The 144,179-nt window shown below is 43.7% G+C and overlaps 1 protein-coding gene and 1 long non-coding RNA gene across 3 annotated transcripts; one reads left to right on the forward strand and one right to left on the reverse strand.

Moving 5' to 3' along the window:
- Positions 1 to 16,491: 16,491 nt before the first annotated feature.
- LOC147116689 (uncharacterized) lies at positions 16,492 to 89,078 on the forward strand. 2 transcript variants are annotated; one of them, XR_015078863.1, is made up of 3 exons: positions 16,492 to 16,637; positions 59,055 to 59,185; positions 88,786 to 89,078. It is a non-coding gene; the product is annotated as an uncharacterized LOC147116689 (long non-coding RNA). The 2 variants fall into 2 exon arrangements; XR_015078862.1 differs by lacking the exon at positions 16,492 to 16,637 and adding an exon at positions 16,983 to 17,088.
- Positions 52,529 to 58,189, reverse strand: foxf1 (forkhead box F1). Its single transcript, XM_085991800.1, has 2 exons — positions 56,862 to 58,189; positions 52,529 to 54,337 (listed from the first exon to the last, which is right to left on the reverse strand). Exons 1-2 carry the CDS (start codon positions 57,841 to 57,843, stop codon positions 54,177 to 54,179), a joined length of 1,143 nt encoding a protein of 380 aa, XP_085847926.1. The 5' UTR covers positions 57,844 to 58,189; the 3' UTR covers positions 52,529 to 54,176.
- Positions 89,079 to 144,179: the final 55,101 nt, after the last annotated feature.

The raw sequence follows: 144,179 nt of genomic DNA on the forward strand, positions 1-144,179 counted from the left end.
GAGTTTTTGCATAGGTTTGAACAGAAAGGTAGCGACTCAATATTAGAGAAAACAAGTATTACAGTGACAAAGGTATGGATGAGGGTTGCAGTGGCAGAGGAGTAAGGGTAGTGGCCTAAGTAACCAGCGTTCCAGAAATGGAAGTTAGCAGTCTTGGTGATAATGGGGTTTGAATGTCTGAATAATACCAAGGTCGTGCACCTGCAGACTCAGCTTGAACTGGAAGCCCGAGAGAAATCTGGAATAGCTGCCTGAGGTGCATAGTTTCTAGTGTAGCCTAATGGGATGGCTTCAGTTTTGCTGATACTGAGTTAGAGAAAGTTATGGCTCATCCAGGACTTGATTTCAGACAGGCAGCCAGACAGTACAGCTGTAGCATCAAGGGTGCAGATGGAGAAGTAGAATTGGATGTTATTGATGTGCATGTAGAAGTTAGCCCCATATTGGAAGATGATCTTTCTGAGAGGGGGTATATAGATAAGGATGGAGCCATGGGCCACACCAGAGGTGACCCATGCAAGCCCAGAAGGAGAAGCAACTGGAGAAGATGAACTGCCAACAATGGGGCAGTTAGGAATGGAACCCGGAGAGGATGATGCCTGGAGGTGGACCACACAGGAGAGGCCAGGGAGGCAGATGCACTGGTCAACCGTGTCAGCGCAAGTTTAAAGGTCCATAAAAGAGAGGACACCATAATCACAATTGCACAAGATATCAGGAATTTTGATAAAGGCATAACCCAGGGAATACTGAGGCCACAGGAACACCAGAATTCCTCCTCAATGCCGCTTTTTAGTAGCACAGATAGTAGAACTCCCTACCCAAACTTGGGGATGTACCACAGAGTGGACCCGGTGAAATTTGCAGTTCATTGCCAGAGCTCAGCCCTGCCTTAGTGCACCACAGCAGGAAGAGTTGTGTATTGGTTACGGTACTGGACCGGTAATCCAGAGATCGTGAGTTCAAATTCCACTAGGGCAAGTTGTGAAATTGAATTCAATAAATCTTATAATTTACAAGCTGGCACTGGATCAAATGACCATAAAAAGTGCCAGATTGTCGTAAAAATCCACCTGGTTTATTAATGCCCTATGTGTCCTCTGAGGTGGCCTAGCAATTACTAGGAGCCCCACCCATACCTTCTCAATGAGCAATAAATGTGGCTTTGCCACATCTTGAGAATTTTTTTTAAAATGCAGCTATGTGACATCTTGGGAAGGAAGAGTTTTACCAGGTTAAAAATAAACAATATTAAATGTTAGGTAGAAAATGTTATGCAACACGTGCCTTTGTAAAATGCTAGGTATGCTGCTGGTTAGTAATCATGTTGGTGATCGTTTATCGCAAGTATCACCTGAACATTCCATTGACTATGCATTTATGCTGTGACGTTATCTCAGGTTGTGGGACTATTACTGGCCCATCCGCACTGCTCTTGCATAGGGGCAGCTGGCAGAACATCAGAGCATTTTACAGCCACTGTCCTACGGTACATCCTTGGGGTATACACGAGGAAACCACCAGAGGGGTCTAGGCAGCTGAAGTGTTATTTGAACACATCCAAGGTTTACTCAATTAGCTTCATGTTCTCAGGGTCACTGTAAGTGGGCGTCATGCCCCCTCCAAGCCGGAGAATGCCATTACCTGCCCAACATCTAGGTAAGTGTAGCAGACCCAGTAGTCAAATAGATACCCCCTGTCACTGTGCTCCAGCAGAAGAGAGCGGCGCATTAGGATTACTTTCTGATTGTTCTCACAAAGAGCTGGCACAAACACAGTGGGCTGACTGGCGTACTGCTATACTGTAAATTTCTGTGATTCTATGGCTCAATGGAATATATAAAGTGCCACCCCATGATCTCTGTTTTCAGTAGGTACGATAAGATAGTGGTTATGGTATCTCGCCATAGCAAGTTATCAAATGGAATTCAATAAATCTGGTATTCTAGCACCAAAGAAAGAAAGCTGCCTATTCACTGCTGTCCTTCGGGGAAGAGAATCTGCCACTTCTACCTGGTCTGGCCTTCTATACATATAAAGATATATATAATATATGACTCCAGTCCACACTATGTGGTTTGACTCTTAATGCCCTAGGACAACCAGGGAGGGGCAACAAATGCAGCCTTATCAAAAATCTAGGCTGACACTCCAGTGCAGTACTGAGGGAGTGCTGCACTGTTGAAGGTGCATCTTTTGGATGAGACGTTAAACCAAGGCTGCCCTCTCAGGTGGATGTAAAAGATCTTATGGCACTATTTCGAAGAAGAACAGGGGCATTCTCCCTGGTGTCCTAGCCAATATATATCCCTCAACCAACATCACTAAAACATTATCTAGTCATTATCACATTGCTGTTTGTGGGAGCTTGCTGTGCGTAAATTGGCTGCCGTTTTTCCTACATTATAACAGTGATTACACTTCAAAAAGTACTTCATTGGCTGTAAAGCGCTTTGGGATGTCCGGTGGTCGTGAAAAACACTTTCTTTCTTTGCCCACACCCTGCAAAATTACAAAAAAGGTGGACGTTTAACCTCTGTCAGACTGTGGCTCAGGTAATCAACCAATAGACAAATGTAATGAATATTAAACAGCTAAATGACAGTATTCAATAAAACCAGCACATTTACAAACTTTATTAATCTCATTGTCAAAAACAGGAAAACACATCTCCCATTTTAAGCCTCAACATTAACTTGAATCACGATTCCTTTACTTGTGTAGCTAAATGCCACCATGGTGTCACTGACTCAATCCTTGTATCTACTGCCATCATGCTGACTGCTGCATAGGTGCCATACAGCCGGGAGTTGCTTGAAATTCTTTCCAAGATATACTAGAACAAATGAAATTGAAAACTATTTCTCATAACTACATTTAGATTGTCAGCCGTTCATTTGAATTAAATAGTTCCACCCCTTCCTGAGAAACCACTGTTCTGTTCCAGCCACTTTGAACAACTTGTGGATACAAGAAACTAAAGCTTAGAATTTATGGAGCAAAAGGAGGCCATTTGGCCCATCCTGCCTATGCTAGCACTAGCTCTTCGGTTGGAGCTATCTCTTCTAATCTCATTCGCCTGCCCTTTCCCTCTTCTTCCTTTTCAAATACTTATCCAGTCTCTATTAAATGATGTTAGCCTCAATAGTCACTTGTGGCAAACCATTCCATTTTTTAATAACCCTCTGTATGTAAAAAATGTTTTCTAATTCCTTGTTTGTTCTTGGGATAATCCTGAATCTATGCCACTTTTTACTGACTTGCCAGCCAGAGGAAATAATCTTCCTCTTTTTTACCATCTCAAAACCTTTCATAATTTTGAAAACATCAATCAGATTCCTTAACCTTCTCTATTCTTGTGGAAAAAGGTCCACTTTTCTGAGTTTTTTTTTAAAGCTATCTTCTCCTTTTCCTGGTATCATTGTAGTGAAACTTTGCTATACTCTCCATAGCTCAAATATTCTTTCTATGACGCGGTGTACCGAACTGCAAACAGATCTCCTGGAAGGTCTCCCAGCTTGCACCCTCTGTAAAGTTGAGCTCATCTAACACTCTGCTGCCCGTTTCCTAACTCGCACCAAGTCCCATTCATCCATTACCCCCCCCCGGGCCTGTATCCATCTCCCACCAAGTCCCGTTCACCCATCACTACTCCACCGGGCCCGTATCCTAACTCCCACCAAGTCCCGTTCACCCATCACCACCCCCCGGGCCTGTATCCTAACTCCCACCAAGTCCCGTTCACCCATCACCACCCCCTGGGCCTGTATCCATCTCCCACCAAGTCCCGTTCACCCATCACCCTGGTGCTCACTGACCTACATTGACACCTGGTCCGGTAACACCTTGATTGTAAAATCTCCATCCTTGTTTTCAAATCCCTCCATAGCCTCACCGCTCACAAGCTCTATAGCCTCGTCCAGCCCTACAACACTCTGAGATCTCTGCGCTCCTCCAATTCTGGCCTCCCCATCCCCGATTTTAATCGCTCCATCATTGGCGGCCGTGCCTTCAGCTGCCTAGGCCCTCAGCCCTGGAATTCCCTCCTTAAACCTCGCCGCCTCTCTACCTTTCTGTCCTCCTTTAAGATGCTTTCTTTGACCGCATTTTTGGTCACCTATCGTAATCTCCTTATGTGGCTAAGTGTCAAATTTTGCTTAACACTCTTGGGACATTTTACTACGTTAAACATGCTATAGAAATGCAAGTTGTTGTTGTAGTAGGCCTAATCAATGCCTTGTGCAAATTTAACATCACTTCCTTGCTTTTTATGTTCAGTGCTCCTTTGTATAAAACCCAGAAGCCCATTTACCTTCTTTGCAGCCTTTTCTATCTGCACTCCCACCTGTAACATCTATATATATATATCTGTCCCTGTAGGTCCTGCTGTTTCTTTTCATGATTAACAATCTTACCGCGTAAGATATACTTCCTTTCACTCTTCCGTTTTCCAAAATGCACTACCTCTCCTCCGTTATATTGAACTGCATCTGCCACCCTCCTGCAGTATTTTGCATTCTCCCTCACTGTTTGTCATATCCCCTAATTTAGTATCATAAGCAACCTTTACTGTCATTGCTCATGTCTGTGCCCAAATCATTCATATAAATGAAAAACAAAAAAGATCCCAACACAGCGTGCTATTTTTTTTTACTATATCGAGGGGGTTATTTTTGTGAAAGTGTGAAAACAGACGCTAAATGGGTGCTGTGCTAATAAGACACGCCTGTTTGAAAGTCTGGTTTCAGCCTGCAATTTTGGTCCTAATTGCTAATTACCATAATTTGAACTTGCCTGGAGGCACTAAAACAGACACCTGCAGTTTTCATGGAGCAGTATATGTGGGCTCCACTCACCCACTTCTACTGAAGGTGTGGAGTGTGCTGGCTGACACACAGCGGCAGGTTTCAGGATGGCTGAGGGGACCGAGTGAGAGGGCGCACAGGTTCTCGGACGCAGCACTGGAGGTCCTGGTGGAGGAGGTCCAGAGGAGGAGGGATGTCCTGTACCTGCAGGGGGGGAAGGAGTCTATCTCATCCTGTCCCTCTCTCCTGCAGCAGCTGGTGTTGCTCTGCCTGGCCTCATGTCCTCCTCCCATTCCTCCTGCAGACCAAGGGGGACCCTGAGCAAGATGCCAATGACCAAGCACTCCCTTTCTCCTGGTGACTCCTATAAGATGTCCAATAAGATAGAGTCGCACAGTACTTACACTTTTTAGGTGAAGTCCTCTGAGAATTTCTGGAATAAACGTTGATAGTGTTGGTGAAGTCTTGACAAACTGTCCCAGAAAGTCTCCCGATTGCATTTCGAAAGTCGTCTTCTAACCTCCAGCAGCAAGTGAACAGTAAAAGGTGAGTATGCCTTTAAGTGGCACTCAAAATCCTCAGCAACTCTTATTGAGCTAGTTGCTGTTACAAGAGGGCGTTAGTTCAAGCGCTAGCCACCAAAATGCCATGCAGCCTCTTTAATTTATGTGCAGTCAGCCCCTTAACGATCCTCCAGGCAGCCATTCCTAGCATGCGCTTCCACTCCTTTACCAAGATGGCATCTTGCGCTAAACTAGCGTTGCAGCTTAAGACTTCATCTTGACCACCTCGGAGGCTCTTTACCGCTTAAAGTATCTGGGGAAAATCACACCCCTACTCTTTTAGGTCCCTAGCCATCCCTCTATCTATGTGGCTAAATTCAGTATAGATTAAGACTGTGTTAAAAGGAGATTTCTACTATTTTATTGTAAAGGAAAGAGAGGTTAGAGGTGGACAGGGGAGAGAAGAGAACGGCAAAAAGTGTAAGTGAGTAAAATGGTAGAGTATCAATTCGTTATTCTGTCTGGTTATCAGAACAGGTACTGAAAATGAATAATTTACTTTCAATTAAATGAGAAAAATACTAACAATAAGTAAATGGTAATAATGAAATACATTATTGTGCAAAAATCTGTTTTCTGTAACTCACATTTAGAGAGAATAGAAAAACAGTATTCCTCATTCATTAAATACAGTTAGTGAGGTAAGTGCGACAATCTGGAAAATCTGTCCCTTTAAGAGACTTTTCTTCCTTTACAACATCAAACTTATTAATTTTTCTCCACAGTCAGTATTGTCCATATATCACCACTAGAGGGAAGTAAGCTACAGGGAAGAGAATGAAACATTTACTGTTCTGTCAAGATTACTCAATATCTCTTAAGTTTTCGAGGGATTCTGTTGCTTTTAAAAATATATATATTTATTGCTTTTTGAAATCTACATTAGCAAAACAAATTGAGTGTCTCCAGGAAACATATCAGTCTGTTAGTTCTGATGGTGTTTTCAGGCAATGTAGCTCCACAGACTGTGTTAATATTATTACAGCTACATTGGATGGTAAAGGCGCTGGACATAAGATGCATCACACAGAAGAGAAGAGGACCAATCAATCATCTTTGAGAGAACACTCATTGTCACATGGAATCAAATCCAATAGGATTGATAAAAGGTTAATCCAAGGAGGGCTTAATATAAGCTGCAGGGTCCAAAGCTTCCTCAAAACCTCTGGACAAAGAGTACTGATATGGGTAACAAATTCCCTTCTTGACCTTGTTAATTCTATTGGAGAGCATATTATCACCCTGCCATTAAAGCCTTTCCTACCCAAGTGCAATGAGCTGCATCTAAGCCTGGAATTTCTGCAGGGGTTTTCCAGATCTACTGCTGTAACTTTGGCAGATGCCCCAGAGAAACAGCTTAAAAAATGCTAGAACTTAACTTTAATGCTAACAACGGCCCTTGACACTGTTTCACCAGGGTCTCTGCTGAGTAGTAGATCGGGAGAACCCCATGGAAATTTCCCTCACTTCTGTCTAATGGGCAAAAGAACTTTAATACTGACAAATGAAAAGTGTTGCATATGAGAAGAAATAATGTCCTAAAAGGTAAAGGTAGTCCCAGTTAACAAAGCTGCAGGTAGCTTCCCATATCTTGTGCTGGTAAGCTCCGCGGTTTTAACTGGTGTGTCCTCTCAAGCAAACAGAAACTCTGTGGATTGCTCAGTGGTTTTTGTTGGGAGACTTATAACCATGGCGGTGGGTTTTCACACACATCATATTCCTGGCTGGCCAGAAAATAAAAATGAGCAACCTAGGGATACAATGAAAGGAATAGATTTAGCACAGGGAGCCTTTGAAAGTGACACTGGAGTGACAGTCAACTCGTCACTTTTAATGTCAAAACAATGTGGAGAAAGAAAGAACAGAAAGACCCGCATTTATATAGCGCTTTTCACGACTACTGAACCTCCCAATGAAGTACTTTTGAAGTGTAGTCACTGTTGTAATGCAGGAAATGCAGCAGCCAATTTGCGCACAGCAAGCTCCCCCAAACAACAATGTGATCATGACCAGTTAATCTGTTTTAGTGATGTTGATTGAGGGATAAATATTGGCCAGGACCCAAGGGATAACGCCCCTGTTCTTCTTCAAAATAGTGCAATGGGATCTTTTACATCCATCTGAGACGGGGCCTCGGTTTAACGTCTCATCTGAAAGACGGCACCTTCGACAGCGCAGCACTCCATCGGTACTACACTGGAGTGTCAGCCTAAATTTTCGTGCTCAAGTCTCTGGAGTGGGAAGCATTTAAAATAAGCAGAATTTTGGGATGTGTTACAGCATTGGAGTATAAATCTTTAGAAGTTATGCTAAGGCTTTATAATACACTGGTCAGACCATTCTCGGAGTATTGTATGCGCTTCTGGTCACATGCTTCAAAAGGGACATGCACGCATGGGAGCGGTGTAGAGAATGATACAAAGGGGTCGATTTTCAGTATGCCGTGAGGCAGGCTTTTAGGCGTGTGGGGGGGCTAAAATCCCAAATTCGGGGGTCCCGACACCATCCCGCCCAAAACCCGCCTCCACGTAAGTTTCAGAGGAGGCGGGTACCCGCCCCGCACTGGGACCCGCTGACCCGAGGCGGGAAGGGATTAGTGCCAATTAACAGCCTGTTAACAGGTAGTTAACAGGCAGTTTTTAGCCTAATCCCTACTTTGAGGGGTGTCGTGTGGGATTCCCGATGGCTCCAAACCACGCCAGGTAAGAGCAGGCGGGCCGTCGGGTTGAAGGCCTTGGAGGGGTTGCGATGTCAGTGTTCAGGTGAGTGATGTGTGCATAAGTGCAAAGGTAAGTGTGGTGTGTCTAAAGTGTGTAAAGAAGTTTAAATTACCTGTACTTACCTTAACAGCCTTTCTTCCTCTAGGTTTCGGGAGTCCATCACTTAGCCGGCACTGAAAGCAAAATGGCTGCAAGCTGTCAAAAGCGACAGCCTTCAGCTTTCATTGCCGGTGACAGTTCTAACTGAGTCTGCGTAGAAGGACTCAGGTTAGAAGTCAGACTGTCAGTGTTTGACAGCTTCAAACAGCTGTGAAACACTGATATTTCATCTGTCAAAAGCTCTTGACAGATGAAATTTCAGTCTGTGACGTCACCTGTTGCCGGGTGGCCCTTAATTGGCCTGCTGAGCCTGCTGGGCGGGCTCCACAAGGTCAATCAAGGGAAAATCGCGTGGATTGGCCGGACGTCGATGTAGGCGGGACTAAAACCCAAAAGTTGTAGTCCCGCCTCCTTCCCGACAGCGTAATGAAAATTGACCCCAAAGTGTAAAGGGGATATGCTTCAAGGTAAGATTACAGAAGCTTAAGTTTTACCTGTTCAGAAAGAAGGTTAAGGTCATTGAGGCATATAAAATATTAAATGACATAGATAAGGTGAACCCAGAATAGTGTATTAGTTTGTCATGCCATTAGAACAAGAGGACATGAACTTAAGTAAGAGAAAAATAAACAAAAAGAAAAAAGAATCTTTACTCAAAGTGTGAGAAATGTTTGGAATGATCGATCAGATATGATAGTGGGTACAGTTATGTTACTGGACTAGTAATCCAGTGGCCTGGACTAATGATCCAGAGACATGAGTTCAAATCCCACCACGGCAGCTGTGAAATTTAATTTTAGTTAATTAAATAAATCTGGAATAAAAAGCTAGAATCAGTAATGGTGACGATGAAACCTACTGGGTTGTTGCAGAAACCTATCTGGTTCACTAATGTCATTACCGGGTCTGGCCTATATGTGACTCCAGACCCACAGCAATGTGATTGACTCTTAACTGTTTTCAGTGATTCAGAGATTCAATGAATTGTTCATTCATCGAGTGTTTCAGTGAATCCAGGAGGAGGCCATTCAGCCCCTCGAGCCTGTTCCGCCATTCAATGAGATCATGGCTGATCTGCGACCTAACTCCATATACCCGCCTTTGGCCCATATCCCTTAATATCTTTGGTTAACAGAAAGCTATCAATCTCAGATTTAAAATTAATAATTGATCTAGTGTCAATTGCCGTTTGCAGAAGAGAGTTCCAAACTTCTACCACCCTTTGTGTGTAGAAGTGTTTCCTAATTTCACTCCTGAAAGGTCTGGCTCTAATTTTTAGACTATACCTCCTAGTCCTAGAATCCCGAACCAGCGGAAATCGTTTCTCTGTATCTACCCAACATGTTCCCCTTAATACCTTGAAAACTTCGATCAGATCACCCCTTAACCTTCTAAATTCTAGGGAATACAACCCTAATTTGTGTAATCTCTCCTCGTAACTTAACTCTTGAAGTCCGGGTATCATTCTGGTACACCTCTGGTGCACTCCCTCCGAGGTCAATATATCCTTCCTAAGGTGTGGTGCCCAGAACTGCTCACCGTACTTCAGGTGTGGGCTAACCAGGGTTGTATATAACTGCAGCATGACTTCTACCGCCTTGTATTCCAGACCTCTAGATATAAAGGCCAGCATTCCATTAGCCTTTTTGATTTATTTTCTGTACCTGTTCATGACATTTTAATGATCTATGTACCTGGACCCCCAAGTCTCTTTGGACCTCCACTGTTTTTAGCTTTTTACCATTTAGAAAATACCCTGTTCTATCCTTTTTAGATCCGAAGTGGATGACCTCACATTTGCCTACATTGAAATCCATTTGCCACAGTTTTGCCCATTCACTTAATCTCTCAATATCGCTTTGTAATTTTATGCTTTCATCTACACTGCCACCTAACTTTGTGTCATCGGCAAATTTGGATATATGACTTTCTATGCCATCATCTAAATCGTTAATAAATACGGTGAATAGTTGAGGCCCCAACACAGATCCCTGCGGGACACCACTAGCCACATCCTGCCAATTTGAGTAACTAACCATTATCCCTACTCTCTGTCTCCTGCCTATCAGCCAATTTCCTAAGCAGGTCAATAATTTGCCCTCAATTCCATGAGCATCTACCTTAGTTAACAGTCTCTTATGTGGGACTTTATCAAATGCCTTTTGGAAGTCCATATAAATAACATCCATAGATATTCCCCTGTCCACTCCTTTAGTCACCTCTTCAAAAAATTCAATCAGGTTTGTCAGGTATGACCTACCTTTCACAAATCTATGCTGGCTCTCTGATCAACAGAAAATTTTTGAGTTGTTAGTCACCCTATCCTTAATTATAGACTCTAGCAATTTCCCGACAACAGATGTTAGGCTAACTGGTCTATAATTCCCTGGTTTCCCTCTCTCGCCATTCTTAAATAGCGGAGTGACATGCGCAATTTTCCAACCTAAAGGACCAGTTTCTGAATCAAGAGAACTTTGGAAGATTATAATTATGGCATCTGCAATGTGCTCACCTACTTCCTTTAAACCCTGGAATGGAAAACATCTGGTCCTGGGGATTTGTCACTCTTTAGTGCCATTATTTTCTTTATTACTTTTATTACATTAATTTTATTGAGTTCCTGTCCCTGATTCAATATTAGTTTCCTTGGGATTTCCGGCAGGCTATCCTCTTTTACTGCAAATACTGACGCAAAATAATTATTCAACATGTCCGCCATTTCCCCATTGTCATTGACAATATCACCACTTTCAGTTTTTAAGGGGCAACATTGCTCCTGACCAGCCTCTTTTTCCTAACGTAATTGAAAAAATTCTTTGCATTGATTTTGATATCCCTTGCAAGTTTCTTTTCATACACCCTTTTTGTAGCTCTTACTACCTGCTTTGTGGCCCTTTGCTGTTGTTTGTATCTTTCCCATTTGTCAGGATCTGTGCTATTTTTTGCATTTTTGTATGCTTTTCCTTTAGTTTTATGCAGTCCCTCACCTCTTTAGTCGTCCATGGCTTTTTTTTTTGGCAATTAGAGCTCTTGCCTCTCAGGGGTATAAACTGGTTTTGTATCACATTACATTCTTTTTTGAACATCTCCCACTGATCTTCTGTCATTTTACCCATTAACAGATTTGCCCAGTTTACTCTGGACAGTCTCTGCCTCATCCCGTTGAAGTCGACCTTGCCTAAATCTAGAATCTTAGTAGCTGTTTTGTGTTTCTCCCTTTCAAATGCTACTTTGAACTCAAATCATTTTATGATCGCTGTTGGATAAAAGTTCATGCACAGTTAGCTTTTCCGGACTCTGCTCTAATTCCAGACTCACTGACATTTAACTGTCAGAATACAGTACTCCCAGTTACTAATATGCTGTCCAGTCTGAAAGGAGGAGGTCTGCAGAATATTGTTAGTAATGCTCAATGTTTCAGTCAATATCATAGATTTTTTTATAGTGAGAGTGAATGGGTTACTATTTTAAACCAATGCATTTGGAAACACCTTGGACATTTTACATTGCTTGGATACAAGCAACTTATTATGTTGGTCTAGCAATTCATTGCTGGATTTAGGACTGTATGTCTAAAAGAAGCATTAAGTATTGAAATCTGAAAATTTGAAAGGAAATAAGAAGTGTGACTGCTGTTTTGTTGCTTTGCACATTGCATGGTCAGAGAGCAATCGGTGTAGCCCCAGCAGTTCTCTCGATTAGAATAAGTAAAATTATAAGAGTTAACAAGGAAAACTGAACACTGAAAATCTGGGATAAAAACAGAAAATGTTAGGAACGGGCAGCAGGTCTGTCAGCATCTGAAAGAGAAAAGGCAAGTTAAACTCCTGGGTGAGACTGCAGTTTGGAAGAAGAATTCTATCCAAAACACTGAAGCCTATCTTAACTGTTTCTGGCTGGGGCAGAGATCACCTTGTACAAAAGGTAGGTACTGTACGACATTAATCAGATTTGTTTTCCGCTAATGTGTATTTTTTCTTATTATTCATTCCTGGGATGTGGGCGTCGCTGGCAAGGCCAGCATTTATTGCCCATCCCTAATTTCCCTTGAAAAGGTGGTGGTGAGCTGCCTTCTTGAACTGCTGCAGTCCGTGTGGTATATATTGTGATGCACAAGGCATTGCAGTTGTGTGGGACAGGCTTGATGGACCTGTTTGACATTGTTCGTAGGTTCTTCTTCAGATGCAGACTAACTCACTGTGCATTTCCAATAAACTTTTAATTTAAGCAAAATAGGAGGTAGTGTAAACTGTGAAGAATGGTCAGGCAATCCATTCACAAAACTCTAAAGCCAATGTTCCTCCAATCACATCGTTCCCCATCCCATCCCAAACATAAAGGGTTTACTGGAGCTATTGCTCCAGTTTTGGCAGCTCCAGTTGTCCTTGTTGCTCTTTGGTATCTAGTATAAGGGGTGGCCCTTAACTAGAATCATAGAATAAAATTATAGAATGGTTACAGCACAGAAGGAGGCCATTTGGCCCGTCAAGCCTGTGCCGGCTCTCTGCAAGAGCACTTCAGCTAGTCCCACTCCCCTGCCCTGTCCCCATAGCCCTGCAATTTTTTTTCCTTCAGTTACTTATCCTTTTGAAAGCCACGATTGAGTCTGCATCCACCAACCTGTCAGGCAGTGCATTCCAGATCCTAACCACTCGCTGCGTAAAAATGTTTTTCCTCATGTCGCCTTTGGTTCTTTTGCCAATCAACTTAAATCTGTGTCCTCTGTTTCTCGACCTTTCCGCCAATGGGAACAGTTTCTCTCTATCTACTCTGTCTAGATCCATCATGATTTTGAACACCTCTATCAAATCTCCTCTCAATCTTCTCTGCTCCAAGGAAAACAACCCCAGCTTCTCTAGTCTATCCACGTAACTGAAGTCCCTTTTCCCTGGAACCATTCTCGTAAATTTTTTCTTCAGCCTCTCTAAGGCCTTCGCATCCTTCCTAAAGTGCGGTGCCCAGAATTGGACACAATACTCCAGTTGAGGCCAAACCAGTGTTTTATAAAAGTTCATCATAATTTCCTTGCTTTTGTACTCTATGCCTCTATTTATGAAGCCCAGGATCCTGTATGCTTTTTTAACCGCTTTCTCAACCTGCCCTGCCACCTTCAATGATTTGTGCACATATACCCCCGGTCTCTCTGTTCATGCACCCACTTTAGAATTGTACCTTTTAGTTTATATTGCCTCTCCTCATTCTTCCTACCAAAACTAGAGCCTTCATGGAAAGCATTGGGCCAGTAATTCCGGTCCCAACGCGTGAGTACGGACGGTGTACTCACGCGTGGGCCCGTTGGAAGTGCCGGATTTCAGCATGCACAGCGCATGCGCGGGAAACCGGCATTTCCTCCAAGGGGTTCAGAGGTCCAACACGTGCGCGCAGGACTCTGCGCGTACGCGTTGAACTTCCTTCTTTTTGACAGGTTTGCCCGTGTGTAAGGGCCTGAACATTTTAGAAATGTAAAAAGGAGACGTAAGGACTTGATTCTTTAAGGTAAGTGGTCTATTATTTAAAATTATAACGTTTTTTCCACAGCTTTATTGTTTTTAAGGACTTTACAGTAAGGTAAGTTTATTTTTAGACCCGATTTCTTAAAAAATTATTTTTTTCAAAAATTTGATTAATTGTTTAAAATCGTTTTTTAAAATTATTTATAGTTCATTTAATTAGTGGGATGTTTTTAAAAATTTTATTTAAAGTTTAAGTAGTGTTTTGGGCGCCTGTAGTTTTCATGAGTTTGACAGTTCTTACTATCAAACTCCTGAATGAAGTTTCCTCTCCCCTGATTGGCTGCCCAGTGCTCACCTGATCCCAGCCGGCACATCGCACTAACTACGCCGCTGGATCAGGCAAGCACAGCGCGCCGACAGCTGAACCGGGCCAGTGACAGGAATTCCAAGCAGGCCCAGGCTTCAGCTGTCGGCGCGCCGGGTAAGTGTACATCGGGGGCTTGCACGCGTGGCAAGCCCCCGATCCTAATTTCTGGGCCAGTAAGTTAAAAACTGACTTTCTTTAGACATTCATCTTAAAATCCAAACATTTGCACAAGTGCAAGGCATGCGACGCTCTATCAGAAACTTCACTTGTGAGGTTCATTTATCTTGGAGACTTGACAAGGTTTGGGTACAGCCATACAGGGTATGCAGTGGTTCTGCAAGTGTACAGTTTGATTAGTGCGGGGCCAGTGGAAGTGGTTTGTGAGTCTTATTCCATTGATTTAATGTGTGAGCTTGTCATTCCCTGCTGCCACTTCCTTTCTGCGTCAATTGTCATTATTTTCATGAACCAGTTCTGTGATGCAACCGATTTAAAACCTTCACTCATGTTTTTTCTCGCTTTCCAAGCCTACTTTTGGAAGTACAATCAATAAGCAATTTACTGGACTGAGCAAAATTTCTCATATCCTAAATTTTTCATATACTTGTTATTTGAATAGATTCGATGCACGTTCCACTTCTCTGTAAACACAACAGTCAAGAGGCATTAACATTTTGAATGATCTAGAAGGAGACATTTCATATACTCCAATTGAAGCTTATCCTAATGTTAATGCTGAGAATACATCATCAGTAAAAATATGAAACTGAAGAATCCAAAGCCGGTATTTGTCTGAATCCTGTATGTTTGGCTTAACGTGTAAATTTTAAGATAAAACACACAAGGGTTGGAAATCTGAAACTAGGTTAGAAACTAGGGAGGCAGGAACAAGGACCAGAGCTGGGGTTTACAGCTGGCAGGCAATGGAGTGATTGAGGCTGGGGGTTGCATCAAAGCAACAAAACTGGCTCAGAGCTGTGGAGTGGGAGCAAGGAGTTGGTAGAGAAGAAAGGCACTATTATAAATAACTACTTTGAACTAAAGCTCTGGAAGAAAATAAAAAGAAATAATGGTAAGTTGCAAGCTGGGCTGAGGTCATGCCTCATCTCTCTTTCTAAGTCCACACCAGTCATTCTTCTGCTATATTCTTCACCTTCCTAATGGCTAAGAAAAGCGAGAGGGGAAGAAAATATTTTCACTGATCGTCCCTTCATTTTAATTTTTTTAATGAAATAAAACCGCAATCAATTTTTTCATCCCTTACTTATAAGTTGAATGTGCTGGAGTCGGGAGGCCGGGGACTAAATACCAGGAGGAGCCCAAGGCTGGACTCAAGCCTGCAGGATCAGAAAGTTGGAGCAGGGCCAGGCACCAAGGAGGGAGGGTGGAGTGCCAGTCTAGGCCACAGTAGCAGTCCCCCGCCACACACCCAAGGGATAGAGCAAACTGGCACTGGACATGTACTGAATGGACTTTAGTAACCATACATTCACTAATGCAGGAAGGTGTCCCAGTCACTTAGCTTGCATGGACAAATCAAATGTCTGGAAACTGATGGGTAGACAAGGACAAAAATGTTTTATTTTTACGGATAAGATTGTTTCCCCCAACTTAGTTGAAATAAAAAAAGAAAGACTTGCATTTATATAGCGCCTTTCACAACCTCAGGACATCCCAAAGCGCTTTACAGCCAATGAAGCACTTTTTGAAGGGCAGTCACTGTTGTAATGTAGGAAACGCGGCAGCCAATTTGCGCACAGCAAGCTCCCACAAACAGCAATGTGATAATGACCAGATAATCTGTAAGTGATGTTGATTGAGGGATAAATATTGGCCAGGACACCAGCGAGAACTCCCCTGCTCTTCTTCGAAATAGTGCCATGGGATCTTTTACGTCCACCTGAGAGAGCAGACGGAGCCACTACAAGCAGATGGTGCCTCATCGTCTGCCTTTGCCTCTGAGAGGAAAGTTATGAATTGCATAGACTATACTTTTGTTAATTTTTTTTTAAGTATGTTTTAAATCATTGTTATTTTTGCTTTGTGATTTTCAGTAAGCAAGATTATATTGTGCACACTGTGCCATTATTAAATCATTTTAAAGTATTGTCTTGATTTGCAGCAGAAAAGTTCTGCAAAATATTATTGTGGATTGTGTTCAGGTATTATTTTCTAAACAACCAGATATTTATCTTTAACACTTTTAATTATCTTTTTGAAGTAATTTACAGAGTAAGCTGTGAAATGTTACTGTGCAGTGTGAAATTATTGTTATAAATTTTACTCTGTTAAATTTCTGGATAAATTGTGCAGGTGAAGTTTAATATGTGTTAATTTTTGAAAAAAAATCATATTTTGAGGTTATCTGTTTATTATATCACATTTTTCAGTAATGAAGATACTTTCATTCAAAACAGAACAAAAAATTACTCAGAAAGCTTTCAGACTTCGTAGTGGTACATTTCCACTCTGTTTTCTGGGCACTGTTTAAGGCTGGATATACACAGCACCAGCGAAGAGAAAGATTAACATCTTGGGTGCAGACCCGTTGTCAGAACTGGAAGCTGGAAAATAGGCGAACCCCTTTCACAGAACTGAGCAAAAGTGAAGTGAAGAGGAGAGGACAACAGGTAAAAGTCAAGAATCGTGTATGCTAACTACTATCGCAAAAGAGCAGTTAGTGAGTTTAATGGCCTGTGAATGAGTTTTTGCAAAGGCTTCAAAGTGGTGAAAAAGTGTTGGATGACATATAAAGTTCATCTCAGTCAGGAAAGCCAGACGGAGAGTAAAATACCTGAGTCATGCAGCAATATATAAATGCTGTGTTACCAAAGCATGCTGGGGGAAATTTTTTCTACCCTTGGCAACCTCAGTTACCATTTTGACCTTCATAGATTTCACAGCCCTCTGCCTGTTTGTACTGCAATGGCAGCTGTTTCTGGAACCGTAAACTAAGCCAAGGCACTGTAAGGTATGGGATTTCCTGGCATTGTGCAAAGAGGAATGGGAAATCTCCCCCCACAGCACTCGACTCAGTGCGGGCTATGGGAACAGACACCGTTGCAATACATTGAGACACAGGTAAAAGAGAAACAGAAAATACTGGACATCTGAAATAAAAACAGAACGTGCTGGAAATTCACAGCAGGTCAGTTACGCCTGTAAAGAAAAAAAGGCAGGTTGTGATGGTTCGGGTGTGTCGCCTTCATCAGAACTCCTGTAGATAGCTAACTGGAAGGATGGCTAACAGAGACTGAACAGGAGCTCAACTTTGCACCTCTTAATTTTTCTTTTAATCAAAGCTACAGTTTAGCCTACTTTTTGACACTAGTTCTTGTAAAATCTGTTAGTGTGAGTTCTCAGTAAAGTGATCTGCACTTAAGATAATGATGGGCACTGATAAGCATTATTGTGTCCATCTTCTTTAACCGTAATGGACAACACGGTCTTTGGCATTTGGCTACTGGGCACAGTGTCTGTATAGGAACTGTGAGAATGTTAATTCATTAGTTAATCATTTCCTTTTGAGTGTAAGATTTTGCAACGTGCTGCCAATTCTGTGTTTAAAGGTGTTGCATTATGCTACCGTTCTTGAAGGCCCCCTTCTTGCCTCTTTTCTCCTTCCGCGCTACAGCTGCACACCGAAGCTTCCCATAAGTAACGTGTCTCTATGGTTGCGCTGTTCTCTATATTCTGTCCACCCCAAACCCCCTTTTTGGCTTCACCCCATTAGGCTCAGGGACACTTGGCTCTACTGAGACACCGAGCAAAGAGGCAACTTGTTAACTAACGATTAGGAGAATCCATGAACTGACGCAAAGGGGACCTTATTAACAGAAGAGTATTGCACACATAATTTTACCTTCACTGAATGACACAGCCCCCCAAAGAAGCCCAACCGAATCATAGGTTCCTGTTGCTTTATATTCTAACTGCAAATATCCAGCTTTCCCCAGCGCCCATGAACACGCCCCAATCTCCTCATCCAATCAGTTTCTTGCTTTTTTTTATATTTTAAAGCTTTAAATAGATGCTTTAAAACCTATTTGTTAAATCGAATAACAATGACTTTAGAAGTTCAGTCTGCAACAAAGGAAATAGACTGGAATGAAAGCATCTGTGAGAATTGTGCAGGATATTTCATTAAGATGCAGAAAAAAGCCTTTGATGAAGTATGAAACCTCCAAGAGTGCAATTTGTATTATTGGGTTCACCATCTGAGAAAATGCAGTTCTAAAAATGTTGCCACTTTTTGGTCCTCGGCCATTACAAATAAATCAACCTGGGGTTTATTCACTGTAAATCAAATTGAAAGATTTGCATTATCATGGCATCTTTTCATGTTGCTCAGAAACATATCAGTGCATATCGAATACAATGTTACTTTTGGACTATTATGTAGGCAAATGCGGTAGCCATTCTGTACACAGCAAGATCCCATGAATTGCAAAAACATTACTGACCAGCTGACTTTGGTGATATTGGTTGAGGGGGGGATGTTAGCCAAGAAAATTCTTTAAACCACTGGGCAGGCAGACAGGGGGCTTCAGATTAATGCCCCATCCAAAGGACGGCATCTCTGGCAATGTCGCTCACTCTGTAATGCACTGCAGTGTCATAGATGGGTTTGAACCCATAATTTCCTAGTTTAGAGATGAGAGTGCTAGCAACTAATGACAAAGACTTGCACTTATATAGCGCCTTTCATGACCTCAGGACATCCCAAAACGCTTTCCAGCCAATGAAGTACTTTTTTTTGACGTGTAGTCACTGTTGTAATGTTGGAAGCACAGCAGCCAATTTGCGCACAGCAAGCTCCCACAAACAGCAGTGTGATAATGACCAGATAATCGGTTTTAGTGTTGTTGATTGAGGGATAAATGTTGACCAGGACACCGGGGGGTAACTCCCCTGCTCTTCAAAATAGTGCCATGAGATCTTTTATATCCACCGGAGAGGGAGTGCGAATGACAGCACCTCCGACAGTGCAGCACTCCCTCAGCACTGCACCGGAGTGTCAGCCGAGATTTTTGTGCTCAAGTCTCTGGAGTGGGACTTGAACCCACAACCTTCTGACTCAGAGGCGAGAGTGCTACCCACTGACCCATGGGTGACACAAACCCCAATAACAGAAACCACATAAAAAATTGTTAAATATTACAGCGTAAAATCGCTACTTCAAAAATTAACCAGTTTTTAAAATTGTTTGTGAGAATCAGCTTTTGCCAGAAACTGTCGACAGTAGCCTATGGCAGGAGGCTTAAGTATCCATCTTTAGTGTAGATATCTTTAGCAAAACTAGCATTGAATATAAAAATAACCTTAAAGTTAAATTCGTTAGCACCCAATAATGGGCACAAAATGGTCGCACGCCAGAAGAGTAAGGCCTGAAAACCGGCCTAAATTTGTCCTCATTGGAATAAATCCAGCGAGCTGCAGGTGCCAATCGGGCGCAGTTTGCCAGTCCAGGCCTTTCTGATTTCACCTGACTCAGACTGTACCGTTACCCTGTGGGTAACTCCAGTGGAGAAGGCAAATGGGGTGGTGGTGGGGGGGGGGGGGCGGTTGGCGTGGAGTGGCGAGTGTGGCTCGGTAGTGGCCCACACACAGGAGGAGCGCTCCTCCTGACTCCATGTTAAGGTAATGTAAAAAAAAACTTACCTGCAGTTTTTTTGTGGTGGCCTCCAGCGGTCCCTGTAGAGCCCTGAAAAATGATCCGACTGGTTGAAACGGATTTCCCAGCAATGGACACAGGGCCCCTCAATTCAATATTGGGCCTGCGTTACACTGTCTAAAAATGGCCCTGACCAAATTAACAGCAGCCCAAACCTGCACGCAAACCATGCACAGGCTGTCACTGCTAAATTCGTCATCCTTGTGCCCATTTTACACCCTTAAAACAGACGCAACAACGTTGAATGAATGCTCCAAAATCTCTTAAGATTCTCTGAGTGCCGTCACTCTTTCTACTATTTATTTAACACAGCATGACCACAAGATCTGATTTGTGCTGAAACTATTAAACCTTGCAGAAAGTATGAAATGAATTTGCCTCGTACTATCCGAATATATATTTCAAAATGGGGGGTGGTGAGGAAAGAAATTTGAAAATCCTTTGCACTGAAGCTTTTTTTCCCCTTTGAAACAGAAAATGCTCATTTGTACCTAGTTTACAAATGATGTTTGTTCTGATGCCTGGCCAGCAGTGCAATTAGATCTTGATTGACAGGTAGAAGTGTAAACAGTACAGTAATACTACTTTAAATTCAGCTGAGAACTTTCCATTTGAGCAGCTCATAAACTAAATCTTTATTTGTTGGCGCTACTGAATTTGGTGAAACTTATAGTGTCGATTTCAGCAAACTAGAAGTGGAGGGAAGGAGTTATAATTCCTGTAAATATTGCCATATAAAGGTAGCGTTTTATCCATCCTTCATTCATGGGGCTAAGGACAAATTACACATTGCCAGAACAACTGGTTTGAAATGACTAAATAACTGAAATTCCCTTTTTTTACAAGGAATTCTAAGATTTTTTTTTACCAGTATTTTGGGGATTGCATTCCACAATTCTGCCCATTTATTGCTTGTCATAAAAACAAGTCAGTAACTAACTTAAGCCAAATAAACTGCTGTGCTGTATGCACTCAGTTTACTGTGTTAGAATCCTAGAATATTACAGCACAGAAGGAGGCCATTTGGCCCGTCATGCCTGTGCTGACTCTTTGGTCATGAATTTAATGGAGGAGGCGGGGATGGGGGTGGGGTAGCTGGTTTCCGGGTTCCGGTCCCACTCGCAGCTGCATCCACTCTGCAGATGTGATTGTCCCTTGATTGGCCTTGTTATCGGCCAATTAACAGGAAGCTGGTCTGATGACGTCATTTGATGACACGGCATTAGCCGGTTTCCTTAAAGGGACCACATCCACATGGCGTTTGACAGTTGTTCTGTCAGTGTTTGACAGCATTGAGGTGCTGCAAACACTGACAATCAGTGCACCAAGGCTCTCCAATGACTCCCTCCATATGCTTATGGAGGGAGTCACAGCAAGCAGAGAGGTTCCCTTCCCTTCCAAGGGTGGAATAGATGGCAGCTGCAGGTGAGATGATAGAAGCAATCTGTCAATGGTGAGAGAGGTTCTCCCAATGAGGTGGCACTGGACATACAGTTGGATCTAAAAACTTGTAGCAAAAGAAATCTTTATATGTATTAAAAATGCAGTAACCAACATTTTCTGAGCTCTGAAAGTGACCATCTGCAACATGACATCCTTGACACCACTTCTGCAGCTGTCAGCTTTTCACAAACATCAGAGCAGACTCAAAACACGGCAGGTTGAGCTGGCGTGTTCCCCAAACAGCGGGTGACCCGTGGGGGAGAATGTAAAATTAGAAGTAAGCCTCAAAATACTCTTAAATTGGCTCTTAACAAGCCATTTAACAAGCTGAATTGTATCCCCCGCTGCTTGGTGTCGGGTCAGTTCTCCATTGACAGACCCGGCACCTGGGAGACTCGCATGGAGGCGGGTTGACAGTGGGTTTCCTACCCGCTGTCAATCTTTGCTATTTTGACAGCGGACCCGCCCCCTCATCGCTATTAAATTTGCAGCCTTTGAAAGAGCTGTCCAATTTCCCCTTGTGGTAAACCACGTTCACTATCGTTAGCACTGTTCACCACTGTTCGTTATAACTGTATCACTGACCACTATTGTATCACGGTACGAGGTCGCCTCTTGCCACACTGCTATACCTGGGATGACCACTGCCGACTCCGCCTTGGCTCCACCCACCAGGCCAGGTATAAAGGTGAGCGACTGGCTGGTATTCCTCCTGCTTGGATCGGATCACCCACGAGAGTGGGCTGTTATTTAGTCAATAAAAACCTTTAGTCACCTTCGTAACTCTTCGCCTTTTATTGGAGGAATTGATAGGTATATCAATTTTATTGACTAAATTTAATGATGTCCGACAACGAGTCACAACCGGCGGAGGAGCCACCAGCGCAGCTCCCAGGAGCACAGCCACACCAGCCAGCTTGGCTGCGAGCCCTCAGACCGCCGTACCTGGACCTGAACCCACGAGCAGCAAACTCAGCCGCAGACTTTAAACACTGGCTGGTCTGCTTCGAATCATACCTGAGAGAATCCAGCGTCCCTCAGGCATCCAAACTAAGTGTCCTGCAGGCACAACTGAGCCCGAGAGTATACACTCTCATCGAGGACATGACTACCTACGAGACCGCCATCAACCTGCTGAAACAGAAGTACCGGACCCCGGTAAACTACATGTACGCTAGGCACCTCCTAAGATCACGGCCGCAACAGCCAGGAGAATCAGTAGCCGAATTCTCACAGGCGCTATATGCACTCGCCAGGAACTGTGACTTTAAATCGGTGTCGGCAGCCGAAAATACTGAAGATAATATCCGCGACGCATTCCTGAAAGGCCTACGGTCCGAGTACTCACGGCAAAGACTGCTGGAAGCTAAAGACCTCAGCATGGAAAAAGCTGAAGCCCTCGCTATCTCCCTGGAAGTGGCCCACCAAGATCAGGAAGCATTCACCAGGTACTGCTCGCGACCCTGGGACTCGGGCCCGACCCCTACCACAGCACCCTTCCCAGCGCCGCCCCCGGGACCTACCTCTGCGTCGGCGTCCCGGACCCGACCGGCCCCGCCACCCCCGGCACCGGCCCCGACATCGGGCATCCGCGATCGGGCCGCCGGCTGTTTTTTTTGTGGCCAGGAGAAGCACCCGAGGTCGCGCTGCCCAGCCAAGAACTCCATATGTAGAACCTGCCTGAAGAAAGGCCACTTCTCCAAGGCCTGCAGGAGCGGATCCTCAGAGGCCAGCAGTGCCGCATGCGAACTATGGGGGCGGCCATCTTCGTTTAGGGCAACTGAGGCCAGCATCCCCACACATGAGTCATGGGGGCGGCCATCTTTGTTTAGGGCAACTGAGGCCAGCATCCCCACACATGAGTCATGGGGGCGGCCATCTTTGATTAAGGCAACCGACCCCAATAGTGCCTCATGGGGCCCTACCTCGTGGGAGACGCCATTTTACTCACCACGCCCGACCGCCTCGCCCGCAGATGACAACGACTCGCTCAGCTACACACTAGCTTCCGTCACCCTGGACCAAGCCCGCCCGCACCATCTGTCCAAGTCAATGATGGACATCAAAGTGAACGGCCACGCCACGACCTGCCTGTTCGACAGCGGAAGCACGGAGAGCTTCATCCACCCAGACACGGTGAGCCACTACTCCCTCTCTGTCCTACCAACGCGCAGCCGAATCTCGATGGCATCGAGGTCCCACGCCACGGACATCAGCGGCTACTGTGTCGTGACCCTGTCGGTTAAGGGCACGGAGTATAAAAACTTTAAACTCCTCGTCCTCCCCCATCTCTGCGCTGCCGTCCTACTAGGGCTGGACTTCCAATCCCACCTCCAAAGCGTAACCCTAGCATACGGTGGACCCCTCCCCCCACTCACAGTCAACAACCAGCAAACGTTAAACCGCCCACCGCGTAACACCTGCAGCCTCTCCACCCTCAAGGTCCCGCCACCCTCTCTGTTTGCTAACCTTACCCCTGACTGCAAACCCGTCGCTACCAAAAGCAGGCGGTATAGCGCCGGGGACAGAGCCTTCATTAGCTCTGAGGTGCGGCGCCTCCTGAAAGAGGGCATTATCGAGGGGAGCAGCAGCCCCTGGCGTGCCCAGGTCGTAGTCGTAAAGACCGGCGATAAAAACCGCCTGGTCATCGACTACAGCCAGACCATAAACAGATATACCCAGCTGGACGCATACCCCCTCCCCCGCATATCTGACATGGTCAATCAGATTGCACAGTATAAAGTATTCTCGACCATCGACCTGAAGTCGGCCTACCACCAACTCCCTATCCACCCTGAGGACCGCCAGTATACCGCCTTCGAGGCGAATGGGCGCCTATACCACTTCCTTAGGGTCCCCTTCGGTGTCACTAATGGGGTCTCGGTCTTCCAAAGGGAGATGGACCAGATGGTTGACCAGAACGAACTGCAGGCTACATTCCCCTACCTAGATAACGTCACTATCTGCGGCCGCGACCAGCAGGAACATGACGCGAATCTGGAGAAATTCCTCCGTACGGCCCAACGGCTGAACCTCACCTACAATAAGGAGAAATGCGTGTTTAACACCACGCGCCTTGCCATCCTCGGCTGCGTAGTGGAGAACGGAATCATCGGCCCCGACCCAGAAAGAATGCGCCCCCTCATGGAGCTACCCCTCCCCCACTGCCCTAAAGCACTTAGGAGAACCCTGGGGCTTTTCGCCTACTATGCCCAATGGGTACCCAATTACGCGGACAAAGCCAGACCCCTCCTGAAAGCCACTTCCTTCCCCCTCACGGAGGAGGCGTGCGCGGCCTTCTCCCTCATTAAGGGAGACATAGCCAAGGCCACGATGCACGCAGTGGACGAGTCCATCCCCTTTCAGGTGGAGAGCGACGCCTCCGACTTCGCCTTAGCCGCCACCCTAAACCAGGAGGGGAGGCCAGTGGCCTTCTTCTCAAGGACCCTACAGGGCCCCGAGATCCGACATTCGTCGGTCGAGAAAGAGGCCCAGGCGATCGTGGAGGCAGTACGGCGCTGGAGGCACTACCTGGCAGGCAAACGATTTACCCTCCTCACCGACCAGCGTTCGGTGGCTTTCATGTTTAATAACAAGCTGAAGGGCAAAATCAAGAATGACAAGATTTTGAGATGGAGAATCGAGCTCTCCACCTACGATTATGAGATCTTGTACCGGCCAGGCAAGCTGAACGAATCCCCTGATGCCCTTTCACGAATGACATGCGCCAGCGCGCATATCGATAGGCTTCAGACCCTCCACGACCAGCTCTGCCACCCCGGAGTCACCAGACTCTACCATTTCATTAAGGCCCGCAACCTGACCTACTCCATCGAGGAGGTCAGGACCATGACCAGGAACTGCCAGACCTGTGCGGAGTGCAAACCGCACTTCTATAGGCCGGACCGAGCAAGCCTGATCAAGGCCACCCGCCCCTTCGAGCGCCTGAGCATCGACTTTAAGGGGCCCCTCCCGTCCTCTGACCGTAATGTGTACTTCCTCAACATCGTTGATGAGTACTCCCGTTTCCCCTTTGCCTTCCCCTGCCCCGACATGACCAGTAGCACGGTCATTAAGTGCCTGAATGCCCTCTTCGCCTTGTTCGGGTTCCCGAACTATATACACAGCGACCGGGGCTCCTCCTTCATGAGCGAGGAACTCCGGCAATTCCTCCTAGAGAGAGGTATTGCAGCAAGCAGGACCACCAGCTACAACCCCAGAGGTAACGGTCAGGTGGAAAGAGAGAACGCGACGGTATGGAAGGCCGTCCTCTTAGCCTTAAAGTCTAAGGGCCTCCCAACCTCCCGCTGGCAAGAAGTCCTCCCGACAGCGCTGCACTCCATCCGGTCATTACTTTGCACGGCCACTAACACCACCCCCCATGAACGAATGTTCGTTTTCCCCAGGAAGTCGACTACGGGAACCACTCTACCAACCTGGCTGACCGCCCCGGGGCCGGTCTGGCTGCGGAAACACGTGAGGACCCATAAAACGGACCCCCTGGTCGAGAGGGTGAACCTCCTGCACGCCAACCCCCAGTACGCCTACGTGGCGTACCCAGACGGGCGGGAGGACACTGTCTCCCTACGAGACCTCGCACCCTCAGCCGATCCGGAAACACCGCCACCACCCCCCCCAACCTCAGTCCAGGTAGACGGCATGCCGGAACCCCACGAGCCCTCGCCGACCACGCAAACACCAGCATCAACACCGGATAAGGCACCAGCACCGGATAAGGCAACACCACCGCTGCGGCGATCGGAGAGGCTTACGAAGCCTCCGGACAGACTGACCTACCAGAATTGGTAGTACACTTCACCCCGCCGGACTTAATTCTAAACAAGGGGTGAATGTGGTAAACCACGTTCACTATCGTTAGCACTGTTCACCACTGTTCGTTATAACTGTATCACTGACCACTATTGTATCACGGTACGAGGTCGCCTCTTGCCACACTGCTATACCTGGGATGACCACTGCCGACTCCGCCTTGGCTCCACCCACCAGGCCAGGTATAAAGGTGAGCGACTGGCTGGTATTCCTCCTGCTTGGATCGGATCACCCACGAGAGTGGGCTGTTATTTAGTCAATAAAAACCTTTAGTCACCTTCGTAACTCTTCGCCTTTTATTGGAGGAATTGATAGGTATATCACCCCTGTCATTCTTTTGGCAATTTTTATAAATCTATGACCTCTGGTTATCGACCAACTTGCCAGAGAAAATAGTTTCTCCCTATTTGCTCTATCTAAATCCCTCAAAATTTTGAAATTGGTTCTCTCCTTAATCTTCTCTGCTCTATGGAGAACAATCCCAGCTTCTCCAATCTCTCAACATAACTGAACTTCCTCATCCCTGGTATCATCCTGCTAAACTTCCTCTACACCCTCTCCAGGGCCTTGGCATCCTTCCTGAAGTGCGGTGCCCAGAATTGTACACAATACTCCAGCCAAGGCCTAACCAGTGATTTGTAAAGGTTTAACATGACTTCCTTTTTTTATTCAATTCCCCTATTTACAAAGCCAAGTATCCCATATGCTTTAATAAAAAGAGAAAATGCTGGAAATACTCAGCAGGTCAGGCAGCATCTGTGAAGAGAGAAACAGAGTTAACGTTTCAGGTCGATGACCCTGCGTCAGAACTGGAAAAAGCTGGAGATGTAAAAGGTTTTTAAGCAAGTGCAGGGGGGGTGGGGAGGAGGGGAGGAAAGGACAAAAGGGAAGGTCTGTGATAGGATGGAAGGTGGGAGAGATTAAGAGACAAAAGGGATGATGGTGCAAGGCAAAAGGAGATGGTAATGGGACAAGTTAAGAAACAAAAAATGAGTCTAGATGAAGTGTAAATGGCAATGGCAGAATCATCAACAGCTGCCATGTGAAAAAAGATAGGGTCAGAGATTATGGTCTGAAATTGTTGAACTCGATGTTGAGTGCAGAAGACTGTAAAGTGCCTAATCGAAAGATGAGGTGCTGTTCCTCGAGCTTACGTATGCTTTCTTATCTGCTTTATCAACTTACCCTGCCACCTTCAAAGATTTGTGTATATGCACCCCCAGGTCCCTTTGCTCTTGCACCCCCATCAAAATAGTACTATTTAGATTATACTGCTTCCCTAGATTGTTTCTCACAAAGTGCATCACTTCACATTTATCCACATTAAATTGCACCTGCCATGTGTCTACCCATTTTACCAGTCTGTCTATGTCCTCCTGAAGTCTGCTACTATCATGTTCACTGTTTACTACATTGCCAAGTTGAGTATTGTCCACAAACTTCAAAATTGTACTCGCTATACCCAAGTCCAGGTCATTTATATATAACAAGAAAGCAATGGTCCTAATAGTGACCCCTGGGGGACCCCACTGCATACTTCCCTTCAGTCAGAAAAACATCTGTTCACCACTACTCTCTGCCTCCTATCCCTTATGTACCCAAGTTACCACCGTTCCTTTAATAGCATGTGCTTCTATTTTCTGGATAAGTCTGTTATGAGGTACTTTATCAAATGCCATTTGAAAGTCCATATATACAACATCTACTGCACTACCTTCATCAACCCTCTGTTACTTCTTCAAATAACTCAATCAGGTCAGTCAGACATGATTTACTTTTAACAAATCCAAGCTGGGTGTCTCTTATTGACCCATGCTTCTCCAAGTGAGAATTCATCTTGTCCTTGCTTTGTGAAACAGTCGGTAGGTATGTATTGGGGCAGTAATTCCTCCCCAAATGCGTGAGTACGGAAGGGGTACTCACGCGTCTGGCCGGAGGAAATGCCGGTTTTCAGCATGCACAGCACATGCGCTGAAAACCGGCATTTCCTCTCCTCCAACCCAAGAGTTGAAGAGGCTAGCGCGTGCGCTGTAGGGGGCAGCGCGTGCGTCTTGGATTTCCTCGGTTTTGGGGGATTTGCGCATGTCTAAAGGCCTCCGGTCTTTACGCTTGTAAAAAGCACACATAAGTATTTATTTTTACAGGTAAGTGGTGTTTTAGTGCAATTTAGAAATTTTTTTTCCACAGGTTTATTATTTTAAAGAATCTACAATAAGGTAAGTTTAGTTTTAGACCCTTTTTATTAAAAATTTATTTTTTTCAAAAAATAAAACTATTGTTTAAATTATTTTTTTTAACTTATTTATACTTAATTTAATGATTGGGATGTTTTTAAAAATTTTATTTAAAGTTTAAATAGTGTTTTGGGCCCCCGTAGTTTTCATGAGTTTGACAGTTCTTACTCTCAAACTCATGAATGAACCTTCCCCTCTCCTGATTGGTTGTACAGTGCTCACCTGATCCCAGCCGGCACATCGCACTAACTATGTCGCTGGATCAGGTAAGCACTGCGCGCTGACATCTGAACCGGGCCTGTGACAGGAAATGCAAACAGGCCCGGGCTTCAGATGTCAGCGCGCAGGGTGAGTGCAGATCGGGGGCTTGCACACGCGGCAAGCCCCCGACACCAAGTTCTGGGCCATTACTTTTAGGGAAGCTAGGCCTAGAAATGTTTTGCCCCCGAAAACGGGTGCAGGGATTGCGATGCGCTAACAACCTGCAGCCATTCTAAGGACTGCAGGCAACACGCAAACTTCGTGCTGATTGCTCATTTCCATGATTGTGGCATTCAGCCCAGTGCTGAATGCACTGTTGAGTGGCTGAACGCTCAGCAGGGGGCCCAGGTTCGTGCATGGCTAGCACCAATTAAAGCTAGCCTGCACTACTTAAAGGCAGTCTGCACCTCTTAAAGGGGAGGTGCATTCTGTCTGTAGTAGATCATTGAACTGGCTGAGGAAGACAGTGTGTAAAAAATCCATTAATGATTGCACAGCAGGGGAGAGAGTGTGCCCCAAGGTTCTCTGATGCAGCACTGGAGGCCTTGGTGCAGGAAGTCAATAGGAGGGAAGAGATCCTCTTTCCATAGGGGGCCAGGAGGCCCTCCAGGCAACAGACCAAAGTACAGTGGGAGCAGGTAGCCACTGTGGTGAATGCCAGCAGTGTAGCCCCGAGGACATTGCGGAGTGCAGGAAGAAGTTTAATGGCCTCACACGAGTGGGCAAGGACAGTGAATTCATCTTCAAAAGCCATATCCCACAAACTGCACCACTAGCCTCACACACTGCTCAATGCATCACACCCTCATCACTCACCTACCAACAATCTCTATCAATCATGACTCATACCTCATATTCACATGCTCTATCTCACTCTCACACACTTACCACTGCTGCAAGCCTCACACCCACATCTAACAGCTTGCGCACACTGTCAACTATTCAACCATGACAGGCACATTACCCAAACACATTGCACCACTCACTGACACACTTCCCTTTTGCAGGAAAAGGTGGCACATAACCGGCGCCAGCAGAACGTGCTTCAACTCACCCCCTTGGAGAAGATGCTGCTGGCCATTCTTGGGAGGGGCATAGCTGAGCCCATGGCCAGCGGCAGGGCTGAAAGAATACAAGATGCCGCTATCCTCATACGTTATCCTCCTCACATCCCACTTTCCCCTCATCCTACAATCTCTTCTGATTTACAAGCTGCACATGGTGTATGCATGCACCTCTTGCTTCCGCCCCCCCCTCCCCTCACCACAACCCTACCCTTGTGCCTTTCTCATTTGAGAGACTCAGAAAATCCAACCTGCCCAGCCAGTGGTTACAGAAGAAGAGGGAGAGGAGAGTGATGAAGAAGAAGAAACACCATCACTCAATCTGACAGTTGTAGATACTGGCATTGCACGGAGTTTAGAGGGTAGCTTAGAGGCAGGACCTGCACGCGGTGAGTCACCGGGCACGAGTGGGCTGTAGCCAGGGCAGGGGGAAAGAGTAGCGCAGGTGCCAGCTCCCCAGAGGGCGAGGTCGCACAAGTGTTCTGCTGCAGAGGACGCAGATGAGGACTTTGTTGGGATGGCCTACAGAAGAATGCTAATGGGTATGCACAACAAAATGCTTGATGCATTGGCAGGCCTGCCAGAAAGCCTGAGTGCAATGTCAAGGAGCATGGAGGAGTCCAGCACCCACCTTGCACAGGGTTTTGCACAGAGCTTGGAGCCCATCCTTTCCAGTATGGAAGGGGTGGGCAGATCCATTCACGCACTTGTGGACACAACCAACATGCAATGTCTGATGGCTGATGTCTCAGCTTCCATTGCAGCACAAGCACAAGCCACCCAACGTCTGAGTGCTGCAGTGGAAGCTCAGACTGAAGTCATGCAAGCTCAGACTGCTGCCACTGTGGCTGGGTTTACCAGTGTGGAAAGGGGCTTGCAGGGTATCACAGCATTCCAGCCATATGTCCTCTAACAGATGGCTAGGAATGCTGAGGCGTCGTCCTGGGGGAGTGGCAGCAATTCCGGGGCGGACGACCCTGCTGTCCTCTCCCAGGATAACAGCATATTTTCCTCCCACCACTGCCACTCCGCCAGTGCCCTTGCTAGTGCCTATCAGCCAGCCAGCCCAGACTGCTGCTGCCCATGCCGAGGTGGTGCAGTCAGCAACTGGGTCTTCTCGGCCCAGAGGTGTTTGAAGTCATCCTGCAAGTCCATCTGCAGTCTCCCCCACTGAAAGTCAGCAGCCTTCCACCAGCCATGCTGCAGCCACTGAGGTAGCACTTCGTAGGAGCACTAGGACAGGCAAAGGTACAAGCAAAACAGGCACTAAGGGAGTGCACAAGGGTCATTAGTTGACTTTGTTAGGTGGATGAATTAGAATCATAGAATCATAGAAAGTTACAGCACGGAAGGAGGCCATTTCGGCCCATCATGTCCACGCCGGCCAACAAAGAGCTATCCAGCCTAATCCCACTTTCCAGCTCTTGGTCCATAGCCCTGCAGGTTACAGCATCCCAAGTGCACATCCAAGTACTGTTTAAATGTGATTAGGGTTCCTGCCTCTACCACCCTTTCAGGCAGTGAGTTCCAGACCCCCACAACCCTCTGGGTGAAGAAATTTTCCCTCAAATCCCCTCTAAACCTTCCCCTAATTACTTTCAATCTGTGCCCCCTGTTTTTGACCCCTCTGCTAAGGGAAATAGGTCCTCTGTATCCATTTTATCTATGCCCCTCATAATTTTATACACCTCAGTAAGGTCTCCCCTCAGCCCCCTCTGTTCCAAGGAAAACAGACCCAGTCTATCCAGTCTTTCCTCATAGCTAAGATTCTCCACACCCAGCAACATCCTTGTAAATCTCCTCTGTACCCTCTCCAGTGCAATCACATCTTTCCTGTAATGTGGTGACCAGAACTGCACACAGTACTCTAGCTGAGGCCTAACTTGTGTTTTATACAGTTGAAGCATAACCCCACTGCTCTTGTATTCTATGCCACAGCTAATAAAGGCAAGCATTCTGTATGCCTTCTTAACCACCTTATCTACTTGGTCTGCTACCTTCAGGGATCTGTAGACATGCACTCCAAGGTCCCTTTGTTCCTCTACACTACTCAGTGTCCTATCATTTAATGTGTATTCCCTTTCCTTGTTAGCCCTTCCAAAATGCATTACCTCACACTTCTCCAGATTGAATTCCATTTGCCACTGTTCTGCCCACCTGACCAATTTATTGATATCTTCCTGCAGTCTACAGCTTCCTTCTTCAGTATCAACCACACAGCCGATTTTAGTATCATTGGCAAACTTCTTAATCATACCCCCTATATTCAAGTCAAGATCGTTGATACATACCACAAAAAGCAAGGGACCTAGTACTGAGCCCTGCAGAACCCCACTGGAAACAGCCTTCCAGTCACAAAAACACCCATCAACCATTACCCTCTGCTCCCTGTCTCCGATGGATAATGGATAATGGATAAAGTTGGATTGGAATTTTTTTTTGTGGTTGCTTTTATTTCAGCATTGTGGCCAAGAGGTCTCTTAGATGGTCAGTAACAGAGGGAAGGGGAGGTGTGGGAATTGGGGATGCGTTCACTCGTATTGCAGTCGGATGAGTCAATCACGGACAGCCTGGGCAGAAAGGGGCTGTCTGGGTAGCTACCTCCCTTCCGCTTCCTCCTCTTCTGCTTCCTCTTCCTCCTCCTCTTCCTGCTCCTCAGCTCATCACCGTATACCTGGTGGTAAGGGCTGTGCCCTCATGATGGCGAGGTTGTGGAGCATGCCAAGTGGTCAGTGGATAGCCCTTGGCACCCAGTAGCCACCCTCTGGTTTGTCTTGGTGGCTCAAAGACTGAGGGAACTGCAGACTGGTGCAGAATAAAAGCATCATGACTGCTGCCAGGATATCAGGTATTCGCCATCATGATGTGCTGAGCATGGTCACACTCCAACTGCACATTCAGTGAGTGGTAACCTTTGCGGTTGTGGTACATCTCAGCATTTCGATGCAGCACCCACAAAGGCGCGTATATGCAGTCGATGGCGCCCTGCACCATGGGGAAGCCCGCTATCCTGGCCAAGCCACATGCACGCTCCGCCTGCTTCTCTCTGGTCAGAGAGAAGACAATGAAGTCCCCTCTCCTGGCATAAAGAGCGTCTGTCACCTCTCTTGTGCAGCAGTGAACAGCGAACTGGGAGATACAGATGTCGCCTGCTCCAGCCTGGAAGGATCCCGACGTGAAGAAATTCAGGGCCACACTCACTTTCACAGCCATTGGCAGCACTGCTCTTGCCCTGGTGTGAAGCTACAAGCCTGGTTGCAAGAGGTGGCAGTTTTGTGAGCAGATTCTTCGTAAAGCGCAGACGCCTCACACACAACTCCTGGCTCAGGCTGAGGTAAGAGAATTGTTCTCAGAAGACCCTAGGTGAGTAAGGCCTCCTGCTGAGAGCCCTTTTCCCCTCCTCCTCCTCCTCACTCTGTGAGCAACTTGTCCTCTCCTTCGCTGCCTCTGCTCCATCTCCCCATTGTGCTGCAGGCCAAGGGGGAAAACAACTAGAGCACCCATGACTGGGAGAAAGATGTATGATCAGAACCCTTGAAGTCAGAAGCAAGGCCTTCTCCACTTGTAGCACCCACTCCCTGTCAACTCACCAACTTTAAACAACTCTAGAAAGCTCCAAACACTTTCACAAACTTACACGGAGCCAGTAGAAATTAATCAGCAACTGACCTGAGAGTGGTTGATGATGTCTTTAAATATCGCTGGTAGAGGGTCGATGCAGCTGCTGAACACATGTTCAGCTGTGGAAGGTTAACACAGGGCATTACTTCCAGCGTTGAGGATAAAAATGGCATCACTGGCGTCAAATCAGCGTTGCACGCTTATTGATGTCGCGATCTGCATACTCTGCATTCTTTGGGCGCATGCTCCCAGTGCTGACGCTAATGCCTTCACCAAGATGGCATCCACTGCGGCCCCCACCAGAATTGTGTACATGTGGCTCGGACGCCATTTTCAACCCAAAATGGCACCCAAAAGTGCCCAAACAATGGCCGCTATGCAATCAAATTTTTAGCCCCTAGTGTTGCAATGGGTTAGACACGAGCCTTTCACGTGGGTTTGAATCCAGCACCTCCTCTGTTTGGTGGCTGTAAGGGTCATATGTGAAATGAGTTTGGGCAGTCTCCGTCCAGTCCCTAATGGGCATGGGCCCACAACACAAAATTGTCGCTAATTCAGCACTACAGGCTGCTTAACTCAGAGAAGCCACCTGGTGGCTCATGCAGGAGATGAAAACAACCTCACACAGGTGCAGTAGGGGGCGCTCTTGTTGGACTGAGACATGTTGCTGCAGTAGAGTAGAGGAAGCTTTACTCTCCATCTGGCTGTGTTAAACCTGACCAGGGAGTGCTTGATGCTGATACTGGGTGCCAGAAATAGGAAGACTCCCTTTCTCCTCACCTTGATTAGCACAAAGAAAAACACTTCTGTGGTTCACTTTGCTCCCTGGCTACCATAGAAATTTGCGATAGGTACTATCCCCTCCTCTTTTCAATCCTGCTGCTGCTGCCCAGGCTTTCTTTGTCTGCTATCAGTGCACACTAGATTTAGATATGTTTATACCTGTGTCATTATTCCAGTGTTTTTTTAAAATTCATTCCTGGGATTTGAGCATCACTGGCAAGGCCAGCATTTATTGCCCACTCCTAATTACCCTTGAGAAGGTGGCGGTGAGCCACCTTCTTGAACCACTGCAGTCCATGCAGTGAAGGTACTCCCACAGTTGATAATGATTATCTTTATTGTGAAGACTGGGTAATCTCTCTACAAATACTGATGCAGAATTGTACAGTAAGTCTATGTAGGAACAGTGGGCATTGAGGGAACACCTGAGAGGCCAAAGTTATCCTTTACCTGGCCATAGTCTTCCTAGCCTGCGAGAGCCCCTATTTCTATATGCCAAGCAGAAAAATAGGAAGCCCCTTTGAAAATCCGATTACTATCTAATGATAATCAAGCATAAACCAGTTAAATAGAGCCAAAAAAATTATAGAATGTGAAATTGCTCTATCACTTCATTCCAATAAACTGATTTGGTAAAACATATAACAACTCATAAAGTTATAGATCCCAAATGTGAATTAACACAAAATGATCCAATTTTATTTCGTAATTCTATTTAGATCTTGCTGATAATATCTTAATAACTTGCCTTTATCACAACAGATAGTTGTCATGTGTCACCCCCATCTAACTATTGGGTCCTCACTACCTTCTTTGTTTGAGATGCAGCAATATTTTAGGACCTCTTTGTCTTCCCTGATGCACATCTTGGATCCTGCTCCAATAGTGCTTTATCCTGCTGCTGTGTATTGGGTGTATCATAAAGAAGCACATTCAGTTCTGACACATTCACCTTATCACCACCACCTTCCTCATTTACAGAATACATTACTTTCCTAGGTTGGTTCATTACTCTACGACCGGCCAACACAGTAGATGACTTTGTCCCAAAGAGGACCACGGGGAATTCGACATTCATTTCAGTGCTCCTTCATTAGTAGCGAATTAGCCTATGGGAGAGGTGGTTCATTTTTCTGTTTCATGGCTTAGCTTGTATTACATTCCATGTTGAACAACATTCCTTGTTGCACGACATACTTGAATTCTCAGTATAAATCCTGATTGTTTCACTGTCAATACATGATACATACCTCAGTGTTGTTTGCATTATCAATACCTCAACTAACTTATTTCCCTTATACACCCTTTAATAGCTCTCATATTAAAAAGTCACTGAATCACCTATTGTTGCTGTTATAATCCTCCACCTAGCAAAAAGCCTTTCACCCACATGTCTACAGATCCTACTGAACCACTCCTGACTGTCAATCACAAAACCTTTGACCTGGAAGCTGACTTAGACTCGGATGCAATGTCGGCCCAGGTCCTCTGCCTCGCTGTTGGATGGAAGCCATTCTGGCAGTTCCAAAAGATCTTACTGTAATGTTACATTTCATCTGCTGGAAGGTCAACCCTTGGCTCCCTGAATGTGTCTTTGTACTGTCTGCCAAGGCTTTGTTCTGCTTCTTTTGTGCTTTTCCCTTGGACTTTTTAGTGCATTTAACTTTCAAATAAGCTGATGTATCATCATCACGTCATTGGACATGTCAAAAACATTAATTGCAAAAGCAAAGTGATTTTCCAGTGCTAAACCTCTAGAGTGGTATTGAACCAGAGTAGGAAATATTAATATTTTTTCATTGTTTTTAAAGTTCGACCAAAGTTTACAGGATTTCTCAGGTCATGAAGTAATGGAATACATTACACATTACAGATTGCCTGCTACTTTCAAACACACACATTGAGGGCAAGCCAGTGACCAGTCAGACTTTTCCTAGACCCCTTCATTTGACCTCAGCCCTGGCAGGGATTAACCCCGACGTTGTCAACTAGGAAATAATCAATCGATAAAACTTAGCACTTGCATCAAAGTTTATGTTAGCATGATCCAAGCCAAAACTTCTATCCAGTAGTTTTTCTTCTAAGGTAGTGATTCTTTCCTTTCTAATTAAAATATATATTTTTCTGCCTACAGCACTACACCAGAAGCTCTATTTCTGTTTGTTTTCTTTGGCTTTATAACCTGCCGTTTAATTTTAATTTACAGCCAACACAAGCAAACAGGTAGCAATTCTTGGACTATGCTATGTAACTGCTGCTGAAATAATTTTCTGTGGGATTTTCCCTCTTGAACATAACATGAGGTGCACTTATATAAAGTTTAAAATGTACCAACGCGCATTGCTATACTTCAGTCAAATTGTCTATCCTTTTGCATTCCACTTTTTAGCATGCCCCTGTGTATATCTTTCTTATCTTTGCCTTTTCTGAGAGTGTGCTTCTTAGGATTGTTCTGTTAAATATATAAGGGCATTTGAAAAGGTCAAACATTATTAATTCCCAAGGAACAGGAAGAACAATGTTAGAAAATGGGCCTGTTACCCATGTGGCAGGTTCCATTTGTACCAGAAGATGGCAATATTGTTGCATGTATCAAAAATGTGACACAAAAGCTGATCAGCGAAGGAATTCTATGTTGGACAGAATGCAGTATTCCAGAAGTTTTTTTTAAAGATATTGAAAGTTTGATTTCTACCTCCAAATATTGGTAGCTGAACTTTACATGAGTTATTTAATGACAAGAATTTCCTCAGAGTTGCCCCGATCAGCTGCTGTAACTTTGACGGAAGCTCAGTTTATCCGGGGTCTCCGCCTAAGTTACAGCGGCCCATCGGGAGAAACTCCAAGGAAATTGCCAGTGTAATGTATTACCATTATATTTGCTTCTGGCAATTGAGCCAAAACCAAGTCCAGAAGCAACCAATCTTCCAATTTAATATTTTGTTTATTAAAATATAATACATGTACTCTTATATCGCCCCTTACAGATTTCACAACAGCTTCATTCTTGAAAGTCATTTTCTCCTTTTGAACTGTCTGAAAATTAGAGATTTTGTTAAAGATACTTTTAACGTGTAAAACTTTCCACATGTCTTTGAAGCAAAATAGTAATGGAAGAATTCTATAAATCTGTAAAAAAAAAAATATATTTTCAGTTACCTCTTTCCATCCCATTTAATCATGGGCTAGTGCTGCAGTAAATGGTATAAAACGGAAAAGATTTCAGTCTGTCTGTGTTTAGTCTGTAGTCAGTGGATTGATATATAGAGAGAGTTATTTAGCTGCAGTGTGTGTGTATGTGTGTGTGTATGTGTGTGTGTGTGTAACTGCTAATGATATTAGTTATAACATACTCTGAATATTTTATTGATATGCCATCCATACTTTCATAGGGAAGTTTTGTTCACGCTGCATTGCATAATGTGTGTGGTTTTTAGGGGATAGATGGAAACCAGACTTTTAAGGTGAATCGTAAAGCAGGGTGAAAAGGCAAAATAAGGGAGGAGGGGGGGCGTAAATGCAGCAACTATCTTTTAATTATTGATAAAGTTAGGTGCAAGGCCAAGCTCTATAGTGCAGGGCACCACCGCGTTTGAAAAGAGTAGTCGCGAAGACGGGATAAATTATGAAGTAGTACTAGATGACACCAAGGTTGAGTTCTGAAATGCTGCAGATTGTGGGAGGGAAGGAACACTTTGGGAAATAGGAAGTTCCACAATTTTGAGGCATTAGGAAAGAATGAGTACAAGGCAGGAGATCGTGCAGTGCAGGAGGGAGAAAGGATATCCTGGATAGCATACTATTTTGACATTGAAGGAACAAGACAGGAATGTTCAGAGGAGCATTGACTATAGCAATATATAAAATCGAGAGCGATATGAAGGACTACAATGGGGAAAGATTGGAGGCTAGAAATGAAAGATTGCAGAGTAGATCCCCGCCACAAGTATGAAGACACTGCCCAAGTGTGCCAACAGTATTCGGGGTAGAAATTCGGGCGGTGACAAGGCGCACCCGAACAGAGAGGCCCAACGCCAGCAATGCAATTAGGCCCCGGCCTCATCTAAAAAAAATCAGGGGAAGCTGCCAGCACCTGACACACCTCCACCAGACAGTTTGCCCATTTTAACCAGAGGAATTTCAGGCCGCTCGTTTCACCGACTGCAGCCCTAAGGTAAGTCTCAGGAGGTGGAACGGTAATGTGGGGACGCTCGCGAGTACTGTGCAGTCGGGGGAGCTCTCTTGCTCCTCCTGGCTCCACACGAACAATTTTTTAAAAAGTACCATTTGGTGGCGGGTGGTCAGTGCTCAGGCCGCAGCGACCACAGGTGAACCCAAAGCAGGAGCCGGGCCTGCATCAGAATCCAATTTCACAGAGAAGAGCCTAAAACAGGTATTATTCCCCTTATTTACATATGTAAGAGGACTAACGCCTGTTTTAGGCGGCCGTCAGGAGGTGCAGGACATCGGCCCCTGAAATTGGATCTCGCTGCACCCATTTTATGCCTGTATGACAGGCGTAACGAGGTCCAATTTCTACCCCTTTTAAGTCTTGTGGATACTAAACCCCACTCCTACACTAACTTCCGTTCAAAGCCAGGGGGAACGATGTCACCGCCGCTGGACAGGAATCAAAATTCGTGGGTGGGCGGGTGAGGCTGCTGCCAAGCACCCACAGAAACAGACCCCAGCAAGGTAAGTAAGGAATGGGAGGAAGCAGGGGAGGCCCGAGGTAATTAAAAAATGAAAAGAAAAGTAACGCTTATCTGGGCCTCCTGTGGGCAGGATCCTGGCTGCTGCCAGCTTTCACTGGTGGGTTTGAGATCGTATGGGCCTTAGTCGGGCCCACAGTAAAAATGGCATGCCTGTCCCGGTGACATCATCAGGGTGTGTCTTTGCCATTTAATTTCGGACCCCCCCCCCCCCCACCCCCCCGCTCCTGTTGGGCAGGTGGACTTCCCGTGCCTGAATTCAGACAAGTTAAAATGGTGGAGGATCGGAACAGGTCTGAGCGCAGGCCGACAACGCACTGGGAATGTAACGCAAACCCCTGCACAATCTTAACCCCCGCCCACACCACTTCCACCAGGCAGACTGGGTATAAATCAACATTTAAGAGCCATAAAGGCATTGTAAAGGAGCTGTTGGAACGAATTGTATAAATCAGTACAGATTTGAGTCTTTAACAAAGATTTCACATTTCAATATCTAAGATCAATGATATATCCGTTGGGGTATATTAATGGATTGAGATGTCCAAAATGACCTTACCCAAATTTACCACTGTTGTAACAGAGAATGTCCTTCAACAGTTGCAAGTGCATTTTCAAACTGGGAAGAAGGAGGAAACAGAAATGTCATTAAATTGGATCACTTATTTCTTTAAAAATGTGTACAATTTATAATACTGACCCAAGCCAGTACTCTTCTCACATATGTATAACAAAATATTTCCACGATCCCTGTTCATGCAAAACAGTATGGATTGATACTGGATTACTAGTCCAGTAACATAACCACTACACTAAAACTCCCTAAAACTCTCTCTGCCTCCACACCTCCCACTTCTCCTTTTAAAACCTTCCTTAAAACCCACCTGTTTGACCACGGCTTTGGTCGCCCCACCTAATCTCATCCTCTATGGCTTGACATCCATTTTCTGTATGCTACTGTGAAGCGCCTTGGGACAATTGCTACAGTAAAGGCTCTACGTAAATGCAAGTTGTTGTTGAGCTGCAGCAGGGCTCTGAGGGATTTTTTCGATCGCCCCTCTTCAGCCTTTGAGCACTTGTACAGACTCCTGGTGTAAAAAAAGTCAGGCCGCCCCCCCACACTCACACCATCCCGCTGCGAAAAGTGTGAGGGACTAAGCCATGTTTCAGACAGATACACCATAATATGAATAGAATACTGATATTATTAATACAGAATATACTGGGTTTAAACATCTAAAGCCTCGGAGACACAGGCTGCAAACAGAATACAGGCTCCTGAGATAAAGATCAGTTGATAACAAAGTTGTAAACAAGCTTTGAAATGGGAATTCGTTAAAAATTCTAAAACAATGAAAGATTGAAGCAAACCATTGGCGCTTCTGAAAGGGCTAGAGTTTGGAGGTAACACAATGAGAAGACCCAGTTTAAAGTGTTAAGAAATAACACATTGAACAGAAACACAAACATTAAAAGAACCATGTGCCTTTGAAAAGGCCACATCAAGTAAAAGAAACACCTACTTGTCAAATAGTTTTTATGTTAAACTTGGGAGACAGGAACCATAAGATTAAATATGCAACCAATTGAGATAGCTAGAGAACAAGTAAACACACAGTTAAAGTGGTTTTGATTTACATATTGTAAATATAATACCAACAAGAAGGCTTTGAAAATATGACTTCAATAGATGACACCAAGCAATCACATGGTTTTTGTATTGAACTTGGAACACCATGGAGTCAAAAAGTCTGCTAAAAAACAGTTAAGCCAATATTAAGAATTGAATGAAAGCATTTTTAAGAATATCATCAAACAGAAACCATAGCTGTCATTGTTTTTATGCTGGTTTTTGGAACACCTAAAGGTAGAGAAATAATTATGCATGCAATAGTTGAATTGATAGTAAGATAGAAAGCATTCAAACAGAGGTATCAATAAAGACAATTAGCTAACATCAGCAGAGAACTTCAAAGAAGAAACCACTGCCAAAAGAGTATAAAACATAGACCTTTTCAACAGAAAGGCACAACTCGCTGAACGGGCAAAGCGTTTCTCAACTCTTCAGAGGCATCTCTGTAAGTCTTTAACTATGAGTCTCGGGAAGTCAAAGTAATTGATTTTGGTGGATGTTCTGGATTTAGAAATAAGTAAGAAATGTAGAAATGTAACGAAGTAAAGATTTGAGAATAAGGATCTCTGAGAAATAAGAAATGTAAGCTAATTGTATTTTGAATTGTTAATGTTGAGACTGATTCAACAGATGTTAACTGAATGTCAGCTCTTAAATGAAACTATATGGGCTAGATTTTCAGTCGCTTGCGCCAGCAGTTAGCACCTTAAGAGAAGTGATTTCCGGGCGCTATGCATGTAGCGCCCGGGCGCTATGCGTGTAGCGCCCGGGCGCAGCGCAGTTTGCGCCCTGCCCCAAATTAAGTTGCCCGTTAGCGCCGGCGCAAAGTTTAGCGCCCGCCCGGATGCGCGCGCAGAAAATGACGTCACATCCTCGTGCAACGCCCTTTGGCCGCCCCGATTGCAAACTTCAGTCGGACCGCCCCATTGTGCGGCGGGCGGCCGGAACGTTTGGAAAAAGGAACGCAACACAACCAGCGCGGGCCCCGGGGGGCGCTAATTAAAGGGAACGTCCTCTCCAGTATAAAGGCCAGCCTTTTTTCAGAAAACAGTCTTGTGCAACGCATTTCTGGAGACACAACAAGGAGGATAGCTAACTGGTTTCAAGCAGCAAGAGCCAGGTATTTTTGGACTCAGGCCAGAGCGCTGCAAGTGGCCATTTGGAAATTAGACTGTTTGCCAGGATTTGATGGGGGCTGCATGGGGTGCCAACGCGCAGCTGCAGCGCCATGTCCGTAGGGCTCGCAGACGCATTGTGAGAGGGGCAGCCCTGGCTAGAGGCAGAGGGGGCTACAGGCGTCGGCCACGTAGGCCTTACCCAGTCAGGCTATACCGCCAGCAGCGCTCCTACCTAAACATGAGTGCCGCGCGATGTGTTAGAAGGCTCCGATTCCGAAAGGAGGTGATTGCAGAGATCTGCCACCTGCTTCGCCGAGATCTGCGGCCAAAGCTCAGGTGCAGGACGTCTCTGTCGGTGGAAGTGAAGGTGACGGTGGCATTGAACTTCTATGCCACCGGCTCCTTCCAATACGCTGCTGGGGACATAGCAAACATCTCCCAGTATGGCGTGCATCGCTGCATCCGCCACGTGACCGAAGCACTGTTCAGAAGGAGAAGCCAATTCATCTCCTTCCCCATGGCCCTCGAGAGCCAGCATCAGCGCGCATTGGGATTTTCCAGACTCGGGGAATTCCCCTTGGTGCAGGGCGCCATTGACTGTACGCATGTGGCTTTGCGGGCCCCTCTGGAGCATGGCGAGCAGTATCGCAACAGGAAGGGCTACCATTCTCTGAATGTGCAGCTGGTATGTGACCACAAGCAGCGCATCATGGCAGTCAATGCCAGCTTCCCAGGCAGCAGCCACGATGCCTTTATCCTGCGGCAGAGTACTGTGCATGACATGTTCCAGGCACAGCCTCCCCCAAGAGGATGGCTCATCGGGGACAAAGGCTATCCTTTGTGCACCTGGCTCATGACCCCGCTCCGCGCGCCCAGGACCGCTGCTGAAGAGGCCTACAACGAGAGCCATCAAACCACCCGCAACATCATCGAGCTAACTATTGGGGTCCTCAAGCAGCGGTTCCGCTGCCTTGATCGCTCCGGGGGAGCTCTCCAGTATTCGCCGGACCGGGTCTCCCAATTTGTGGTGGTTTGCTGCATGCTACACAACCTGGCTATCCGCAGGACTCAGGCACTGCCACCTGACATTGGACCAGCACCTCAGGAGGAGGAGCAGGAGGAGCATGAGGAGGAGGAGGAGGAGGAGGAGCAGGAGTACGTTCCCAGGAGGGAGCGACCAGGGCCAAGGGCCGCACGACGCCACCTTATTACACGGTACTTCTAAGCCCCCTGTCAGGGAATGGCCAGGGGCCATGAGGGAAGATGAATGCAGCCGCTCTGCAAGCCCTCAGCCGGCGAAGCCAACAAACACTAAGAAGAACAACCATGGAGACTGCATGAATAAAGTTAATTTTTTATTGCACAAAAATGAAAAGCCCTTCCCACATGAATCCCCAAAAACAATAAACGGGCCCCACAAAAAGCCCAACAAACGACTCACTCCCACAAACTGGGGAGGAGTCACTCCACCTTTCTTCAAACCGGGCCTCAACGTCGGCCTAACGCAAAAAATAAGCCCTCCAAAAGCACAACCATGGGCAAAATAAAGATGGCCACCGCCATATTAAAGGAAAGCTGCCCACACCCTCCACTGAGTGGCCCGCGAGGGCGAGACCTTGGCCAGCCTTTTGCCTCCCCTGCCCGGCCTGCTGCTCCTTCGCAAGCTCTGCCCAGTGGCTGCTGCGAGGCTGGGGGAAGGCGCCTGAGGCTCAGATGCCCTTCCACCAGATGCCGCTGGGGGGCGGCCTACACGGCGTTTGGGCCTCGAGGGGCCGTCTGCTGAGTGGCGCACCTGAGCCTGGCCACCATCAGCTGCAGCCGCTTGCCCTTGATGCCCCAGAGGGGGAATGGCGGCGACGGATGGCGCAATGTGGGCCAGCTGGCGTCTGGGATGCGCTGGCTGGTGCTGTGGCGCGGTGGCACTCGGCCGGGCCCGCACTGCAGGATCCGCAGCAATCAGCCGACGGGCGGCTTGCTGGGATGGTCCAGCGCGGCGGCTGCCCTGGCGATGCCTGCCTGAGACAGCGCGTGTGGCAGCAGTGAGTGCCCCTGTGGTCCTGGTGTGCGCGCGCATCACATCCGCCAGGGTCTTGACGGCATCAGTCAGCATGCGGCCACTCGCGGCAGTTGCTGCCCCGACCTCGCGCACACTGGTCGCCAGCGACTCGATGGCCTCAGGCATGCGCCCCACCACGCTCATGAGCTCCGTGTGGCGCCGGTCCGAGTCATCGGCCATCTTATCCAGCTTCCGCACCTCCTCCGAAGTGAAGGTGTCCGGACTGGAGTCGCGACTCTCCCGCTGGGGAGGAGGGGGCCGAACTAGGGGACCCTTGCCGCGTTGGTGACGGCGAGTGTGCCGAGCAGCAGCACTCCCCTCTGATCCTTCCCCCCTTTGGGGGGAAGGCCGCGGGCCACGCGCACGGCTGCTGGGTGGCTGGACGCCACTGGTCCCAGAAGCTGCATTGCCCTGCGACAGTTCCTCCAGGCACTCGTCCAGTGAGGAGGTGTCAAGCATTTCCTCCTCTCCTGCAGGACGTGACTGTTCCCCCGAAGGTCCGGCTTGCTCCTCCTCCTCCTCCTGGTCGGAGGTGCTGTCACTGGCAGCTTCAGGGTCCTGGTCGTCACCAGCTGAAAGCAGGAATGCACAAGAGTAGCTTCAGAGTGAGGAGACGGCGTCAGCGAGGGAGTTAGGACTGGTGGGATTCAGCGCATTGGTGGGACAGTGGCAAAGGAGGTAGCTCGGATGGGCCAGTGCGACGCGAGAGGGCCAAAAGGCGAGGTCCTTACCATTGCCGGGCACGCTGACGGGCCTTCTCTGGCGTTGCCATGACTCCCTGGGGCTGAGCAGCAGTGTTGAGGCCTCTTTGCAAGGCTGCAGTGTGCAGGGCGTGGCAGCAGACCAATTCGTCCCTTCCCCCTTTAACAGCTGGTCGGCACCACGGGGTCTGCTGTCAGTGCAAAAATGACCGCACCCGCGCTGCGCCCCGCCTGGGCGCTATCCCTCTGGACCACCGGCTTAGCGCCTAAAGGTAGGAGTGGAACGCCTCTTTTAGCGCTCCACCACTCTCTTAGGGCGAAGCCACTGAATTTCCGGCAACGGGGCGCTACTTTGGGGCGGGCGCTAACTTCGGGCGGGCGCTAAGGTTAGCGCCCCAAAACTGTCTGTACTGAAAATCTAGCCCAGGTGTCTCAAAGAGTAATTCTGTATAAACTCATGAACCCAAATTCTTTTGTAAGGAGTTGCAGAATTCTGGGGGAGTATTCCAGACCCTCATAATATCTGGAAGGTTACAGTCTAGTTCAACTTATTAAAAGTACTATCTGGAGGATGGTAACATCTTCAGTCATTCCTTTGCTTTAGGGAGAGATAGCCTGAACCTTTAGACCCATTTAAGCATCTTATGGAATTCAGCTATCTCTAATTTAAATTGAGGGTGAACGTCTGGGGAATCCACCTGATCTGGGATAGCCCAAAAGGGCTAGGACTGTAATTATCCCTTCAAAAGAACTTGGCTAATAGGTGGCCCTTGCGTCCAACATTTGAAGGAGAGAAATCATTGGAAGTATTTTGGAGGACATATTTCTCTGATTTAAGCCCACCCATATATGAAGAAATCACAAGACATGGCGGCATTTGTGTCCCTGAGCATGTTAACCACCAAAAATCAGTGGGGGATGGGTGGAAAGTCTAGGCCACATGTCAAATTCCAAACAGAGTATCACGTGGGTTTTACTTTCTTTAGGTAAGGCGAAGTTGGCTGCCAACTCGTAACTGTAAATGAAGCTGTGCTGACCATCGTTTAAGTCAAAATATAGAACCATAGAATCATAGAAAGTTACAGCATGGAAGGAGGCCATTTCGGCCCATCGTGTCCGTGCCGGCCAACAAAGAGCTATCCAGCCTAATCCCACTTCCCAGCTCTTGGTCCGTAGCCCTGCAGGTTACAGCATCTCAAGTGCACATCTAAGTACTTTTTAAATGTGGTTATGGTTCCTGCATCTACCACCCTTTCAAGCAGTGAGTTCCAGACCCCCACAACCCTCTGGGTGAAGAAATATAGCCACGGGATTACTGTAGGGGATAATCGTGGATGAATGCTTACTAGTTTGTGCACAATTCTGACGGGGGTATTAACGCATTTATTTTAAACGCGTTAATCCTCCCTGATAAAATAGACTGTCATACATGTACGTTAAGCATTCGTTGCCAACAGTAATTTCTCAGCTTACAGCTTGCTGGTAACTTTGCGGCGGAGCAGCAGGAATGAGTGAAATCACCTGTCCCTCTCCTACACTGGCCTATTAAAATAGTAGACACTCTGATGGTCTGATGTAAATAGTTATCAAAAATTCTCAGAAGGTGTAATTTAGACATTTTAACATCACTGCTGTTGGCGATACTAGATTCTAGTTGCTGAAGTATTCTTGGACAAGGGATGAATAATTCCTTAAGAACATACTTTTGGTTGGAAAATGAAATCTGTTCTGAGAGGATCAGGCTGTCTTCACTCTATTGCACAGTGAGAAGGAGTGCTCCCGACAGTGGGAAATTCACTCTGTCACAGCAACTAATTAAGACGCTTTAAAACCACCGTGCTGAAAATAATTAATTTTTTGTCAAGAAGTGTATATAATTTAGTTAGAAATGGGCCCCATTCCACTCTCCCTTCAAGGGAATATATATTTTTAAAACATGCTGTTGAGCAAAGTGCAGGTTGAAAATGTTGCTAGAATGAACATTCCAGTCTTATTAACACATAACACTCCTACTATTATATTTGATCATTGCTGGTGGTACGCCAAGACTGTAAAAGTTAACTTACAGTTTAACGCTGTTCTCAGTCCTGCTTAGCTGTTTAGCAATCTATACTGCTGAGCAGCGCTCTGCTCAAAGTGTTGGCTTTTCTTTTGACAGCTGCCTGAAAGAGCATTGTGGCTTTATTTCCCTGTATTGGCAGCTTCTCAGTTGGATTTCAAGCACAAACAGTACGCACAATAATAAAAGTGCAGATTTAATGTAAATGGGTTTTGGTAAACTGAATTTGGGGGAATCTTAGGAATTTGGGAAATTTTCCACTTTGGTGTTCCTGACACATCTTGGGAAATTGTGCAACTCCCCCCCAGCCCATCATTTTCTGTCCATTAAATTTAGTGGTGGAAAGACAAAGGCTAGGTGTGCAATTTCCTGATAAGTACCAGGAGCACTGTAATAGAAAATCTCCCTATCTTTTTTTAAAATTCATTCACAGGATGTGGGCATCGCTGGAAATGCCAGCATTTATTGCCCATCCCTAATTGCCCTCAAGTAGGTGGTGGCGAGCCACCTTATGCAACTGAATGGCTCATTAGGCCATTTCAGAGGGCAGTTATGAGTCAACCCCACATTGCTGTGGGTCTGGAGTCATATATAGGCCAGACCAGGTAAGGACAGCAGGTTTCCTTCCCTCCAGGACATTAGTGAACCAGATGGGATTTTACAACAATCTGGTAGTTTCATAGTCACTGTTATTGATGCTTTTATTTCAGATTTCTTTAATTGAATTTAAATTCCCCAGGTGGGATTTGAATTCTTGCCCCCAGATCATTTGTCCAGGCCTTCTGGATTACTAGTCCAGTAACATAACCACTATGCTACCGTACCCCATCTCCACATGATTGCTGCAAGCCATGATTAATACAAATGGGATCACTTAATAAACTGGTTTCCAGTGAAATTTTTTTTAGATGTCATAAGATGGTAAGTTAAAAAATGTTATTTTTATCAGTTAAATGGTCTCAGCGCATAAAATTATTAAGGATGATCGTTTATTTTAATGTATAGTGTCATCTATTGATAAGCATTCAAATCACAACTTCTGCTAATAATCGTGTTAATCCGATCTTAACTAAGTTATTAGGGGGGACACTGAGTACAGGCAAAGGGCTGAACCAAATTGAGATGTGAAAAATTGAAGGGCTGTTGAACCACAGTACCTCAGCATCTTGGGGTCCTACAACCAGCGTAGGACTCCAATTTGCCTAGTAACACAGCCTTATACCTGTTTCAGGTGGGCGTGCTGCTCGCCATTTATGGGCCCACCTGAATATGGCGTCAGGCAGGCCTTGGGCATCAATAGGGTGACCAAGATGCCCCCTGATTTTCAACTCCAGTCCGCCCATTTTTCAGGCGCAAAACGGATGGCCGTGAATTGAATTTTCCTCCCAGTACAGGAAACTTTGTGATATCCAGCACCGACGGGACCGAGCTGTTGCCGTCCCATCAAAACTGCCGGACAAACCAGCGCTAATGTTAAAACATACGGAGCTTGAGCTCCGTATCTAGCAACAAACCCTGTTGCGCTTCTAAACAGTTGGCCGTAGCTTGCAAGCGTCTCTGTAGCTAAGCAACAGCTTTAGCTAGACCTTGCAGAGCCTGACTGGTGAAAAAAAAGCAACGAAAAGAAAAAAAACTTACTGAACCGACTCCTGAATTTTGCCGGTGGATCGAGCATTCCGGACAGTTGACCTCTGGATAAACCAAAGTTTCCTGTATCTGAGCAGTATTAAGCAATGAAGACCAAGAAGCACAAGAACTCAAAAGTGCAGAATAGTCTGCAAGACTGGGCTGTGATAAAGAAATTCCAGTTAAAGCTAATGTTTCTATTGCGTATGTAAAAGGCTGTGCAGAGAGTCTTGTAGGCCAAGAGACTGTTTATATCCTGTCATCCAAGCTCTTTGATCCATGCTCATGTTTTGGCATCTTAGTGTGAAATTTGCAGCAATGTGTCCCAATGCTTGTAGCTTGCTGCTATATAGGGATTTACCAACACCAGAATAGCCCTAAGTAGTGTAATCATGTTTACTTATGACAAGATTTTCAGCCAATATTGTCAATAAGTTCTGTGGAAAGAACTTCCTTGCTGAGCACAGCTCAGTGAGTTTGCTTACGCTTTGGCTTGTAAGGTTGTTGGCATGGCAGTCAAGTGAAAGAGTCTTCTCAACTGTTATAGGTCTTTACCACTGTATAGAAATATAGGAGTTTCCTTTGAACATCATGGTTATATTGTTATTTTGTTCTGAGATCAGAGTTTGTAACTATTGACCATCAACGTGACTAGTGGCATTTATTATTCAATGGTTCATTTCATCCACTCACTATGGGTTTTTCTGGGGTATAATAATTTTAATTTTTTTCCTCTACTTTTCTCCCTTTCCCTTCAGTTATACAGGGCATTGGTGAGACCACATCTGGAGTACTGTGTACGGTATTGGTCTCCTTATTTAAGGATGTAAATGCGTTGAAAGCAGTTCAGAGAAGGTTTACTAGACTAATACCTGGAATGGGCGGGTTGTCGTATGAGAAAAGGTTGGACAGGCTAGGCTTGTATGCGCTGGAGTTTAGAAGAGTAAGAGGTGACTTGATTGAAACATATAAGATCCTGAGGGGTCCTGACGGGGTGGATGTGGAGAGGATGTTTCCTCTTGTGGGAGAATCTAGAACTAGGGGTCACTGTTTAAGACAGAGGGCATGATCTTGCCAGCCCTGGGGAGGCAGGTATGGAGGCAGGACTGCTGGGAAAATGGCAGAATTTGGGGCTGGGTGCCCAACCTGCCCCCGACCCACCTCCGTGCCATCTTCACAGGAGGCGGTTAGCCGACCCGCGCCGGGTCCCGTCTCCTTGGAGGCAGGAAGGGGATTACAACCACTTAACTGCCTGTTAACAGGTAGTTAACAGGCAGATAAGAGGATTATCCCCATTTTACCCTCACAAGTGCAGGCTTCCCGGAGACTCTGAACCCTGCCAGGGTCACCGAGGCGAGTAGTGGGTCTGCAGGTGTCTGCGGGGTGCAAAAGTGTGCTGTGAAGGTAAGTGATGGGTGCAAGTGTGGAGAGGTGAGTATATGAGGTAAGTGGAAAGTGTTAGAAAAAGTTTACTTACCTTTGTTTCTTCCTGCGGGCTTCAAGAGTTGGGTATGTGAAAAGTCTCGCTGCTCCGTGGCAGAGATGACAGATGGTTGCTGCATTCTCCAGTGTAACAACCATCTAATTTCTGCTAAAGAAAGAAGTTTGATGAGTCTTGAATTCAAAAACTCATCAAACTACAGAGAATGTCAGTGTTTGACAGCTTCACAGAGCTGACAAACGATGACAATTCATCTGTCAAAAGTTTTTGACAGATGAAACGTCATACGCTGACGTTCTCTGTAACCGGCTTTCCCTTAATTGGCCTGCTAAACCCACTGGGTGGGCTTAACAAGGTCAATCAAGGGAAAATAGCGTGGGTTGGCCACAAGTCGATGGAGGTGGGACATTGACCTGACAAGCGGCAGTCCCACCTCCAATGCACCCCCATTGGCAAAATCGCCCCCAGAGATGTGGAGAAATTTTTTCTCACAGAGGGTCGTGAGTCTTTGGAACTCTCTTCCTCAGAGGGCGGTAGAAGCAGAGTCTTTGAATATTTTTAAGGCAGAGGTAGATAGATTCTTGATAAGCAAGGGGGTGAAAGGTTATTGGGGTAGGCGGGAATGTGGAATTATCAGATCAGCCATGATCTTATTGAATGGCGGAGCAGGCTCGAGGGGCTGAGTGGCCTACTCCTGCTCCTAATTCACATGTTCGTATGCAACATTCAATACCTCCTTACATGGTCTGAGATAGGGAATTCCAAAATGCCATGCCACCTTCTGCCTTCACTCAGCAACCTTTTATAAGTCTTTCCCAGCTTTGTTACATAGAAAAGGAACTTTATCTTCCGATCTACAACAACAACTTGCCTTTATATAGCGCCTTTAATTAGTAGAAACATCCCAAGGCACTTCACAGGAGCATTATCAGACAAAGTTTGACACCAAGCTATCTATCTATCTATCTATCTATCTATCTATCTATCTATCTATCTATCTATCTATCTATCTATCTATCTATCTATCTATCTATCTATCTATCTATCTATCTATCTATCTATCTATCTATCTATCTATCTATCTATCTATCTATCTATCTATCTATCTATCTATCTGTGCCCTTTCAGTAAATTGCATAACATCAGAAATTGAATTTTACCTTTGTTGAAAAAGCAGAAAATTCTGGGAATACACAACAGGTCCATTAGTATCTGGTAAACATCTCAGGTACAGACCAGAGACATTAATGTATTTTCTTTCTCTTTTCATGTGCTGGTGGAGGTGCTGTGTATTTCCAACTTCATATTTTAAAATTCATATTTTCAGCATTTGCTTTGCTGGTATTGTCTAACCTTTCACCTGTTAATGAAGCCAATAAGAATAACCAGTTAACCAGCAGGCGAAATAATGGCTTGGACACCTGAGGAGCTTCCTGCTCTATTTCAAATAGTGTATTGGGTTCTTTAACATCCACCTGAGCAGGACCTCAGTTCAACCTCTCATCCAAAAGGTATTACCTCTGACGATACAGCACTCCCTCAATACTGAAGTATCCGCTTAAATGATGTACTCAAGTCTTGAAGTGAGGCTTGAACTTATAATCCTTCTAATTCAGAGGCAGTAGTACCACCAGTTGAGCCCACTGTCTCTTGTGGATAAGGTAAGATAACAATCTGTGTATGCATATGTGAGGCATGTGTGTAAAAATTGGCAAGTGGAAATCTATAGTGAACATGTGATGTCCACTCCATATACTATAATAATTGTAATGTAGAAAAGACTTTCAACATAAATTAAAGTAGAAATTTTACCATAATTGCAGCATCTCAGTATCAATGTTTATGAATAATTCTAATTAATTTCAGTATCTGTTTTCTCTCCTGATGTTTTTTCTTAATATTTCAGTTTAAAACTGAGCATTAATTACATCACCTGGAAACTGTCTGGGAGGAGTTACTGAACTTGACAATGTGAGGGAGTAAACTGCTGTATACAGTTGAAATAACGAGGTTCCCCAAAGCACCCTTGGCTAATGGTGTATCTGCTGATGCTCAGTCAACTCCCTCACATGTTAGTGTCATTAACTCCTGCCATGCAACTGGAAGATGATTAGGGCAATGATTTGGTGTGGCATGACAACCCGTAACAAATCTTGCAAATGTCTACATTTACCTGCGAGGGTTTTCTACTTCTGCACAGGCTAGCCCGATTTTCGCTCCATGCATTTGCAGGGCTATGGGGAAAGAGCGGGAGAGTGGGACTAATTAGGGTAGCTCTCTCAAAGGCACGATGGGCCAAATGGCTTCCTTCGGAGCTGTAAGATTCTATGATAAAAGTGGAATTGGTGGAGAATTGAGAGCTGGCCAACGTAGAAGCATCATGTGTAGCACAATTTGCTGCCCCAAGTGCCACAATTTTGCTTTAAACTGCACGAGACAGTGGAAATGTTGGTAACGGAGCAGTTCTGAGTAATAACAAATCATTTGCCCTTTCACATCATCACCATACTCCCCACAACAAAAAGCACAATTTAACGGCAAAAAAAATCAAGATCATTCTAATTCTTGTTGGATTAATTTCCGATTGCATTTTCCGATCCAGCACATAAATGATTTGTTCAATGTTACCTTTCACCCTATCCAGTTACCTGATTTCAGACCTGCTCAGTGTCTGCCCCACCATTGGCGGCTGTGCCTTCAGCCAGCTAAGCTCTGGAATTCATTCCCTAAACCTCACCGCCTCTCCACCTCGCTCTCCTCCTTTGAAAGGCTCCTTAAGACCTACCTCTTTGGTCAAGCTTATGGTCATCTGTCCTAATGGCTTCTTCTTTGGCTTTTTTGTCTGATTGCACTCCTGTGAAGCACCTTGGGATTGTCTTACTATTTTAAGGGCGAGATACATGGAAGCGCGTTGGGACGTCCTGAGATCGTGAAAGGCGCTATATAAATGCAAGTCTGTATTTCTTTCCCAAAGGATAGCGTGATGCAGGCAATCAATTGGATCATCTGATTCAGGGGGGTCTCAATACTTAAAAGTAGGTAAAGGAAAGTGGGACCACGCGATGGCGCTACAGGGTAATGTATTTCCCAGATTCCAGATATTCCCTTTATTCTCTGAAAGCTCAATCGGTTTTGTTCCAAATCACAAGACTCAACGGTTCGCTCAAAGCTTCAAATGCATTTTGTTAAGCGGGGTGAACTTTCATTTTTGCTTGATGTTGGGAGAGGTTCGTGAACATTTTTTAAAAATGTTGTCTCTCAGGTGTAAACCATTTTAGAATTTTAATGTCCATATATACAGATTACATGTCTGGTCATTATAAGATACACAGTTGTACGGATATAAATGTAGATATAGATTCGAACGTGATTTCAGCAACTTAGAACAAATGATAAATAGTTCATTTGTAAATTTAACGATCTATTTACACCAGTCAAACTTTTCATGTTAAAAATAATCAATACTTAAAAGTCGAAACTCCTTCAAAATTGCGACGGAATAGCTGCGTGTAATCAGCACTGTCAAGAAACAAGAAGAAAAGAAATACTGGACAAAAGTTGAAGAAATGACGAGGAGAACTCACATTGAAACGGATCGGGGCACAATGATTACAATAATTTGAACTTTAGGACAGCGACGTCCACATCCTTTGGAAAAATATACTTCTTAAATGACACAACTGTTTAAAATAAAACATATAAAATAGACCTACGCCTTGGTATGTACTTATTATTATTAGTTATACTTCGGTGATGTCCTGCCTAATAATGTGACAATAGACCTGAGAGGTGTTACGGCACTGACAACATTAATTTGGAGACACGCCTTATTGAAATGTGACTGACCATGGTATATTGTCTATATTTTGCATATATAGAATTTTCAGCAGCAGTCAAAGCAGTCTGGATCAGAATTTAATTTCCCTCTTTATCTTCTTATATTTGAAATAGTTATTTTTCAAATTGACGTTTATCCGATTTTTTTTTAAGTATCGGAACTTTCTACTCGCTAGTAACGGTTTTGTTGTTAAATTGCTTTTGAGATCGCTGTTTATTTGCACGACAGTTACAGAGTTAAATAACACTGATAATCCGAGAGGAACAGGCTTTCAAATAAATTACACCCCATGTCTGAAATGTCAAAGTTTGAAACGTTGCAGTTTCAGTTGTCCAGGACCTCGGCAGTAACGTGGACTGCGGTGGGTCCACACGGTTCAACCCCGCCTGCTATAAACTAGACTACACATTCCAGGCCACTAAACTGCATGCCACGGTTTATTTTTTATTTTTTTACTGAATTATACAATATCGTGTCGACTTCATACACAGAATAAAAGAACATTTCATTTCGATCATCTACTAAAGGTACAAACCAACTCGTCTATAAAAATCCACATGAATTACAATGTGTATACAGTGCATAAGATTACGTTAAAAAGTCAGGTGTCACAATGCGGCTTTCAAATCTTTTCCAAATGCCAAGAAATGCTAAAATATGTATTGTTTTCCCCAATACACATTCAAATTAAAAAGGGTAAGGATGTCCTTTTTTTGAATTAAAAATTAAAAATGTTTGATTTACATTAAATGACAAAAAAACAATAGGTACGGCAAATATTGCCAACAAACGTCACCCTTGACTTATTTTACAATACTGATAGGTTTTGGAGGCTAGGCGGTGTTCTTTACGAGGGGGTAGCTAAAAATTAGAATAAATAGGAACTATTAGATTGAGCTTCGCTGAAAGTGCCTTCACAAATCGTATCTCTCTTTAGTAATAATCCTGGATCCACTTATTGCTTTAAATAAGGATCCAAACAAAGTTTATATAGACAGGAACGCACCGCTGCTGATGATGGAAGCTATTGCAGTGCAAGGCGGGGGGAGCATATTCCACTGGGTTCTCTATAATATCACATTACACAAGGTTTGATATCTTGATAAGTCACTTGCTGATGATAGTAAGATCCATTAGGTGATGGATGCATTGAAGGGGACGTCATGGCGTTGAAAGAGAAGACAAATTCTTTCCTATCACACATGCTGGGAGACTGCGAGTGATATCGCGGAATTCCTGTTAAAATAAAATGGGAAGAAAAAAACACACACACTGATGAAGACATGCCATTCAAGTAAAGCTTCCGTTAGTAAAATGCGTGTTCATCGTTAAAAGGCCATCCTAGTAATACAATCATCCGCTGCTTTCAAAGGAACAGCTACGATGTGGAGAATACAATTAAAATGAAGTATCACAATAGACCTGATCAGCTATCACGGGAGTCCATTCTAATACCATGAAAGGCGCTTTACTTTTTATTGGACATCTGTTATTAAAAATGGTAAATTCCAGATAAAGGTTTGATTGTAACATACCCATTGGAGACTAATAATCACTGTCACACCTCACCACCCAATAATGCATCAACCAGTGAATTATTTTTAATCTATATTCATAAGTCTAATGCCATCTAACAGATGCCATTGCTGTACTGTCCATTCACTAACAGTTATCCTATAAAATGCAAATCTGTAAACATGTGGATGTCAAACTTTGCGTCCCAGGTTTCCCATCAAGTCTCCTCACGTTTTATATTCGCGCATACATCTCCCTTTGAGAGCTCCACTGGTTACTGAAGAAAAACTGCAGCTAGCACAGTCACCCAGTCGGTTGCACTTTTTCGGCTTGTTATACTTTATTTATGAGCCATGAAATGATTGTTAAATATCAGAGATGCCCTGAATGGTTACCAGGATTTGTGCGGCGGGGTTTAAGTCACGTCATTGCGAGTTGTCATTAACAGAACCCTATTTATGCAAGTTTTCTGCCCTACATATTTGAGCACAGAGTATTCACACACGCCAAAGCTATTTAGTTTCATGTTTAAATTAATTTCCTTCGCAGGCTCTAATAACGTGAAGTCTGTCACGCTCAGAAACTCAACGGCCGCGTAAATTAATTATTTCCGTTGTATTTAAAAGTTGCAACTAGCCGTCTTATCCGACGTATTTGTTTCTCCACATACTTTCTCATTACAATGTAATTATGCCAGTTGAACTTAATCTGATCGTGTAGATATAGTATCATGCTTTATATCATTATATACTGCTAGTCACTGTAACAGGCGCAGGATTTTTATTATTACTTCCACGAAAAAAATGACTTGGGGATTTAATTTTCCCTATGAATTCCCTTTGATTTACAGAATCTATTCGTGCTTTATCGGGAAATGTGTATCTGCAGTTATCGGTACACAAGCGTTGATTTGGAATCTGCCAGAATAACACAGGAATCGAGCTGGTCAAACTGTTTTTTTTATGGTTAGATTTTGAAAGTTGATCCTAATCTTTACCCTTTAAAAAAAACAAGCACTTGAGATTTAACGTTGTATATTTGCTATCCGGTCTATTTGTATATTGCAGATCCCTGCTCAGAAATAATTAATATTAAAAAAAATAACTTTTCAGGTCTTTCTCGGGATGAATGGAAATGAAATGTTGGAGAGTTACTAACCAGCACTCCCCCCACCCCCCTCCCCGCCCCTCCACTCTTGCTCTGCAGATTCACACAGTTAATCGTGCTTCTGGCGGAGTTGGTCTGGGGCTGAACTGCACGCTATGAATCCCCAGTAGACGATCTCTGCGGCAGGGAGTCGGCGCTCTGCATTCTGATGTTGTTATTGCCGTCGAGTTGGCACCGCAGTAAACACTGTCCCTGCGGGGATGGCATCGAGATGTTTTCTTTGACCACGTTTTGGAATTTGTTGGAAAAACAAAGGACGGTTTATTCTTTCGGTTTGTTATTTATTCCAGCCAGTAGCCAATTAAGTGTGGAGAGAAGGAAGCAACAGCGACTTACTTCCTTAACTTAATGGCACTTTTGAAACTCTTCTGCAAGACAGCAGCTATAACCCAGTCTCTTATCATTTCCCTAATTAATCTTACTGGCGCATAGCCTCCGAATAGTTTATACGCACAGAGAGTTTCTGTGAAAAATTCTGTCTTTTACAGAGCTCGATTTTTGCCGTTTATCAGTGTGATCAAATCAAATTAGATTTCAATCGCCACAATGTTTGTTCAGCCAGTCTGCGAAATCTTTGCGTTTTAGAATTGCTTTCTATAAAAAACTAAATGGCTTTTTCTGGAACTACTGCATTAGAAGTTAGACTAATAATTAGTTGAAATCTAATTTAACTCCTTGCTTTCATTAAATCGCTTGTGCGCCAAGAAGTGAGTTTCTTTTCTTACCCTTTTGATTGTTGGTTAAGATCTTCTGCTTCGAGCTCAAATTACAACTCGCCGACACAAATACAACGCGAAATCGAAAAAAGATTGCTTCTGAAATTATAGATTCTATATCTGGGTTGACCTGTCCCAACCTGGCTGTAGCGCAAATAATCTATTCTATATCATAATATTGATCCGGTTACAGCATGAAACGTACATTCTTAAAATTCTGATTGAAATTATAAACATAAGATTATCAGCTTATCCCTTCGCAATAGAACTGCTTTTCTGTCGTTTTAATATAGAGTGTCTCCTGCTCTATAAAGCCATAATATTTGTTGCTAATGTCTAACTGTAACAGCATGGTTCTGTACCTTGTATATCGGCAGCGTTGTGGCTATTTTGATGTAAATAGGACTGATCTAGGGAGTGTGCTTGCAGGTTTGAAGTGAGATTCGCCGACGGGTTGCACGGTGATAGGGGCTGCTGTTTGATGTAAGGAGCCCCGTTGTTGAGCGCGGAGGCCGAAGGAGCCCATGCTGAAGCCGAGGTAGTGTACATGGAGTGCGGCTCCATCACCCCACCGCCGGTCAGCAAGGGAGACGCGGGCACCGAGCTGTCGGCGTGGTTGGGGTAGTCTCCTACCGAAGATCCTGTACAGCTTCCCATATAGTGACCATTGTTGGCCGAGAGGTGAGAGACAGAATGTCCTGGTAAACCCATCCCATCAACGTTGCTGGGCAAGTGTCCATTCATCATGCTAATGCTACTATCTATAGAAAGGCCGTTCGGAGCACAGGAGATGGGTCCTCTTGACCCTTGGAAGTTATAGGTCTCTGGGATGTGGTTGAACCCCAATCCGTTCATCATGCTGTACATGGGCTTAAGGGCTTGGCATTTCCTGCGAAAGCCTCTCGGTCTACGCCTGAAGGAGCCCTCCTCAAACATGAACTCGCTGGCCGGGTCAATGGTCCAGTAATGGCCTTTGCCCGGTCTGCCCAGACCCTTGGGCAGTTTGATGAAGCACTCGTTCAAGGAGAGGTTGTGACGCACAGAATTCTTCCAGCCTTGGTAGGAGCCTCGGAAAAAGGGGAAGCGGCTCTGGAGGAACTGGTAGATTTCGCTGAGGGTCAGCCTCTTGGTGGGAGAGCTCTGGATGGCCATCACAATCAGGGCTATGTAGGAGTAAGGCGGCTTCTCCGGGCGTCGTATGCCAGCGTTTGTTTTCTTAGTTTTGGTAGTGGAGGTGGCTGATTCCATCACAGAGGTCTGATTGTTGGCTTTTTCGGTGCCTGCAGACATCGGGCTGGTCTGGGCCGTGCTGTGAGCCGCCGGCTGCTGAATCTCGGCCGTCATTTAGGAGCAATTCTCACCAAGCAAGTCACTTTAAACCGGCCGTAAAAAGTCCTTTGATTCAACTCCGCTGTTTCCTTCAATATTTCCAAAACTTCAAGCTATTTAAAAATAAAACTTTTTGTGCTAGAACGAATCTCCTCTCCCCCCCCCCAAAAAGTAAAACGAGCAATGCAGTTGTGAAAGGCGCTGAGGAGGGAGCCCTTGCTCGGCGCAGTTATCTCTTCAGCTCTGCTGCTTTTTGCACAGGTCGGCTGGACAGGGAGTAGCTTTTCATCGCAGTTGTTCTGGGATCTGCCACGCCAAAGGGATCGCGTTTACTTTATCTCTTGTCATCAGCGTCTCGAAGCTCTCGACTGTCAGACGTAAGGAACAAGGAACTCCCCGCCCCGACCCCCCTCCCACCTCGGTCAGGACTGGTGGGCCGTGAATGGGCTTCAACACCCGCCTTCATTTGCGATTTGATGTGGTATCTGTCTTTCTCTACACGTAGTTCAAACCAGCTTTTATTGAGGGGGTGGGGGGAATCATTATATATAGATATATATACACACACACACATGAATATTAATTCAATTCATTTAATTCATAAAAAACAAACCTTGAATAAAAGTAAACTGCAAGTCCTGATAAAGGCTTCAAACTAATAACAGCAGAAATGATTACACAAGTTGTTATTTTGTTTAACAGAAAAAAAAGTCAATATAATTTTAACAAAAAAGTATTCCCGTGAGGAAAGTGGCTCCTAGAGGTGGTAAAATGAAGTAAAGCTACAGAATAGACGGTCTAACAAGTTTTTTAAAATTCTTTTAAAAAAGAGATTAAACCTGATAATCGTATAAAATGTTTATTGTACTTTAAGAACCAGTTTATCATTTTTTTGAGAAATCGGTGAGAATAAATTGGTGTTGGATTTTCTAGTATTTAAAATGTGATTCAGATACACACCCAGTCCCTTTTTGAAAACTGATGTTTAATAGACAGGAACATGTACAGGATGTTTATACAAAAACAATGTAAACATCTGCGATCTGTTCCTTTAAAGAAAATTCAGTGAAATCGCGTCTAATACTGTTTCTTTTCCTGTTACTTATAAAATGCTCTTTGTAGCCTCACGCCTGATTGTTTAGATATTTCTCTTTATATATATGTGTGTATATATATATATAAATAAGTCAGTAGAAGTTGAGTTGTGCCCATTTTCTGGCCCGCAGAGTTTGCCACACGCACACACATTCTGTCACAGCGAGAGAGAGAGAGAGAGAAAGCAGCGACATGGACGAGCAGCCTCGGCGCCTGGCATTGTTAGCAATAACGTGTCGCATCCCCACAAACACTAACCAAGGTAAGGGACATCACAAATATCTCTGCACTTCTTTCATGTAAAGTCGAAGTTTTTTTACACGATTAGAAGCCAAGTGTGAGAAACCCGTGCTTTGATTCGTGATTTAGAAAGTGCCATTCTTGCTGTTAGTTGCAGTCCTTTATAAAGATGAACTACAAAAGCAAATGCATGCGACAAGCCCAGACGGCGCCTGCAAACCCTGATATTTTTCTCTGTCGCTGGTAAGCTTGTTAATATAACGTCGAATTTCCAATAAGGCTGGGATTGCGTTGGAGGAGGTCGGTTTTAAGTCATTTAATGCAGATAAAATTGTAATCTAAATTCCCATCGGGATTTACATTTTTTTACATATTAAATTGTGGCGAAAATTAAGATCTTGGAGGGAATTTGTATGTAATTTCCCCCTGGGAGTTAACTCCAACTTAAAACATGTTTCATTTGAGAGATTCTGTAATTGGTTTGCTTTGTCTCGGCAGTGAAAGTAGGGGTTGACTCAGTGTAAGCGACCTAATATTAACGCACTAAATACACTTTTGAAAACAGTAAGACCGTTAAGGCCCCGCCAAACGACTTGTAATAGCAATTTTTCCAAAAAATATAATACATTCCTCATTAATGCATTCAGAGTTGTAGGACCCTTTCTACAGCTGTGGGTTTTGGTGTCTCCATTAAACATAATAAAATCACAATATTTACCAAAAAAAAGACACGATTAAAAAGGCTAATGCAGCCTGGTTACAGAGCGCTAGTTTTTTTTTTAAAGCGATAGAAATCAATAATGTACTGCATCTTATAAACTTACGCGATAGAGAGTGCACCTTTTGGCAAAAATAATTTTGCTAAATGCAAAAGGAAAGTAAAACGTTTAAAAATAAAACGTTAAGTACATAACAGCTTAACAATTCTGCTAGACATTTGCGATAAAGACGCGGTGCAATAAAACTCTAACACCAACAAATGTATTTGTTTTTAAACCCAATGGCGAGAAGGATAAAGGCGAAACAAACCTTGCTGCACTCCTCTTTAAACCTGGATGAGGAAAGAGCTCAGAAGCCGAGTGATGTGCTTCCAATGGATAAGACAAGCTAGAAAGTTATAAATACAGGGTGTATTCAAGTGACATATTTGCCTAAACAATTTACAGATTCTTTTGTTAATACTTAAGGTAGATGTTGAATAGGATTTTGTTAAGATGTCTTTCGGTCTATTACAGTTTCAGGATTTAATTTCCTTGTTTTGATAGAATGTTCGCCCGCGCCTTTTTATAATATTATACCCATCTCTTTAATTACTTTACTTTGATGATATTCACAAGTCTTATCCACCTGCACGCAGGCACAGCACACATTAGGAGGACTGTTAGAAATGATCCCCCCCCCCAGTAAATAAGGAATAGATCCATGACAGCAAAAAAACCATAGGATTGTATTGCACTCACGAATGTTAAAATATATTCCGATTCCATACATATGATTCTAATAATTTAAAATATAAACTCAAAATATAATACGATGATGTGCTTTAAGTAAATTAATTGCTATAGAAAGATTTAGCCTTTGTGAATTGATGACTAAAAGGACCACGCTGTAGAGAACAGTTACATTTTGTTATTACTTACATGGGGGTAAACGATTTAGAAATTGCGTTGCCCTATCGTCATGCGTTAAAAACACGACTTTCTGTGATGGACATAATATATATTCATGTGAAGTCCTGTAGTGGGTATAACTTTTCTGAATTCAGCACAAAGCACGGATTGGATAAATAAAATCAATTTCTTTACAATCTATCTGTGGAGAAAGAAAATAACAGCTGTGCTCACAGTTGATGGAGTGAACTCGATGAGCATAATCAGGTTTTAAATGCATTTAGGTGAACTGTCTCTATGACATTTTCTGATGCCCGTACCACAAAAGGAACTATTAAAACTAGAATGCTTATTAATTATAAATCAAAATGATTTTTAACAAAAAAGGATTTGATTCCAGGTGGAAATTACTGATGGTTGATTTAATATTGACGGTAATACTATGTTTACCGAATTTAAACAACTTTACGTCTACATTTTTAACATCATCCGTTATAAAATCACCTCTTTTGGAACACCAGTGTTTTACATTTCCCATCCCACTCTCCTGGGGCAGCTTGACCCCCCTATTAAAAAGCAGTTTCCGTTTAAGATCAGATTCGGCAGTGTTGATTGTACGTGAGGCACAAATAAAATTAATAAGAGGGGAATTATGCTCCACGCCGGCCCCAGGTTTTGGTTAAGTTATTGTAAACAGGCTGCGCAATCAGTGACCCTGTTAGCCAGGGCCAGGCATTTATCAGCGCTCAGGGCTGAGGTAGAAAGCAAGCTCAGACCACCCACCGCTCCAGTTAAGGCACGCGTGCGCCCCGTTTCATTCCCTGCTTTTCATTAACACCAGCGGCTCCCCCCAAGATCACCTTCGACAGGGGATTTTTAAAAAAAACTATAAAACCCTCTCTGCATAAAACTTCAGGGTAGCCATGGAAATTGATCCCTAAACGTTTGTGCAAGGCGAGGGAAGGGGTGGGGTGGTGGGGAGGGGGGCGGTTGTGACAGGAATAATTCCATCAACTGTTAAAAGTGTTTTTTGCCCCCAAGGTGCTGACCGAATAATGTACTGTCTTCTTAATGGACGCACAGGGACGGTCCGTGAACGTTAAAAAAAAAACTTGCATAAAACGCGACCCAGCATTTGGAGACCAGTTGCCCCCCGCGTTAGCGATATGTTTTGAACTGCTGGATAGCAATTGTGTTGTCTTTGTCTGTCTTATCTATCTATATCCAGCTGACATACGCGAAGCCATGAGTAATATGGAAAGGGAAGGGGCACGTCAAGTAATAGAACAAAGCATGGCCCGTGCTTATTGTCCCTCAATAAAATACTAACTCAAAAGGAGTTCGTATTAAAGAATGTCAATATTGATGTAAAGAGCTGTATGTGATTCTGCGATAAAAGGTACACGATAAAAAAAAATCAGTAAAGGTATTTTCCTGGGTGCTTTATTGTGCATTAGTTTATTTTATTTATATATAATCTATACAGGGACAACGCCGGCAGGTTGACCAGAGGAATTCATACACTGGCTTGCTGGCCCATCTTAACTGGGCTGTATGAGATGAGGGAGATTAGGGTGCGCGTGACGCGGAGGAAATGCTCTTTCAGTTGAACTATGTTTTCTGTTGCTCAAGGGATGTGTTGACAGGGGAGAAAGCGTACTGACGTGTTAATATAATTTAAGTTTATGCAACCACATAATAGGGCGACCCTTGTCACTGGATTTTAAATATTAAATGCGCTTGGCCTGGCAGGAAGAAAGATGGCACATCCTGGGGGAAGGTGCTGAGATCTATGTTATACAGTAATCCAAATTGATCAGGGGCACCACGACTGGACTGGACTGATTTTATGCAAAGTAGAAGGCGCACACTTATAGTTATACGATGGAGATTAAAACCAAAGCGGGTTGAAATGAATGGGGTGCAAATAAATTGAGTGGGTGACATTGTTACTTTGCCGTATTGTAATAACCGCCGTCTCATCATATACCCGTTAGCTGCACCAGAGCAAGATGCTGAGCGTCGGAATGGTAATTTGCTCCTTTGCCCCCGTGTTGTGACTTGGACGGAAATTGTGGACAGGCCAAACCCCCACAGTCTTCATGAACAGGGAGGCTGGGTCGGAACCCTGACATTCTGAGAGAGACCAACTGCATTTGATCGTTAACATTTTTACAGTCACTTAGTAAGAAAAGCGCGGGTGCAATTTTCAACGTAAATACTTTAACAAAGCCCAGTGTTTTATTGAAGAGGTGAATCTTTTTTACTCAAAAGATGCAAATTACTTTTGTGGCGTCCCCCGCTCGACCCATCCCGGCTGGCTCTTCAACTGAAGGCACAGATTTTTCCATGACGTTATTCCATGAAATATGTGACAACACTGTAAGTCGAGGGAATTTACAGCCTCTTTCTGATGTCTTTTTTAGTACTTGCATCGCTAGTATTAAACAAAAAGCACAATTCCAGTCTGCTTTAAAGCAAACAATGGCACGTCAGTCAACAGACATAAATATGTAATTATTTTCAGTTTCCTCTATCAGAAATCCAAACTGAGAAGGTTTGTGACAAAATCATCCAGTAACCGCTCTTGCCACCCTGTGAGCAGTTTGCATGTTGACACCCTTGAAGTAATGAAATACAGGAACATGGTGCAAGTGCATATATGTTACAATAATGTAAATGAATGACTGTGATTCTGAGACATGTCCAGCCCCTTTGCACCTTTTACCTGCTCTAAGATACTGCGGTTCTTGAATGGAAGTTTCAACGGGTTTCATGTGTGTGTGTGTATCATTGTTCGTTGCTTTCCATTACCTTTTCCCGTTGTTTATTGCGCTCATGGGCTTATGAATGATCCCTCTGCCTCGTATATTAATTGGAATTACACAGGCCAATGATTGGTAATTGCCAACCTGGGATGAAATTGACCCGCAACTGCACACTGTCGGGAGCAGGATGTATCGCAGCGTACAGTTTATAAATAACAAAATCAAAACTTAAGATTTCTGAATGTAATTCGGTAAAATAAGATTTATGTTAATGGGCAAATGTTTTCACAGATTCTCGGAGACAAAAGATGAGCTTTTCTATCTAGGCTGGTGCAGGTGGGGTAAGATTCCCCGAGACATATTCTGCCAAGAATTTTGTTGTATCTGCCGCTATCTTTTTAATTATACTTTATTAATTATCTTTTTTATTAGGAAGATAATATCGGTTTTATTCAATTAGAGCTGCGCATTACGAAGTATCACAAGAATCCACATTTTGAATCCCCAGATACCAAAACTTATGATTGCACGAGGGGTTCTTAATAAAATCTCACAGGAACAGACTATTCTTTCCCTAGGTTTTGACTAATGAAATAAATATTAATTACGCATCTGATGTTTTGACTTTTACAGCGATTACATTCACTATGAACTAGTCGTTGCAATAAAATAGGTCACTTTTACTAAACATTCTGCATTAAGCAAATTATCTCGATCTCTAATGTTCTGCTGTACAATATAGCTTTTCAGGAGGAGTTCCAGCTCCGTTTAAATTCAAGACAATTGTATTTCTCGCACTTCACATAAATAGATTGTGAAACGAACAGATTTGGTGTATTGAAGAGCAGTGAGGAACACGTTTAACGTGCATGGATTCATACTTTGCAAAGTGAGTGTCTATTATGCAATGGTTCTGGGATAACAATATTAATGTGTTTTAATAAACAGAATCAGCGACTGACGTAATTCTTACCAATATAGGAATTTAACCGAACAATGGCTGATCAGCCATGATCTCATTGAATGGCGGAGCAGGCTCGAGGGGCCGAATGGCCTACTCCTGCTCCTATCTTCTGTGTGAACCCTTTCCTTAGCCAACATCCCCAAACAACCTGTATTAACGTTTCGTGAAACGTCCCAATGCCCTTCACTGGAGCGTAATCCGACAAAAAATTAAGTTAATTGTTTGCACGTAATATTCCACAGGGTTTAATGTTTTTTTTTCATTAAATACAGTTAAACCCATCTGCAGATCCGATATAAGCACATTTCGGATATAAGCATCTCGATAGCGAGTCCCAATGTAGCCCTGAATTGCAAAAAACTGGTATAGCTGTCACTTGTCTTCTAAGCAGGCTCGATCAGAATCAACTTTAATGTTTACCCCAACCGTATACACAGAAGAAACGAAATGGCAATATAATTTTTGACCCTCTTATGAATCAGTGGCCACTCATATTTCACGTTTATCGAAACCAGTTTAAGCAAGTATCAAAAATGTTGTATCTCGGTTCATTTTTCAAACTGCCACTTTTATCAGCTCCGGCGAATTCGAGATAAATGGATTCCAGATCTCCTTCTCTTCGATTGATTTTTTTTTAGGAGATGCACCAGGAAAATCACCAGCTGGTCCATTTAAAAGTTTATGTAATCACTAAAATGGTGATGCTGCAGCTTCAAATGTCGAGTGCATTGTTTAAGTGAACATGCCTATGGGGGATGGGCATTGTAATTCCACCGAGCAGCACTAGAGGTCTCACTTCGAGGTTCTTATTGGTTGAAAGGTGTATTGAACAGGGTACTGACATAGCCGACTTGACTTTAAGTAAGCACATATGATAAGGGACTATCACTGTCAAGTGAATATAATTAGAAACAAATGTATATATCTACAGCTATTTCAATGGTGCTGGTTTAGCGAATTTTTGGACAGATCCAAACTCAGTCAGTTTCCATGTCTCGTCCTGGCGATACCCGCAAAATAATGGCAATGTGAACATGTGAACAAATTAAGAAGGGCAAATGATCATACAGCAGAGAAAAGATAAATCTGGGGTAAAATAGAATACAGTCCGACCCAATATACACTCGTTAAATATTCCCTCAGATACCGGGAGCAAAAGATATTTTTAAGAAAGAATGTGTTAGAAATTTGAAAGAGAAAATGGTGTAAATGCACAGCAGGCCGGTCAGTGTCTGAAATAGAATGAAATGTTGGTTGGGGTCTGCCCTTCGCCAGAATGGGTTAGACTCTGGGCTGGGAGGTAGTGAAGTACATGTGTTATCATTACCGTGAAAATGGGATATATGAGATATGCATCTGAAAAATCAATTGGTAAGAACATAACGATACATCCAATAATAGAAGTAACGGGATAGGGGATTCCGAGATCTACACACCATAACTATTTTCTTTCTTGCACAATAGTAACAATTTAATAAACCCCCTATACTAAACGTACCGTAAATATAATACAATTTAGTATGATGGAAATTGAATTGTACAGGCTCACGTTAAGGCAGTTTTGAAGTTATTTGAATAGCAATATTTAAGTAGTGAATTATCTTTACAGTTGAATTAGAACAAATAATGACACATTCTTTGCAGTTCCTAGATTGTGTGTTTCAGCTTTAGAAATACTTTTAACAATGGTTCTTGCTATAAAAAACGCTCCTCGGGATCCAGCATAAAAGCTCTTGTCAAATGCAATGTGCCCAAAACCCATCTATGCAAATTTAATATAAGCACATTCCTGGCAATGGTTTAATACATGCTGGTCGTTCCAACTTTGCAATTGTGATCCTAACATAGTCAGTGATGAGTGTAGTCAATGTTGTTAGATGCAAGTTTTGTACAACGTCCCTGTATCTCTCCCGACTTGCCACATAAACCAGGATTATATTGGTTGAAATTCGTTTTTTCTCCAGTGCGGGGAAATGGCAGACGAGAAGCGCATCTAAGAAAGATAACGTGGGTTGGTGTGAGAACCGAACAAAGGCTCTCTGATGTTAATGATCAGATCCACGGGAACAAATACTTCTTGGAGTCAAAGATTAAAAAAGATAGACGGTTTATGATGATGTAAGATTAACTGCCAAGTTTAATATCCTAATATCTAAATACCGTATTGTCCATCTAGAGTGAATGACATGTTCGGATCATTAATTGCTCTCGACTGGCCATGTAGTACCGAAAGAACAATAGCAAAGTGAGTTCAGCTTTTAGATATGAAACGACTGGGCAAAGTTATTGACACTTGGACACCCACAATAGAGACAAAATAATCATTAGGTATATCCGTCATTCGGGTTCAACTTTCTTTAATTTCGTTAAATTATATTAGAACAGGTCTTAAGAATTTTGATTTTAAAAATAGTTTTGTTTTTATGAAACTAATTCGCTTAGGATTTCATGATTCAATTAATCACATTATAATTTAGCACATTTCCTTCATCCTCTGGAAAACTCTGACTTGTGTTTTGTGCAAAGACTTGAGCAATAATGATATATCTCTAAGGTACCATTTACTGATCGAAGGAAAATACGCACTTTCTACCCAAATGAGCCAGTTTAAAGTAACATGGAACAGCCCGGGGGTGCCAGCATACACGTGTCGCTCAAACGCCGCTCAAAGGCAGTAAAGGCACAATGTGCTAAATCATTGAACACTTTCAAATTAGGTAAACATTTGATAAAAAAAAACAAGCTCTGATCTCAAGTACCTAACCGGTGATTAGACGGATTTTACAAGGTTCCATTTTACTTGTTTTGAGATTATATACAATGTAAATCACACCCATTTTCGTTGATATGCTGTACACAAGAAAAGGTAAATTGCTGTTAAATGAATACAGAATTATATTGAGCACGAATTGGCAGTATTGGAGACTAAAGGGAACCTCTGCTGTATGTTGCTTGATAGTCAAATAACGAAAATGAAAGCGGTGTGGTATCATCCTATGCTGTCTTTTCAAATTAGGAAGTGTTCACTTTATCATATATAAACATTATTGTCTGTTGTCTCACCTGCTACAGCGTAATATATTGTTATTTGCATTTTTATTAATCCAGGATTACTATTCTGCTAAACTAAACTGGCAATATTTGGTTATTCACGATATTCAAGTATATATATATATATATTTTTTTTGCACGTTTTGCATGTGTTGCTGAGCTTTTAAAAATATGGCAATTCGTGCTGATTGTCACACATGGTTCCTTCCCAGTGGATGTATTGCTGTACATGTGTTGGCATCCTCGTTTGGATATAGAAAGTATTTCCAGACACTTCGAGCTGACTTCTATAGATTAAAAGCCATACGACCATCCCTCTAGTAACCTGGGTCCAATTGCCACAACTACTTCTTTGCCTTTTCATTACTGACTGGTGAAATCTCTTTAGGAACGCGGTGGGTTGAGTATTAGCAGGAGTGGGGATTGTAAACTGCTGTTAGTTTACTGTGACCTGTCGTTTCCTAACCCTTCTTTGGTCGAGGTAGTTTCAAGGATCTCTCTATAGGTTCTGAGGTAACCAAATATAGCTCCCTCGGTGTTCCTGTCTGTTTTCCAACCCCGGGTTTGCCAAGATGCTGCGCAAAAGAACCCGACTTCAGCCACCTGGGGAAGGTTTCCTACCTATGCAACGTGTAGGGAAATCGTAAAGGCGCTTTAAACAAGAGGCTTATCATTTCGTTATACAGTGCACAGAGGAAATCTATCTCCTTCTTGGCCAACGACGTTTTCCATTGGGTTCTTAAGTGTGCGGTATCTGTATTTATTCAGGCATGTCATCAAGATGAGAGGTTATAATTTGCAAGTCTTAAGCAAGTAGACCCAAACTACTCAAAGCAGTCATTGGTGTATGTAATTCGAATCTTCAAATTTGATGCGTTCTTGAAGTCTAACCATGTAACTGGTTCATTTAATAAACTGGGAGAATACCAGGTCGCTCATACAAAGCAAACATGATTTTCAGTCCAATATTTTGGTCATTTTTCGTTTGCATTGTATCTGAGTATGAAGACTAAAGCCCGAAAAGCTCTATTATGAGCTCGCATACCATTTACATACATCCCAGCAAACACTTAGAGGAATAATTCCACTGGGATATAACCGTGTGTAAACGATGCGCGCTGATTTTTTTATTTATTGCCCTTTGCATTCTTCATTTTAACGATCTTCATAAATTCAAGCGAGAAAACGCCACGCAGAGAGGGACCCGAATGATTTGCAGATTTTCCATCATTTTTTTCCTCATAGAACATTAAATGCTTCTAGACTATTGCACACCAGGCAATCTGCGAATCATGGCGATTCATTGAGGCAGCTCAAATAGATCAGGCGGGACAATATTGGGGAAGAAGGTTGCATGCCATGGCCTTGCAGACACTGTGGAATATGCTGTCTGCAGCTATTTTCGGCGATTGTGCCATTAGTTGGATGGGAGCTGTCCTCCGTTCGTGTTGTACTCATCCAATTCAATCTGCAGAACGCTCATGTATTAACTTTTTTTTGTAGAAAGAACTGACCAATGTCCCAACTAGCAGAAGAAAAGCGATCGTGAGCGCGGGATTCTGCTTCCTCCAGGCTGCACCATCACCGAATAACAGTCTGGATTTTAACCTGTTAATGGCCGCGCCAGCTTTCGCGCACCGCGCCCTAAACTAACACAGAGCAGTTGGATTTCTATTTGTTTGAAAAAAAAATATTTTGTCATTTCTGTTGTGCTGGGTGATACTCGATGTTATTTTCTCAACGCGCTGTTCTCTTAGACAGAATAATATCAAAAATAGCAAGAGAGTTGCTCAGAAATTAAAGTGTTCGAAGGGTTTAACAAAAAGTTCATTATTTCAAAACCCACGCTGCTGAAAGTTAAATAAGCCAATCATTTTCTCGATGGGTGGTATCTGTATAACTCAACGTAACTACTCCACATTCTCGCTTTGATGAATTGATGCTATAGTCACAAAGGACATCAATCATAAAACACACATTCCATTAATCACGATCAAACTTGCCAGCAGACACAGCCAGTAACTTGGCCCATTTTCAATTTCTGCATTTGTTGAACTAAACCTTTCTCCAAAGTAGTATGGGAGCACGTTAAGGTTTATAGGGGAGAGAGTCACTATTGCGAGCCAGCATGTTTTCTAATGCTCCACGCACTTGTGTCTTCCTCCGATACGACACATGTATTGTCAACCAAAAATCCGCATTGTGTGGTTATAATATACAAACAACAATCTTTATTAAGCTGAATGCAATCCCAAGCCTTAAAAAAAAACCACATCAAAATGGATGCAATTACCTTTTAGACCACACAATCAACATTACCGAATGCAGTTGTTCTGTGTCGCATCTGAGACTTCTTGGGGTTTCTTTGATGTTTCTTTCAAACCCATCCTGAAATCTAGTTGACCAAACAAAATATTTACCATTGCCAGATTGCTGAACTTTTCCCGCACCATTAAAATGCACCATTGAAAGCACTGGACTTTTTAACACGATATAGTCGTTTAAAACATGCTGTTAACAAGTATTGCTGAACCACGGGAGACTAGAAATGAATTTGAAGTTCAACTATTTGTATCGAAAAAGCTTTTATTTGTTGATTGCACTGCCCCCTTCTGAACCATTAACCGGTCAGTTTCATAAATTCAAAAACAGCCATTCGACTTAGTTTGATTTAGTGGATTGCAAGGGTTAAAATACATTGCAGTGCCGCCACTGCTCCAGCCCCAGTGACATCCAGATCCCTGTTCCCAGATTCATCGCAAGAGTTCATGATAATGATGAGCTTAGAGTCTCCTGGCTGAGCTAGTTTAAGTACTAACTAACTCCAGGCAGTGGAAGACCACAGACAAACGCAAGGTTACGGTTAGAATTATTATGATAAATAATCGATCCTGGACAAATATAAATATCCTCGGCAACGAACTATCACTACAAGAATGTGCAGTCTGTTAAAAAGTGACTGGCATGGGTTAGGCATAACAACTGAAAATCGTGGCGATGCACTTTTAATGTATTTGTGTTTGAATAAGAATTGATTTATATTAAAATATAGGGACAGTACTTTTTGGAAAGGGGAATGCATATTTCCCGCGTGTTTTTAAAAAAAACGTTTAATCCGTTCAGTAACACACAGATAACTGAATAAACGCAGATTGTATTTTTAGTTACTTAAAGAATCTTAAATGTATTCATATTTGTTCAGATGGGTTCCGTTTTTAATATTCCATTCAGGAGCAGGTACCTGGAGCACAGTCTGTCAATGTTCTCAAAGTGGAACACTGAACTTCAAAATCCGAGTGTTAAATTAGATTTTTTTGGTAAAAATGTCAAAAGATAATACAACCTATTCTTTTAGTGTTCATTTACACTATAATTTTAGTCTCACTATGAAGCATCACAGTGCCAATATGACTCCATATAGAAGTGGTGGGAGACTCCCTGGTAAAAGTCTCCTTTCTCCTAGTCTCCTATCTCCTTTCTCCTCGGCACTTTTTAAACCTACCTGGAGTTGTAACCTAAAACCTGATCAAATCTAAAACATTCCAATCTGAGGAAACTATCATTGAATTCTAGTTGAGGTGAGCCGGTGTCTACTTAACACTTGGACTTTGTTGCTTTAAAAGGACACAGTTCCATTTCAGAACAAAAAATACATTGTGCATTTTCAAGTATAGCACTCCTGTCCTTATAGAACAGAGTGTCATTTTGACTTCCCATGGACAATGTTACAATAGTGTTTTTTCTTTAAAAAAAATGCTTGTTACATATTCTGGGAGAGGCCCTATAATGAAGAGCATGATAATTACAGAATGTTTTATTTGTCATTTTTTGGAAGCTTTTTCAGAATCTTCCACCAGGATGTATGTTCATGGTAACACATCCAGAATCTGATTAAATTTGGAGCTTTCCTTGTCCCTAAACTTTTAGGGTGTTTATTTTACGCTGCACCCAGAAATAAAACTGTATTTACATTTTTGTGAGGCTGACATTCCACAATGTAGTTGCATGGATGCCTACACTTAAGCAGGTCAGTAAAATATGAGACATGTTGATACATTTGAAATCTCGATACACAAAACTCTCAAAATCTTTCCAAGTTATATTGTTTACAAGATATACAGCTTGGCATGACTTATTGCAATGACAACTATATGACTTAAATTTATACCTTACGGGCAGTTCAATATACGTGCGTGATTTATGGCACTCTTCACCCACTATGTGTTTGTGATATAAGCTGTTGTGTATGATTCAAGTTTACATACAGTGAACCGCAATAATGTGCAACCTTAAAATCCTTACCACAGGCAAACTCATTCATTTCTCAAATAACGAGTTTATAGACAACTCTTTCCCTCCACACATACCCACACAAGCAACATTAAGGTGACAACAAGTACAGTTTTTGCAACAGCTGATGAATGGAGCCTGAATAAAAAGAAAATACAAAATTGCAAAGGTTTGGTTAGAACTTTTTGCCCAATGTATGTATTGATTTGTTATGTGGAAAGGTAATTGCATTTCAGGGTCTTTTATAAACTCATACATATATAGTTACATAGTCCACAGCACAGACACAGGCCATTCAGCCCAACTGGTCCATGCCGGTGTTTATGCTCCACACGAACCTCCTTGCACCCCTCTTCATCTCAGCCTATCAGCATATTCTTCTATTCCTTTCTCCCTCATGTGTTTATCGAGCTTCCCCTTAAATGCATCTATGCTGTTCACCTCCGAGTCAGCACTCGTGCAGCTTTAGGAAATGTGGTAAAGTGTTGATAGGAAATAAGATATGGAAGTTCAGTGATCTGACGGGAAAAATTATATCTTAAAGAGTAGCTCAGTATTGGGTGGTATTTCAAATGGAACATCAATCCTTTTGCTACTCTGTCACACTGGTTAACAAATGAATAGTTTCCTTCTAAAGCTAAACAGAATATTAGCAAGATACAAACTGAATAAGCATTGTGATTAGAAAGCCCAAACTAAGTAATCTTATTTAGTCTGCAAGAATACATAAACACTGAAATACACTACAATATGTTTGCTTTTAAATTCTTCATTATTTTGGTTAAAGTTAGACCAAAATACTACAGGATTTAGATATTTTTCCGATGGTATGACTTGCTAAGATGCTAAGGTTTAAAACTGATCCAGTTGATCACTTGGTCAAAAATATGCAATATTATTCCATAACTTTCCAGTTGAACTTGTACAATTGTTTGATATGAAAAGTACATGAAATATTGTTCCATAAATGTGTTAAATGTGGACTGTGAAGCAAAACAAAATCCACTATGGATTCAGCAGAAATGACAAAAGAAGTAAATGATCAATTTCGAAGGTAATCTCTTTATGTAGGTTTTAGAAGTAATTGATAATGTATCTTTTGAATGGGGGAACTGATAAGACTAAGAAGTGAATTATTGCACATTAAGAATACCCACCTTCTCAACTTCTGTTTATCCATTTGTAGTATTTTAATGTGAAGGAATAATTAACATGGCATTAATATATGACACATCCAATGTTCCCTGTAGGCTGCACTATGTTCTGCGCAGCCTGTTTTGTTCAATGCGTGGTCACTTTAAATTTCTGCACCCTCATGGCATTTCCAATGTAAAAGCTTGTGAGCGGCCTGCGCAGGACCTTGCAGATTACTGCGTGACTGCGCACGCGCGCAGCTTAGAGGGAACATTGGACACATCCTGATTTTATTCTGTATAATAACTCTTTCACCATGTTTATCTATAAAATTTCTAACTTCTCAGTGTAAATAATATTCACTTAATTAAATAAGGATTTTACATGTTGAAGGGTTTCATAGGCGTTTATTCCACAACAGAGGTCGACAGCATAATTCAGCAGCCAAGAATTCAAAAGGCACAATGTGTAACACTGCTCTGCCTTATCAGTGGAACAAAAATCACATTAATTAAAAAGTATTATTTTGTTTATCTTATAGGTGTATTTTGTTTTTATTTTGCGCTGTTGTTGTACTGTGTTAGTTAAGTGCAGAGTGTGGTGCACAGGCAGCAAGACTCACGTTATAGTGCCTGATTGTATGTCTCACTCTGTTGTCGAGGAAGGTGCCATGTGTATGGATGCTTACACACATATATAGATCCAGCACTTCCTCATGAGATTAAAAAAAGATTCTTATAAAGTGCTCCCAAAGTCCAGCAGGCTACCTGAGCACTTTTTAAACCTGTTTGACACTGCACTAGACTATATTCTATATATCAAGCCCAGGCGATGTGAGATGGCTCCATCAAAGGAATCTCTCACTGCTTAGTTTATGTGCACTCTGGGTCTAGATTACGACCCAACTGCAGAATTATTTTTGCTACTTTTGCTTCATTCTGAAGGAGGAATTGCTTTGTAGATACACACAAGTGATAATTTAACTGCACTGCTTGCGTTTTCATTCTTAAATAGTATTGTTACTTTTGAATCTGGGGAGGGAAACAGTGTAAAAGATCATTTCCTTCGAGTGCAGAGTAAATTGGGTTACATAAGTGAGGGTAAGATGATTATTTTGAGCACAATGATAGCAGCACTATTTATTTGGGAAGATGGGAGACTTTTCAAATTATGCCAAATGTTTATGTAGACAGTGTGGAAAGAAATAACTTGGGATACTTGCACTAGCGATATGTACGAACAATTATATAATGGACTCAGAATGCGTTGGTTATGATGAGTAATATTGTTTCATATTTAATGAATTTTTTTTATTGCAATATAGACTTTAGAAATTATGGGGGAAGAATTACTCTGGTCACTTAGCATAGTGATATCGTAAATGCATTAAACATTTTGTTTATGATATTGATATGCATAGAAAAGAAGAACTTTGTATTTATATACCACCTTTCACTTCCTCAGGATGTCTTAAAGTGCTTACAGCCAACAGCCAATGAACTTTGAGGCACAGTTACTGTTCTTCTGTAGGCAAACATGGTAGACAATGTATGCACAGCAAGATCCCACACGCAGCATTGAGATAGTGACCAGTTAATCTGTTTTGGTTGAGGAGAAATGTTGGCCAGGACACTGCCTAGAAATTGGGTTGAGGCGCCAAACTAGCGCCAAGTTCGCCTGAGTGCAGGATTTAGCGCAGCGTTCGAGTCTTCAGCGATCGTCCGATATTCAGTTTCATTGCCCCTAGAGGGAGACGGGGCGAGGCTCAAGGCGCTCCGCGTCCCTCTTAGGGCGCTGAAACTGAATATCGCAGCGCAACGTGCCGCAGCGCCACACGCTGCGGCACGGCATGCTGCGGTACTGCAGGCCTTCCTCCCATTATTAAGGGGGAGGGGCCTGCACCAGCACGATCCCCGATCGCGAATGCCGGCAAAAGAGCCTGGCACCAAGAAGTGCCGGGCTCGCGGGAAACAGCCGGCAATGCCGCGGGGGGGGGGTCAGGAGGCCGGGGACGGAGGTGCTGGCAGGCGGCCGCCGAAAAAGGCGGCCGCCCCGCACCTCCACCTTAACTTGCACCGCTGCTGGCACAGTAAGGCCCCGTGAACCGGGCGCGGGTAGTGAACGGCGCAACTGCGGCGTTCGCAACCAAATATCATGAACGGGGCGCGAATGGGGCGCTGCGCACACCGATGACATCATCGATGGCGGCGCAGCGCAAAAGGCTAACACCACCATTATCGCCCCAACTCAATATCGCGGGAGGCACAGCCAGTGGCGCTACAGTCACTGCCTGCCTCTTTAGGCGCTAACAAGTGGTGCTACTCACCCAATTTCTCCCCCATAGAGAACTAACTCTCTGCTCTTCTTTGAATAGTGCCAAGAGATTTTCTTTAATGTAACCACAGCAGTTCTTCCCCCTTCATGTCCACTTAGCAGACAAGGATTTCATATGCATGAAGAGACAATAAAAACTATCTGAAGAAGGCTAAAGTCACAAAACAAAATAGCTGGATATCTTCTCCAGTGCTGTGTTAGTAGAATTGTTTTATGAAGAGACCAAGAACTCATAAAACGCCTAACAACTAGAAACTAGAAGGTTGTGTGCCTGATTTAAAAAGAGTCACATTTTACACAAGATTTGCAGACTTAAAAACTTGCAAGTACAAGTTCAATGCCAGCAAATGCATAATTAATTTTGCAAAAAATAATTTTTGGATCAGGATATTTATAAACTGATAAAATAGACAATTTGTAGATCTTTTGTCCTAATAAACACCAAGAAACACTATGCTTGGATCAAGATTTCTATACACTAGATAAAAATAATAAGTTTTCAAATTTTGTACTGTTGTCCATTTAATTATTCACTTGGCAATTAAATCTAAACAAAAATAGAAAGGTGGAACAAATCATAATTTATACAAAAACTGATCAACATCTAAATGTTTGCCATGTTTTAGTGAAATTTGGCATTGGACTCTGTTTTGTGCAGAAATCATGAAAAATCAGATATGTTTTAAGCTTAGATAAAGATTTTGCTTTTAAGCATTATATTGAATTAGGAATTTTAAACAATAGCTGACATAAGAAAACTACTCGGCACTTGGTCTGAGTGTTAAACAAGGCTTTAATCAACTGTTTTTCAACATGGAGGTCTGGTTGTGTCCTTCACTAGTTCCTGTTAAAGAATGTCCTAAGCAAGCTGGGCCCATACCCGAGTATGTATACTCTCCCTGGACAGCGCCACCAGCAGGCCGCCCAGTATTATTTCATAAGTCATTCCACATGAATGACAAGATTCATGTCAATCGCAATGAATGGAAAGTGGAATACTCTAATAGAATGATACGCTGGTTGATGGCTCAGCTAATTCAGACAGTGAATAGCTGAGGTATTTGGACCAGAAAGGTGCCAGGTTCACTTTCCAGTCTAAGCTAAGTTAACTGATCTCAGTCAAAGTGACATTAGGAATGTTACAATTAGCCTCAGAGTCCCTGGGGTAGAGTTTCCGCTTTAGGCGCAATCAGGAAATTGCGTCCAAAATGCATTTGAAATTCCGCTGGTTAGGTCACACTTCAAGTTTCTGCTAAAATTCATTTGCATAATCACGAACGTAAAATCTTCCATGAACCAGCGCAATCAGGCAGTGCAGTAGAGTGTAATTGTTCTTTTTTTCTTTCCATTAAAAAGTATTCCTTGATGTATTTAAGAGTGGTAACCTGGTGCAGATACAACTAAAAATGGGTTTATCACCAAAAATAAGCATTTTTAATAATGGTGTCTAGTCCTCCACCAGTGAGTAATCTGATTTAAAATCATTGAAAATGTCTTAAAAAAAACTATACTGAACCGTTTAATAGTTTCATTGGTGTACACTAGTCAGTTCCTTAAAAAATGTAATATTTTTTGATATGAAAATACTTTAAAAATGTGCCTACTAGAACCTTTGTGCCTAAGAAAATGAACGCAATTTGAAGAGCCTTTCTGAACCAATGCAACCGGCCAGTTTTCTGGGCAGGGCCTGATTCAGGCAAATTAAATCTTGAACCAGCATAAAAGATCGCGGAAAACACGTGTGTGAGTGGTTTTAGACATAACTCACTTGCGTTTAAAATTCCCCGATCTTTTACGCTGCTTCGGCCGATTCCGCAGGGATTGCGCTGATAAAACTAACAGGAACAATCGTAAACTCGACTCCTCCCCCTGAGTTTAGGAATGGAAAATCAACCATATGTTTCCACTCCAATCCAGTGATCTACTACGTGCGTGAGTATTGGGTAAGGGTTACATTGACTTGGCTGTGATACCTTTATGATCTAGTAGTCTGCTGACGCTCACTGTCTAGGCTCACACGTGAATAATGGCCACTTAGACAAGGTATTAGAGAGCAAACTGGTGCCTGTGTAACCGTACTACAACAAAGAGTCATCAGGAGGGGAAGCAAATAATTGGCAGAAATAAAGGAGGGAAACAAAAAAAATGATATGCTTGGATATATGTTTATCTGTTTCTCTGTCTCCAGATGCTGAGCATTTCCAGCATTTTCTGTTTTTATTTCAGATTTCCAGCATCCGCAGTATTTTGCTTTTGTATTAGTGTTTAATTCACTGCCACTTCTCTTCTAGGAATGTCATAGAGTCCAGGTCCTCACCACTCGCTGCGTAAAAATGTGTTTCCTCACATCCCCCTGCATCTCTTGCCCAAAACCTTAAATCTGTGTCCCCTAGCCCTTGTACCATCAACTAGTGAGAACAGCCTTTCCCTGTCTAGCCTATCTAAACCCATCATAATCTTGCACACCTCTATCAAATCACCCCTCAACCTCCTTTGCTCTAATGAAAACAAATCCAGCTTCTTTAACCTGTCCTTGTAACTAATCCCCCATCCCCGAAACCATTCTGGTAAATCTCCTCTGCACCCTCTCAAGGGCCTTCACATCCTTCCTAAAGTGTGGTGACCAGAATTGGACACAGTACTCCAGTTGTGGCCTAACCAGCGCTTTATAAAGGTTCTCTACTTTTGTACTCAATACCTCTATTTATGAAGCCCAAGATCCCAATGCTTTGCTAACCACTCTCTCAATATGTCCTGCCACCTTCAGGGACCTATGCACATTAACTCCCAGGTCCCTCTGTCCCTGCACACTCTTTAAAACTGTACCATTAAGTGTATATTGCCTCTCCCTGTTCCTTCTGCCAAGGAATGCCCACCTTGAAGAAGTTATGCTCTTCTCTCTGACGGGATTTCCATTTGTCTCTTTTACCTTGTTCATCTTCATTGCTTTCTGTTTCCCTTCTCGTGTTTGTCTTCCATCCTATCACAGACCTTCCCTTTTGTTCTTTCCTCCCCTCCCCCCTTTCCCTCTCCCCTACACTTGCTTAAAAATCTGTTACATCTCCAACTTTTTCCAGTTCTGACGAAGGGTCATCGACCTGAAACGTTAACTTTGTTTCTCTCTCTACAGATGCTGCCTGACCTGCTGAGTATTTCCAGCATTTTCTGTTTATCTGTAGTGACCTGTCCTTTAAGGGGCATTTTCCTGCTATGTTTATTGTAAACTATAAAGTATAATAGATATGCTATTGGAATAAGCTTTTTCCCCTGTTTCAACCTCATAAAGGAATCAGCAACATTATTTGTTGGTTTGTTCTTGTAAATTTCTAATCCGCTGATATCTTCAGTTCGTAAAACTGAAGTGACTTGTGTAATTAAAATACTTTTTTCCTCATATGAAATATTTTTGTGATTCAATAATTGTTTTTTCTAACAATATTTGTCTACCAAATTAAATTACCCTCTTACATTCTCATTTACAGAATATGAATCACCATGTACTGGAACATTTGTTGAGCTTATTTGATTTTTACTGAACCAAGATGACCTGAGATGATTATTACTTTGGCAGCCACATTCAGTTGTGTATTAATCACATTTCTATGTTTTTATTTAATCCGCAAAACTTTATGAACAGATTTGTACCGCATGAGTTGTGCACAAGACAGAATCGAGAATCGAAGATCTGACCCAGGACATCGAGCTGCACAAGAGTATAGGTGTTTGCCTGTTTGGTTGTTCTTCAATGTTTATTTGCTTTTATTGTCCTGTATGCCTGGACAATAACTATGTCATTTTATGATACAATCTCCCATTTTGTTGGAACTTTAAAATCCCTGTATCTGAAGAGATATGGTTGCCATTCTGCTGTTCTGGAGCTCTGGTTTCTTTACTCTAGCCTAAACAAAACGACTTGCAAACAAATTCATGCCAATCCCGGATTCTACCCAGTGACCCGACTTCTACTGGGATCATTCTTTATTATTCACACCTTTGATCATTTCATAGAATCATAGAAGGACAGAAGGCGGCCATTCGGCCCATCGAGTCTGCGCCGGCTCTATTGAAGAGCAATCCAGTTAGTCCCACTCCCCCGCTCTTTCCCCATATCCCAGCAATTTTTTCTCCTTCAAGTATTTATCCAATTCCCTTTTGAAGGCTACTATTGAATCTGTATCCACCGCCCTATCAGGCAGCGCATTCCAAATCCTAACCGCTTGTTGCATAATGACGTTTTTCCTCATGTCGCCTCTGGTTCTTTTGCCAATCACCTTAAATCTGTGACGTGTTGTTATTGAACCTTCAGCCATTGGAAACAGTTTCTCTTTATTTACTGTATCTAAACCATTCATGATTTTAAACACCTCTGTCAAATCTTCTCTTAGCCTTCTCTGCTCCAAGGAGAACAACGCCAGCTTCTCTCGTCTATCCACGTGACTGGTTCCAGGGATGAGGGATTACATTCTAGTAAATCTCTACTGTACCCTCTCCAAAGTCTTTACGTTCTTCCTAAAGTGTGGGGTCCAGAATTGGACACAATACTCCAGCTGGGGCCAAACTAGTGTTTTATAAAGGATTCGCATAACTTCCTGACTTTTGTACTCCATGCCTCTATTTATAAAGCCCAGGATCCCATATGCTTTATTAACTGCTTTGTTAACCTGCTCTGCCACCTTCAGAGATTTGTGCACAAACACCCCCAAGTCTCTCTGTTCTTGCACCCCCTTTAAAATTGTACCCTTTAGCTTGCATTGTCTCTCCTCATTCCTCCTACCAAAATGTATCACCGCACACTTTTCTGTGTTGAATTTCATCTGCCATGTGTCCGCCCATTCCACCAGCCTGTCTATGTCCTCTTGAGGTCTATTACTATCTTCCTCACTGTTTACTACACTTCCACGTTTTGTTTCATCTTCAAATTTCAAAAATGTGCCCTGTACCCCAAGTCCAAGTCATTAATGTATATCAAAAACAGTAGTGATCCTAGTACTGAACCTTGGGGAACTCCACTGTATACCTCCCTCCAGTCCAAAAAACAGCCATTCACCGCAACTCTCTGTTTTCTATCCCTTAACCAATTTTGTATCCATGCTGCTACTGCCCCTTTTATCCCATGGGCTTCAATTTTGCTAACAAGCCTAATATGTGGAACTTTATCAAGCACCTTTTGAAAGTCCATATACACAACATCATGTGTTTGTAAATAATTAATATTACTTGTGGAATTAATAAAATGCATATTTATATATGTAGAACATTATTTCTTGTTGGTTATTGTGCCTGCTAAAAATAATAATTATTGAATAAACAATATCATGTGACAATAGTGTGTTACCTTTCCCATGTGCAATTACTGTATATACAGAGGATAAATCAGTACATTTTACAATTGCAGTCCTCTGCCTAGACAGCATGCTGTTGAGAGGATTTGAAAGAAAAGAAAAAAGAAAGACTTGCATTTATATAGCGCCTTTCACGACCACCAGACATCTCAAAGCGCTTTACAGCCAATGAAGTACTTTTGAATTGTAGTCACTGTTGTAATGTGGGAAGTGCAGCAGCCAATTTGCACACAGCAAGCTCCCACAAACAGCAACGACCAGATAATCTGTTTTTGTTCTGTGGATTGAGGGATAAACATTGGCCAGGACACCGGGGATAACTCCCCTGCTCTTCTGCGAAATAGTGCCTTGGGATGTTTTACGTCCAGCTGAGAGAGCAGACCGGGCCTCAGTTTAACATCTTATCTGAAAGACGGCACCTCCGACAGTGCAGCACTCCCTCAGCACTGCACTGGAGTGTCAGCCTAGCTTTATGTGCTCAAGTCTCTGGAGTGGGACTTGAACCCACAACCTTCTGACTCAGAGGCGAGAGTGCTACCCACTGAGCCACAGCTACTAAGTTAACATTCATTTTGAAGTTGCAGTTGTGGAAACCTCAAATATACCATTATACCAAATGCTGTTTAACTGGCACCTAAATATCCGGAACGCTCTAATAACCAGCACAATTCTCACTCCGAAAACTACATTACAGGAAACTTTGGTTTATCCGGAGGTTATATGTCCGGAATACTCGATCTAACGGCAAAAATCAGGAGCTGTTTTCTATAAGTTTTTTTAGTTCTCGTTGCTTTTTTTTTCCTAGTCAGGCACTGCAAGGCCTGTAGCTATAGCAACAGCTTCAGCTAGAGACGCTTGCAGCTGCAGCCGACTGTTTTGAAGCTGTTGTTAAACAACAGGGTTTGTTGATTCACACGGAGATTTTCAGTTCCGTATGTTTCAACATTATGCTGGTATGTCCGGCACTTTTGATGGTACGGCACCAGCTCGGTCCTGTCAGTGCCGGATATCAGAAAGTTTCCTGTATACAGTCATTTATAAGTTTTGTTTTACTGTTAAGTAATTAAAGAGTTATGGATTACCCTCAACTGGCATTACTGTACTTAATCAAGCATCTTCCACCATCCATTTAACACAACATTCTGTAGGTGAGTACCCAATTATACTGCACATTTTTTTATTTTTTTATTTTTGTTTGTTAAAAATAGCCTCGGTAGATAACCCTCTCCATTATCCGGAATTTTGTATCAACCGGCACCATCCCGGTCCCGTCGGTGCCGGATACCAAAGAGTTTCCTGTATATAGTGGTATCAGATCTGCTCTCATCTCCCTCAGCCAATGCATAAACCTGAACCAAGTTTGGTTGCAATCAGGTAAACAGGTCGCAAGCTACTGCAATATAGACAGAAATGCCGACCAATACTTCTATTTTCCTTATTGTACTAAAACACTTTGAAACATATAGAAGTTGGGTGATATCAAGCCAACCATCAAAATCTGCCCAGCAGCTGGCATTATGACAGATGTGTGAGTACTAGAAGTGACCCCCTTGTGTAATATGTCTGTGAGTGTGTTTTCAATGGGAAACTGCACCCGCCCCCCCCCCCCCTCCCCGCACCCCCCAACAACCATTATGCAATGGGAAAACTCAGGTTTGAACAACATTAACAGGAGATGCTTGTGGTCTTTCAGTGATCAGAGAGGGCAGGCCTGTTTAGGAAGATCTGGGAGAAAATGAAAAAAGAACCAGGAGTGGGAGGCCCTGAGATATCATTAAAGGAGATTGATACTCAGGATGTATAGTGATTGTAAAAGTCTATCTCAGGACCTTCTAATGAGGCAGAAGCAATAGGTTCCTGTGCAGACCATATGGAAGAGCAGCCCTTTTCACACAAGGACAGTAAGTTTGTCCTCAGTTTGCTTTGCATGTGTGTTAAACTCTATACAGAAAGCAGGTTCACCTCTGTAAAACCTCTTTACTGTAATCTTTATGCTATGCACAACAAATAAAAAGCAATTCAGAACTAAAGGATTAAAAATCATTATTCAGTGAAAGTGGATCATCAAGGCAAAACTGCTGTTGTTGATTTTACCATCGGACTAATTTTTGTCACTCTATACTTATGCTTCAAAATTATATGACACAGTTTAAATTTTGCATAATTAAGAAATAAATTTAGTGGACCATAAGTAATTATTTTCATATTTTACTTCAAAGTTTTGAACTTATTCGTGTTTCTAAAATTCCATCCCAGCATCTCTTCAATAGGCTTTAACACATCATCCATTCGAGTAGGATTAATATTAGAGAGATAAAAATATTGTGGCTCGTGAAATGATTTATCTTTTGTTTGCCTTCAGCAATAAAGACACCACCCACACAACCTATTTACTGAGCTGCTAGAGTTCAGCTTTCTGAAAGTGTTCATTTACAACATTTATGATGGGAAAATTAAACATTTTGTGGAAAAAAATTGTGGCAACTCATGTTTATGAATAGGGACCTAATATCTGTTTGTTAAGTAGATATAAGCCTTCATTATCACAGTGTTACTTCAGACCGCCTAGCGTTTAACCTTTGTACTCTTGTTTCTATATTGAGTGCAAAGCAAATTGGACTGTACAGGCTTGAGGTAATAATGAAAGTTCTAGATTGTGTGTCAAGTATTTAACAAATTGTTGCCAAAAATAGCTAAAACCTATCGCCTCATTTGACCCTTAAATCAGATTCAAAAGATGTAATTTAGAATACAAAATTACATCATATATTTAGACCAACCAACTCATTAGTGATTGACTGGTTTTTTTTTTTTACCATCTGGCCTGGTACCGCTCTGCCACTGTAAAAGGATATCATATTTAATTAAAAAAAACTAATTCAGAGTGAGCTAAGGTTGTAATCAACTCAAGGAGTTCAAATGATATCATAAACTATGAGAGCAAAGCCCAAGCAGTATGTGAATGTCAACTGAAAACTCAGATTGCATTACCACTCGTATTCCCCACACAAACATAATCTGAAGACATTTTTTTTTAAGTTAACTTTCCGTCTTATTACATGCCGGGCATCGGCATAGCTGTGAGGTTTAGTCAACATGATGTAAGAGAAAGAATATCAGAGTTGGTCGGATCATCGTGAAGTAAACTGCACCACGTGACAGGTACTTTAGTGCAACCAAACCCTTTCAAGGCCACACAACTCGGTACAGTATTATAAATCAATTCTGGGTTAAACTCATGTTGCATGATGCTAGCACATTAACGTGTGGGTATGAAATTTCTCCGTCTGATATTTTAACAAAAGACTCTTAAAATAAATGGCTTTTCAGCCTTTGTTAAAACAGAGGAATTTTATACAGTGTGATTTCACCCAACTAGCGTTAAAATCCTAAAATCTTTACTTCCATATAAAAATAATGACTTTAAAATTGCTTTGGGGCACAAAAAGTGGTTGATCTCATAATATTTAAAGGTTGTAAAGATTTTCCCATGCATGCATAGCTGTCATTCCATAAGAAAGTATAGAATGAGGAAAGGTCATTTGGTCTATCAGGCCCATTCCTTCTAATAGGCCTTTCAATTAAAACAGAATCTACTGAATTGAATTTCCTGAGGGAGATGAATAATTACAGGTAAATGTTTCAAGGATACAATCTCCCCACGGTAATGTAACAAAACTCCAGAAAATGAATCTGAAATTATTTCCACAGTAATTAACCCTGACCGACTGTATTCCACAGGCAACACCTAAATAGGCTGGAGAACTGGAGTTATACATATGTGATCATTTCCATCCATCCATGCTTTTCCTTCAAATTTCACTCACATTAACTGGATATTCATCCCGCTATTGTTTTAAGAATTTCGAGTATTAACTATTTTTGTTGGGAGTTGATTCCACATAATTACTCCTCCGTGTGGAAAAATCTTCTCATTCCTATTTTTCACTGTTCAATAAAAAATAAGAGAACAGCCCTATTTCTATTCTTAATTTACAACACAGCAACAAAATTGTGCAGTTTTGAAACCTGCAATTCCTGTGAGTGCTATTTCATTAATGGAAACCAAAAACTAGCAGTCAGTCATGTTGCACCTGCAGCAGTGATCCTTCAGCACATGTCAAGTGTTGATCCAACAGTGAATTGCATGGTTCTGGAGGAAAATAGTTCAATGAAATCCTCGGAAGAAACATAAGCACATTTTCATGGGTAAGGATGGGCCCCCCAGGTATGCAAAGGGGTTAACAAACAAGACTGCACCTCTGACAGTGCAGCACTCCCTCAGCATTGCAGTGCCAGCTTAGATTTTTGTGCTCAAAGTCTCTGGTATAGGACTTGAACCCACAACCTTCTGACTCAAAGGCAAGTGCTACCAACTGAGCCATGGCTGACACAGTTAACTTAACGTGCATGACTTGAAGTACAGTACCAAGGTAAGCAATAAATATTACTGTAGAGTAATTGTATTGGACAGTTATGGACATGGCGGTAAGAAATATTTGAAAAGATATGTGGAAGTGAAATAGCAGAAGTGAAATTGTTGGGTTATGCAAATTATCTTATACATGCATGATGGGACACAGAATGTACTGCTGGACGGAACTTCCATGAGCCAGATCAGCTTGCCTCAATCCTCACTAATCTTATGTTCAAAGGCTAAAGGCGGAAGATTTAAGCATTATCTGTCTGTTCCCAGAAAGTGTAGTTGAGACTATTGACTTCTAATGCATCTTCATTAGTTTTGAAATGTGCTCCAATACAATTCTGCTTCACAGAATGAACTAACTGCTGATCATTCTGGGTGACGTATCGCACACATAAACTACATGTGAACAAATGGCAAAGTTACCACACTGCTGAGGTTATGCTAAAGCATTGGTTCAAAGATTGTCTTGATAGCTATACAAATGCTGTGTTTCGGGTCTGAATGTTGACTGCTGAGCAACAACAATTGCAATTCAATTATCTGGATTAATGCATAGTGAGTTGTGGAAGTGCATTAATAAAGCTTTAACATAACCTAAAATATATTAAGTGGCTCTGAGTATTTTGTTCTAGTATACTGAATTTGGGAAAATATAACTTTAAGGGCCCTTATAATCTCCAAAGGCCTTAAGTACAGCATGTTATTAAAATACTTTAAATAGTTTTACTTTTTATATATTACAGTATCTGTTGCACCTTTTATCCTGTTTCCCAATTCTACAAAGCAGTTTGATCCAATATTTATGCATTCCATAGAACTACAGCATTTAGGTGATGAAACAGTATGAGGTATTTAGCAAAAGCACCTTCAGATTTACAACATTCAGAGTTTTTATTTTTATCTCAGCATGTAACTTTACAAGGCCAGTTTTCAAACTATCGGTAGTATTTTCTTAATTTGTGAAGAGTCCATTGATTGCCAGTGCATTTAAGAAATCTGAGAATTCTAGGAACATAGGAAGTTACAGGACTGGAAAAGATCATTGCAATGTTATATAAAAGTTAACATGAATAAACTCTACAACCAACAGCTTGATATAGCAAAAGTTATGCGGATGAAGCTCAGTGTGATGTGATTGGCCCAAACAGATATGTTGTGGGCATTCCCAATACCAGTGCTTGAAGAATCGACCACTTGCGTTTATTTAAAAGATAGCGGCCTAGAAATTCGGTGGAGGCCCAAACGGGGCGCCAAGCTCGCCTGGGTGCCGGAATTAGCACAGCGATCGGAGCAGTTGCGACCGCCGGAAATTCATCTTGTGCGCCCCAAGAGGGACGCGGGGCGCTGCTCGAGGCGCTTCGCGTGCCTCTTAGGGCGCTGAAACTGAATATCGCAGCGCAACATGCCACAGTGCCACACGCTGCGGCACGGCACGCTGCGGTACTGCAGGCCTTCCTCCCATTCTTAAGGGGGAGGGGCCTGCACCAGCGCGATGAGCAATCGCGAGTGCCGGCAAAAGAGCCCGGCACCGAGGAGAAGTGCCGGGCTCTTGGAAAACAGCCGGCAATGCCGCGGGGGGAGAACAGGAGGCTGGGGATGGAGGTGCTGGCAGGCGGCCACCAAAAAAAATGGTCGCCCTGCACCTCCACCTTAATTTGCGCCACTGCCGCCACAGGTATGCCCCGTGAACCGGGCGCAATTAGCGAGCGGTGCTACAGAGGCGGTCGCTGCCAAATATCGCGATCGGGGTGGTAGCGGGGTGCTGCGCACACCGATGACATCATCGGTGGTGGCGCAGCGCAACAGGCTAACGCCGCCATTAGCGCCCCAGCTAAATATCGCGGGAGGCGTGGCCAGTGGCGCTAAAGCCACTGAGTGCCCTCTTTAGGCGCTAACTGGTGGCGCAGCCCACTGAATTTCTCCCCCAGCCAGTCTTATTAGAGCCTTAGGGCTGAACATCAACTGCCCTAACATATCTCTATTAGCCAACGTTATTCTCTTCAGTCAATCTGTCAACGCTATGTTTACCCTGAAGGAGACTGCAACAGGTGCTTTATACTTCTGTCACACACAGCTCCCGTAATCAGTCTGCCCATATGACTTGATGGTGAGTATCCCATCAGTCAGCTGAGACTGTTAATGCCGCAGTAACTGTTAAAACTCTTTCCAGAGGTGCCTTGATCCTATATCTGCATGTCCCAAAGGGAAGTCATGCTTGGGTCAGGAATTGCGTAGATATACAACTAGTAAGGCTGTCAGTGGTGGCATGTAGGTATAAACAGGGCAAACACACATATTTCTTTCTGGCTGTTATACAGGATGTGATGTGCCTTTGTGCAATTTCATACATCACTTTCATATCTTGACTTAGATATAATCAAATGCTAAATAGCAGTAAACATGGCAAAACTGACTTTCAACTCGGTCATAGATGTAATTGCAGCTATCACCCCATCATAAATGTTCAGAACCATATGCTTTTGTTTCTCCCAAATGCAAACTATGCTGTCCTATATGCTTTTCTTCTGCCCTGCATTTTCACTTTGTTCAAGCCAAGATGTTTTGTATCATCTCATATTACTCCTAGATGTTCCTCGGACCCCAAAGCTGTGGAAATCCTAAAACTCCCTCAATTTCCCTTCCAACTACAATTGCTTTTTAAAAGCCAATCCTGATGTTTCTCCCAGTCACTGCCTCTTGACTTACCTTGTCTTCTTTCCTACTCTTCACATTTTGTGCTGTTCTGACAATGTGACCCCCTCACCTAGAATTCTCAATAATAAAACAATCAGATGTGTCAGGGCTGAGGCTTTTATTCGATCAGCATAGTTATAAGAACACAAGAACATAAGAAATAGGAGCAGGAGTAGGCCATTCGGCCCTTCGAGTCTGCTCCGTCATTCAATAAGATCATGGCTGATCTTCTACCTCAACTCCATCTTCCCGCACTATTCCCATATCCCTTGGTTCCCTTAGTATCTAAAAATCTATCGATCTCTGTCTTGAATATCTTCAAAGAATGAGCATCTACAGCTCTCTGTGGTAGAGAATTCCAAAGATTCACAACCCTTTGAGTGAAGAGATTTCACCTCATCTCAGTCCTAAATGGCCAACCCCTTATTCTGAGACTGTGACCCCTAGTTCTAGACTCCCCAGCCACAGGAAGCATCTCCCAGCACCTACCCTATCACGCCCCTTAAGAATTTTATACATTTCAATGAGATCACCTTTCATTCTACTAAACTCTAGGGAATATGGAATAAATACAGAAAATGCTGGAAATACTCAGCAGATCAGGCTGAATCTGTATTCAGATTCTGAATCCAAGTCATTTATGTAATTTAGAAACAGACGCAGTCCTGATACCAAACACTGGGTTACTCCACTCAGTCCTTCTCCCCACCTTGACATAACTCTTCTATTGAGTACTCCTTTTTTAATCTTCAGCTAATTTGTCACCTACTCCCAGGGTTTAACATGAACCCCTACAGCTTTGAGTTTAGCCAATAACCTTTTGTAAAGAACATTGTTAAATACCTTTTGGAAGCCTACATACACCATGTTGTTTGGTGTTCTACAGTCTCAAGGAAGTTGGTCAAGCAAGATCTTTTACTTCTGAATCAGTGTTGATGCTGTTTATGAGGTTATCACTGTATAGACATTCTTGAATTTTAATCCTGATATCAATTCCTTTATTTTACAGGAAACTCTCGTTTAAACGGCACTGGAATTCTCTATTAACCGGCAAAATTCATACTCCGAAAACAACACCTCAATAACCGGCAATGTTGCCGCGTCCGAGTCCGAATCTCCCGCGGTGGCCGAGTTAGTCAGTGGGGGTAGTTCTCCAAACTGCCACTACTCGGCTTCTTGGTGCTGTCGGGAGTCCGAACACCTCAATAACAGGAGTCTGTCTCTCCCGCGCTGTATACAGTCGTTTACTGCATAAGTTTTGTTTTACTGTTAAGTAATTAAAGAGTTATGGATTACCCTCAACTGGCAGTACTGTACTTAATCAAGCATCTTCCACCATCCATTTAACACAACATTCTGTAGGCGAGTACCCAGTTACTGTATACTGCACATTTCTTGATTTTTTAATTTTTGTTTGTTAAAAATAGCCTTGGTAGATAACCCTCTCCGTCATCCAGAACTTTTAATCAACCGGCACCATCCCGGTCCCGTCGGTGTCGGATACCTAAGAGTTTCCGGTACATGGAATGGAATTGTAGAATAGAATCATAGAATGGTTACAGGACAGAAGGAGGCCATTCTGCAAGAGCACTTCAGCTAGTCCCACTCCCCTGCCCTTTCCCCGTAGCCCTGCAAATTATTTTCCTTCAGGTACTTATCCAACTCCCTTTTGAAAGTCACGATTGAATCTGCCTCCACCACCCTTTCAGGCAGTGCATTCCGGATCCTAACCACTCGCTGCGTAAAACAGTTTTTCCTCATGTCGCCTTTGTTTCTTCTGCCAATCACCTTAAATCTGTGTCCTCTGGTTCTTGATCCTTCTGCCTATGAGAGCAGTTTCTCTCTATCTACTCTGTCTAGACTCCTCATGATTTTGAACACCTCTATCAAATCTCCTCTCAACCTTCTCTGCTCGAAGGAGAACAACCCCAGCTTCTCCAGTCTATCCACATAACTGAAGTCCCTTATCCCTGGAACCATTCTTGTTCATCTTTTCTGCACCCTCTCTAAGGCCTTCACATCCTTCCTAAAGTGCGGTGCTCAGAATTGGACACAATACTCCAGTAGAGGTCGGAGCAGTGTTTTATAAAGGTTCATCGTAAGTTCCTTGCTTTTGTACTCTATGCCTCTATTTATAAAGCCCAAGATCCCGTATGCTTTTTAACCGCTTTCTCAACCTGCCCTGCCACCTTCAACGATTTGTGCTCATATACCCCCAGGTACAGAACTAATGATCTGTAGTTGCCTGTGTCTGTTTTGTTATCATTTTAGAATATAGGCACCATGTTAATCTGTTTCCAATCTAGTGGTACCTTTCCAGTGACTCAGTTACAATAATTGTCAATGCCTAACAAATCTCCTTCATGGCCTCTCTCAACACTGTTGGACAAATACCATCTATCGCTGAAGATTTATGTTTTGATTGATTTTCCTTAGGTTATCTCTGTTTGGGGAAGGCATGTCCCTCGCGTCTTCCCTCGTGAATACTTGGAGGAAATAATCATCTCCCAACCACCCCCCCCCAATTAAAATAAATTTGCAAGCTATTTGTACATAATAGAAGTATAAAGTGAGTCTGGAATAATTTTTTAGACCATCTCACTTTATTATACAGTTTATAACGTTCATAAAAAAACTTGTTCCTTATACCTCTCTAAATTGCATTTCACTAAATACAACCTACTATTAGCAGATTACATTTCCAAAATCCACAAAAATGTTTTTAACCACTCGACCACCAGAATAAATGATCAAAGGACATGCAATTTAAAAAGCTTTAGTTTGTAGTGGGAATCAGATTTTTTTCTGCCAAGGAGGCCAAATATTGAGTATTTTTATCCATAGGAATGCATTTCAATAACTGGTATTTTCATTTTTAAAAACCCTAAATGATAGGGGATTACACTCAACCACCATACAAACAAAACACGATACGCTTGCAACAGGAGTGAGAACTTTTGAGACAGCCCCTTACGCAATCTGCACACATTCGCAGTGAGTTTCAAGTGTGTTTTGTATTTTTCTGGCAATGCTGTACAAATATAACCTTTTTTTTTTAAAGAAGTTTTAAAATATCATCTTTCAATAGTGTTTTTAGGTTAAAGTGAGATGTGCATTCTTAAAGGAACCACTGTCTTCATATAAAAAAAATAAAAACACAGTATGAGGAAGAGAAAGAGTCAGAAGAGCCTGGTGTTAGTTTCATTACCATGATGCCACACATAAGTGGCATGGTGATGTGTTTCAGTGCAAATAAATGAAAAGGACTTGTGGAGTTTTTTTTTGTACATAAAAGTGGTTGTCCAATCTTGATGAATATTTACATCGATGGTTTGGAACAGTCAGTGACCTAGTGTGACCAGGGCAATCGCACAGAAAATACACAAAAACATCTCAAACACCTTTCACCTGTCCTAGAAAGAGGTGGTCCGAAGTATTTTATTAAGTTGTTTGTAAATAATGCAGTTTTAAAGTCTGAAAAATGCTTGAAACAGTATAAAATGAAAAACAGACTTGTATTTATATAGCGCCTTTCATGACCTCAGGATGTCCTATAGTGATTCACAACTCTTATTTAGGCTCTTAGCTGACCAACTATTCAGTATTTTTGAGTTGGTTAATAAGCCATTAATATATATCAGCTTCATGACTTCAAATCTTTATGAATATTAATTGAAAGCGAACACAATTTTTTTTACATGATCTAGCAGACGAAGCACTTTGTCTCTGAAATGATTGAAATACATTCAGCTCAATACCAGTTAAGCTGAACACTTCTGAAACAGATTTCTGTACTGCGGCTTACAAATGATTTCCTGGAGTGAAGCAGAAATATTTATTCTTTTAGGGTTCCCTGATGTCCACTTCAGCGCATTTGGAGGTCAGGATTTGCACATTTACAGCTTAGTTACTCCATGTCAACGGCACTACTGAAACTGATGAAGGCAACAGAGCGACTGACTCATTTGAAACTGATTATACAAAACACATAATGAAAGAGCATGCAGACCTCAAGAACGCATGAGTAATGAGCTTCAAGCATTGGGTTCCATAAATACGCCAACGCATACTTCATTGGAAAAATGTCTTTACTTAGGACAATCTAAACCTACAGAGAAATAAACCCGCTTGTGAATTTTCCCAAAACGAAACATTTGTATAGTCATGCAAAAGCATATTTACTTTAGCATGTTGTTATACACACGATACAACAGGAAACTTTTTTTTATCTGGCACGGACGGGACCGACGTGGTGCCGGTTCATCAAAAATTCCGGATAACCGAACGCTATAGTAAAAGATACGGAGCTGAGAGCTCCGTATAAAGCAACAAACCCTGTTGCTTAGCAACAGGTTCAGAAAAATGGCCACAAGTTGCAAGCGTCTCTGTAGCTTAGCAACAGCTGCAGCCACACCCTTGCACAGCAACAGATGGAGGAAGGCAAGTAATAAAAGTTACCTGAACCTACTCCTGAATTTTGCCGGTTAACCGAGATTTCCGGTTATTTAGGTGCCGGTAAATCGAAAGTTTCCTGTAGTTTGAGACCAATACCTTCTCAGGGAACGCACAGGGAGGCAGGTTCGGGAAAATAGAGCTCTGCCCAAGTGTGCTTCCTTTCATGGCTCCCTGCTAACGTGAAAAAGTGCTGGAGAACCTTTTAGACCGTTTTACACCAATTGCAGTGATACTACCAAAGCAATGTGAGATTATCTTCTCAAGATAGTGCTTGGCTCAATTTGATGCACATCAGAATTACATAAAAAATGCATTAATTCAAAGGCCAAAAACTTTGCATTGGCATAAACAGAGTATTAAAACTAGTCCATTACATTCCTCTATATGATGAGTCTGTACAGGCTGCTAGTTAGCTGTGCATGCACTGTGCACTTAGCTCGTTTCTGGCTCCTGGCCTAATTGATGTCAACAGAACCTTCAAGTCAGTCATGTTTTACAATAATCACATGCTTTATACACATGTATGTTTTCAGAGGACTTCTAAACGATTGCCTTGGTCACCATCATAAGTTGATTTTCCTTTTCCCGCCTTAACAATAAGCGGCTTTTTTTTCTTTTTATTCACTTCTTTCCTCTCCTTTTTCATTCCCTTCCTCCTATTCCTTAGGTTCCCCCTCATGCCATGCACCATTTTCCTGGTCAGTGCCCAGCCATGCATCCTTTCCATATTTTTTCCTTTACAATTTTGCATAGCATTAGTGTGCATGGACTAATGCTCTGATTATTCCTCTGCCTAAGGGAAATCACTTGTCTCCATTCAGCTGTCTTCTCAGCAGAGTTTAAAATGTTATTCATCAAGTAAGGTAAATGACTCATGTTTATTAGGGGTTGGTGGGAAGGAGCACTGTGGTGATTTTGTACTGAAGATGAAGGATGTTAGTACAGGGGAATAGGATACTTTCCCACTTGTTTGGACTCAGGTAATGGCCCAGAAATTCGTGTCGGGGGCTTCCCGCGGGTGCAAGCCCCCGACCTACACTTACCTAGCGCGCCGGCAGTTGAAGCCTGGGCCTGCGTGGATTTCCTGTCTGTGGCCCGGTTCAGCTCCCGGCGCGCTGTGCTTGCGTGATCCAGCGGCGTACTTAGTGCGATGCATCGGCTGGGATCACGTGAGCACTAGGCAACCAATCGGAAGATGCAAAAGTTCATTCATGAGTTTGACAGTAAGAACTGTCAAACTCATGAAAACTCCGGGCGGCCAAAACAGTACTTAAACTTGAAATAAAATTAAAAAAAAATCACACTATTTAAATGAACTATAAATAACTTTAAATAACTATTTTAAACAATAATTTAAATTTTTGAAAAAAATAATTTTATAAAAAATCGGGGCTAAAAATACACTTACCTTACTGTAAAGTCTTTAAAAATAATAAACCTGTGGAAAAAAAATTCTAATTTTAATTAATAGACCACTTACCTTTTAAAATTAAGTCCTTACGTCTGCTTTTTTAAAGTGTAAAAAGTGGAGGCCTTCACGCACGGGCAAACCTGGGGGAAAAAAGGAAGTTCAACACGCACGCGCAGACTCCTGCGCGCACGACCTCTGAACCCCTTGGTTCAGAGGATCGGAAATGCCGGTTTCCCGCGCATGCGCTGTGCATGCAGAAAACCGGCAAGTCCATCAGTCCCACGCGTGAGTACACGATGCTTACTCGCGCGTTGGAACACTAATTTCTGGGCCATTGTATCAGTATTAACTGCAGGTCAAAGTTAGAGCAAAGGTCCGTTTAATTGTTGATCTTTAAACTATTTCTATAACCTGCTTGTGTTAATAAGCATATTTTTACTGATGTGATAACACCCTGCGGTAGAGTTTCCGCCAGGTTACGCTGGTTTGAAGAGTGCGAATTGCCTGAAATCAGCCAAACCAACGTGAAAGGTCAAGGAATTTCAAGCGCAAGTTATGTCCAGTGTAAATCAAGTTTCCACGATATTTTACGCTGGTTTAAAAAACATTGTGCTAGAAGCTGGCCCCGCCCCCCCCGATTGAATTAATGAGCTTGGCGAGTTTCCGTCAATTACGCCCATTTGCGGCCCTTCAAGGAGGCGCTTCAAATTAAGCTGGCTTTTTAGGTTCAAAAGTTTTTAAATATTTAAAATTTAATTGACTATGAAACTGACTACTGTACACCAGCAAAACTAGTAAATGGTTCAGTATAGTTATTTAAAGTGATTTCCAGTTATTTAAAATCAGGTTACTCACAGGTGGTGGACTAGACACTCTTATTAAAAATGCTTATTTTTGGTAATAAACCCATTTTCAGCTGTATTAATAAAACTGCATCAGGTTACCACTCTTAAATACATCAAGGAATATTTTTTGAGGCAAGGGAAAAATAATAGATAATTACATTCTAAAACGCTGCTCGATTGCACTGGTTCATTTTACTTTTGTGATTATGCAAATGAGTTTGAGCAGTAACTTGAGCCATAACTTCACTTTGGAAAACCAGCGCAATTTCGAGCACAATTTGCACCTGGATTGTCGATTGCGCCCAAAGCGGAAAATCTACTAAGTTGCACTTACACCTTATTACATCAATTTGTAAAATGGGCTGGCGACTCACTATTTTACACAAAGTCAAGATCTACCCCACTGACTTTGTTGGGCTACAGTTCCAGAAGTGTTGGCAGTCCTCTGGCACTTTACCCAAAATGTAAGCCAACACAATGAATGTTAGCAGGTTTTTCTGTGATGGGGAGCAATCACAGCCAAGCCCACTCACGTTCTTCACTCAACATCTGCACGTACACACTTTCTGGACAGCAACAAGGAACAGCTTGTTGTCCTACTCTAGGCTGCAGACATTGGGATAGATTTCCAACTTGCCGCCCGGATGTAAAACCGCCTTTGCGGAACGACTACCCATTATAGACACTGATAATTTTCATTTCCATTGATTTCATTGTTCCGCAACGTTGGGTCAGCAAGTTAAAAATCTACCCTGCTGAGTCCAATTAAACTGCACCTACTACCATCAGCTAGCTCAGCACAGATCATATCAAACCTGGGACTTTCCTGGTCTGCATGTTTCCGTCCTACACCAGGCATTCCATTTATCTGCGGACAAATAATCATATTGATAAAAGGACTGCGTTTTACCAAAAGAAAAAATTGAACTTGCCGTGTCCTCAGGTGGAACAAACTTCATTAAAAATGATTGATTATTCCACAATTTGAAAAATGAGTCTCAGGAGGTGAGGTGATGGCATGCAGTAGAGCTGCAGAGTGGTGAAGTGTTGGGTTGTTGTCCATCATGCCGTTACATAAGAACATAAGAAATAGGAGCAGGAGTAGGCCATTTGGCCCCTCGAGCCTGCTCCGCCATTTAATGAGATCATGGCTGATCTGATCTTGGGATCAGCTCCATTTCCCTGCCCGCTCCCCATAACCCATCACTCCCTTATTGTTCAAAAATCTGTCTGTCTCCACCTTAAATATATTGGCCCAGAAATTCGGGTCGGGGGCTTCCCGTGGGTGCAAGCCCCCGACCTGCACTTACCTAGCGCGCCGGCAGTTGAAGCCTGGGCCTGCTCCAACTGCCGGCGCGCAGTGCTTGCGTATCCCAGGGGCGCAGTTAGTTCGAAGCGTCCCCTGGGATCACGTGGGCCATGGGGAGCCAATCGGAGCAGGGAATGCTCCATTCATAAGTCTGACAGGAAGTGCTGTCAAACTTATAAATACTACAAGCCCCAAAACATCACTAAATCTTCAAATAATTTTTTTTTTAAATCACATCTTTTAAATAAACTATAAATTACATGAAATAACTATTTTAAACAATAATTTAAATTTTTGAAAAAATTATTTTATTTTCTAACGGGGCTAAAAATAAACTTACCTTTCTTTAAAGTATTTAAAAATAATAAACCTGTGGAAAAAATGTTTTAATTTTAATTAATTCACCACTTACCTTGTAAAAAGCAGGCCTTATGCCTGCTTTTTAAATGTGTAACTCCTGAAGACTTACCCTCCCGGGAAAACCTGTAAAAAAAAACGAAGTTCGATGCGCACGCGCAGCCTCTCCCGCGCACGCATTCGACCTCTGAACCCTTGCTTTCAGGGGAACGGAAGTGCCGGTTTCCCGCGCATGCGCAGTGCATGCAGGAAACTGGCACTTCCATTGGGCCTACGGGTGAGTACCCCATGCGTACTCACCCGTGGAGACCCGAAGTTCTGGGCCATTAAATGACCCAGCCTCCACAGCTCTCTGGGGCAGAGAATTCCACAGATTTACGACCCTCTGAGAGAAGAAATTCCTCCTCATCTGAATTTTAAATGGGCGACCCCTTATTCTGAAACTATGCCCCCTAGTTCTAGATTCCCCCATGAGGGGAAACATCCTTGCAGCCACGTCTCTGTAATGGCTATCAGATCATACCCATTCATATCTATTTGTGCCATCAACTCATCTACAGTATCTTGTTACGAATGCTGCGTGCATTCAGATAAAGAGCTTTTAATTAGTTCTTAATCTGAGATGTAATACTGTGGGAATCCACTAAGTGAAGGCCATGAATGCTTTTGAAGTAACACTGACATCGGCAGAGGATTAAGAATGGCAGGTGTAAAAGATCCCACGGCATTACTTGAAGGTGATCAGGGAGTTCTCCCTGTCCTCACCAACATTCCTCCCTCAGCTAATACCACCAAAAGAAAAGATTATCTGGTCATTTATTCATTTGCAACTCTTGGGATCTTGCTGTGTGCAAATTAGCTACCATGTTTCCTTACTTAACAACAGTGACTGCACTGCAAAAGTAATCCGTTGGTTGTAAACATCTTGGGTTGACCTGTAGACAGGATAAGGAGCTATATAAAGGCAAGTTCCTTCTTCCTTTGTCTGGCCTTTTGGATGGTGACGCTGTAGTAAACTATCTTTAAAAAAGTTGTTCTCACCAGGAAGTTCATTGATCAGGATTGCCAATATGCAGGCTTTTCTGTATTTAAGTAGGTTTGCAATTTTACCAGGTGATATCCTGCGGACTGAGTGAAAATCATACGATCACTTTGAGTCACATCTCTTTAATCACAGACCACAATTACAAGTCAGTACAACCTCTTGTTATCTGAACAGTTTTACATAGAATTACATAGAAACTACAGCACAGAAACAGACCATTCGGCCCAACTGGTCTATGTCAGTGTTTATGCTTCAAACGAGCCTCCTCCCATTATCTCCCACTATCAAATAGCCTTCCATTCCTTTCTCCCTCATGTGTTTATTGAGCTTCCCCTTGAATGCATCTATGCTGTTCGCCTTAACCACTCCATGTGGTAGCGAGCTCCACATTCTCATCACTCTCTGAGTAAAGAAGTTTCTCCTGAATTTATTATTGGATTTATCAGTGACTAGCTTATATTTATGGTCTCTAGTTTTGGACTCTTCCACAAGTGGAAACATCTTCTCTATGTCTACCCTAGGTTTGAGGTGAGAAAGTCTATCAACAATTTTTTCCACTAATATCAATGTATATGGAAAACATAATTAGCACTAAATTTAAACAAAACTAAATACATAGAAAAGACTGCCATAGCATGCCATCAATGCAATAAGAGAAGGTTCATTTACAAAAAAATTGGACATATTTTCATTGCGGAAGGGATACCAGCAGGGAATTAGGAAAATTCCAGGTTTAGACTTCAAATTACTTAGAATCAAAATGTTATTATATGAAAGCAGGGAAGCACCTTTCCCAAGAGGTTCAGTAGGTTTATACACTGAATAGATTAGCCACCGGGCCAGGAAAGTCCCAGTTTCAGTGGGCACTGAGGTTCTACAATTGGCATCCGCAAGTGTGTCCCAATCCTGATCGCTATCCGATAACCCTTGGTGAAAGCACGTGTGTGTGGAGGTTTGGGCTAGGCCGGGGTGTTCCTCATGATGGAAAAATGGGTAGGTAGCAGGAGGAGATCAGCAACAACAACAACTTGCATTTACATCGTGCTTTAACATAGCAAAACGTCCCAAGGCGCTTCACAGGTACATGATCAGACAAAAATTGACACTGAGCCATAGTGGGAGCCATTATGAGAGGTGACCAAAAGCTTGGTCAAAGTTCTAAGGTGCATTTTAAAGGAGGAAAGAGAGGTGGAGAGGTTTAGGGAGGGAATTCCAGTGTTTAGAGCTGAAGGCGTTGCTGCCAATGGTGGGGCGAAGGATGTTGGTGATGCACAGGAGTCCAGAATTGGAGGAACGCAGAGCTCCTGAAGGTTTATAGGACTGGAGTAGGTTACAGAGATAGGAAGGAGCAAGGCCATGATGATATTTGAACACAAGGTTGAGAATTTCAAATTTGAGGCGTTGGTGGACCGGGAGCCAATGTAGCTCAATGAGCACAGGGGTGATGGGTGAACGGGACTTGGCGCAGGTTAGGATATGGCCAGCAGAGTTAGGATGGTAGGTTCAATTTATTTTATTTCAGGAGCCTAACCTAGGTGGAGAAGGTTCCAGGACAGGAGGCGGCAGTGAAAATACAACACCAGAAAACAGGTAGGTGACTGGTTGGTGAGTACTTTCACAAACTTATTCTAAGTAGAATTCAATAATTAAGCTAAATCGTAGTAAATAAAAGGGTATTGTAAGCGTTAAGTCATGGAAGGGCAGCTCGGACCCGTGTCATGCTTCTCCTGTGCCATGTGGGAAATCAGGGACACTGTCCCTGACAACTATGTGTGCAGGAAGTGTGTCCAGCTGCAGCTCCTAGCGGACCGCATGGCGGCGCTGGAGCTGCGAATGGACTCACTCTGGAGCATACGCGATGCTGAGGATGTTGTGGATAGCACATTCAGTGAGTTGGTCACACCGCAGGTAAAGGCTAGCTCAGACAGTAAATGGGTGACCAAAAGGCAGGGTAAAGGCAGGAAGGTAGTGCAGGAGTCACCTGCGGTCATCTCCCTCCAAAACAGGTTTACCGTTTTGGGTACTGTTGGGGGAGATGACTTATCAGGGGAAGGCACCAGCAGCCAGGTTCAGGGCACCATGACTGGCTCTGCTGCACAGAAGGGCGGGAAAAAGAGGGATAGGGCTATAGTGATAGGGGATTCAATTGTAAGGGGGATAGATAGGAGTTTCTGTGGCCGAGACCGAGACTCCAAGATGGTATGTTGCCTCCCTGGTGCAAGGGTCAAGGATGTCTCGGAGCGGGTGCAGAGCATTCTGAAGGGGGAGGGGGATCAGCCAGTTGTCGTGGTACATGTAGGTACCAACGATGTAGGTAAAAAGAGGGAGGAGGTCCTACAAGCTGAATTTAGGGAGTTAGGAGCTAAATTGAAAAGTAGGACCTCAAAGGTAGTAATCTCTGGATTGCTACCAGTGCCACGAGCTAATAAGTTTAGAGGGAGTAAGATAGATAAGCTAAATACGTGGCTTGAGCAGTGGTGCAAGGGAGAGGGATTTAAATTCTTGAGGCATTGGAACCAGTTCTTGGGGAGGAGTGACCTGTACCAAGGGGACGGTCTACACCTGAACTGTGAGGGAGCCGATGTCCTCGGGGTAATATTTTCTAGGGCGGTTCGGGAGGATTTAAACTAATTTGGCAGGGGGATGGGAACCTAGGTAGTGGAAAAGAGGGAAGTCATATGAAGTTAGAAATAGATGGTAGAAAGGTGAGAAGCAATAAGCAAAGGAGAGAAACACAAAGGGCCAAACTAATTCATAATGAGAGTGTGAAAAAAGCAAGCCTGAAGGCTTTGTATCTTAATGCTAGAAGCATTAGGAACAAGGTGGATGAATTAGTTGTGGAAATAGAGGTAAACAAGTATGATTTGATTGGGATTACAGAAACGTGGCTGCAGGGTGGGCAAGGCTGGGAACTTAACATCCAGGGATATACAATATTTAGGAAGGATCGGCAAAAAGGTAGGGGAGGTGGGGTAGCATTGCTGGTAAAGGAGGGGATTAATGCAATGGAAAGGAAGGATATTAACTCGGATGAAACGGAATCTGTATGGGTAGAAATGAGAAATAGCAAGGGGAGGAAAACGTTAGTGGGTGTGATATATAGGCCTCCAAATAGTAATATGGAGGTGAGGGAAGGCATAAAAAGGGAAATTAGAGAAGCGTGCGATAAGAGCACAGCTGTCATCATGGGTGACTTTAATTTACATATTGATTGGACTACCCAAATTAGTAAAAATTCTGAGGAGGAGGAATTCCTGGAATGTTTTTGGGACGGTTATCTGGACCAATATGTCGAGGAGCCGACTCGAGATCAGGCCATTTTAGACTGGGTATTGTGCAATGAGAAGGGACTTATCAGCAATCTTCTTGTACGAGGCCCCTTGGGTCAGAGCGATCATAATATGATCGAGCTCTCAGTCGAGATGGAGAGTGAGGAAATTGAATCAGAGACTAAGGTCCAGAACTTAAATAAAGGGAATTACGAGGGTATGAGACGGGAATTGGGTAAGATTGATTGGGTGGTGTTTCTGGGGGGATTGACAGTGGATAGACAATGGCAAGCATTCAAAGATAGAATGGAAGAATTCCAGAACATGTTTATACCGGTTTGGCATAAAAATAAACCTAAAAAGGTGACTCAACCGTGGATAACGAGGGAAATTAGGGACAGCATAAAATCAAAAAAAAGGGCATATCAACTGGCAAAAAAAAGCACCAGACCGGAAGATTGGGGGCAGTACAGGATACAGCAAAAGAGGACAAAGGGATTAATCAGGAAGGGGAAAATAGAATACGAAAGTAAACTTGCAGCAAACATAAAGACAGACTGCAAAAGCTTTTATCGGTATATCAGGAGGAAAAGACTGGTAAAATCCCAAGTCGGTCCCTTGCAGTCCGATTCGGGAGAATATATAATGGAGAATAAGGAAATGGCAGACCAATTAAACTCATACTTTGGTTCTGTATTCACAAAGGAGGACACAAATAACCTCCCAGGAATATCGGCAAACATAGGGACTAATGAGAGGGAGGAGCTGACAGAAATTAGTATCTCTAGGGATATGGTGTTGGGTAAGTTGAGGGGACTGAAGGCCGACAAATCCCCGGGGCCTGATAAACTACATCCTAGGGTACTTAAGGAGGTGGCCCTGGAGATAGCAGATGCTCTAAGGATCATCTTCCGGAACTCCATTGACTCGGGAACAGTACCCGTGGATTGGAGGGTAGCTAATGTTACCCCAATATTTAAAAAGGGGGGTAGAGAGAAAGCAGGGAATTATAGACCAGTAAGCCTTACATCGGTTGTGGGCAAAATGCTAGAGTCCATTATTAAGGATAAAATAGCGGAGCACTTGACAAATGGGGAAAGGATCGGACAGAGTCAACATGGATTTACAAAGGGTAAATCGTGTTTGACTAATCTGCTGGAATTTTTTGAGGAAGTAACTGGTAAAATAGATGGGGGAGAGCCAGTGGATGTGGTGTACCTTGACTTCCAGAAAGCCTTCGATAAGGTTCCACACAAAAGATTATCATGCAAAATTAAGGCTCATGGAATTGGGGGCAAAGTATTAACGTGGATAGAGAACTGGCTGGCGGATAGAAAACAGAGAGTTGGAATAAACGGCTCGTTTTCGGAGTGGCAGGCAGTGACCAGCGGGGTGCCGCAAGGATCTGTCCTGGGACCCCAGCTGTTCACAATATATATAAATGATCTGGATCAGGGAATTGGATGCAATATTTCCAAATTCGCTGACGACACTAAACTAGGAGGAGGGGTGGGCTCTGATGAGGATGTCAGGAGGCTACAGTGCGATTTGGACAGGTTGGGGGAATGGGCGGATACGTGGCAGATGCACTATAATGTGGATAAATGCGAGGTTATCCACTTTGGGGGTAAAAACAGGAGGGTGGATTATTATCTAAATGGCAATAGATTGGGAGATGGGGAAGTGCAGAGGGACCTGGGTGTTCTTGTGCACCAGTCACTGAAGGAGAGCATGCAGATACAACAGGCGATTAAGAAGGCAAATGGTATGTTGGCCTTCATATCAAGGGGTTCGAGTATAGGAATAGGGATACCTTACTACAGCTGTACAAGGTGCTGGTGAGACCGCATCTGGAGTATTGTGTACAGTTTTGGTCGCCCCATCTGCGGAAGGATGTTCTTGCCATGGAAAGAGTGCAGCGGCGATTCACCAGGCTGATACCTGGAATGGCGGGAATGACCTACGAGGAGAGATTGAATAGTTTGGGCTTGTACTCACTGGAGTTTAGAAGATTGAGAGGGGATCTCATCGAAACATATAAAATTATGGCAGGCCTGGACAGGCTGAATTCAGAGAGAATGTTTCCAATGGCAGGGGAGCACAGAACCAGGGGCCACAGTCTAAAAATAGCGGGCAAATCATTTAAAACAGAGATGAGGAAGAATTTCTTCACTCAAAGAGTGGTGAGCCTGTGGAATTCCCTGCCACAGAGGGCTGTGAAGGCTAATTCAATAAATATTTTCAAGAGAGAATTGGATATATTTCTGAAGGCTAAGGGGATTAAGGGTTACGGAGAAAAGGCGGGGACGGGGTACTGAACTGGTAAGATCAGCTATGATCTCAGACGAAGATCAGCCATGATCTCATTGAATGGCGGAGCAGGCTCGAAGGGCCGAATGGCCTACTCCTGTTCCTATCTCTATGTTTCTATGATATGGGTAGCACCCATGGAAATGTACTCAAGAAAGAAGTCATCACATTTAGGGGGCGGGGGTAAGGGAGAACGTTAGAAAATCAAATAAAAAAAAATATGGAGAGGAAAACATGATATCGGGCCAGAAATTCATGTCCGCGGGTGTCGGCGGGAGACGCGAGTGGGAAGCTTAAAAAGGCTTCAGAGACCCAGGTAAGGACTCAGACCGCGGGTGTCGGCGGGAGGCGCGAGCGGGAAGCTTAAAAAGGCTTCAGAGACCCAGGTAAGGCCTCAGGCCGCGGGTGTCGGCGGGAGGCGCAAGCGGGAAGCTTAAAAAGGCTTCAGAGACCCAGGTAAGGCCTCAGGCCGCGGGTGTCGGCGGGAGGCGCGAGCGGGAAGCTTAAAAAGGCTTCAGAGACCCAGGTAAGGCCTCAGGCCGCGGGTGTCGGCGGGAGGCGCGAGCGGGAAGCTTAAAAAGGCTTCAGAGACCCAGGTAAGGCCTCAGACCGTGGGTGTCGGCGGGAGGCGCGAGCGGGAAGCTTAAAAAGGCTTCAGAGACCCAGGTAAGGCCTCAGGCAGCGGGTGTCGGCGGGAGGCGCGAGCGGGAAGCTTAAAAAGGATTCAGAGACCAGGTAAGGCGTACCAGTCTCCAGTCTCCGAAGTCAGAGGGAAGGAGAGAGGTAAAAAGTAATCCAAGTGTGACGTCACCAGAAAGCAGGTAAGTGATTGGTTGGTAAGTAGTTCTCTCTTTTTAAGCTTAAACTCTGTGGTTTACAGTTTCTAAGGTGCGATATTCATCATCTAGAATCGGGGCAGAGGGTATTTAAGAACAATAATAAATTTAATTAATTACATAGAATGGGAGATCAGGTGATGTGTTGCTGCTGCAATATGTGGGAGCTGGTGGACACCATTGATGCTCACAGTGATCACATTTGCAGTAAGTGTTGGCTGCTCGAGGAATTCCGGCTCCGTGTTGAAGAGCTGGAGTCCGAGCTTCAAACACTGAGACACATCAGGGAGGGGGAGAGTTACCTGGACTCTGTGTATCAGGAGGTAGTCACACCAATTAGATTAATTAATTCAGATGTAGTCCGTGGCCAGGGTCAGGATGGTGTGACTAGAAGTGAGGCAGGTACGGGGATCCAGGAGGTAGTGTTGGAGGAGACGCAGCCCTTGCTCTTGTCCAACAGGTTTGAGGCTCTTACTCCCTGTGAGGATGGGAACGGGGACTGCGGGGAGGCTGAGCAACCCGGCCACAGCACCGTGGAGCGGGGGGCCATTCCAGTGGGGGGAGATAAAAGAAATGTTGTAGTGGTAGGGGATAGTATCGTTAGGGGGATAGATAGAGTTCTTTGCAGCCGAGAGCGAGAGTCCCAAAGGCTGTGTTGCCTGCCCGGTGCCAGGGTTAAGGACATCTCCTCTGGGCTGGAGAGAAACTTGGAGTGGGAGGGGGAGGATCCAGTTGTCGTGGTCCATATTGGTACCAACGACATAGATAGGACAAGGAAGGAGGTTCTGCTGAGGGAGTTTGAGCAGCTAGGGGCCAAATTAAAAAGCAGAACCACAAGGGTAATAATCTCTGGATTACTACCTGAGCCACGTGCAAATTTGGCTAGGGTAAATAAAATTAGAGAGTTAAATGCGTGGCTCAAAGCCTGGTGTGGGAGAAATGGGTTTTGCTTCCTGGGACACTGGCATCAGTACTGGGACAGGAGAGAGCTGTTCCGTTGGGACGGACTTCACTTGGCCAGTGCTGGGACTAGAGTCCTGGTGAATCGAATAACTAGGGCTGTAGAGAGGGCTTTAAACTAATTAGTGGGGGGGAGGTTTTAAGAGAGCGAAAAATAAAAATGACAGCGGAGAAGGCAATAGAGCAAGGTAGCAGTGGGGGAATTAAAAACCAGAGCGTGTCAGGAAGGGACAGAATGTATAATGATAAAGGTAAAGTAGTAAAAGGGGTAAAAGCAGGAATAAATTGTCAGAAAACATATTTGAAAGTTCTTTATCTGAATGCACGCAGCATTCGTAATAAAATTGACGAGTTGACGGTACAAATAACTACACATGGGTATGATCTGGTGGCCATTACAGAAACATGGCTGCAAGATAATCATGACTGGGAATTAAACATACAAGGGTATTTTACAATTAGGAAGGACAGACAGGAAGGAAAGGGAGGTGGGGTTGCTATGTTAATCAAGGATGGAATCACTGCAATAGTCAGAAATGATATTGGGTCAAAGGATCAGGATAGTGAAATAGTTTGGGTGGAGATAAGGAATAAGAAGGGGAAAAAGTCACTAGTGGGTGTAGTCTATAGGCCTCCTAACAGTTGCAACTCTGTTGCTCGGAGTATAAATCAGGAAATAGTTGGGGCTTGTAATAAGGGAACAGCTATAATTATGGGAGATTTTAATTTTCATATTGACTGGACTAATCAAATTGGGCATGGCAGCCTTGAGGAAGAGTTCATAGAGTGTATTAGGGACGGGTTCCTTGAGCAGTATGTAACTGAACCAAACAGGGGGCAGGTAATCTTAGATCTGGTCCTGTGTAATGAAACAGGATTAATAAAAAATGTCCTAGTAAAGGATCCCCTTGGAATGAGTGGCCATAATATGGTTGAATTCCAAATTCAGTTTGAGGGTGAGAGAGTTGGATCTCAAACCAGCATACTGAGCTTAAATAAAGGAGACTATGAAGGTATGAGAGTAGAATTGACTAAAGTGGACTGGGAAAACAGATTAAAGTGTAAGACGGTACAAGAGCAGTGGTCTACATTCAAGGAGATATTTCACATCTTTCAAGATAAATATATTCCACTGAGGGAAAAGGGGAATAAAAGAAAAGACAGCCATCCATGGCTTAGTAAAGTAATAAAGGATAGTATCCGACTGAAAACAAGGGCATATAAAGTAGCCAAATCTAGTGGGAGGATAGAAGATTGGGAAGCATTTAAAAGCCAGCAAACAATAACTAAAAGATTAATTAAGAAAGGGAAGATAGATTATGAAAGTAAACTAGCAAAAAAATATAAAAACAGATAGCAAGAGTTTCTGCAGCTATATAAAAAGAAAAAGGGTGGCTAAAGTGAACGTTGGTCCCTTAGAGGATGGGACCGGGAAACTAGTGGTGGGGAACATGGAGATGGCAAAGACGCTGAACAAATATTTTGTATCAGTCTTTACAGTAGAGGACACTAAAAATATCCCAACACTGGACAAACAGGGGGCAATGGGGGGGGGAGGAGCTGAAGACGATTAAAATCACTAAGGAGATGGTACTCAGTAAAATAATGGGACTTAAGGCGGATAAATCCCCCAGACCTGATGGCCTACATCCTAGGTTCTTGAGAGAAGTGGTGGTAGGGATTGTGGATGCATTGGTGATTATTTTCCAGAACTCCCTGGACTCAGGAAAGGTCCAGGCAGATTGGAAAACTGCTAATGTAACACCCTTATTTAAGAAGGGAAGTAGACAAAAAGCTGGAAACTATAGACCAGTTAGCCTAACATCTGTGGTTGGCAAAATGTTGGAGTCCATTATTAAGGAAACAGTAACAGAGCATTTGGATAAACATAATTTAATAGGACAGAGTCAGCATGGTTTTATGAAGGGGAAGTAATGTTTGACAAATTTGCTTGAATTCTTTGAGGATGTAACATACAGGGTGGATAAAGGGGAACCAGTGGATGTAGTGTATTTGGACTTCCAAAAGGCATTTGACAAGGTTCCACACAAAAGATTACTGATCAAGATAAGAAATCACGGGATTGGGGGTAATACATAGATACATAGAAGATAGGAGCAGGAGTAGGCCATTCGGCCCTTCGTGCCTGCTCCGCCATTCGATGAGATCATGGCTGATCCTTTAATTCAGTATCCCGTCCCCGCCTTCTCTCCGTAACCCTTAACCCCTTTTGCCCGTAGAAATATATCTAATTCCCTCTTAAATATATTTAATGAGCTGGCGTACACTGCCCTCTGTGGCAATGAGTTCCACAGGTTCACCACTCTCTGAGTGAAGAAATTCCCCCTCATCTCTGTCCTAAATGGTTTAGCCCTTATCCTTAAATTATGTCCTCTAGTTCTGTTCTCACCCGCCAAGGGAAACATTCCTTCTGCATCCAGTCTGTCTAGACCTGTCAGAATTTTATACACTTCTATGAGGTCCCCTCTCAATCTTCTAAACTCCAGTGTGTACATCCCTAAACTACATAGTCTCTCCTCATAGGTCATTCCCGCCATTCCTGGTATCAGCCTGGTGAATCGCCGCTGCACCCCCTCCATGGCAAGAACATCCTTCCTCAGATGAGGCGACCAAAACTGTACACAGTACTCGAGGTGTGGTCTCACCAGTGCCCTGTACAGCTGCAGCAAGGTATCCCTGTTCCTGTATTCTAACCCTTTTGCTATGAAGGCCAGCATACCGTTTGCCTTCTTGACCGCCTGTTGCACCTGCATGCTCGCCTTCAGTGACTGGTGTACAAGAACACCCAGGTCTCTCTGTACTTCCCCCTCTCCCAATCTATTGCCATTTAAATAATAATTTGCCCTCCCGTTCCTGCACCCAAGGTGGATAACTTCGCACTTGTCCACATTATAGTGCATCTGCCATTTATCCGCCCAATCGCCCAGTCTGTCCAAATCGCTCTGGAGCTTCCTGGTCTCTTCCTCTGAGCCCACCCCCCCTCCTAGTTTAGTGTCGTCTGCAAATTTGGAAATGCTGCATCCGACTCCCTGATCCAGGTCATTAATGTAAATTGTGAACAGCTGGGGGCCCAGGACAGATCCCTGTGGTACCCCACTTGTTACTGCCTGCCATTCAGAAAATGAGCCGTTTATTCCAACTCTCTGTTTTCTATCTGACAGCCAGTTCCCTATCCACGCCAAAACTTTCCCCTTTATCCCATGAGCCTCAATTTTCCATGCTAATCTTTTATGTGGGACCTTATCGAAGGCCTTTTGGAAGTCCAGGTACACCACATCTACTGGCTCTCCCCCATCTATTCTACCAGTTACTCCCTCAAAAAATTCCAATAGATTAGTCAAGCACGATTTACCCTTTGTAAATCCATGTTGACTCTGTCCTATCCTGTCCCCATTTGCTAAGTGCTCCGCTATTTCATCCTTAATGATGGACTCCAGCATTTTGCCCACAACTGATGTAAGGCTTACAGGTCTGTAATTACCTGCTTTTTCCCTACCCCCCTTTTTGAATAGTGGGGTAACGTTAGCTACCCTCCAATCCATCGGCACTGTTCCCGAGTCTAATGAATTCTGAAAAATCATCCTTAGTGCATCCGCTATCTCTAGGGCCACCTCCTTCAGTACCCTAGGATGCATGTTATCAGGCCCTGGGGATTTGTCCACCTTCAATCCCTTTAGCTTCCTTAACACCATATCCTTAGAGATATTGATTTGCGTCAGTTCCTCCTTTGCCAATGTCCCTATTTTTCCCGATATCCCAGGGAGGTTTTTTGTGTCTTCCTTCGTAAAGACTGACCCAAAGTATGTATTTAGTTGATCTGCCATTTCCTTATTTCCCATTATATATTCCCCCGTATCTGACTGCAATGGACCAACTTTGGTTTTCACCAGTCTTTTCCTTTTGATATATTTATAAAAGCTTTTGGAGTTAGTTTTTATATTTTCCGCCAGCTTGTTTTCGTAAGCTATTTTGCCCCTCTTGATCATGCCCTTTGCCCTCCTTTGCTCTATCTTAAACTGTTCCCAATCTTCCGCTCTGGCGCTTTTTTTGGCTATTTTATACGCCCTATCTTTGGATTTTATGCTGTCTCTAATTTCCCCTGTTATCCACGGTTGAGTCACCTTTTTAGATTTCCTTTTATGCTGGCATGGGTGGAAGATTGGCTATCTAACAGAAAACAAAGAGTTGGGATAAATGGTTCATTCTCGGGCTGGCAATCAGTAACTAGTGGTGTTCCGCAGGGGTCAGTGCTGGGACCCCAACTCTTTACAATCTATATTAACGATTTGGAGGAAGGGACCGAGTGCAACATATCCAAGTTTGCCGACGATACAAAGATGGGAGGGAAAGCAATGAGTGAGGAGGACATAAAAAACCTGCAAAAGGACATAGACAGGCTAAGTGAGTGGGCAGAGATTTGGCAGATGCAATATAATGTTGGAAAGTGTGAGGTTATGCACTTTGGCAGAAAAAATCAAAGAGCAAGTTATTATCTAAATGGAGAGAAACTGCAAAGTGCTACAGTACAAGGGATCTGGGGGTCCTGGTGCATGAAACACAAAAAGTTAGTGTGCAGGTGCAGCAGGTGATCAGGAAGGCCAATGGAAGTCTTGCTGCAGTTATACAGGGTATTGGTGAGGCCATACCTGGAATACTGCGTGCAGTTTTGGTTTCCATATTTAAGAAAAGATATACTTGCTCTCGAGGCGGTTCAGAGAAGGTTCACTCGGTTGATTCCGGAGATGAGGGGGTTGATATATGAGGAAAGGTTGAGTAGGTTGGGACTCTACTCATTGGAGTTCAGAAGAATGAGAGGTGATCTTATCGAAACATATAAGATTGTGAGGGGGCTTGATCGGGTGGATGCGGGGAGGATGTTTCCACTGATGGGTGAGACTAGAACTAGGGGGCATAATGTAAGAATAAGGGGCTGCCCTTTCAAAACTGAGATGAGGAGAAACTTCTTCACTCAGAGGGTAGTAAATCTATGGAATTTGCTACCCCAGAGAGCTGTGGAAACTGCAACATTAAATAAATTTAAAATGGAGATAGACAGTTTCCTAGCAGATAAGGGAATTAGGGGTTACGGGGAGAGGGCAGGGAAGTGGACGTGAGTCTGGATTCGGATCAGCCATGATCCTATTGAATGGTGGAGCAGGCCTGAGGGGCCGTATGGCCTACTCCTGCTCCTACTTCTTATGTTCTTGTGTCCCCACGGGTGAGTCCGCGCTGGGTACTCATGCGTAGGCCCAACAAAAGTGCCGGTTTCATGCATGCACTGCGCATGCATGGGAAACCGGAACTTCTGTTCCCTTAAAGGAAGGGGTTCACAGGTCGAACGCATGCGCCGGAGAGGCAGCGCGTATGCCTGGAACTTCCATTTTTTTTACAGGTTTCTCCGGGAGGGTAAGTCTTCAGCAGCTACACTTTTAAAAAGCAGTTGCAAGGCCTGCTTTTAACAAGGTAAGTGGTGAATTAAGTAAAATTAAAACATTTTTTCCACAGGTTTATTATTTTTAAGTACTTTAAAGAAAGGTAAGTTTATTTTTAGCCCTGTTAAAAACTGTAATTAATTTTTCAAAAATTTAAATTATTGTTTAAAATCGTTATTTTATGTAATTTATAATTATTTTTAAAATGTGGTGTTTTAAAAAAAAATTATTTGAAGTTTTAGTGATGTTTTGGGGCCGAACTGTATTCATAGATTTGACAGGTCTTCCTGTCAAATCTATGAATGAAGCATTCCCTGCTACGATTGTCTCTCCATGGCCCACGTGATCCCAGGGGACGCTTCGAACTAACTGCGCCCCTGAGATACGCAAGCACTGCGCGCCGGCAGTTGGAGCAGGCCCAGGATCGGAATCCCACGCGGGCCCACAGCACAACGGCCGGCGCACTAGGTAAGTGCAGGTCGGGGGCTTGCACCCGCAGGAAGCCTCCGACCCGAATTTCTGGCCCGATATAAATGTTCATCTGTGTCAATGATTCTGTGCTCTGTACTACAGAGGAATAGGCTAGATTAATACATTGGCCTTTGTTGAGCTTTATGTCTAGTTGTCATGTGCATTATATTTCCAATTCAAACTATATAGTAATATGAGGGCAGATTTTCCATATGGTTACAACTGATAAACAGGTAATAAAATAAGAGTATCTGCTCATAAATATATGTGAAGATCTCCACTTATTCATTGCCCCACTTCATCTTCCAGTCAGGTTTTCCATTCGCACTGGAACTGCCCACTAATTTTCAATTTGCAATGATGATGTTATTTAAACATCAACACAATTTCCTGGAGCTCGCACTGGCAAAGCACCGAGTCATCAACTCACCAAGATACAATGGACGCATAGAGTTGCTAGGGACTGGGCTGCATGCAAAGAGGCCTCTAAGAAGTTTGAGGCTGGTTTTTCAGCTTTTTGGTTGATTTTTGTTCCTTTATTTTCTGTCAGCTCTTAGTTGTTCAAGAAGCTTTCTGCCAAGTATTTTTGGCACTCCCATTTTTTTTACAATGTTCACAGTATTGGTACAATGGGTTGCTCCATCAGATCTCCTTTACTTGCGTTGTTTGAAGGAATCAGCAGAGGTATAATGTATCGATATTTACAGGCAGAGAGACATCAAATTTGTCAGAGGACAGAGCTATGCCATTTGCTACAGCTAACATGCACCATGAAATTTACAGTACAGAAAGAGACCATTCAGTCCATTATGTCTGTGCTAGCTCTTTGCTAGAATAATCCAAAATTAATCCCACTACTCACGTTCTTCCCATATCCCAGTATCTTCTTCTGCTTGAAATATTTATCCAACTTTCCCTTGAATGTTGCAATGGCCTCTGCCTCAACATCTCCCTGTGGCAACATTTTCCATGTCCCAACAACACTCTGCGCCAATAAAATTATTTCTTAACTTCTCTCCTCACTCCCTTAGTGACAATTTCAAATTGATGACACCTCATATTGACTTGCAACTGCAGGAAATAGGACTCGATTTTAACTCCTGGTGAAATTTAGGCGGGTGTGGGTGGAGGAGGGGGTTAAGTTAAAATGGAGCGGGTGACTTACCAAGTCCTTTCCCACCCCGACCTGACCAACTGCAATTTTAAGTACATCTACCCCAAGCTGGCGGGGTCCTCTTTCAATATGCAGATCGGGCTGTGATGATGTCGATGGGGACCAATCTGCCATTTTAACCTGAGGCCTGAGTGGTAGTTTCACCACCATGCGAACCCTGCCGAGAACAGCAGCCAGGGCCAGAAGAGACCAAGAAAGGTAAGTCTTTATCAATTTTTTTTTCTCTTTCCTTGTGGGTCAGGAAGAGCAGTAGTGATCATCTGGGCTCCCTACAAGGAAATCTTAGGCCTTCCTTTCCTCAGGCTTCCTGCCCCCCCCCGCCACCCCCCCTGGTCAGGATTCCCCACTCTGAGACTTAACTGACTACCAGGGGACCATTCCCGCAAGTTCCAGCGGCAGCCTCCCGTTGCCCGAATTCTTGCTCCTGCCCGCTGGCCAGGCCGTGACTCCTGCTGGGTTCAGGCGGGAGTCCCATCCTGAATATGGATATGAGGCCCGTGAGCTAAAATCTCACTGGGCCTCTGCATGCAATCTTGGCGCTGGTCCCAACCCTCGCACACACTGAAGAGGGGAATTTAATGAGTTGGTAAATAAAGAATACTTATCACAACCTCTTCTTTCCTACTATCTCGCTCTCTCATATTATTATTTAGGCTTTAATGTTCTTTATTTTACTAATCTGCTCCCCTTTTCTTATTAAAACACTTGACAATAAGAGGCCAGAAATATTTCAACTTTTACATGGATGCAACACACAGAAACATAGAAACATAGAAACATAGAAGATAGGAGCAGGAGTAGGCCATTCGGCCCCTCGAGCCTGCTCCGCCATTCAATGCGATCATGGCTGATCATCCAAATTCAGTACCCGGTCCCTGCTTTCTCCCCATACCCCTTGATCCCTTTAGCCTTAAGAAATATATCCAACTCCTTGAATATATTTAATGAATTGGCCTCTATTGCCTTCTGTGGTAGAGAATTCCATAGGTTCACCACTCTCTGGGTGAAGAAATTCCTCCTCATTTCTGTCCTAAATGGCTTACCCATTATCCTTAGACTGTGACCCCTGGTTCTGGATTCCCCGACCATCGGGAACATCCTTCCTGCATCTAGTCTGTACAGTCCTGTCAGAATTTTATAAGTTTCAATGAGATCCCCTCTCATTCTTCTAAACTCCAGCGAGTATAAGCCCAATCGACCCAATCTCTCCTCATACGTCATTCCTGCCATCCCAGGTATCAGCCTGGTGAATCTTCGCTGAACTCCTTCCATGGCAAGAACATCCTTCCTCAGATAAGGCGACCAAAACTGCACACAATACTCAAGATGTGGTCTCACCAAGGCCCTGTACAACTGCAGCAAGACATGCTTGCTCCTGTACTCAAACCCTCTCGCCATGAAGGCCAACATACCATTTGCCTTCTTAACCGCCTGCTGCACCTGCATGCTTACCTTCAGCGACTGGTGCACAAGGACACCCAGGTCTTGTTGCACTTCCCCTTCTCCCAATCTATTGCCATTCAGATAATAATCTGCCTTCCTGTTTTTGCCACCAAAGTGGATAACCTCACATTTATTCACGTTATATTGCATCTGCCATGCTTCTGCCCAATCACCCAACCTGTCCAAATCATCCTGGAGTTTCTCGGCATCCTCCTCACAGCACACACGCCCACCCAGCTTTGTGTCGTCTGCAAACTTGGAGATATTACATCTAGTTCCCTTGTCTAGATCATGAATATATATTGTGAATAGCTGGGGTCCAAGGACCGATCCCTGCAGTACCCCACTAGTCACTGCCTGCCACTCGGAAAAAGACCCGTTTATTCCAACTCTTTGCTTTCTGTCTGCCAACCAGTTCTCTATCCAAGTCAATACCTTGCCCCCAATCCCATGTGCCTTAACTTTACACGCTAATCTCTTATGCGGGACCTTATCGAAAGCCTTCTGAAAGTCCAAATACACCACATCCACTGGTTCTCCCTTATCTATTTTACCAGTTACATCCTCAAAATTTTTTAACACAGCTTTAATGCTCCATTTGTGCACAGAGTGCGGTATAACTCCAGTTTGAGATCATCAATCTGAGTGTGATGCGAACTTTAGGAAATGGTGAGACAGCACTTGCATGACATAGACTCACACAGCTTGGGCATCAAACAGTTTGCAGTAGAACTGCAGCTGTCCTGAGGTCATCTGTTTCTACAGTTCAAAATGACGCAGCTGATCCCCTGTGCCATTGTTCACAGGTAATAGGGATCTGCAGCACAGTTGTACTGTTTAGCTGCTAATCTTGACTGACCTATTACAGCCACTTTCAGTTAGTCCCGGGAGGGAAGAGATCTAAATAGGTCCTGAGGTCATTTAAAGACTAATTATTGGTATTGTTGTACTTCCTTTAGATTGATAGATGCTTGAATTTTTCTCCTTGTTATCTCAAGAACTCTTCTAGGTTATCAAAGGTAAGAAAAAAAGTCATAAATAATTGGATTTCTTCTCATTTTTCTCAAGATTGTTCAGTCACTGTTTTATATGAAGTGTAACATCTAGCCTAGAGCATGGAATCTGGAGGATCAATTGAGTAGAGATGGTGGGAGAGCAACATGATCATGGACCTCGACAACGGCAGTCTTGAACCAGCCATTAAGAGAGCAGCTCCGCATTCCTGGGCTGAGGAATGGAAAATCGTCCAGGATTCCTACTGTACAGTAGCCCCTACTGATGTGGGCATTGGTTGAGGTCAGGAGTGGGTTCGGCTGTGATGCCCTCCAGAGTCAGATAGCCTACCAGCACTCAATGTCCAGGCTCACACGTGATAAATGGGCACTTGAGTAAGGTGCCAGAGGATGACTGCCACCTGTGAAACTGTACCACAGTAAAAGAGTCAATGCCTTCAAGAGAGGAAAGGAAAGAGAGAAAATTGGTAAGGAGATAAAAGGGCCTTCCATATTGACTAGTCCTCTAATTTAATCCCTTTTCACATGTGAAGAAGCATCTCAACTCTGCTCAGCATCTCTCCTGCCACATCACAAATTGCAAATGTGAATTCAGAGCCTACTACATTGTGAGGAAAGCACTATTGTGCCAAGGCTTTAAGCAAGGAAAGTACATTAGTAGTAATTAGAGGACTTCTTTAACAATATATAATTATTGACCCTTTAGTTAACAGAACAGCCCACAAAGTTTCAAACAATATTACTTGTTTTCTATCATTATGGTATTTGCCAAAACAACTTTCTGTAAATTGCGATAGTCTTCCAATTTCTACTTTTTATTCCTTGCATAAGTAATGGTAGAACTCTTCTGTCACATTGAAAGCTGATTACATGTAACCTTTGAGCCTGTTCCAGCTTGTTGCATATATCCCATTAAAGCCTTGGAAAATGTACATATTTTAAAATTTACTATATTCTTCGGGTTAATTAAAAATGTCGTCTTCTGTTTTTTTTTAATAAAAGCCCTTTTGTTTTGTAGTTCTTAAAAGGGTTAACAGTCTCTCTCACTCTACGTCTCTCTTACACGCACCCACACAGTTTTCTGGATCACTTGCCATGCAGCCAGGAGCCGCGGATAGTGACATGGGAGGTGTGGATCTAATGCTGGGCTCTCCAGCTCGAAATTGCCAGAAAACCACTATAAAATTACCATCTTCCTTCTCACGCACTGCAACCAATCCCAATGACTGGGCACATGGTTCTCAACTGTTGACGAAAGGAAATCGTTGTGATTTCTGCTTGTTTCTTACTTCAACTACAAAAAGGTCTATTCATGTCAGCTAATTGTGGATCAAGGAAAACATCACAAGCATGATCTGACCCTAACACACAAGCCCTAGATTTCAGTGCAGTACATTTTCAGGACTTTGGAAGAGAATTTAACAATGTAAAAGTAAATGGAATTCCGCAGCCTAGCCCCAGCAAGTAGGTGGTAAGACCTATTTATAATGTAGCTATCTTGATGGTACAATATCATTTTTTGAACAGGCGCGGTCAGTTTGGGTTTATACCTGTCCACTTGCATCGTTTTTGAACCAGTTCTGTGCAAGTCACCAGCCTCCAACTGCTGGTGAAATTCTTAAAAGTTAGTAAAAATAAAGCTGGCTATCCTATTACCTCTTCAAACTTAATGTTTAGTGTTACTGATGGCTTGGAAGACCACTTGAAAAGTTTCAGAATTCAGTTTTTCCACTGGCTGCAGCCAGTGTGCGACGACATCCTGTGGGTGGTCTCACTGCACAAGAACATTCCTGAACTAAAGTGGCGAGGCACCGTTACACTGTACTTGTACTGCTGCCCAGTCTGGGTGCAACACGAAAACCATTTCACACCCATGCAAGACATGCAGCAGAACTGCCCCATGAGCAGCATTCTCAGCCACCCTTGCGCTATATATAAAATGGTTGTTTTATACTGCAAGTAAGATAATCAATAAATTATAATGGAGATATGAATTAAAGGCTCCATCGTACCAAAGATATGCATTAAGCAATAATAAAGCTCCAGCTTGGGAAAAACTGCTCTTAAATGGAAACACTCCTGTTAACTGACATTTTATTTTCCTAAAAGTGGAATTTTGCTAAATTTCCTCAGATAGAAGTTCCTTCAATGGCCATTTAGTCTCAGCTGTAGAGATCATCGAAAAGGAATCTAGAAAGTGTGACTTGTAATGTTTTTATAAAATAAGGAGGTTGGTCCCAATGTTCCAATGTGCAGTGCAGTGACGCCTGACTGACTGACTGGACTATGAACAGCACTGAAACAAAAGGTTCAACACAACTAACCTCAAGTATTTTTTGTGGGGTGGTGGTAGGGCAGGGCTAAATATTTCCCTTGTCAAAGTGATAGATGTTAATCTTGAGCAATAGAATTGTTTCCTGCTTTTATTACACTAGGTTGTGCTGAGCATGGGTTTGCTGTGGACTAAATATTCTACATTCTTTCTCCAACAATGTACTTCAATCTAAACCTCAGAGCTTTTCCCTCTTTTCTCCACACTGCATCTGTGTGGCATTTCCATTTCCCACACCAGCCATTCCTGTGGCGTCTCTCAGTAAGGCTGACAATGTAGCTCCAATTAGTGCCAAGTTATGGTCAGTCTAGTGCTGTGGAGTCGTGCTCATAAGGAACTTGAATGAAAGTGCCAAAACTCATTTCAATTAGTCCCTTTGTAACTGGCAGAAAGAGGAGACTTCCATTTCAGCAGTCTGGCCTGGATATAAACCTGGATCGCAGAATTAAAAGGACAGTGCATTGGCCCAGTGGATTAAACACTGCACAACCTATTCCCTGAACTCCGGAAAATGGAAGGATTCAATAGCAAACTTAACAGGAAATGCTTATCTCTGTGAGCACTATTGATTCCAACAAAAATGACAGCCGGAATTTTCCTACCTGGGCAGGCGGTCGCCATGGTGGGTTGTGAGCCCGTTGCTAGCTCCATCCCGCTCCACAAAACGACTTTACTTCAATAGGGCCTATTAAGCCCTCCCTGGGCATTGCCCGGCCCAATGAAATGATGTGGGTCTGCTAATGTCATCCATGATGCGTTTTCAGCTGGGATATTTAAAGGGGCCATGGCCACATTACATTTGAAGGTTAATCTAAAATAGTGCAGTCAGTGCACTACAGCATTGGAGTGCTGCAAACACTGGAAATGACTGCACAGAGGCAGAGGGCTGCACCCAGGTTCTCCGATGACTCCCTCCATATGCTTGTGGAGGGAGTCAGAGCACGCTGGGCGGTCCTCTTCCCTGCCGATGGGCGGAAGGGACCTCCCCAGGAGACCAAAACAGCCTGGTTGGAGATTGCAGAGGTGGTCAGCAGCACGGATGTGGTCAGGAGGACCTGGGTGCAGTGCCGCAAACATTTCAATGATCTCATTAGATCAGGAAAGGTGAGTACAAAGCCACACTCAACTTCACCCTGCTGTGGCTCTCAGCACATCACCATCACTCTGCCTTCCCTACCCTACTCCTGCACATCCTTACTCACACCAACATACTTTACACCTCCACCCATCGCTCTCTCTCTATCTACATTATCACATCCCCCATCTCACAAGCCACTCCTCACGCTCACCCTCATCTTAGCACAATCATACCAACTAACAACACACAAGGAGGCCACTTGGAATTGCCACCCCAATCCATCATAGTCACCCTCTAAAGATCTAACCCATCCATTCCTTACACTCATTCCAGCACTTTCACTCAACCTTCTCTTCTTTCCCTCCTTGCAGGAAAAGAGAGACCACAATAAGAGGGAGAGGGGGAGATCCAGCCCTCTGCCCAGTGCAGCATCAGGCGATTACAGAGAAGGTTGGTGTTGTTGTTGGTGCTGCTGGTGTGCCTGGTGAAACATAGAAACATAGAAGATAGGGGCAGGAGTAGGCCGTTCGGCCCCTCAAACCTGCTCCGCCATTTAATGAGATCATGGCTGATCATCCAAACTCAGTACCCTGTCCCTGCCTTCTCCCCATATCCATTGATCCCTTTAGCCTTAAGAAATATATCTAACTCCGTCTTGAATATATTTAATGAATTGGCCTCAACTGCCTTCTGTGGTAGAGAATTCCACAGGTTCACCACTCTCTGGGAGAAGAAATTCCTCCTCATCTCTGTCCTAAATGGCTTACCCCTTATCTTTAGACTGTGACCTCTGGTTCTGGACTCCCCCGCCATTGGGAACATCCTTCCTGCATTTAGTCTGTCTAGTCCTGTTAGAATTTTATAAGTTTCAATGAGTGCTGCTGGTGTTGGGGCTCATCATGGTCAGATTCTGAGGACCAAGGTGAGACAGTATAAATGGCACCCATTTGAGTTTTTTCAGCATTTCCTGTTGTTATTTCGGATTTCCAGCATCCGCAGTATTTTGCTATCATATAAATGTCACCCATGTTGATGGAATACATGGCAGGTGAGGTTGAGATGACAGAAGCATTCTGTCAATGGTGAGAAAGTTCTTCCAATGAGGTGACACTGGATGCAGACTTTGCTGGAAAGACTAGCAGCCTGCAGAAAACTCAACCTGTACTGGGAATGCAGTCAGCAACAACTTCTGTCTGAGGAAAGTGATCAGCTGTGAGGTGGGAGCTTTTATACTACATTTGATGCTGTCAACTAATCAGCTGGATCAATGGCCACTCAACTCCCGCCTCAGGTTGACAGACGTGGTTCCCGAGCAGCGTGAGTCCCGTGGGTATCCAGTGAAATTGGAAAGGTAAGGTTAAAAAGACTCTTAAGGCTCTGACAACAAGCTAATAATCTTTTAGGTTGGGTCACCCGCCTCTGTTGTTTGGGTCGCTGCTGCTCTGGCAAATGCGCCCAAGTGAAAGACGCATGGGGGTGGGATGATGGCGAGTTCCCGACCTGCTACAAGATATTTCAACTTTCCTACTACGACCCGCCTCTGTTCATGCCCGCACAGTCCCCGGAAAATTCCGTCCGACGTTTTTAATTAATGGGTGGGATATTGTGGTCATGTAACACTTACATTTGCCTATAGACTTTTTATGGGCTTTTGCACTGAAAGTTCCTCTCAGCCAAATACCCAAACACTGCAATTTACAGAGCATCTGGGAATAATGTGAACAGAGCAGGCAACAGAGTCTGAACCTGGAAGTGTCAGTTAGAATCATGAATTCAATGTCAAATCAGGTACAGAAAGCCAAACAAAGAGAGGGGAAAAAAGATTGGATTAAGAGAGAGAGAGATAAAAGAGATAGAATGCAAAAGTAAAAAAAATGGTTTATCTAATTTTTTTTAACTCTGTAACAATAATTAAAATCTGAAGGAATGAGGATCCACACTTGTAAAAGTTAATTTTCAGTGCCAGAGAGGTTGTTTGGCAGTAATTAAGATATCACCCCATTAAAAGGATACTTACACTTGAATGGATAAGCCCTAACTTTTTCTGTCACGTTTAATTTGTATATATCAGGTTAAGTACAGCAGCTTCACGCCATTCCATGTCTTTGAATGGTGAGCCTCTCGGTGAGATACCATTATCGTGCAGCTTTTAGATGAGCAGGGCATCTCGGACAGTACTTTCCTAATTTCTACGTTTAACTGCAGATGTGCAGTCGCTGGACATCCGTATTTCCATGCAAATAATTTTTTTTTTTTTTTTTTAAATTCGTTCCTGAGTTGTGGGCGTCGTTGGCAATGCCAGCATTTATTGCCTATCCCTAATTGCCCTTGAGAAGGTGGTGGTGAGCTGCCTTCTTGAGCTGCTGCAGTCCGTGTGGTGAAGGTACTCCCACAGTGCTGTTATGGAGGGAGTTCCAGGATTTTGACCCAGCGACGATGAAGGAATGGCCGATATAATGGTGTGTGACTTGGAGGTGAACTTGGAGGTGGTGGTGTTCCCATGCGCCTGCTGCCCTTGTCCTTCTAGGTGGAAGAGGTCACGAGTTTGGGAGGTGCGGCTGAAGAAGCCTTGGCGAGTTGCTGCAGTGCATCTTGTAGATGGTACACACTGCAGCCAGGGTGAGCTGTTAGCCTCACCGTTATTTCTACTGCACAATCCTACACATTAGGCCCAGGGCTGTGGCATATTTCTCCTTATTTTCTTACCCAAAATGAATGCTGTCACAGTTTGGTAGGTGACATCGGATCTATAACAGGAAAAGTAATCTCACTGCCATTACAGTCAATTCTTGTTAACTGAATAATTTGTTTTACATAAGAGTTTATTATTATTTATCAGGAGTTCACCATAACATTAATATTAATTTTCTATTGCACAATTTCTTGCATGTGTTTTATTACGATGGAATCTTGCCCAGAATGTAAACTCTTTCATCGTTTTATGAATTTTGACTGGCTATAATTTGGTAGAAATAACACAAGTCATGCAATAAGTGACTGTGCATTGTGGGGACCACAAACACTATTAAAAGGGTAACAACAGCAAAAAACATCTGTATTTACTTAACCCGAGTACACCGCTACAATTAATCAGTTAACATGACTGAATACTTTCAGTTAGTATAAAAAAAAGGCATTTAAATCTCTCAAACTTGTTCAGAGACTTCAAAGTTTTCAAATGTCTCTTGGGCCTGGAACCTGGACAAAAACCCACTCACTGATGTCAGGAAGCAGCTCTTATATAGTCTAACAAGGGCTAACACCATCCATCGGCATGGATGCCAAATCCAAGCATCAATAACTTTAAAATTCAATAGCTGGTTTAATATATGTACTTTGTTTTTTGCGAAAGAAGGCTCACATTTCCAAGGTAGGATGGAAAAGGATGCCAAACTCTCCTACCGCTAAGAGAGCTGAAATCTGCATTGAATCCTTCAGTAACTCCTAGGAAGAGTGATGATTGGCAATCCTGTGGTCCTCAATGCAAATCAGTAGATGTCATGGGGTACAGTAGCACACAGGAGGTGAGTGGAGAAGATCAAGGGGTGTGAAATTAGGGAAAGGGTAGCAAGTTGGATTAAAAACTGGTTAAAAGAGAGGAAGCAGTGAGTAGAGTCATGTCTGGAAGCGGGTAGTAGTGTTCCACAGGGTTCTGTTCTGAGATCGCTTCTGTTCAATGTGTACATCAGTGATTTAGATATAGGGCTAGAGGCAGTGGTGTCCAAATTTTCTTACCCAAATAATAATAATAATAATAATCAACTTTATTGTCATTGTTAGTGCACAAGTGCAGTACAACGAAATGTAGGCTTGCGGCTCCCGAGAGTGTACATTTAGATTAAGACATTTAAACATTCAACATGCATTTGGCTTGTAATACATTAACATAAACATAACCATAATAAAGTGCATTGGCAGATGTGCAGGCTTTAGAGTTTATTTGTGGAGTTCAGTAGGATGACAGCCCTGGGAAAGAAGCTGTTCCTAAATCTGGTCGTACGGGTGCGAATGCATCTGTAGCGTCTCCCAGATGGCAGGAGGGCGAACAGACTGTGGCTGGGGTGGGTAGGGTCTTTGATGATGGTCCATGACCTCCGTAAACAGCGTTTCTGGTATATGTGCTCTATGGTCGGTAGCCGGGTGCCGGTAATGCGTTGGGCAGTTTTGACTACCCGCTGCAGGGCTTTCCGGTCATAGTAGCTACAGCTGCCATACCATACTGTGATACAGTTCGTCAGGATGCTCTCTATTGTGCAGCGGTAAAAGTTAGAGAGGATCAGGGGTGACAGGTTACATCCCTTCAGCCTCCTTAGGAAATATAGGCGCTGCTGGGCCTTCTTCACCAGAGAGGAGGTATTGAGGGACCAGGAGAGGTCTTCCGTGATGTGGACTCCAAGGAACTTAAAGCTGTCCACCCTTTCCACCACAGCCCCATTGATGTGGATGGGGGTGTGACTTCCGCCTTTAGACTTCCTGAAGTCCACGATGATTTCTTTGGTTTTCTTGATGTTAAGGGCCAGGTTGTTATTGGCGCACCACTTCACGAGATGCTGGACCTCCTCCCTGTAGGCTGACTCATCGTTGTTGGTGATCTGGCCTACTACCGTGGTATCATCCGCAAACTTGATGATGGTGTTGGAACCATGAACAGCCACACAGTCGTGGGTGAAGAGGGAGTAGAGGAGGGAACTCAGCACACATCCTTGTGGGGCCCCCATGTTCAGGGTCAGGGGGGGGGAGGTGTGGTTATCTAACTTGACAGACTGGGGTCTGTTTGTTAGGAAGTCCAGGGTCCAGTTGCAGAGGGAAGTGTTCAGGCCAAGAGTGTGGAGTTTGGTGGCCAGCTTGTTGGGGATGATAGTGTTGAATGCTGAGCTGTAGTCTATGAACAGCATTCTGATGTAGGTCTCTTTACCATCTAAGTGATTCAGTGCAGAGTGTAGAGCAGTTGTGATTGCATCCTCCGTTGATCTGTTTGCACGATAGGCAAACTGGTGTTGGTCAAGAGAGGCGGGAACACTGGCTTTGATGTGAGCTTTGATGAATGCTGTCACAGTTTGATATCGGATCGATAACAGGAAAAGTAATCTCACCGCTATTACAGTCAATTCTTGTAACTGAATAATTTGTTTTACATAAGAGTTTATTATTTATCAGGAGCTCACCGTAACATTAATATTAATTTTCTATTGCACAATTTCTTGCATGCGTTTTATTATGATGGAATCTTGCCCAGAATGTAAACTCTTTCATCGTTTTATGAATTTTGACTGGCTATAATTTGGTAGAAATAACACAAGTCATGCAATAAGTGACTGTGCATTGTGGGGAACCACAAACACTATTAAAAGGGTAACAACAGCAAAAAAATATTAAAATAGGAGGCACAGTAAATAATTCTGAGGACTAGAGGAAGCTGCAAGGGGATATTGATAAGATGGTGGAATTGGCAAAAAAAGCGGATGCTGGAATTCAATGTCAGTAAATGCGTGGTGGTACATTTTGCTAAAAAGAAATAACAGTAATAATCATACTTTAAATGGGAGAACGTTAGGTGATGTGGCGGAGCAGAAGGACGTGTGGGATTTAGATTCACAAGACATCAAAAGCAGCTCCTCAAGTCGATAAGGCCGGAAAAGAAAATGAAGGAATACTAAAATTAAAGCAAAATACTGCGGATGCTGGAAATCTGAATTAAAAACAGAAAATGGTGGAAACAGTCAGAATGGTTCTGACGAAAGGTCATTGACCTGAAACGTTAACTCTTCTCTCTCCACAGGTGCTGTCGGACCTGAGTGTTTTATTTTAGAATTTTCTGTTTTTATTTTAATGGCATATTACGTTTTATGGCCAGAGGTATGGAATATGAAAGTCGAGTTGTAGCCTTGCCAGCATTTCTCACATTCCAGGAATTAACAGAGAAACAGATTTTGAAACTCAGCAACAGGCTGTGTTGTGTGGCTTACCGAGAGTTTTGGGAAATCAGCTCTTTTTCACTTTGTGCACTCAGGGCCTACATAAAGCACTTTCAGTTAGATCAGGAATAAAGCCCCTTGTGATTTTGCCCACCAATTTCTTAAGCCCAATTTAAGAGGAGGACCTCCTACTGTGCTATATTGTATTTACATTTTCCACAGCAGGCATCCTTGTGGCGATTCTGTTAGATCATCAGTTTAGTATCAATTATTGTCCACCTTTGAGTAATAATGTGCTATTGACTCACACCCTCTAGGAACTGGATTAAGACTGTCAAAAGTTGATTCACTTCGGACCCTTCTAGTTAGCAGAGAGAGATTTATTTTTTAAAACAGGCTGACATCTCCAAGTTGAGATCCAGGATGGAAAAGGATGCCAAACATTCCTAATGCTAGGTCTGAGCCTCTCAGTTGACATCAGCGACGGATTCTACAGTATGTCCTAGGGAGAGTGGTGATTGACATCCCTTGTGGTCCTCAATGCAAATCAGTGGACATCATGGGTATGGTAATGTTGTGGTTTCATCCCATCAGACTTGGCTGGATTCAAATGCATGAGAGTGTGCTAATGTACTACTCCCAACCCCAAGATACCGAACATAGAAAAGTGTCATTGTACATTTAATTGAAAACAAATTTGTTAAAATACAAATCTACAACTACCTTTGAGCTTATCGGGGATGGATTAAGAATAAGTATATTGAAGGGGCAGAGGAGTCTAAAATAGTAAACTTGGCAGGGGGGCTGAGCAGACATACTTTAGGGCAGATAGGAGAGAGATTACGAAGAAGAATAGTGATGGAAAGACTTAAGAAAGAGAAGGAAAACAGTAATGAGGAGTATGAATGTGCAAGGGTTGCAGTTTTTATATGTGATCCACTAAGCATTACAAATAAAGTCAGAAAACTAGTAAGAATGGCGGGATGTGATATTCTAGCCTTGACAGAAACCTAACTTTACCTGGGGCAGGCGTGGGAACTAAATATTTATTCCTGGCTACAATATTTTCAGGAGAGATAAAGATAAAAGCTGAGGACACTGACTTTGTTAATCAAAGAAATAACTTGCATTTATATAGCACCATTCATATCCTTAGCACTTCACAGCCAATGAAGTACTTTTGAAGTGTATTCCCTGTTGTAATGTAGGTAAACACGGCAGCCAATTTGCGCACAGCAAGCTCCCACAAACAGCCATGAGATAAATGAACAGACAATCTGTTTTCGTGGTGTTCGTTGAGGGATAAATGTCAGCTAAGACATCAGGGAGAATACTGCCATGGGATCTTTTTATGTTCACTTGAGAGGGCGGATTGGGCCTCAGTTTAACATCTCATCTGAAAGACAACACCTGAGACAGTGCAGCACTCCCTCAGAATTGCACTGAAGTGTCAGCCTAGATTATATGCTCAAATCTCTGGACTGTGGCTTGAACCAAAAACTGTCTGGCTCAGAGGCGAGAGCGTTACCACTGTGCTGACACATGTGACAGACATGCTTACAGCCATAGAAAGGGAACTTTTTATTGAAGACCAGTCTGCCTGGGTTGTTAAGAAATCATTAATGATCAATATCATATTGGCAACAGGGATGAGATTTAGATGCATTGTACCTGTAGAGAGGTTTGGAATGGTCACGGAGTTGTCAAGCGGGGAAGGTGCTCTAACTGGCACAAGAAAAATGCTTATGGTTAAAATAAGGGAGGGTACTTAGAACGTATTCAGGACTGTTTCCTTATTCATTATGTTTCATGTCCAACAAGGATGCAGTGTTCTGAGTAATGAAATAGGACGAGTAAGCAATCTGAAGGGAGGAGAATCATTGGAAAATAGTGACCATAACCTAATTAGGTTCACATAGAAAATAGATTAAAAAAAAGGCCCCAAATTTCCTCGAGGGATCTGCCAGACTCCTGCCATCAACTCTGGTGTGAGTTTAGCAGAACCTGCTGGAAGAAGGCAATGAGCTGGATATGCAGGGTTCCTGCTGATTGCAGGATCTATTGGTTGATTTGTAAGGGGTGGAACCTCTGCCCACCCCTTACGAGGCCTATGATTAAGTGGGTGCAGAGGAGCGGGCAGTTAAAATTGCTCATGGGACTCACCCGCTGACGTCCCACAGCGATCCCGCAGGCTCTGATTTTAACCTGGTGAGAGGGGCAGCTGCTGGATATCGACAGGGTTCCTCTTTAAATATGTAGCTTGGGCTCCAATGACATCACTGGGGCCCGACTGCTATTTTAACTGCAGGCCTGAGCAGGGAAGTGTTTCTGAGTTTCCCGCCAGATCTACCTAACGGGAAGAGAAGTGGGGGCCAGAAGAGGCCCAAAATGGTAAGTCTTTCTTTTTTTGACTTTTCTTGTGGGGCCAGGGGGAGCAGGAAATCTTAGACCATCCCTGCCCCTGGGTTAGGGTTAGAGCCCTCCAAAAACCACACCCGTGACCTAGCAGAGGGCCAGGGAACATTGCTCCTTGTAAACACTGCAACAACATAATTTTAAATCCAAAGCATGTTCCGCTTTAAGAGCTCCACTGCATGTAGAGCTTCCCATGCTCCCATTCAAAGGACTTTGTAGAGAATAAGTGCAAAAAGCTGAAAGGTTGCATCAGATATGCATTTAAATATGTCTGCTTATGTCACAATTGACATCCTTTGTGACTGTGGCAAAGGTAAACTATCCCTCCTTGTCCTTCTTGACATGTCTGCATTCTTTGACATGGTTGACCACTCCATCCATCTCCAATGCCTCTCCACCGTCGTTCAGCTGGGTGGGACTGCACTCGCCTGGTTCCATTCTTATCAATCTAATCGTAGCCAGAGAATCACCTGCAATGGCTTCTCTTCCCGCTCCCGCATCGCTCCCTCTGGTGTCCCCCAACAATTTATCCTTGGCCCCCTCCTATTTCTCATCCACATGTTGCCCTTTGGCGACATCATCTGAAAACACAGCTTCAGTTTTCACATGTACGCTGATGACACCCAGCTCTACCTCACTACCACTTTTCTCGACCCCTCCACGGTCTCTAAATTGTCAGACTGCTTGTTTGACATCCAGTTCTGGATGAACCGAAATTTTCTCCAGTTAAATATTGGGAAGACTGAAGCCATTGTTTACGGCCCCCGCCACCATCTCCGTTCCCTAGCCACTGACTCCATCCCTCTCCCCAACATCTGTCTGAGGCTGAACCACACTGTTCACAACCTTGGTGTCATATTTGACCCCAAAATGAGCTTCTGACCACATATCCACAGCATAACTAAGACCATCTATTTCCACCTCCGTACCGTCGCCCGTCTCCGCCCTTGCCTCAGCTCATCCGCTGCTGAAACCCTCATCCATGCCTTTGTTACCTCTAGGCTTGACTATTCCAATGCACTCCTGGCTGGCCTCCCACATTCTACTCTACGTAAACTTGAGGTGATCCAAAACCCGGCTGCATGTGCCCTAACTCGCACCAAGTCCCGTTTACCCATTGCCCCTGTGCTCGCTGACCTACATTGGCTCCCGGTTAAGCAACACCTTGATTTCAAAATTCTCATCCTTGTTTTGAAATCCCTCCATGGCCTCGCCCCTCCCTATCTCTGTAATCTCCTTCAGCCCCACAACCCCCAAGATATCTGCGCGCCTCTAATTCTGCCCTTTTGAGCATCCCTGATTATAATTGCTCAACCATTGGTGGCAGTGCCTTCTGTTGCCTAGACCCTAAGCTCTGGAATTCCCTGCCTAAACCTCTCCACCTCTCTACCTATCTCTCCTCCTTTAAGATGCTCCTTAAAACCTACCTCTTTGACCAAGCTTTTGGTCACCTGCCCTAATTTCTCCTTATGTGGCTCGGTGTCAAATTTTTTTGTCTTATAACACTCCTGTGAAGCACCTTGAGACGTTTTACTACCTTAAAGGTGCTATATAAATATGAGTTGTTGTTGTTGCATGCTTTCTGCATCTTTAATGAGGCTAGGACATGTGGAGAGAGGTACATTTTTGTCTTTAGGGGTCCCAGTGCATTTATCCACTGAGACAAAGGAAGTACGTACATATTGATACCTTGATCATATATTAAGATTGGTACTGAGAGCATCATTTGATCCACTTTCTGTATCTGTATACACTTACCCTACTCCAAGTAGAGAATTCCAGCCTACCAAATTACTTCCAATTCAGCCCTGCTATGTAAAGTTCCTTATCCAAGCACAACACTTGCATAAAAAGTCACGATCCAGGCATAAAATGTTCCCTACTTATCCAATTTTTTTGAAGTACTGGACACTAAATACAGTCAATCCACTGCCAAATTTCACCCAAAGACAGCAGTACGCTTCAGAAATCCAATCACAGTTGTGTAAAATATATGCCTCTATTCAGTGTTTTCTGTTTTCATTTTTGATTGAATTGCAGAGTGAATGTTTTAATGGGCTGTGGCACAAGGATTTGCCAAAATGCCCTATTTACCCACGATTTGTAGAAATCCAGGTTTAAGCAAAATCCTGATTCAAGCATAACATTTCTTGGCAAAGTTGTGTTTATCAGAAATCAACTGTACACACATCGGTATCCTGTGACATTTCTAGTCAGTAAGAAAGTTCAAATTCATAACAAATTGGCCAATTCTCTAATTGCGATTTAATTAGACAAACGGTTCTGCTTTTTGCACTTCTTTCCCTAGTGCTATTATTGACATTTCTTTCTTAACACTCCTTGCTCTTTACAGCACCAACTCTGGATTGTTTCAATCAGCGACGGGAGTTGCACTTATTCTGTGGATAGCCAACAATCTCAAAAATGCATATCTTTGCCTCTTTTAATGATAAGTGAAGCTTTTTTTTACCCTCCGTGCTCCCAGTTGATTTAGTCGAAAGTTCTGAGAGTAAATTTTAGTCTCTTATTCAATTACCCAATAATATTTCTTGTGTTCTTGGGCCAACTTTTACTTGCTAAATGAGACAAGTACACCAGAAATGCTCTAGACATTTGGAAAATGTGATTTCCTACAGGCTATTAGGCTAGTTGCCATACCTAGCATTGCAATTGTTCTTTTCGGAAATGCAGTCAACAGTTAGTTATCTTCTGGAGGGCATCATTCCCCTGAGGTGATTCATCAGTAAAAGTCAGGAGTCCTTGTCTCTGGCAGGTGAAGGAGTCACTCGTTAAGATAAATAGGAAAGGCTCCATTACCCAGATGAGAAAGAGATACATGACTCTGTACAGTGAGCTTTGAGTCAAACTTCCCTCCTTCCTCATTCCACATGAATAGTGAGGTTAACTGTAAGAATGTGAGAAACAATGGAGCAATAAAAGATCTGTCCACTCCTTTCCTCATAAGAACAGGAATTTTGGTCCAGGGAGTAGACTCTAATGGCGGAACTACACTCCCAAAAATGGGTAGTTTGGGGTCGGGTCAGAGGTTAAAGTTCAAAAAATCTGAAAGAGGTACCCAACGCACCTCGAACCTGCCCACTTCCAGTTTTAATGGAGGCGGGATGAGGGGCGAGCGACCAATCCGCCTGCGCGATTGTTGGTCATTTAAGTATTATAATGAGCCTGCCTGCCTTCATTTTAACAGTCATTCTATTATTAACTCATGTCAACTAGGTTTCCCGGGAAACCCAGCAGGTGAAAGGAGGCGAGAAGGGCTGAATCCAAGAGGGAAGTGCCTTTACAGCACTGCTTGTGGACCAGGAGGAGCAGGAGTGTTTTCTCCAGGCCCAACAAGCTACCCAGTAAACCCCTCACCCATCCCCCCCCAGGATCTGTCTATGCCCACCTCCTCACTAGCTGTTCCCCCCACCCCCGACCACTATCGGATACCACCCCCCGACCACCATCTGCTCCCCCCTGACCACCATTGGACCCCCCCCGGTGATCGGTCATCCCCTGCGACCACCATCTGCTCCACCTCTCCCCCCACCCCGCCATGATTGGGCCTGCCCCCCCCCACGCGATTGGGACCCCCTCCCCGTTGTTGGGACCCCGCTCCTGCGATCGGGACCCCACCACGATTTCTCCCACCGCCCCCGCCCCCCCACACTACACCTACCTGCTCTCCTCAGCTGTAGGCTTCCCCGCCCAACAGACTGCTTGTGGGCAATCTACAAGATGCACTGCAGCAACTTGCCAAGGTTACTTCGACAGCACCTCCTAAAGGCGCAACCTCGGCTGCCTAGAAAGACAAGGGCAGCAGGTGCATCAGGCTGCTTGTGGGCAGGGAACCTTCAGAAAAACATTTAAAGGAGCCTCACAGTTGAAAACTGCAGCACATTCAGGAAACCTGTTCTTCTGGGTTTCCTGACCTCAAACCAGCCCCACTGCATGGAACGCACCTCCAGGATAAAATCCAGGTCTACCATTTTGTTATTTGCTCTATTTTTGTTAATCCCAATTCCCTGCCTTTTCCCCATGTCTCTTAACACTTGCTTCCCAAATAAGTATTTCCCTTTTAAACACCTTAATTGATTTGTAATAGATTTAGAATGCAATGCATTCCACATTCTCATAATCTTTTATCTGAAGATGTTTTACCTAGATTCGCTCTTAACAGGTTTACGTCCCTTTGACATCCTCTTACTAGAAGGAAGTGTCCTTTTCTATCTACCCCATCAATTACCTTCAGTATTTAGTCTTCTTATCTGCAAGAAATACAACATCTGTGAATCACCCCATGCCACATGCTCACTTATACTATCTAACCCCTGCTGGGTGACAATGTCTGAGCTAGTGAGTGGAAAAGAGAGAGCAACTGATGCAGAGGTTGAGGTCAAAGGGGTTGGGGCATAAAAACATGGGCCCAGATGTAGTTGCAGGGTCTCCTTTTTATAAATTCATTCTTGGGATATGGGCATCGCTAGCAAGGCCAGCATTTATTGCCCATCCCTAGTTGCCCTTGAGAAGGTGGCGGTGAGCCGCCTACTTGAACTGCTGCAGTCTGTGTGCTGAAGGTACTCCCACAGTGCTGTTAGGGAGGGAGTTCCAGGATTTTGACCCAGCGACGATGAAGGAATGGCGACATATGCCCAAGTCAGGATGCTGCGTGACTTGAAGAGGAACTTGGAGGTGATGATGCTTCCATGCAGCTGCTGCTTGTCATTCTAGGTGGTGGAGGTCATGGGTTTAGGACATGATGTTGAAGATGAGATTCTGAAGCCCATCTTGTAGATGGTGCACACTGCAGCCACGATGCGCCACTGGTGGGTGTGGTGGATGTTTAAGGTGGTGGATGGGCTGCCAATCAAGTGGACTGCTTTGCCCTGAATGATGTTGAGCTTCTTGAGTGTTGTTGCAGCTGTGCGACTCCAGGCATGTGGAGAGTTTTCCATTACACTTCTGACCATGTAGGTGTTGGAGAGGCTTTGGGGTGTCAGGAGCTGACCCAGCTTCTAACCTGCTATAGTAGTCACAGCATTTATGTGGCTGGTCCAGTTGAGATTCTGGTCAATGGTGACACCATCGCCCCCTCCCCCAAGGATGCTGGTGTGGGGGATTCAGCAATGGTAATGCCATTGAATGTCAAGGGGAGCTGGTTAGATTCTCTCTCACTGGAGATGGTCATTGCCTGGCACTTGTGTGGCGTGCATGTTATTTGCTACTTATCAGTCCAAGCCTGGATGTTGTCCAGGTCTTGCTGCATGCGGACACGGACTGCTTCATTATCTGAGGATCTCATGGGTACCCAGCAATCTGTCTCACCTTACAGACTTTAAAAAACTGGATTTTTCTTACATTAAATACGCTATATAAATGCAAGTTGTTGTTGTATTTAAATAGTATTTTTGAACTTTTTTTTTCACAAATTAGCCTGATGTGAACATTTTAGCTAGCAATCTCTTGTGTAGAACTTTATTAAAATACCTTCTAAAATCCTGGTATTGAAATTCCTTCTACAAATTATGTACAATTTGCCTTATCACAATCTACAAGATGCACTGCAGCAACTCGCCAAGGTTTCTTCGACAGCACCTCCCAAACACGCAACCTCTACCACCTTGAAAGACAAGGGCAGCAGGCGCATGGGAACACCGTCACCTCCAAGTTCCCCTCCAAGTCACACACCATCCTGACTTGGAAATATATCGCTGTTCCTTCATCGTCGCTGGGTCAAAATCCTGGAACTCTCTCCCTAACAACACTGTGGGAGTACCTTCACCACAAGGACTGCAGTGGTTCAAGAAGGCGGCTCAACGCCACCTTCTGAAGGGCAATTAGGGATGGGCAATAAATGCTGGACTTGCCAGTGACGCCCATATCCCATGAACAAATAAAAAATAATCACAGACTCTATCCAACATACTTAGGGGGAGAAATTCACTATTGCCAGGCGCTAACGATTTCAAACTTCTGAAAAATTTGCCATTTGCACTCCAAAAGGAAGTGGAGGGCTAAATCAAGCAGGTGGGGCGGAGACTTCAGCAGCGCTGCACACTGGGCCGCGCAGCGCCGCCGCGTTAAGAGGCTCCTTCCCTCCCTTAAAGGGAAAGACCATCGCTGCAGGCTCTGCAATATAAAAAGTACCTGCCTGGACCACCAAGGCAGCCGCGATCCCGCACACTCAGCCCGGCACTCAAGCAGAGCATTGGGCTGATCGATCGTGGGCAGGAACCCACGGAAAAAACTGGAGCAAGAAAGGTAAGTTTTTTTTATACTTACCTCGGCCACCTCGCCTTTAATCATTACTCCCGAAGCGGCCGGCCACCTGATGCATGCCTCCTGCAGCTGTCAGTGTTTTCGACCGGCGCTGCTGCAGGGGGTGCGGGCGTCAATTTTGGGCCGGGGTGATGCACACGCCGATGACGTCACACTCTCCGGGTGAAGGAGATTGCGGCGCAATGTGGTAGTGCCGCCGCAAAACTCCCGCCGAATATGGTGGGTGTCGATGTCAGTACCGCACCCGATTGCAAAGCCATTTGCGCTCCGCTAGTGGCCCCCGGGGGTGCTAACGGGAGGCAAAAAGGCACCCAATTTCACCCCCCAATCTCCTAAAGGAGGTCATTTACCAGAGGTAAATCTTGCTAAATAATAAAACTCCATGAATTTCTCTCTAGCCACTGAGTTAATGTAGGAAATCTCCAGGATGTTAGTATATCATTACAATCTGAGCTATTCAACCATGACCACTTTCATTCCCCAGATTATATTTTCACAGGAGGAATTGTGTTCCAAACAGCATGCTAACATGTATAGCTGTACTTACCAACTTCATTACATGGCTGAATCACTTTTGCCATTTTGATGGACTCCTGCCGGGAGTCCAGGAAAATGATTCACAAAAAGGCTGGGACTCCAGATACATCCGGTTGCAATGTTAATTGAGAAATCCCTGTCAGCTTTTTAAGGGGCAGTGCCTCCGCCCACCCCTTACAAGGCTACCTGAGTCAGAGGGGACCAAGCAGGGGCTGGGGGCTCCCCGCACAGGGAGTTCCTGCTTCCCTGGGCACTAAGGAATCCAGTGGAAGTCTGGAGCCAGGTGAGATGAGGTGTACCAGCCTGCAGAAGGGTAGAAGTGGGCTTCAACAGAGGGGTTCCAGGCAAGGGATAGGGTCTAGGCCCCAAAGAGGGGGACATTTTTCTAAAGAATTTTGGGATTACTTCACTTAACACAGTGGGTTGAGGAGGGGCAACTGCATGGCCCATCTGGGGTGGATGGCTAGGCAACCCCCAACTGACGGTGGTCAGGTACCAGGGTTTCTGGCAGCACTGGGCAAGCATGCATCCGAGATACATCCATATTAGCATAGATGCCCTCCTACCAACTCCATAAACGCCAGCGGGTTCAATGCTGGAGGGCACCAGCAGACAAGATCCCGGTGTAACTGCCAGGATCACTGCCTGCACAGTTTTAGGGCCTACAGTAACCAAGTGATACCGCTGAATACAGAAGCTTAAAAGATGTCAGCCATTTGCTCCTTGCTATAATCATGCATTGCCCTGGATAAGATTTACTTTCATTTTCCCCTATTGATCAAAAACAGGTCATAAATGTGCTGCAGCACTGGTACAATATGTGTTGTGTTATTCTGCTCAAGGCAGATTACATTTTCCCTATTTACAATTACTCATTTGCCTCATTTTTGTAATTGTTAGCCAATAAAGTAACACAGTGCTTCAGAATCTGATTGTTTGGATGTAAAAAATAACACTGACAGTTCTATTCATTTCTAAAGTTAAAAGTACCCTGTATGTCACAGCTTTTGAATAGTTTAGGTAATTCATATCAAAGATTTAGAAGATGTAAATTCAACAAGAATAATGTCACCTTTCTTAATCCAATCCAACCCTATGGCTACGTTAGTAAAGCAGTCACTGAACAAAAATCATTTTATATTTGTTTGTTGAAAGTTTTTACTAAGATTAAGGCCCCTTTAAATATTTTTGGTTTCTGGATAAATGAATTGGTTTGGTTCATTGAATAAAACCAGATGTCGATGACTTGCTTAATAGGCACGCAACTAATATTTAGCAATTCTGACCAGATCACAGACTTTCAATAGTCTTGCTAAATTCTGGTGTAATGGTAGTTGTTAAATCATCTCATGGTGGTTACCTTTAATTGGAATATGTGGCCATAATCTGTAATGGGTGATTGTGCATTAAATACAAATCCTGACTATCATCTCAGTTTAACCGTTGCTGGTTAATGTAAAATCTAATTATCTCTGAGGAATTATTCACACATGTAGCTCTTCTTATTGACAATGCTTGCTGGTGTCTAACTTCATATATTCTGCCTCAAGATGAATTAAATAGTTTTACTCATGTTATTTTATTCTCCATATATACCCCAACAGGTTATAGTACTGTTTTCCAAATCACAATTGCTTGTTATTGAAATCTGCCTTCTGCCTTTGGGGCTTGAGTGCTTTGTATTCTCAGCTGGATAATCGGTTGCCAAAAGGACTTCATCCAATAACAGGTTTGTGAAAATCTGATCATCTAATTGGATGAGTCAGATTTGCATATACAAACAGATAAGCGGAATCAAAAATCTAATTGTTTGATTGGATATTTTGAATCAAAGAGGGAGGTTTTCTGTTACCAGTTTAAATTGTTGCAGAATAAAAGCATAATCCTTTCTACAGTGTGTAAAGTCCGCACCTCAATAATACACGGACTTCGGGAGAACAGTTTAACAGGTACTTTACTTGAACAGGAGGCAACGTCAGACTGAAATACAGAAGTCTGCTAGGGCCTTTTATACAGGGGTGGTCACTGCCGGTACTGCAATCTAAGACCAGTTATTCCCTTAAAGGTACATACACAACAATTCCTCCCCTTTTAGATAAACAGTACATAACATTCATTTAACAACTAAATAATAACTAATTACAATTTTCTCGGTACTATATACATCAACTGAAATAGTCATTTATAAGTTCAGTCTTTGAGGAGGCTTCCTGATCCTGACTGGATAGCGCCTTTCTCGAGTATCCTGTTCTTGCGGTGGAGTCAATTCTGGCTCATTGTCATTGGTTGGTTCATCAGCTTCCAACACCCCTGCTTCTGAGGTAGGCGCAATCTGTACTTCGGGATCATTACCAGGGGCACCTGCTTGTGGTATAGATTTGGCTTGTTCCTGTGACTCTAGAATCTGGTCAGCATGGCATCTCATGATGCTCTCTCCAACGTCCACTGTGTAAATTAGTGGTCCCTGCTGTGTGCATATCGTTCCAGGCTGCCATTTTTCTGTTCGGTAGTCGCGGGCCAAGACTGGTTGCGCTCTCTTGAAGCTCCTGGTTGGCTTCTCATTTATGTGCTGGAACTGCTTATCCTCAACATCTCGTCTTATGTTTGGTTTGAGCAAATCCAAGCGACATCTTAGTCTTCGGTTGAAAAACAGTATGGCTGGAGTTTGGTTGGTTACTGCATGTGTCGCATTCCGGTAAGCAAACAAGAAATTATCCACCTTGTGTTGTAGTGGTATGTCGTCATTATACATTGCCTTTATGGCCTTTTTAAAGGTCTGAACAAACCTCTCAGCCAATCCATTTGTGGCTGGATGATATGGGGCAGATGTGTAATGTTTCACCCCATTATTCTTCAGGAACCTCCGGAAATCCTCAGACACAAACTGTGGGCCATTGTCGGAGCAAATCTGTTCTGGCAACCCATTCCTGGCGAAGATGGTCCTTAGGACTGCAATAGTTTTCTCTGTGGTGGTGGAGGACATTTTAATGACCTCTGGCCATTTCGAATGGGCGTCCACAGCGATAAGAAAAATTGAGTCCATAAATGGACCAGCAAAATCAATGTGTACCCGTTGCCATGGAGATGAGGGCCACTCCCATGGATGTAGCGGGGCCTGTGGTGGAGCGTTTTGGACCTTCTGACATCCTGTGCATCTCTTGGTCATATCCTCGATTTCTTTATCGATTCCCGGCCACCATACAAATGCCCTGGCTAGGCTCTTCATTTTTACCCCTCCCAGATGACCCTCGTGAAGCTCATTGAGCACTCTATCTCTCAACTTGGGTGGAATTACCACTCGGGATCCACACATCAAGGTTCCCCGGCACACTGACAGCTGTTCTCTCCTTGGCGAGAATGCTGGCAACAGTGAGTCGCCATATGCTGGCCATCCCTTCACCGTCAAATCATAGACCCGAGAGAGTGTCGGGTCATTTCGGGTTTCCTTCTCAATACTTGCGTTTGTAACAGGCAAACATTCGACTATGGTCGCATGGAATATCTCCACAGGGTCCACTGCAGGTGCTTCATCCACCATAGGCAACGGTAGGCGCGACAGCCCATCAGCGTTTCCATGCTGTTTCGTACCTTTGTACTCTATGTCGTACTGATGTGCCCCTAGAAAAAGTGACCATCTTTGCAGCCGTTGCGCCGTCATCACTGGAACGCCCTTCTTTGGGTTAAAAATTGAGACCAGGGATTGATGATCAGTTAGTAGGGTGAATTTCTGCCCGTGCAGATAGTGATTGAACTTCTTCACCCCCCGCACCAGGCTGAGGGCCTCCCTGTCAATCTGGGCGTAGTTACGCTCGGCTGAGGTTAGCGAGCGCGATGCAAAGGCTATTGGCCTCTCTGAACTGTCACGGAATTTGTGTGACAACACCGCTCCAATGCCGTAAGGTGATGCATCACATGCCAACCGAATCGGTAGTGTTGGGTTGTAGTGGGCCAATACTTCTTTTGAAGTGATTAGGTATTTCCTAGATGCTTTTTCCACCTCCATTTGTAGATACGCTTGAGCCAGATCAATCTTTGTAAAACGTTTCCCTCCAGATAGTGAGGCGAAAATATCTTCAATCCGCAGAAGTGGATACTGTACTGTGTGCAGGACTGGGTTCACAGTCACCTTGAAGTCCCCACAGATGCGAACATTCCTTGGCTCCCCAGGCGTGCTGCTCAATGCTTTCTTCATTACAGGAATGATGGGTGTGGCCCACTCGCTCCAGTCCACCTTAGACAGCACCCCCGAACGCTCCAGACTCTCCAGTTCAGCTTCAACGGCTGGGCGGATCGCGTATGGCACCGGTCTGGCCTTGAAAAATTTTGGGGTTGCGTTATCCTCAATCTTTATGGTTGCCTTTACTCCTTTTAGAGTCCCAAGTCCTTGTTGGAACAACTCTTCCGCGTCAGATAGAATTTGTGACCGACGTCCAGGTGCGACGTCATCATCCTTTTTGTCAGTCACAGTTAGTGCCAGAATGGAATGCCAATCCAATTGTAGTTTTCGGATCCATTCACGTCCCAATAATGGTGGTCCTCCATCTCGTAGTATGTACATGTATAGTTTCTGTGTTTCCTTTCCGTTATATCCAACTGGCACCCTTATTTTTCCTCTGGGGTAGACCTTTTGCCCCGTGTATGTCTTCAATACAATGGACGTGTCCTTTAAGGGTATGTGTGAGAATAGCCGCTCATAGTCTCATCGATTCATGACAGTTAAGGCTGATCCTGTGTCCAATTCCATCTTTACTGGGGACCCTGCTATCATGAGGGTGACCCAAATGGTTCGGTGATCTTCCATTGCGATTACGTTGTGTAACTTTAAACAACTTAGTCTCCTGCTCCCGGAGTCCTTATCACTTTCCTGATCTTCTGAACTACTGTCTGTCAGTTTCTTTACTTTCCTGTACTGTTCCTTAGTAGTTCTTGTTGTGTTGGTTTTCTTTCCCGACCTGCAGACTCTTGCTATATGTCCCATTTTTCCGCATTGCCTGCATATTTTGTCTTTAAACCAGCAGTCCTTCTGCTCATGGGTTGTTCTGCCGCAGCGATAGCACCTTTCTGCTCCATACGCCATTTCGTTAGCGCTGTATTCTTGTGGTTTCTGTTGTATTTCCGCAGCTCCCCGTGCTGCTGCTTCGTAGGATACTGCCACGCTGAAAGCCTGTTCTAGCGTCAGGTCCTTTTTTGAAAGTAGTTGTTTCTGGGTTCCTTCACTCTGGAGCCCGCAGACAAACTTATCCCGTAAGGTGTCTGCCAGTCCTGCTCCGAACTGGCAGTGCTTCGATAACTTGCGTAGTTCCGTCAGATAGTCAGCATTGCTCTCATCTTTGTGCTGGTTTCTTTTATGGAACTTGAATCTTTCTGCTATCAGCAGTGGTGTAGGGCTTAGGTGTTCCTGTAAGATATGAACAATCTCCTCAAAACTATTCTCCATTGGTTTAGCTGGGGTAATTAAATTCCGCAATAGGCCGTACGTACTCGCACCCATCAGATTTAATAATACCGACGCCCTCTTTCCATCGGCCACCTCATTTGCCTTGCAGTACACTTCAATTCTTTCCACATACGTGGTCCAGTCTTCTACCTCATTGTCGAAAGCAGTGATACTGTCACTTTTCGGCATCTTGGGTGATTTAAAATGGCGCCTCCCGCGCTTTTGCTTCTTCCCCAATGGAATAAATTGGCGCCTCCCGGGCTTTTGCTTCTTCCCCAATGGGATAAAATGGCGCCTCCCGCTCTCTTGCTTCTTCCCCTTGCTGCCACGCTGCTCCTAGCGTTCTACGGGGTAATGGCGGCGACCCGCAGCTTCGGCGCGTCTCGCTTTCCTTCCCCCCAGTTAGGTTCTGTCCGCTGCCCTGTTCTTGAGCACTGACCACGCCCTGTGCGCTCCACCCTCTCTCTTGTTTTCTTTTCCCGGCGACGCTGCGCGGCCCGTTTTGTAGAGCCGCTCGATCGAGCTTGAGCCCGCCACAGTCCGGAAGGGTCAGCGCGCTACCTGCTACCAGCACGATTTGCTGGAACACCTTAACTGGGGAGCCAAGCACAGCTCTCCACAGTCTCTCCTGCAATTCTCCGAACACCGATGAATTCGTTGAGCGGTTGCCGTCGGTCGACGCCCGTTGCTCAGACTACGACCTTCCAGAACCCTCCTCTCAGGGCGAGATCCCCGTGAGATGATGCCACACTGCAGGTGAGTTCGAACTTCCTCGTCGCCACTGTAAAGTCCGCGCCTCAATAATACACGGACTTCGGGAGAACAGTTTAACAGGTACTTTACTTGAACAGGAGGCAACGTCAGACTGAAATACAGAAGCCTGCTAGGGCCTTTTATGCAGGGGTGGTCACTGCCGGTACTGCAATCTAAGACCAGTTATTCCCTTAAAGGTACACACACAACACAGTGCAATGTTCCCATTAATGACAAAGGCAAGCTCTTACATAACTTTACAATATGTACTCACCCTGTTGTACATTCATGGGGCTACAGTAGCAACAACCCTGGAAAAGTCTATATCGAGACCTGAACTAGTCAATCCCCTTCTGAGAGGAAGGCTCATTTCTGAAGCAAGGTACTTTATTGGTGACAAGAGCCAAAAGTGAAACTGAGCATAAAATATATAAAAATTGCCACCAACATCATAGTATGCAGTGATCAAATCTATATCTTCTTGTATAGATATGTCAACTGATTACCTATAGTTTTTCAACAATGTGTTCATAGCATAGGGCATGGTAATAAAAACACCTCTAAAACACCTTTTTCAAAGAGGCTTTGAGGGTGTCCTTTTAGCGTTTCCTCTGCCCACCTGGGGCTCTCTTGCCATGCCGGAGCTCCAGGTAGAGCGCTTGTTTTGGGAGTCTCGTATCAGGCACGCGGACGATGTGACCCATCCATCGGAGCTGATCGAGCGTGGTCAAAGCTTCGATGCTGGGGATGTTGGCCTGAGCGAGAACACTGACGTTGGTGCGCCTATCCTGCCAATGAATTTGCAGGATCTTGCAGATCCCCACTGACACCTGAGAATCCCTGGCCCAAGACTGCACAAAGTGGAGGAGAAGCATCCGACAAGGCGGCAAACACCTCGAGTCTCTTCGCCAGGAGCAAGCGGAAGCCAAGCGCAAGCAGCGCAAGGAGCGCACGTCACCCCAAGCACCCCACCCACCCGCCCCTTCAACCACCTCTGCCCCACCTGTGACAGAGACTGTAGGTCCCGCATTGGACTCATCAGTCACCTGAGAACTCATTTTTAATGTGGAAGCAAGTCAACCTCGGTTCCGAGGGACTGCCTAAGAGGAAGAAGAGAAAACACCTCAACAAGATCAAAAAGTTTACAGAAAGTCCACAAATAGAACATGCCTAATGAGTTGGAAGGTTGTGGGGTAAAATAGATAGGGTGTGGGGAGGGGGTCTCCCGATTTCCTGTTGTAACTTCAGCGGGAGATCAGTGGAAACGCAAGAGTTTGCAGGGTTTGCATCACAGTTACGTTAGGAGAGCAGGAGAATCCCCATGGAATTGTCATCCCTATGTTTTGTTTGATTATATTATCAAGTAGTAAACAACTTCAATCACATTTTTAACACCTTACCCCTTCCTATCTCTGTAGGCTCCTCCAGCACTATAATCCTACGAGATCTCTGCACTCCTCCAACTCTGGCCTCTTGCACATCTCTAACTTTCATCGCTCCACCACTGGCGGCTGTGCCTACAGCTGCCTAGGCCCTAAGCTCTAGAATTCTCTCCCTAAACCTCTCCGCCTCGCTACCGCTCTCTCCTCCTTTAAGCCACTCTTTAAAACCTACCTCCAGGACAAAGCTTTTGGTCACCTGTCTTAATATCTTCTTACATGGTTCAATGTCAAAATTTGTTTGATTATGCTCCTGTGAAGCACTGTGGTACTTTTATTATGTTAAAGGTGGTATACAAATGCAAGTTGCTGTTGTTGTTTATTACGAGGAGCAGTTGAATAGTAATCTTTGTGTATGAGTCAGCTTCTAGAATGTATATGAAGGATTCAGTAAGCCACTTGAGGCTTTGGATCAACAACTTCTCTTTTGATTCCAATCACAAAATCTTGAGGGTGTAGAGGAAAAGACAAAAATGATATCAAAAGCAGATCTGCTCCTTCTACTATTAGATGATTGTTATCTAGATAGAAAAACATTCTCAAATTCTGACTCTCAAAACTGTGGTTTATTAAAAAATGTAAAGATTCTTCAGGCTGAGATCAACCTGAAGAACTAGCACTTCAATTCAAAACTAAAGACCATCATGTTTTGAAATGATTAATGCTGAGAAAGAAAGAAAGACTTGCATTTATATAGCGCCTTTCATGACCACCGGATGTCTCAAAGCGCTTTACAGCCAATGAAGTACTGTCACTGTTGTAATGTGGGAAATGCAGCAGCCAATCTGCGCACAGCAAGCTCCCACAAACAGCAATGTGATAATGACCAGATAATCTGTTTTAGTGATGTTGATTGAAGGATAAATATTGGTCAGGACACCGGGGTTAACTTCCCTGCTCTTCTTCGGAATAGTGCCACGGGATCTTTTACGTCCACCTGAGACAGCAGATGGGGTCTCGGTTTAATGTCGCATCTGAAAGATGGCACCTCCGACAGTGCAGAACTCCCCCAGCACTGCGCTGGAGTGTCAGCCTGGCTTTATGTGCTCACATCCACTGGAGTGGGACTTGAACCCACAACCTTCTGACGCAGAGCCGACAGTGCTGCCCACTGAGCCACAGCTGACACCTCAGCTAAGGGCAAAACATGGCTTGTTTGATCTTCTGTCCACAAATAATACTGAGGCATATGCTTTTATGCTAACTGTAAAAATAACAGTGAATAAAATAATCACAAATAACATAATAGTGTCTAAGCTTTGTGACTTTCTGAACTACTTATGACAGAGCCTCACAGGCCACACTTTAAGGTTCCCATTAATTTGCATATATCTCAGGTGATTGATAGTAACAGAGGCAATGGAAAGTGCTGCAATAGAATAGAATAGTGATATCAATTGAAAAATATATAAATATATGCACTGTACCCAAGAGTTGCGTTAAATCCAGAAAGAGCACAAGAATGTGAAGGGGTCTGTTTGAAAAATGTATGGTCTATGGATTAGAAAGAGATTCGTTTTCTGGATTTATTCTGGAAGCTATGTCTGACCACAGAAAAAAATCTTCAATATGTCAACACTGAAATTATGGGGTGAATTTCCTCAGGCCTTCTCCCGCTCCACTGTCGTAACCTTGGTGGAAATTCAGCAGAAACCTCAGGTTTTCTGCTGAAGTTATGTCGGAGGAGCAGGAGAAACGCTGAGGAAATTCATCCCATAAGTCACCAAATGGGGGAGAAGAAAGAGAGCAAACTCATTGTTTATCACTAAAGTTTGCAGGATTTCCATTCCGATGTCTGTACCTGTCGCTAGGTATTTAAATTAATGCTGCAACTGGTTTTCTTGAAGATTCTCACTGAAGTATCTATCAGAACAATTTCCTTTACCTCAACAACTGGGAAATACCTTTATGTTACCCCAAGATTTCAAGGGCCTCCCCTGAGGAGTAGAGCATGGACGCCACCACCACCTACATTAGGTGTCCAATTGTTAATAATGCGGCCAGGGTGCCAAGATGCAGTGCATCCCATGGCTGGCAGTGGGCCTTACAACAGGACCCGGCTTCACAGGGTATGACGTGGTTCAGGAGCAAACCAAAGAGGATCTGAGAGGTTGGCTAAAAACCTTTTATCTACTGACCCACCAGATCTTCAGGCCTTGGAGCCTTGCATAGAAACAGAGAAACATAGAAGATAGGAGCAGGAGTAGGCCATTCGGCCGTTCGAGCCTGCTCCGCCATTCAATGAGATCATGGCTGATCATCCAAATTCAGCACCCTGTCCCTGCCTTCTCCCCATATCCCTTGATCCCTTTAGCCTCAAGAAATATATCCAACTCTTTTTTGAATATATTTAATGAACTGGCCTCCACCGCCCTCTGTGGCAGAGAATTCCACAGGTTCACCACTCTCTGGGTGAAGAAATTCCTCCTCATTTCAGTCCTAAATGGCTTACCCCTTATCCTTAGATTATGACCCCTGGTTCTGGACTCCCCGGCCATCATAAACATCCTTCCTGCATCTAGTCTGTCCAGGCCTGACAGAATTTTATAGGTTTCGATGAGATCCCCTCTCAATCTTCTAAACTCCAGCGAGTATAAGCCCAATCGACACAATCTCTCCTCATACGTCATTCCTGCCATCCCAGGTATCAGCCTGGTGAATCTTCGCTGAACTCCTTCCATGGCAAGAACGTCCTTCCTCAGGTAAGGTGACCAAAACTGCACACAATACTCAAGGTGCGGTCTCACCAAGGCCCTGTACAACTGTAGCAAGACATCCTTGTTCCTGTACTCGAACCCTCTTGCTACGAAGGCCAACATACCATTTGCCTTCTTAACCGCCTGCTGCACCTGCATGCTTACCTTCAGCGACTGGTGCACAAGAACACCCAGGTCTCTTTGCACTTCCCCTTCTCCCAATCTATTGCCATTCAAATAATAATCTGCCTTCCTGTTTTTGCCACCAAAGTGGATAACCTCACATTTATCCACATTATAGTGCATTTGCCATGTTTCTGCCCAATCACCCAATCTGTCCAAATCGTACTGGAGTTTCACGACATCCTCCTCACAGCTTGCCCTCCCACCCAGCTTTGTGTCATCTGCAAATTTGGAGATATTACATCCAATTCCCTCGTCCAGATCATTAATATATATTGTGAACAGCTGGGGTCCTAGGACCGATCCTTGCGGTACCCCACTAGTCACTGCCTGCCACTCGGAAAACGACCCATTTATTCCAACTCTTTGCTTTCTGTTCGCCAACCAGTTCTCTATCCAAGTCAATACCTTGCCCCCAATCCCATGTGCCTTAATTTTGCACGCTAATCTCTTATGTGGGACCTTATCGAAAGCCTTTTAAAATCCAAATACACCACATCCACTGGTTCTCCCTTATCTATTTTACCAGTTACATCCTCAAAAAATTCCAGTAGATTAGTCAAGCATGATTTACCTTTTGTAAATCCATGTTGACTTTGTCCGATCCTGTCACTGCTTACCAAGTGCTCTGCTATTACATCTTTTATAATAGATTCTAGCATTTTCCCCACTACCAATGTCAGGCTTACCGGTCTATAATTCCCCGCTTTTTCTCTACCACCTTTTTTGAATAGTGGGGTAACATTAGCTACCCTCCAATCCATGGGTACTGTTCCAGAGTCTATCGAGTTCTGGAAGATGACCAGCAATGCATCTACTATTTCTAGGGCCACTTCCTTAAGTACCCTGGGATGTAAATTATCAGGCCCTGGGGATTTATCGGCCTTCAGTCCCATCAATTTTCCTAACACCATTTCCCTACAAATAATGATTTCTTTCAGTTCCACCCTTTCATCAGGCCCTATGTTCCCCAGCATCTCTGGGAGGT

The sequence above is a fragment of the Somniosus microcephalus genome, chromosome 6, assembly GCF_052327205.1.
Source record: "Somniosus microcephalus isolate GS21.2 chromosome 6, FLI_Smic_1.0, whole genome shotgun sequence".
Lineage (NCBI taxonomy): Eukaryota > Metazoa > Chordata > Chondrichthyes > Squaliformes > Somniosidae > Somniosus > Somniosus microcephalus.

What these genes read in the sequence shown, in the direction of transcription:
- foxf1 (XM_085991800.1), bottom strand. Translation starts at nt 57,843, where the DNA reads ATGACGGCCGAGATTCAGCAGCCGGCGGCTCACAGCACGGCCCAGACC. An exon ending in CAACGCTGCCGATATACAAG is followed by an intron (nt 54,338 to 56,861) that starts GTACAGAACCAT and finishes TTATTTTAACAG; the next exon opens with GAATTCCGCGATATCACTCG.